The 144179-nt window shown below is 34.0% G+C and overlaps 2 long non-coding RNA genes across 2 annotated transcripts; one reads left to right on the top strand and one right to left on the bottom strand.

Moving 5' to 3' along the window:
• Window positions 1-40349: 40349 nt before the first annotated feature.
• LOC126940295 (uncharacterized) lies at window positions 40350-132065 on the bottom strand. The gene is made up of 3 exons (XR_007720697.1): window positions 131922-132065; window positions 113078-113212; window positions 40350-40508 (listed from the first exon to the last, which is right to left on the bottom strand). It is a non-coding gene; the product is annotated as an uncharacterized LOC126940295 (long non-coding RNA).
• Window positions 60336-82629, top strand: LOC126940296 (uncharacterized). The gene is made up of 5 exons (XR_007720698.1): window positions 60336-60407; window positions 77003-77028; window positions 77860-77998; window positions 79256-79312; window positions 82154-82629. It is a non-coding gene; the product is annotated as an uncharacterized LOC126940296 (long non-coding RNA).
• Window positions 132066-144179: the final 12114 nt, after the last annotated feature.

Raw genomic sequence — 144179 nt, 5'->3', positions numbered from 1 at the left:
TTTCTAGAATTTTACATAAACCAAATAGAAGGTATTCATTCTTTTCCTCTAGCTTCTTCCATTCAGCATAAGTATTCATGAATCATTTATGTTGTAACTTGTATCAGTAATTCATTTTTACTCCTGAGTAGCATTTCATTTAATTGTGTTTTAGTCATGATTCTCCAGAGAGACATAACCAATAGAATATATATGAAAGGTGATTTATTAGGGAGTTTTAGCTTACATAATCACAGAGGTAAAGAAGTTCCACCACAAGCCATCCGGAAGCTAGAGCACCAAAGAAGCATGTAGCATGGCTTAGTCCCAGAACTAGAGAAGCTGATGATGCAGCCGTCAGTTTGAAGCCAAAAGACCTATTGACCCTGGGAAGCCACTGATGCAAATCATGAGTGTAAAAGCCAAATGCATCTCAAGTCTGAGTTCAAGGGCAAAAAGAGAAAAAGCATCCTGCTCCAGAAGGAAGAGAGCGAGTCCCCTTCTTTGTTTATCTTAGGCAGGCCCCCAGACAACTGGATGGTGTCTGCCTGCATTAATGGCAGGTCTTCTTATGCTCAGTCCACTGGCACATGTCAATCTCCTCTGGAAACACCCTCACAGATACACTGAGAATGAATGCTTCACCAGACATCCCAGCATCCTTCAATTCAAATAAGTTAACACTAACACCTAAAATGTAAAATAAAATAAACCCTCACATATGAATATACCACATTTTGTTTATCCATGCAACTGATAGTGGGTGTCTTAGTCCATTTTGTGATGTTATAACAGAGTATCACTGACTGGGTAACTTATATACCATTTACAGATTTATTTCTCACTGTTTTGCAGGATGAGTAGTCCAAGATCAAGTTGCTAGAATCTAGCAATGGCCGCTCTATGCTTCTGAAATAACACTTGGAATGCTGTGTCCTCCAGAGGGGAGGAATACTGTGATCTCACATAGCAGAGCATAAAAGAGCAAAAGGAGAACTGGCTCCATCAGGCACTTTTATAATGGTATTAATTCATTTATGATGATAGAGTCCGCATGACCTAAACACCTCACCTGCCTCACAACATCATTGCATTGGGAATTAAGTTTCAATATGAATTTTTGGAAGGGACAAAAGCATTCAAACCGTAGCATTCTTCCCTGACCCCTCAACATTTATGTCCTCCTCACCAAATATGTTTATTCCATTTCAGTAGCCCTAAGTCTGAACTTGTTACACCATCAACTCAAAAGTCTAAAATTTACCATCTCATTTAAATCATATATGCATTAAACTCAAGGTATAATTCATTCTGAAGCAAATTTTCCTCCAATCAAGAGTCAAAATCAAGATACGTCCTTTCAAAATACAGTGGTGGCATAGTCATAAAATAGACAATTCCATTCTGAAAGGGAGAAATAGGCAAGAAAAAAGGAGTAACATATCCCAAGTAAGTCCAAATCCAACAAGGCAAACAACATTCAACCTTAAGGCTGAAAAACAATCTTCTTTGATTTCATGTCCTGTCTTTGGGACACACTAGGCTAAAGGTTGGGCCATCAAGGCCCCAGGCAGCGCCACCCCATGGTTTTGCTGGGGGTAAGCTATGCTTCAGCAGTCACATGCTTGCAGCTTTTCCAAGCTGTCAGTGCACACGAATGGCTCTACAGTTCTGGGGCATTTTGGAAGGTCCTGCTCCCATGGCTCCACTAAACATCCTCCTGGTGGGGGCTCTCCATAGTGAAACTTCTGCACCCTGAGGCTCATTGACGCATCAGTTGAAGTCTAGGTAGGGGAAGCCATGATTTCACAGCTCCTGCACTCTGTGTGAAAGCGTAATTAACACCATGTAGACACTGCCAAGGCACAATGCTTGCATCCACAGGAGCAGTGGCCCAAGACACACCTGAGTCTACGTGAATTGTATCTGTAGAAGCTGAATAGCACTACATCAAAATGTGGGGAACAGAGACCAATGACAGTCCTGTGTAGTGAGTCTCAATGTCCTAAAGGGACCCTGGGCCCCTCTTCAAAAACCATTCTGCCCCCAAGGCCCTAGCACTCAAGGGTCTATCATGGACATGGCATCCCAGAGAATATGGGAAGTATCTGTGGGGTCATTCTTCCTTTGTCTCAATGAATAGCAGCTGGCTTCCTTCTATCCTAATCTCCTTATCAGACTACCCTTTAGTCTTATCCTAGGTTTTCTATCCCAAGCTTGCTTTCTTATTCTTTACATGGACAGTATGAGAATTTTCCAAATCTATTTGTTCTGCTTCCATTTTAATTGTAAATTCTATGTTTAAACAGTTTCCCTCTTCTTGTGTTTTACAATAGTCAAGAGAAACAACATAGTATATCCTAAATGCCTTCCTGCTTAAAGATTTTGTCCACCCCTATATCTTAGCTCATCATTAAGTTCTGCCTTCCACAAAGTCTCAGGACATAAACACAATTCAGTCAAGTTATTTGCCACTTTAAAACATGGATAGCCTTTCCTCCAGTTTCTAATACCTTTTTTTCTCATTTCCATCTAAGACCTCATGAGAATGGCCTTTACTGTCCATATTTCTACCAACATTCCATTCACAACCACACAAGTAATCCATAAGAACGGGGCTTCTTTTATTTGCCTTTTCTTCTCCAGCCTCACCAGAATCATACTTCATGCTCCATTAATGGGAATCCAGGCTTTATCAAGCATTTAATTCTAAACTAGTCCAGTCTCAACCCATTAACCACCTTCAAAGCCATATCCAAATTTGTAGATATTTTTTTAAGCAACATTGCACTTTTTTGATACTGATTTCTCTTTCAGTTTGTTTTGTGCTACTAAAACAAAATACCCAACAAACTGGGTAATTCATTAAAAATGAAGATTTATTTCTAGCAGTTTTAGAGGCTGAGAAGTCCAAAGTCATGGTGCCGGCATCTGGTGAGGTCTGCTTTCTGCTTCCATGATGGAACCTTGAAGACTTCATGCTCCAGTGGAGAAGAGCACTGTGTCCTCAAATAGAAGAAGATGAAAGAGCTAGAGGGAGAAATTTTCTCTATCAAGGCATTTTATAACATCATTAATACATTCATGATGGCAGAGTCCTAATAATCCATATGCCTCCCAAAAGACCCTATTTCCCAACACTGTAGCATTGGGGATTAATATTCAATATGGATTTCTGGAGGGGACAAAATATTCAAGCCGTGTTAATGGACATTTCAGTTTTGGACTATTTTAAGTAAAACCTCTATGGCTATTCACATACAAGTATTTTTATGGACATCTATTTTCATTTCTCTTATATAAATTCATAGTAGTAGAATGGATAGATCACACAGTAGGGGTATGTTTAATTCAGACTAATTTCATTAAGATAAGCTAAACTTTATAAAAATAACTAATCAAGTAAGAAAGTGTGATGTTATAAAAACAGATAAATAAATGAATAAGGATAAGAGAGTTCTGAAATAAATAATAGACACACATCTATATGTAGACAACTAATTCTTAACAAAGGCACAAAGGCAATTTATGCAGAAAAGATAGTATTAACAACAAATTATTCTGGACAAATTGGATAATCTGTTTTTTAGAAAGAGTTTTTATGCCTTATACTACATTTTTAAAAATCTCAAATATATAGTAGATTTAAATGCAAAACCTGAATTTATTAAACTTTCAGAAGAAAATTCACTGGAGTAAAACTTTTCAACCTTGGGATTGCAAATATTTCTTAAGTACTAAGCCAAAAACACAATCTATAAATAATCTGCTGATGACTCTGACGTTATCAAAATTAAGAATGTCCACTCTTCTAAAGACAATGTTAAGATAATAAAAAGAAAAAAATGCAGACTGAGAAAATAGTTACGAATAAATTAGTTGATAATGATACTTTACCCAGAATAGGTTGGGAACAGGCCTCCCAAAATCTGGCCATAAACTGGCCCCAAAACTAGCCATAAACAAAATATCTGCAGTACTGTGAAGTGTTCATGATGGCCCTAATGCCCACACTGGAAGGTTGTGGGTTTACTGGAACTCCTGGCACTCTTAAACCACAAACAATAGCATGAGCGATCTGTGCCTTAAGGACATGCTCCTGCTGCAGTTAATCAGCCCAACCTATTCCTTTAATTCGGCCCATCTCTTCATTTGCCATAAGGGATACTTTTAGTTAATTTAATATCTATAGAAACAATGCTAATGACTGGCTTGCTGTTAATAAATACGTGGGTAAATCTCTGTTCCAGGCTCTCAGCTCTGAAGGCTGTGAGACCCCTAATTTCCCACTTCACACCTCTATATTTCTGTGTGCGTGTCTTTAATTCCTCTAGTGCCGCTAGGTTAGGGTCTCCCTGACCAATCTGGTCTTGGCAGGAATATATAAATAATTCTTAAAACACCATAAAAGAATATTTTCCAATATAAAATGTGCAAAATTTAAACAAATACTTTAATGAAGAATATATAGACAACAAAGAAGCACAAGAAAAAAACACTCAAAACTATCAGTCATTAAGAAAATACAAATTGAAACCAGAATATGATACTACTATGCACTTGTTAGATGGACTAAAATGTAAAAACCTGACAATGGCAATTGTTCATGAGAATGCTGAGCAACTGATATTCCTCTATACTGCTGGTAAGAAATATAAAATGTCATATCCATTGAAAGAAACAGCATGGCAATTTTTATCTTTTCAAAACTTCAGACTCTTTTTTGGTAAGTGTGAAATGTTTTTGGCATTTTAAATGTAATTTAATTTTAATATGATTGAATGTTATGATAAAAAAGTATTAAAATAATGATTTATGGTTTTCCTTTGCTTGGAAACTTTCGACAAGTTCCCCATGAAATAACTCAGTTATTAGACAAAGCATCCACCACTCACTAGAGTATAGACAGAAGTATACAAGATTATTTGTTAAATGGTATTTACCAGCTGGAGTGAGAAAAAGACATTCTCAAGTCAATATAAATATTTGATATATTAAAATACAGTTAACTTTGAAATTACAAGTACAGAAAAAAATGTTATACCTGTTAGGTGGAAGTATCAACCTTTGAGTTTCTCATACTCAGTGAACTCAGTCAAGTTTCTTAAGAGCACTGTGCTCTTGTGCCTTCATTTGCAAAATAGAGTGTGAACCTAACTCACTGGTTCATTTTGAAGATTAAATGATCAATAACGAATAATGAGACTGAAGCCATAGTAAAAATATCCCAGTAAAGAAAAGCCTGGGACTTGATGGTTTCACTGCCGAATTTTACTAAAAACTTAAAGAAATAATATCAATTCTACTAAAAATATTCTGAGTAATAGGAGGATGAAATACTTCTGAACTCATTCTATGAGGCCAGTCTTACTCTGATACCAAAACTAGATAAAGACACATCAAATAAAGAAAACTACAGGCCAATATGTCTGATGAATATTGATGCAGAAACCCTCAACAAAATACTAGCAAACTGAACTCAACAAAACATTAAAAGAACATCCTTCATGACCAAGTGGGATTTATCCCTGGGGTGCAAGGATCCTTCAATGTACATAAATCAATTCATGTAATAAGTCATATTAACAGAACGAAGGACAAAAAATATGATCATTTCAACTGATGCCAATAAAACATTTGATAAAGTTTAGCATTGTTAATGATAAAATCCCTCAAAAAACAGGGTATAGAAAGAACATACTTCAACATAATAAAAGTCATATATGACAGAGCCACAGCTAGTATCATACTTAATGGGAAAAACTGAAAGCCTTTCCTCCAAGATCTGGAACATGACAAGGATGTCACTGTTTCATCACTGTTACTCAACACAGTACTTACTAGAAGGCCTAGCTAGAGCAATCAGACAAGAGAAATATATGAAAGGCATCTAAATAGGGTCAAATTATTCTTTTTGCAGGTGATGTGATCTTACATTTGGAGAATCCTAAGGATTCCACAAGAAAACTATTGGAACTGATAAACAAGATCAGAGATTTGCAGGATACAAAATCAACATTAACAAAAAAACCCAGTAGATTTTGATATGTCAACAGTGAACAATCTGAAAAATAAATAAAAAACTAATTCTATTTACAATAGTCTCACATAAAATAAAATACTTAGGAATTAACTTAAAGAAGTGAAAGATTTCTAAAATAAAAACTATAAGACACTGATGAAAGAAATTAAAATGGACAAATCAAAAAATGGAAAGGTATTCCATGTTTGTGGATTGGAAAACTCAATATTGTTAAAATGTCCATACCACTCAAAGCAATCTACAAATTTAACGCAATTTCTATCAAAATATCAATGAAATTCTTCACTGAAATAGAAAAAAATTAAATGTTATATAATACCAAAAAAGACCCAGAACAGTCAAAGCTATCCTAAGTAAAAAGCACACAACTAGAGGAATCACATTAACTGACTTCACATTATACTGCAGAGCTACAGTAACCAAAACAGCATGGTACTGGCATAAAAACAGACACATAGACCAACAGAACAGAGTAGAGAACCCAGAAACAACTTCACGCCTCTACGGCGAACTCATTTCCACAAAGGTGCCAAGAACATACACTGGAGAAAAGACACTCTCTTCAATAAATGGTGTGGAGATAATTGGATACCCATATGCAGAAGAATGAAACTAGACCCCTATCTCTTGTCATATACAAAAGTAAAATCAAAATGGATTAAGGACTTAAATCTAAGACCTCAAACTATAAAACTGCTAAAAAAATTGGATAAACTTTCTGGGACATTGGTCTGTGCAGAAACTTTTGAGTAATGCCCTACGAGCACAGGCAACCAAAGCAAAAATACACCAATGGGATCACATCAAGTTTAAAAGCTTCTTCACAGCAAGGAACCCACAGAATGGGAGAAAATATTTGAAAAATACTTACTTGACAAGGTATTAATAACCAGAATATATGATGAGCTTAAACAATTATATAGGAAAAAACAATTTTATTAAAAAATGGGCAAAATATTTGAATAGACATTTCTCAAAAGAAGACATACAAATGGCAACAGGTATATGAAAAGATGCTCAACAGTCTTGATCATCCAAGAAATATAAATCAAAATTACGATGAGATATCATCCTACCTCAGTTAAAATGGTTTATATTCCAAAGACAGGCAATAAATCCTGGAGAGGATTTGCAGAAAAGGCAACCCTCATATACTGTTGGTGAGAATGTAAATTAGAACCACCATTATGGAGAACAGTTTGGAGGTTTCTCAAAAAATCAAAATAAAACCCACATACGATCTGGAAATCACACTGTTGGATATATACCCAGAAGAACAAAAAAAATGGAAATCAGTATATCAAAGAGATATCTGCACTCCCATGTTTGTTGCAGCACTGTTCACAGTAACCAAAATTTGCAAGCAAACTAAGTGTTTATCAACAGATGAATAGATAAAGAAAACGTGGTATTTATTCACAATGGAATACTATTCAGCCACAAAAAACAATGAGATGCCGTCATTTGCAACAACACGGGTGGAACTGGAGGTCATTATGTATGTTACCTGAAATAAGCAATGCACAAAAAGACAAACATCACATTTTCTCACTTATTTGTAGGATTTCAAAATCCAAACCATTGAACTCATAGAGATGCAGATTAGAAGGATGTTTACCAATGACTGGAAAGGGTAGTGGGTTTGTATTGGTGGGGAGGCGGGGATGGTGAATGGATACCAAAAAACTAGAAAGAATGAGTAAGACCTAGTATTTGACAGCATAACGGGGTACAATTGACAGCAGTGGCTTCTCCAGATGGCCTGCTGCTGCCATCATATCTGCTGCAGCAGGGAGGCGTGGCCAGGGCTGCACTCTCCATGGAGCCAATGGGAGCCAGGGACAAAAGTGATCTCTGCCACTTCTGAGTAGGGGTGGAAGCTCCCTGGGTGCTGCTGCAGCCACCCAAACCATGGCTGCAGACCTGGGCCTCTCACTCCACAGAGCAAGTAGGAGAGCTACCCTCCCAGGTGGGGCTGCAGCCACCCAAGTCGTGACTGAGGAGGCAAGGGATCCAAGCCTCCCTTTTCTCTTGGGGGCCAGGAGCAGCTGCACCCCCAACAGGACAGCTGCACCACCCAAACCGTGGCTGCAGACTCAGGCACTCTTTGGAGCCTGGGAAGACCCCACTCTGCCTTTGCAGGCTCGGAAGTGCCTGCTCCCACTGCCTGGCTTCTCTCTACTGCCGCCACCTGCTGCAACCTTGGAACAAAGTCCAGGCTGACCCCGGGCACCATGAAGGGCAGCAGGAGACAGACATATTCCTAGATGGAAGGGAGAGGTTCCCCGGTGAGGCCTCGCCCGAAGGCTGGGAGCTGGACTGCCAGACCCAGGGACTGAAGTGGTAACTTGTGGTGACTTTTTCGGGCCTTCCCATGGCTGTCCATGGACCAATCAGCATGCACTTCCTCCCATCTGAGGCCCATAAAAGGGCTGACCTTAGCCGGAGCAGAGAAGATGCTGGGACAACCAGCTGCGGGGAGGAGTTATCCTCTAGACATCAGGACTACTAGCTGCAGAGAAGAGCAACGCACTCCAGCGCTTCCTCTCTGCTAGGAGCTGGGCAGACACTGGGATAAGCAGCTGCAAAGAGGAGCTACCCTCTCCAGGGACTCGTTAGGATAACCTACTGGCAGAGAAGAGCCACCTACTCCAATCTCTCTGCTGACAGCTGCAGAGATGACCGGATGACCTGGCTGCAGAGAGAAGCCACCCACTCCAGGGCCTCCTCTTTGTTGAGAGCTCAACACTCAAGGGGACAACCTGCCTACAGAGAGGACCTACCAACTGCAGGTCACCTCTGAGCTATTCTAACACTCAATAAAGCTCCTCTTCATCTAGCACACCCTCCACTTGTCTGCATACCTCATTCTTCCTGGATGCAGGACAAGAACTCGGCCAAACGCACCACTGGACACAGAGACACACAGTTTTCCAGCCAGAAAAGCAACACCCCGAAGATCCTGTAACACTATCTCACCAATAATAATTTTAATTGTACATTTAAAAATAACTAAATGAGTAACATTGGATTGTTTATAACACAAAGGATAAATGCTTGAGGAAATAGGTACCCCATTTGCAATGATATGATTATTACACATTGTATGCCTGTATCAGAATATCTCATGTACTTCATAAGTATATACACATACCATGTAACTATAACAATAATTAAAAATTCAGAAAAAAGAAAGCACTTTCTTTTATCAATTATCTCCTGGACTGTGAAAGAGAAAATTAACAACATTGGGACATGGTATTAGTTCGCAAGTGCTGCCATAACAAAATACCACTGACTGGGTGGCTTACCAGAAATTTGTTTCTCACATTTCTGGAGACTGGATGGATGTTCAGGAGAAACGTGTTGGCACATTCAATTTTTGGCGAGGGTCCTCTTCCTGGCTTGCAGAACACCTTCTTGCTATGCCCTCACATGGCGTTTTCTCTGTGGGCACTTCCCTGGTGTCTCTCTCTTTCAAGGACACCGGTCATATTAAATCCAGTCCCCAACATTATGCCTTCATTTAACTTTAATTCATATTGAAAGACCTTATTTCCAAATTCAGGTAAAATTGGGGGTTATGACTTCAACATACGAGCTTTGTAGGGACATAATTCAGTCCATAACATGGCATACGATTTATATAAACATTTCTGAGACAGTTTGAATTTAAAATAAAAACTTCCCAAAATATGACAAACATTGAAATACATTGCAACTATATTGTTAATAAGTCCTTTTTATTTAAAATATGTTATAGTAATATTATGGTGGTTTTTTGTTGTTTTTTTTTTTTTTTACTTTCCCAAAGGGCAAGTTTTAAGGTAGGTCAATAAAAAAAAAAATCACCATTTTTGGAAGCTTTTCATTTTTTATTTATACCAGTTTTGTGTATTTTTATCCATCATTGGGTTAAGTGGTTACATAATATACAAATAATTGTAAATAACCTTAAATATTTTTGAATATACAAATATATTGGAGAATATAGCAGTATTTTATAATAATTAGTACCATTCATCAATAATTATTAAAGATAAATTATTAAATATAAACTATTATTAAAGATAAATTTCATGTTTATACAAAATCAGCCCATTCTGATACTCTGAGACTCCATAACCATTTGAGGACTAAGAGGGAATTGTACAGTGCAATTTTAACAATCAGCCCAAAGAAAAACAGTATTTTTATTTACTCCAATTATAAAAGTGACACCTATATGAAAAAGGAAAAACTATATTTAGTGGCATATATTTCTAAACCAAATTGATGCTATTCAACTGTGTCAGTGTAATATATTTAGAAATGGTGGTATAGACTTAGATTACATAGCTAGAGGAGATGACTTATATTTTTATATGCCCTTTTTCCCCCAAATGTGAGGATCTCTGAAAGCTTTTATGTTTACATTTTATGACACTTATATTTTTCCTAGCATTACTTAGCACTCAGTTCTACATTACAACATGAAAAGGTGATGAAATTGTTGTTTTGTGAGATGAGATAGTGGTATATATTATTTTAGGAGAAATGAACATTAATTCAATTGAAGACTGTGTGTGTAAATACAAGTAACTTATACAAATAACAAAACTACACTTCAAAAAAATTAGAAAATGCAACATTTTGCCAAGTACAATATATCTATTATAGTTAAGGTTGTTGTCAGCAGAAATGTACGTATTTAATTCCATTTTGCATTGAGTCATGTTTGACTTCAGGCTTCATGAAATTCTAAGTAGCAAAATCTATGACTTTTCTGTAATAATTCTTGAGACTTATTTTGCTCAATATTAATCTCATAATCCCATTATGCATGTTCTCTGATAACTGTTTTTTTGACCCTGTCAAACAAATGTCCTTCATATACCATTGAATTATTCTCATTACTATTCTTATTTAAATAGAGATCTTACTGAAACCTATTTCATAATGAAACAATAGTTTCACAATGCTAAACCCACACTTTATTTAGTTTAAAATTATGTTTTATTTATACCTCTTTCCCGTGTAAAGACACAATATACACTTTTTAGGTTTCCTCAATGGAAAATATATCATCCAAGTTGCTCATGTTAATGTCAACAATAATAAATTTAAACAAGCAATGAATCATAATTTCTATGTTTTGTGCCTCTAGAATTTCCGGTTTAATTTGAATCAGATATCAATATAAGTCTAGAGGCAGGACATGGGGGCATTTATGAACATGCAGCAGAGGCAATATATAGAAAACATAATGGAAAATATGATAAACATTTTACTTAGTAAATAACACTTTGAAAGTCACAAAAAGAGAGGAGGAGAAAACCAAAAGTAAACCTAACTCCAGTTTACAGATGGCACAAATGTGCTAGTTCAAGCCTGAGACAAAAATGTCTTTTCAAAATATTTATTATTTTCACCTATATTTCGAAACTGAGAAAAAAGATTTCTAAAATTATGTCAATATAATGCTCAAATCTTGATGAAATTATAAGAAAAGATAGCAGAAAATTGTGTGTCTGAATAGTGTATCATAGATTATATGAAACATCACAGCATGATACACATTAAATTTTTAATGAACATTATGGAAAACCTATATTTTATGATACTTCTCACCCAAACAGGATTTATTCTTCAGAGTTTCACTCCAACTTTGTGTAGATGTCTGATACCAATCATAAAATCAATTACATTGTGACAGGGACTGAATAAATGAACAATGAGCTGAGCTTCTCACCTGCAAAATTACTCATAACATATCGAAAAAAATTTGACATATTCATAAAATCTAATTTAAAGCAGAAACTGAGAGATACGTTCAAGCCTTTGCTCTTTGTACATAGGATTGTATGTTTGTTACTTTTCAGCAAGTCACATATCATAGGTTCATAGAAAAGTTTATGAAACTTAAACCAACAAATGGAACAAAAAATAAATTATGTATTGTTAGCTTCACATAAAGGCAGCACTGTATGGCCAAGCAAACACAGATACAAATTTCCTAGAAATAAAAGAAATTTAAGCATAAAAGCTGTGGAATTTCATGCATTATTTTCTCTTCTCCATGATCGGGTCAAATATTGCTAATTATTTAATAATATAAACAAAAGAGAAATTTTATTTCTAACTACATATAGTAGAAAATGTTTTACAAGTGTGCAGAATGAGATACACCAAGATACTGATAACTTTAAGAGTAGAAAATGAAAGTTGGAAATTGGTAACAATTGTCCAACATCAGGAGAAAGAATAAACAAATTATGTTTGATATATGAGATATACTACTGGGAATCAGTTAATATCAAGAGACATGAATCTTACAAATATAAATGTAAGCAAAGAAACAGGTGGCCTAATAATATATACTAGATAATGTCATTACACAAACACACAATGAAATACAATTCTGAATTAACAAGAAATTAATTCCTGATACATGCTACAACAGAGATAAATGCCAGAATAATAACTAAGTGAAAGAAGCAGTACACTAAGGTACCATACTATGTGGTTCCATTTGTGTGAAATTCTTTGTAAAGTAGATCAGTGGCTGCCTTTATCATGTGGTGGAAATAGGTGACTGCAGTCTCTCATGAAGGAACTTAAAGGGATGATGGAAAGGTTCTAAAACTGAATTTTGCTGATGGTTGAATGACTCTATATGATTTCACCTTAACTAATTACATCTGCAAAATCCTATTTCCAAATAAGGTAACATTCTGAGATTCTAGATGCATGTGGATTTTGGGAGGACATTGTTCAACCCACTAGAGCCCTGGTAAGATTATTGCCTCCTTTAAAATTCAAGAATATTATATGAAATGCCCCAGGAAAACATTCAATAATCTTTTGCAAAAATGTTATAAAAGAGTATGCTTTGGTTGTTTCAACAAAATTAATTTGTTGTAGTGGTTTTCACTGTGGCCACTATTGAGTTATTTCATTATTTTTCCAGGAATGATTCATTTGCATTCTCATACACATATTCAACTAAGTCAAAAACAAAATTTGGAAAGAAGAGTGTCAATGGATCAGTGCCAACACGTTAAATTATTGACTTGTTTTGTTTTTTTGACCAAAGAGTTTAATTTTCTCTGCAACTTGAGCCAATTTATCTCTGCTTATAGCCATGGCCTCATGGTCTGCTGTAGAAAAGCATTTCTCACTAGTTCCCCAGGAAATTAATAGATACACTGTGAATAATGGGTTTTTTAATTAAGTATAGTCGGAGAAAAACCGCGTTCAACAAAGCAGGTTCGTTCCTGTCAAACTTCAAATAGCTTTAAATTTGCTAACCTGTATTATGACACACCGAGGGTGGAATCAGCTATGCAGTGTTTTGTAAGTTTACTTGAAATGGAACTCCTGTTGGACGGACTATCATTTACAACTATGAAAAATTATGTGTGTATGCAATCCCTTAGGTAGGAGACGAATATGTTGTTACTGTGGCAAACCCACCTCCAAACTTGTGATCCAAGTTTAGTAAATGGTCACCCTCTTGTTTCTAAATGTAAAGCTATACTTTCCTCCCAGTTTATGGTTATTGGATTTCTATCTACAGCTGAAGTTTTGATCTTGATAAACTAATAACACCAAATCATTTAGAGGGGACTCCTGCCTTGCATTTGTCAATTATTTTTAAGCAATATTACACCTTAACCCAAAAACTGTGCAGCTTCTCGGTACCTGATTACAGACCTTTTGAACACGTATTTCTTAATATTGTCATCTTGACCATATCCCAGGACAGCAATTAATTCTACTGTAGTTTCTTCAGCCCAGTTACTCTCCAGGTCTGTCACCACATGCTGGATCTCCCCATGGATCTTGTTACCATATCATATTATTCCATCTCAGCTTTTAAAATTCAGATATGCACTCCTTTTCCTCATTTCATATCCTTCTAGAAATTTCACCATGTCACTCGCATCTCATTTTTTTCTTTATATATTTTATTAAATCTAGGTTCTTTTTTCCCCACCATGTCCCACCCCAACTATTCAAAAACATTTGTTTAAAAATTGAATTGAGTTAAAAAATAAAATGGTGGGTAGTTTTAGGTTTTTCACCAAATCAGTTATTTCTTTTCTTCAATAAGAACAATTATAGTATGTCAGGTGCTCCTCCAGGAGCCAGAAATACAGTGATAAAAGAGAAAAATGTCATTGCACTTATGGTTCTTACATTTTGGTAGAGGAGAAAGACAATAATCAAGATAAATATAGTATAACAACCAGTGCAAAATTATAAGAACAAATCACATCAGGAGAGGGCATATAGAATATCTGGAAAATACACTGAAGTTTTAGGTAGAGTGGGAAGGCAAGTCTTTCCAGGGAAATCTTTTCATATGGAAGGTGACTTTGCAAAAGAACAGAGGGAAGTAAGGGAGCCTGTTGTGCTTACACAGATGAAAGTTACTGAAAAGAAAAGGAACAAGTGAGTAGAGAAATGTGCCTTGTAAATAATGCCCAGTAAGTTTCCCATCACATTTAAGCACAATGATGATAGAAAGAAAAGTCAAAATTTTCAGAAAACTAAATGGTTTACTTATGAAGGAAAAGTAAAAGAAAAATCACAATAGATTATACAATGTTTACATTTTTTGCTGAATGTTACTTTTTAAGTTGTTTTGTTTGTTGTGGTTTCTTTGTGTATTTTTTCCACCTAGTCCATCTCTCTTATGGTGTTGGTTTTTTCAATAACCTTGAGACCCTTATAAAGTATCTTCCCTGAATTTATGAGCTGACTTTGTGGACAGTATACCCGGGAAGTATTTGTTGATGGCTGACTGCATCTTTGGATGAGTAAGGAGAAGTAAATAGAAGGGTTGGATCCCCTTACCTTTATTCCAATGCCAAATAGGGAAGACTTAATTGTGGTTACTGTGCCCATCATTTAAAAAAAAATCAGTAAATCATTTTGAAATGTTTTCCCTTATTTTAGCCTAAAGACAAATGATGCAAACCTCAGGGTGTGTGAGTGTGTGTGTGTGTGTGTGTGTCTGTGTGTCTGTGTTTGCATGCATGTCAGGGAGAGGAAGATAAAGGAGGATTATGCAGTCATCGCAAGTCAGATGTGTAAGTACATAATTTTTTTTCTTCGGACATTTCTGAAGAATTTCTCAGGAAGAATCACTTATATAATTTCTCCATGTTTTCTGAAATGTGACTATCTCCCTTCTGTTCTGTCCTTTTATGTATTTTATCATCTTTACTTGTTCCTAAAATTTTGTCAAAATCTTTAGACCACAGATCACTTCCAAATCAACTGTTTCCAAGAGGATTGAAGTTCAATCTCTTTTTTATACTTCTGCTGTCATTTATATTAATTTTCAGAGGATGATTGTTCTGAACACTTTCTGTTCACCCTGTTGCTGAAGAAGGAATCCCTCATTGTAAATAGTACAAGGCAGTTGAACACAGGACACTTGACAATGAACAGATGCAGTTAGCAGCAGATTATTAGTCACGTTTACTCACAGCCCAAGAAAGGAGAATGCCACATGCAGCGCAAGGCTACGCTCAGGAACAGAGTGAAACAGGAGTTGATGTGAGAGGCAGGCCTTGTATTAATAGGAGGTTGGGGTGCCACCTGGTTCCCATGGGGGTTGTGACTGACTGGTTTGAATAGGATCTTGTGCAGGCGGGAAGGTTGAGGAACAATTTGGGTGCAGGTTGTTCAGCTGAAAATGGACCTAGCTGGATGGGGAGCCTTTGCTGCTGAGTTGGAGGGCATGTTTGATAAGAAATAAGGTTGTAGCACTGCGAATTCAGAACCTCAGAGGTTCAGAGGTCACAGGCAGCACACGGAATGTTGGGTCTTTCAATGCAGAAATGATCTATTTACTACTTTGGATAGAATCTTATAATATTTTTTTAATTTGTACAGACTGATAGAAGAGTTTGTAGTATTTGATAATGTAGTATTTTATCATTTTTACTTTATTTGCTTATGAATATAGCTTCCTGTTACTTCTCTCTGTTTATTCCTATAGATTTTTCTTCAAAATTATCTACTCATGTTCTATTGTGACAAGGTACTCCTGTGACTATGCCCAGACATCTTCATTTCATCTTCTCTATCTTCTGAATGCTCTCTCTCCTTGCAAATATCTTCTGAATAGTTTTGAACTTCAAAGATTTGCTGTTGTTCTTTTCATTCTACTCATTCTTTTGAGTGATTACTCTCTTTCTTTTTTTGTATCAGTTAACAACCAAGGCCGATAATTCTTCAGTCTCAATCTTGATCCTTCCTCAAGTTATGCTCATTTTATTTTAAACATTTATAATTTCCTTTCTCACAGGCTACTCAAAAGAAACATGTGTGAAATTCAAATTATCATTCTTTTAAGCAGTATTGGTCTGAGGAGTCCAACTACTGGTTAAAAACCTACTCACTATTTTCCAGGTGTGATCACAGATGATTACAAAGGCTTTACCTGGCAGGCCTAGAAGTGGAAGCTGCCCTTCCCACAGGAGGCTTGGTGCCCAGCCAGATGTTGGCAGTGTCCAAGGGGACTGGCAGAAAAGGACTCAGGCCAGGCTGCTCTGGTCCATCATGTTCTTCCGTCATTCGCATTCCAAGCCCAGGCACCCTCAATCCTAGGTGTCTTTATCTGAGATTTTAGGTGGAGTCCTTCTTCAAGCACCTCCACTAAGGCCTCCTTACTTGGAGGAAAGACAGGGAAAACGTGAAGACAATTTACACACATTTCTAGTACTTTTCCATCCCTGACTTTCTCCTGCATCATCATTCCAGGTTCCATACAACTGCAGGAACCTTTATTTCAGATTCCTTCAACTGAGGGGACGTCCATACCTATGCTGACCCTTCGCTGAGGTAAAACTCTATGAGGTAAAATAAAACTAGTTTTTATCAGTGCTTTCTCCAGTTTTAGTTTTTTCCACTACAGAAAATGATTAAAGGCTTAATTCTTTTATGTTTGGCTTGTTGCTTTAGTAGGCTATGCTGATATTTGCCAGCTCAGCTCTCTCCCACCAAAGCTGGGCTCTTGCCAGTCCCCTAAACTCTTTACTACATTTTATACAGCATCATATATTTTCACCCTAGCTAATATACGAGGAGATATATTTGACTTGCCCCAAATGTTTACTACTCACTAACAATAGTTCAAATTCTGTCCACTTGGCTTCCTAAATATTGTAATTCTATACTGAATTCAACTTTTCCTTTTGAGCACTTCTAGTATCACCTAAATCCAGTCTTCATTCTTTAATTCCTGGCCTCCTGAAAAGAAATAGTAAATGTACCCAGAGTTACCTACAAATCTATCTATACTGTAGACATGGTGACAAATTCAAAACACAGTACTTGACATTTATCTTCTCACCCTACCAAATCATTGCAGTTGGATGAAATCTTAGCTTTTCATTATGGTTTGGATGTTTTTACTTTTCCTGCCTCATAACTCACTGGTCTTTTCTATTTACATTATTTTCCCAAAGGACTAAAATTCTTCCATAGCCAAAATGTATTTTAATTTTTAAAATCATTTATTTAGTTATTTAATTTTACTTCTGTGGTTATACTCATTCTATCACCATTGCTTAAAATACTTTGCTGCCTCTTTTAAAAAAAAAGTTGAAAAATATTTTATGGGAACATACTAGGCATATATATTCATGGGGTACATGAGATATTTTGATACAAGCATACAATTTGTAATAATCACATCAGGGTAAATGGGGTAATCATCACTGCAAGCATTTATCATTTTTTGTGTTTCAAATATTCCAATTATATACTCAGTTATTTTAAACTATACATTACATTATTGTTGACTGTAGTCACCCTGTTGTGCTATCAAATTCTAGATCTTATTCCTTCTAATTAATTGCCTCTTTACCATAAATAAATCATCTCATTTATCAAATCCAGAAAGGAAACTTCTGTGTGTGTGTGTGTGTGTGTGTGTGTGTGTGTGTGTGTGTATAAAACAAACAAGCATTCATCACCAGTGGGATATACTTAGTTCAAGGAAAAACATACTGGGAGAAGGATCAGCAAAATTACAGGAGGGACCCACTCAGCACAGGAAAGAGTTGAGAGATGGGAGTGAATGTCAGAAGCTACCAGATGATGGAAGGAGTAAGGAACACATTTTTCCTTTAAGCCTCTGGGGGGAGTAGAACCCTGAAAACACCTTGATTTCTGCCCAGGGAAACTGATTTCAAAGTTTTCGCCTCCAATACTGTGAGAGAATAAATTTCTGTTATTTTAAGCCACTAAGTTTACGGTAACTTACTACACCAGCTATAGGAAAATAATGTAGATTTACTGGCCAAATTCAGCCAATTGCCTGTTTTTGTACAGCCAAAAATTTTGAATGTTTTAAATATTTTTAAATGGTTGAAAAAATCAAATACAGAATAATATTATCTGACATGTGAAAATTACAAGAAACTCAAATTCAATTGTCCTCAAATAAGGTTTTGTTGGAATATACCCAGGCTCCCCTACACATCGTTTGTAGCAGCTTTCATGCTAAATAGTAGAGCTTTGGAGTTGCTGCAGAGAGAATGTGGCCTGCAAGGCTGATAATATATGCTCTCTGGTCTTTCATAGAAATGATGTGCTGTCCCCTGTACTGGATTATTTTATAATTGCCACTTTCTATGTTTGTCTTTTTCATTGAATTGTTTATTACTTGAGGACCAACATTTTACATACAGTCCAAGTTAAACAAATATTTAAAGACTCAGTAAACTTTTTGTGGTCTCTGAACAATACAAGAATTGCATTCTAATGCTAAATACCAAAGTATCTATGAATTACTTAGTTATAGTTTTCTTAATTTCAAAGGCTTTATATTTTTAATATATTCTAAATGATGGCGGGAATTTAGAATGATGAAATGATTTGGACTAAAACATCTAATATCATCCTGTAAGAAATCAAGATGCCTTGTAACAGATGAATTTTGAGATTATTAGAAATGTCATAATGTTGGTAATGACAAAATAAATAGAAACAAAAGAATAAATGTGAGAAAAATTTAAAAGATGTCATCAATAAGAAAGGTTGCATAGCTTCCTATAAGATGTTTATTAAGAGAACAAACAAATTAGGTTTAAGGACCAAAATTTTTAATAAAACTGATTTTTAATTTGAACTGAGGATATTTGGGACTTAAATATTTAGATTTTTAAATATGGTAGAGACATGTTAATTAAAGATGAAAGAGCATAAAATATTAACCAACATACAATGTTAAGCTGTAAGATATTATTGAAGAGTTCACAGTTTTATATTATTCTGTAATTCATGCTTTATTGCTAATTGATTTTTCCTAAATGACAAACTTGTAATTGGTAGTTACTGAAGCACATATTCTCAAAGGTCGTGAAACCCCAGTGAACCCTGAGTGAGAAAACTTTCTCATAAGAGAAAGTTATTTCTGAAGTCAGCATAAAACCAAGCTTTGTACTTTATCAACTTATGAAGTTTAAATGTTATGCTAATACAAAATGGATATTCATTTTTATAAAAGACTTCAAAAGAGAAAAAAACAGTCAAACATTGCTCAATAGAAAGAAATGAAGAAGAACTGGAAAACTTAAAATTAATATCATCTTACTCCCTCTAAGTTTAAAATTGACATTAAACTATTGAGCATAGAGAACTATAAAATAATTTTGTTGTTCATTTGCTCATATGGTGAAGTGGCTTTTGCACAATTCCACAGGGGAATATGTATTGAACTCTCTGAACTCATTTCATATTTATTACCTCTTCTTTTACAAGAATACAAAGTATTCTCTTGTTACTGGAAATGTGAATTATATTTGCACTTGAAAAGAGGAGGAATAATTTTCTGCCCTTAATTAAGAATCACGCTTTTTTAAGGCACAAATCCATGTGTTCAATACCAATGGTAAGTTAGCTTTGGAAAGGTGTAACTTAGAGGCTAGAAAAGGCATCAATCGTGGCCCATTCATTTTTCTACTTAAAGTACTTTTTATTTTTTCTCCTCTCTTTATCCTATCATATTTTCTTAACTCAGTTAATTTTTACAAACTAAATGTTTATTTCCCAAAAAATATGTGTGACCATAATTGTCATGTTACTAACCAATCTCGATACTTTTTTAGATGACAGTAAGGCCACAGCTTATTGTGGGAAACAGGCACATATTAAATATTTAGAATAGAATGTGGTTTTTAATTTAAAAATATAAACAGCAGCAGGTGTAATTATCTATCTAATTGTGTAGTACAGTGGTTCACTCTTACTTAAATGAGACAACCTGATTTCAATTTTAGTGAAAACAGTTTTAGCTTTGTGGTCAAGAAAAAGATACGTGAAATCTATCTTCAGATTCTTCACTGAATTCTCGATCTATTTTACAAACTTAATATACTAGCACCTGCCTCGTAGAATTATTATAAGAATTAAAATCAAATAAGCAGTTTGTTCACTGTCACAAAAATTTGAGATTTTATTTACATGAAAAATAGTTGTCACCAAAATTGTTATATTTTGTTTTTATTATTGAGGGGAGTAGAAAACTATCAACATTTTATTTTTCTCCTGATTATGTTCTGCTTCAAGAAAAATCATGTGACTAAATTTAGACTAAGTGAACACATCTAAACTATTTTGTCATTTTTAGTAATAATTGGTTAATAATGAATGCTATTGAGGATGAAAATGCAATTTCAACTTAACGTTCTTAACTTCTCAGGGAGGATAGTTATTTTATAAAAATAAAGTTCACATTTAAACCATGAAAAATCAATTATTAAACAAATCTGTGCCCTTTCTTACAAACACTGGGAGACAAAGGTCAGAGACAAAGTTTATAATTTTCACACTACAAAACTAAAAATAAAATAGGGATAGTCTACTCTTGGCCGTGGAGAGTCATTCAGAATCTCATTCCAGAGCTTCTGTTACATAGTTGCCTACTAAAATTTGTGTAGGTATATGATTGATTACATATATACTAATTTATATGTATATACAGATATATATTGTGTGTGCATATGTGTGTGTATACATATATATATACAGACACATAGCAGCATTAGCAGATCAAGTTATATTGTGTTTATTTCAGCTCTCTTAATATAATGTAGCATATTTTTTAATGTTCTCGATGAGGAAATATAGGATAATAAATAGATGATACATTTAATTTGGCCACAGACACACCTCTTCATAAATATTATATAATTTTGGGCACATTATTTGATTTACTTGACCTGTGTTCCCTCATCTATAAAACGGAGACAATAAAGTCTAATATAAAATGTTTGTATAAGCCTTAAATGAAATAGGATGGAAAAGTGGTTAATCCAAAATAAAAACTCAAAAACTTATGATTTTTGCATCAAATATATGATTATTAAGTGACAGGAATTAAACCTGAAATATGTTGTATATATTAAGAGGAAAGCACCAACTTTAGTGAGGAGAGCCAAAAATGAAATTGTATTATTAAATGCAGGAAAATTGACATGTCAGCACAGCAATGTTAAAGGAGAGTGAAATAACAAGATGGGTTAATCATGTTATCTTTTTTAATCATGTTTATACATTACCTTCTTTTTATCATAAAAGAATTAAATTGAGGGAGGCTAAGAATGTAGCAACCCTCTTGGGGAGTAGATATGAAGATCTTGTTCAGAGAGCATTGCTCAGATGTCACTCTTGTTGTACTGGAAATGGGACCCAACCACCTCATGGTATATTATGACACGATAATAAGAAAAATATATATAGAAATAAGCTAATTCACGATTAGCATCAACACTGATATAATTAGCTCCACACTGATGGAATTTATGGGGGAAACAAAAAACACAAAGTGAATTGATCTTCAGACAAAGAATGGGGCTTTTAAAGGGCTGACTCTGAATTGAAAGGAGTAGCCTAAACTCTAAGGATTCCAATTCTGTGGCTTCTCCTAGTAAATTTGATTTAATATTTTTAGGTAGTAAATAGTTTGTATATCTCTGTTTTCTGGCGGGTTCTAAATCTTACCATAAATTTTAGAGGGAAAAAATTTTTAGGGAAGGATCGATACACATTATTCTGAGTCCTGATTTTTAAAAAGTTCCCAGAAAAAAAAATTGTAAATATGCTGATTTGGGGGCTACCCCTACCTTGAATAAAACCCAGAGCATCAGGCCTAATAACCATAGCTTCAGCACCACCTCCTTGATACATGAATTATCTGTGAATTAACAAATCTAATCCTTATCGTAGGATAAAGAAACTGAGATTTTAAAAGATTAAATAATTTGCTTCAATTGCATACAGTAAATAATTAATGTGTCTACATCACAGGTACAAGTTTTGGAACATATTGTCCATGTTTGGGAAAAAGCACTTTAATTTGTTCAAAATATACAGAACCTTGCAAAAACTCCCTAATAAAATAACATTTTATTTTTTACAATAAAAGCTATGAAGTCTCTTAAAGTATCATGCATAAACCAGAGATCTAAAAATGCTTCAGACTTACAGAGAATTTTAAAAAATATACTTTTTTCCAATTCATATGTGTTTTAATATATGAATTCTAAAAGCCATTTTTGGCAATGCACTGGCTTAATCATTTGAAACACAATTCTCATTATCTCCCCAAATATTTTTTTCTTTAATCTATTTTAATATAAAGATTAGGCTTTTAAAATTCCTTCAGGAAGACATCTAATTGCTTGTCATCTTCTTGTTCTACAATTAACACCATTTTCCACTGAAGTGAACTATACCTGCAAGCAATGAATATCATCAGGGGATTTTGATAATTAACCTACAATTGTAGCTATTAAAAAGGTTTTAGCAATTGTCCTTTTGAAATATTTGCTACATGATTACAATTTATTTACTTTAAAATGTCCCAATTTTAGCACCTCAAGATATAACAGATTTCGTAAAAGCTATATTGAGCTTTCTCATATCATCTTGTATCACTTTAAGAAAGGCAGGCTGGAATGCAAGTAATGATTATGGTGCAGAGGAGCTTCTCTACAGGAGTAGCTATTATTAATGCCCTTTAGCCAAAGACCACCAGGAACACAGCTGAAGTTAAAAAAAAATGGATTTATTACTCTTTGAAGTGAGGATGACTGCTTACTATAGGGAATTGTTGGGTGTCACGATAAGAAGGTTAAAAAATAAGTAATCTTTTACAGGATTTGGACTTAGTTTGGCAGAAGGTCCAAGGAAGCAAGGTTTTCTGCTAGTTTGAATGTATTTTATGTATTTCCAAATAAGAATTTCACATTGATTTTAATACACTGGTTGATGTGAAAAGAAATCGGGGCAATTTTATGGTTGGTAAAAAAAGAAGTAGCTGTCACTAGTTTAGCAAAAGAATGGAAATACTGTTATTTTTGTGGGCTAAGGAGCAACCTAGATTTTGTTCTGCTTAGACAAATTCATGAAGTAGCCTTGCTTTGTCTCATTTTATCATGGATTTAAGATTGGTCTGAGGTTGAAGTTCTGTGGAATTGTTACATAAGAGAATAACATGGCCTACAGTGAGTACTGGCTCACCTTCTGAGTGTCAAGAAATGCTCTTTGTTTCTTAGTCACTGTGCATACCAGAAAGATAATGATTAAGAAAAATGTCTACAAGATAATATAAAAATTAAAATATTAATTTTCAATTATTCATTTTCTTAGATCAATATTTCTATCCTAATTCTTCAAATAAATTGAGAATGCTTTTCAAAAACAGTGCTTGATATAAATTAATAAGAGAAAATATAATTTAAATTATATTGTTCTGGCAGCAGAGACAGAAATCAAAGTAAATTCAGTTATATATTTTCATGATGTAAAAGAAACAACATGGTTATCTTTTTATTTTTCTCTTCAGAGCTATTCCTTATCCTTGTTCATCCCTCTTCTTGTCCCCAGGATGCTGGCTGGATTGTTACTCTCTGTCTTCCAGGTAATAGCTGCCAATAGGCATCCCCAGAGGGAGATCAGTAGAAGGGAATAGAGTGAGGTCAAGGTAAATGTTAGCCATCATTTTCTTCATGTCCTAGATGTGTCCCTGGACCAAAATAAACAGCTCCTGGCTGGCTGCCACCCCATGCAGCTCTTTTTCTGTATTCCCCTATCTTCTTCAACCCTTGGCCCCTTTTGGCCTGCACTGTAAAGACACCTATTTCTACCAACCAGAAGGCATTTCACTATTTATTGTGGTTTCACTACACCTGGCTTGTTCCTGTGTATCTATTTCACTCATTAAACTATTTGCAACGTATCCCTTTTTACATTGCTAGCAGTTTTTTGCTATAGGGCAGAGTGAAACACATATATTATTTATAATATGTTTCAAAATAAAAGTATCACATTGATTTTGATACATTGTCTGATGTAAATATATTTCCCTATAAGGATATTACTAATATTTTCAACAAGCAATGTGGAAGATTCCATATAGCTGCCAAATTGATATTTTGAAATAATTCATTGTTTAAAATGCCTATTGTTTATGTTATATGCTAATGCTGATAACTAGATAGTCTTATGTTTTCACCTAGATCTGGAACAATGATGTTTAATATTTCCCAAATAATCACATTTGACCTATGCATCATCAAGAAGTCACATATTATGACTTGCCTGGGAGCATCCTGGCTTATACTCAAGGTCCCTTTTACCTCCAGTTTAATATATATTAAATGTTTTTGTTTTAAAAATGTTTTGTTTATATTTGCATTAACACAAGCTAGAGGATTTGCTATACCTCCCAACTGGACTTTGAGTTTCTGATGAAGTGTCATGTATTAGTGGATGCATGTGAAACGAAAAGATTTACCACAACAATACATCACTAAATCTGAAGCAAAGGAGATCAAACCTGTCTTTCTTTTATTTACCTCCCCCAGAAGCTAACATCTTCCTCAGAAGCTATCATTGCTAACATCTCCTTTGCATGGGTAGACTGCCGGGTGCCTACTGATAAAACATGAGTCTGCGGGGAAAGCTAGCTACTCCTGGTTGCTGGCAGGGGTCATAGAAGTAGGATGCTGCTTTCTCTGTCAGGAATCTGGTTTTAATTTTATTAAATAACAAGGCATGGCAAGAAAGAGGATCAAAATGAAAAAACCCAGAAGAAATGAATAACATAGCAATTCATTCCCACAACTAATATATATATTCAATTTTTCAGAAACAAAATTTATAATTACTTTGATAAGATTGTTCCTTACTGTGTGATAAGGAAAGAGGTACCCAGTTTCCAGTCAGTGAAGTCATTGAAAACACAGGAAGATTGTAGTCTAGGGGCAAGCAAATTTGCGCAGGAAATCTTCGTGGAACAGCATTATGTGGAGTACATAAAGTGTACGCCAAAGGTTTAAAAGAGTGGTTTAGTATTTTATTGTATAATGGAAATCTAAATCTATTTATATAATTTATTATTTCCTTATATCTTTTTAGGCAATAATCACATTTATCAGCAAAAAGCTCAAAGAGTTTAACTAAAAGAAATAATAAAATTTAATGTAACAATTAACTACAGACTTTCATTTACTTTGGACATTTTTCATGAATTTGGAACGAGAAACAAAATCTTTGAGAAAGTTATTCATGTTAGGTGTTGTGTTAATATTTCCGACAAGATGAAAACCAAATAACGCCAGACTAATTAAGAAATGTCATCATTTACTTCAAAAGTAAAAAATGTATTTAAAGAAAATGTGCCCAAAAGTGATGCTTTCACAAGGTACAATTATAGAAAGTGCATTTCTATTTCTGTGAACCCTGTCACAGAAATAGAATAGTTATCTATTCTATATATGTTAGAAATAGTTTTATCTGAATCTCACAATTGTACCTCCACATTAATATTGCTCATTTTTTCAAGTGTTTTGTACCTATATGCAAAGTGAAGCAATAATTATGTATTGACTTTATTATCAGAAACCTTCCACAAAGGACGAGTTTTACATCAATATTATCAGATAATTCAGAGTGAAAATCAGTAAGAATAAATTCTAATAAATGTTTTGAATTTTAAATGGAATTTATTAAATCAAAGTCAAATTTTTGAAAGTTCATTTTGTAAAAGTAGAAAAACTTCATTATTATAATTGTACTTTACATTCAGTTACTATTTTAATAATGCATGCAAAAATATTTTTTAAATATAAATATAAATTTGAGTATAGTGTTATTAAACAAAAACAACAGCAATAACCACCTAGATTCTTATTAAATTAACAGATATATGGAGTAAAAATGTACTTGAAATTGATTGTAAAGAGCCCTTAGTCCATATTTACATCTGAAATTTGATTATTCTGTTATAATTTAAAATAGGAACTATGTACTAAAAATTCATGTAAATTATACATAATATGATACATATATTTTTATCATCTATCATTCATGTATAATATCTAAATAATTTATATATTATACATGAATATATAATATACACATGATACATGAATAGAAATGTATATACTTTATATATAATTTATACATAATAATGTATATATATTCACACACATATTCATATATAAAACATGTATAAATAATTAAGATGGAAAAGCTGATGTTGACAACAAAAACCAATTTCAGCAGGGTGTACCTGGCATGAGACAGATGCCAGATGAACAGAACTACAAAAGATGAATAAAATATTTAAAAATCACTGAAGGCATTCATAAAACAACAAAGGCTGCCAGAACTCCAGAGCCACAATCCTATAGGACAGGGTCACGCATTGAGGTGAGCCCTGCATTTACTGCTGCTTTTTCTTTTTGAGCTTTTATTCAATTCTAAGTGCAAGACATAGGGGCAAGCTGAGAGCAGCAATCCAGGACTTGCAGCATTCCCTTGGCTGAGAAAACAGTCACTAAAATGTGTGACTTCCAAACAACCTGGAATGCAAGGCAATATCCTAAGAGAAAAGCAAACCATAGAGAAATGACCCACACAGTGTGCGCACAGTGTTGCTGTAAGACATTATTCAACTTTTACACTGTTCGAGTACAGGTGATGATGCAGGGAAAGAAAGCATAAAAACAGCTGCTCAGAAACTACAAAGCGAAGCACAGATTCAATAGTCTCACCACTCAGGAGAGACAAATACAGAGCTTAGGAACCCCTCAACACCTGAGAAAGGACCTTTGTACACACCCTAGGATTTCACTTGGGAGACTTGAAAAGGTTAAACTCTAGATGTAAGCACAAACCAGGTATGTATTTCTTGTTCTGTGCAAGGTGGTGAAATAGGTAGATCTTCTGCAGAGAAAAATAACACCATGCACACACTATATAATTTTCCATATATAAGTTTAGATAATTTAATTTTAAAACAAATAGTGGTTAGAAAGGGGTCCAAATGAACAAAAACCAAAAGAAATGCATAAGATAGTCATTCATACCCTCAACCAATAAAGATATTGGAGTTACTGGAAATGAAGTTTAAAATTACTGTGATTTAAATATTCAAGAATACTGACAAAAATAGAATTTCAGCAAAGAAAAACAAAAGTCAATTAGATGGCAGGTTTAGAACTGGATAATTCAATATTACATCATGAATTTAATAGATTGGTTTAAAAATAGTGTAGTCACAGCATTAAAAAGAGCAAATACACTGAAAGTTAGAGCAAGATAAACTATCTGAATTGATGCATCCAGAATAGATTTTAAAAACACAGTAGTGTGTAAAAGACATACAATTCATGATAATAAGATCTAATAAAGCTCCCCAAGGAAGGGAGAAAGAAACAACACTTGAAAAAATAAAACTGTACAATTTTCTAAAACCTGTGAAAACCTAATGTGAATCTACAACTTTAAGGAGATATAAACAATATGAAACAAAACACTATACACACACACACACACAAACACACACACAAACACAGAGGCAGGCGAAATGCAAAATAAAAGCACACCTATGTTACTTTGCTAAAAAAGGAAAAAAAGAAATCTTAAAAGCAAAATGAAGAAAACACATTTTCCTTAAAGAGACAATAATAAGAATGACAGCTAATTTTCAAATAGAAATAGTGGAGATAAGAAAAATATAAAAATATTACTTGAAAGTGCTAAGAGAAAATAACTGCCAAGCAAGAATATTTTGTGCAGAAACTATCCTCCAAAAATGAAGGTAAACAAAGGTATTTTTGGCAAAAACAAAAACAAGAGTAAAATATTCACCAGCAGAGCTCTGCCCTTGGAAATTGTAAAGTATATTATTTAAGCAGAAATAAAATTAGTCCAGATAGAAACTGTAATGCAGAAAGGAATGAAAAGGAATACAGATGGCTAATATGTGAATAAATCTAAGATAACATCGACTACTGAGAACAATAATAGCAATGTCTTACGAGGTTTAAAATATACACAGAAATATAATACACAAGAAAAAGAGTGGGAAAGCTAAGAGGGGACATAAATGTAGGTAAAAATTATGAGGTCTTTGAATTTTTTAGAAATAATTAGACATATACTCATTTCATTTGACTAATCAAGAGTAAATATTGCAATGTGTGCAATAGCCATTAAATACAAGTAAAAGTAGTTTCAATTAACAAGTTAACAGAGAGGAAGGAAAGAAAAATATATTTGTTATGTAACATATAGTGTTCCATAAAAACAACATATTTTTAAAAGAATAGAGCATAGAACAAAAACATAAAATGATAAAGTGGTACATCTAAATACAAAATCCCTTCATTTCATAAAATGTAACTGTTATATATTCTTCAATTAAAAGCAACGTTGTCAAACTAGCTGAGAAACAAAATTCTAACCATATGCTGGCATAACAGAAAACCATATTAAATATAAATAAAATGGTTGACAGCCAAGGATAAAAACATGCATAATGTAAGAACATTAACAAAAAGGAAGCAATATAGCTACATTAATACTAGAGAATGTATATTTCAAAGGAAAAAGCATTTCTAAAGATAAAGATCTAATAATGCCAAGAAGTTAAACATCAAGAGCTAAAATAACCCTAATTTTGTATATGCTCAATTAAATAGTTTAAAGATATTTAAAGGAAAAACTGCAAAATAGCTTGAAGAATAGACAGAAATATTTCAAAAGTAATTGGTGTTCTTAACGCAACTATCTCAGTAAACAACAGAACAAGCACACAAAAGAAAAATCTATAAGTATACATTTAAACAACACTCAGCAAGTCCCAACTAAATTATATTTATAAAATATAATATCTATCATTATTCTAAAGTTTATATCAAAAAGTAAAAAACAGTAGATCCTCTGTTATTTTAAAAATTTGAATTCAGAATAATGGTTGCCGGAGCTAGAGGGAGGGAGGAATAGAGAGATACTGGACAAAGGATAAAAAGTTCCATTTAAGCAGGATGAATTTTTCTGAGAATCTAATGTATTGCATGGGAAATACAGTTAATAATACTGTATTGTAATTTGAAACTCACTAAGGTAGTAGGTTGTTAATGTTCTCATTTTCCCCCACAATGCAAAAAAATATAACTACTGAGATGATGGATATGTTAAGTAGCTTGATTAAGGTAATCATTTCACAATGTTTTTGTGCATCAAAACATCACATGATACATCATATACATATATATACACACACACACACACACACACAATTTTTAGTTTTATATCTCAGTAAAACCGGAAAAAATAAATCAAGAAGGAAATGAATAATTTGATTAAAAATAAACAAAATAACTCAACAGACACCCCACTGAAAAAGATATACAGATTGCAAGTAAATTTATAAAAAAGTAATGTCCTTTGTTATTAGGAAATTGGAAATTAAAACAGCAATAAGATACCACTATGTATGTATTAGTATGGCCATAATCTGAAACAGAGATAGCGTCAAATGCTACTGAAAATTTGGAATGACAGAAACTTTTATTGATTGCTTGTGGAAATGCAAACTTGTACAATCCCACAACTAAACATATTCTAACCCATATTATCCAGAAATCATGATCCCTAATATTTAGCCAAATGAACTGAAAGCTTATGTCCACACAGAAGCCTCCACATGGATATTTACCTTAGCAACCAAGATGTCTTTCAAAAGGTGAACAAATAATTAAACTGTAGTACAACCCTGATGTAAACTATGGACTTCAGGTGATAATGATGTGTCAATGTAGGTTCATAAGTTTTACAAGTGTACTACTCTGGTTGAGGTTGTCTATAGTGGAAGAGGCTGTGCATTTTTTTTAGTGTGGGGTACATGGGAACTCTCTGTACTTTTCATTAAATTTTACTGTCAACCTAAAAGTTCTCTAAAAAATAAAGTTTATAAATTAATAATAAAAAAGAATTTATATAAAAAGTGCCTTGATAAGTTACAAGTTAATACAATAAAAATAATAACAGAAAAAAGCACAAATATTTGGAAACTAAACAAGCAAATTGTATTAAGTGGCTGGAAAAAACTACAATAAAAATTAGAGACATCTTGAAATTAATATTAATAAAATATAAAATATAATACATTAAACTTATGGGGGTACAAATAAATGTCTACTTGAAAGGAAACATAACTTCAAATATATGCATTTAAAAAAGGAATCTTAAAATTCAAAGATCTCAGAATCTGTGTGAAGAAGGTAGAAAAAGTATTAGAATTAAAGGCAAAATATGATATTGGGAATAAAGATAAGCACATATATACTTTCAAATAGCAAATAAAAGCAAAAAAGAGAAAATCAGTAAGAAAAGTCTCCCAGAAAAAAAAAAAAAAAAAAAAAAAAAAAACTCTGGGACTTGATGGCTTCATTGTTGAATTCTACCAAACATTTAAAGAAAAACTAGTACCAATTCTACTCAAAACATTCCCAAAAACAAGGACGATGGAATACTTCCAAACTCATTTTACAAGGCCAGTATTACTCTGATACCAAAACCAAAGACATCTCAAAATAAAAAATACCAGCAAATGAATTCAACAATACATTAGAAAGATGATTTATCCTGACCAAGTGGGATTTACCACTGGGATGCAGAGATTGTTCGACATATAAAAATAAATGTGCCACATCATAGCAACAGAATGAAGTACAAAAACCATATGATCATTTCAATTAATGCCAAAAAAGCATTTGATAAAATTCAACATTGTTTATGATAAAATCCATTCAAAAACAGGATATAAAAGGAACATACCTCAACATAATAATAGCCATATACAACATACCCATAGCTAGTATCATACTGAATGGGGAAAAACTGAAAGCCTTTTCTCTAACATCCGGAACATGACAAGGATGCCCACTGTTCCCACTGTTGTTCAACATAGAACTGGAAGTCATAGCTATAGCAATCAGACAAGAGAAGTATGTGAAAGTCATCCAAATAGGAAGGAATGAAGTCAAATTATCCTTGTTTGCAGATGATATAACCTTATATTTGGAAGATTCCACAAGAAAACTATTGGAACAGATAAACAAATAAATTTTCAGGATACAAAATCAACATATGAAAATCAGTAGCATTTTTGTATGCCAACAGTGAACAATGTGAAAAAGAAATATGAAAGTAATCCCATTTATAATAGCCACACATAATATTAAATACTTCTTAGTTAAGCAAAGAAGTAAAAGATCTCTATAATGAAAGCTAAAAAAGACTAATGAAATTAATTGAAGAGGACACAAAAAAATAAAAAGTTATTCCATGTTTATAGATTGAAAGAATCAATATTGTTACAATGTCCCTACTACCAAAAGCAATCTACAGATTCAATGCAATCCTTATCAAAATATTAATGACATTCTTCACAGAAATAGAAAAAACAATTCTGAAATTTACATGAAACCACAAAAGACCCAGAACAGCCAAAACTATTCTAAGCGAAAAGGACCAAACTAGAGGAATCACATTACCTCACCTCAAGTTCTACTACAGAGCTATAATAACCAAAATAGCATTGTACTGGCATAGCAACAGACACATAGACGAATGGAAGACAGTACAGAACCTGGAAACTAATCCACACACCACACAGTGAACTAGTTTTCGATAAAGCTGCCAAGAATATACAGTGGGGAAAGTCTCTTCAATAAATGGTGCTGGGTAAACTGGATATCCATGTACAGAAAAATGAAACTACATCTCTATCTCTCATCATATACAAAATGAAATTAAAATGCATTAAAGACTTAAGCCTAAGACCTCAAACTATGAAACTACTAGAGGAAAACATTGGGTAAATTTTCCAGAAAATTGTCTGGGCAAAGATTTCTTGAGCAATACCCCACAGTCACAGGCAACCTAAGCAAAAATGGACAAATGGAATCACACCAAGTTAAAAGACTTCTTCACAGTAAAGGATGCAATCAACAAAGTGAAGAGACAATCCATAAAATGGAAGAAAATATGCAAAATAGCAATTCAACAATGAATTTATCACCAGATTATATAAGGAGCTCAAACAACTCTGTAGGAAAAAATCTAATAATCTGATCAAAAACAGGCAAAAGATTTCAATAGACACTTCTCAAAAGAAGACATACAAATGGCAAATAGATATATGAAAAGGTGATCAATATCACAGATCATTAGAGAAATGCAAATCAAAAATATAATGATATATCATCTCACCCCAGTTAAAATGGCTTATATTCAAAAGGTGGGTAATAACAAAGGCTGGTGAAGATGTGGAGAAAACTGAATCCTAGTACACTGTTGGTGGAAATGTAAGTTAATACAACTACTATAGAGAACACTTTTGGAGACTCCTCAAAAAACTAAAACAAACTAAAAATAAACAATAAACAAAAAATAAACAAAAAACTAAAAATAGAGGTACCATATGATCCAGCAATCCCACTGCTAGGTATATACCCAAAAGAAAGGGAATCAGAATCTGAAAGAGATACCCGCACTCCTATGTTTGATGCAGCACTGTTTAAAATAACTAAGATTTGGAGGCAACCTAATTGTTCCTCAATAGATGAATGGATAAAGAAAATGTGGTACGTATACACAATGGAGCACCACCTGGTCATAAAAAAGAGTGGGATCCAGTCATGTGAAAAAAATATGGCTAGAACTGGAAATCATTATGTTAAGTAAATAAGCCAGGCACAGAAAAGCAAACATTGCATGATCTCACTTATTTGTGGAATATAAATTAAAACAATTGAACTCATGGGTTTGAAAAGTAGAAGGATAGTTACCTGAGACTCGTGTGGGTAGTGAAGGTGTGGGTGAAGTGGAGGATGATTAATGGGTACAAAAAATAGTTTAAAAAATGAATAAGACCTACTATTTGATAGCATAACAGAGTAACTATAATCAATAAGAAGTGTACATTTTAAAATAACTTAAAGAGTGTAATTGCATTGTTAATTCAACGAATAAATGCTTGAGGGGATCGATACTCCATTCTTCACACTGCATGCCTGTATCACATTGCATGCCTGTATCAAAATATCTTATTAGTTCACATTGCATGCCTGTATCAAAACATCTCACATACCCCATAAGTATATACATCTACTAAGTACCCACAAAAATTTTTTGAAAAAGGAAAAACAGGTAAAGGTTGTCAAAATTTTAAAATGCACATTAAATACACTTACTGTCATTTAAAAATCTTAATAAGAAATATTGAACTGATTCATGCTTATAGTATAAAATTTCAAATTAAATGAAAATACTCCTGAGAATATAATATAACCAAAACAGATCAATAAAATTATAATTAGTGCCATTGATATTTAAAGCACTGAGTCCATAAATTCTACCCTCAAGGAAACCATTAGCTTAATGATATCACTGGTAAATCCTTCTAAGGATTTAAGGAGACAATAACACTCCAGGAAATGTAAGTAACATTTTGAGCCTGATAGAACACTGATAACAAATTATATTAAGAATTATAAACAAATTTCCAAGTGATTACAGGCAAATATTTCATAATCATAATCAAAAGGTTAGGAACTCTGTTATAAAAGAACATTAAGGACAATAAAAATTATAATATGCTAATGAAAGACAAATACCTAATCATAAAATTGGTTTTATTTTAGGAATGCAAGTATGATTTACTGTAAGAAAATCAACATAATATTAAGAAAATTGATAGAATGATAGAAGAAACTCATATGATTATTTGGGTACAGAATAACCATTTGAAAAAAATGTACACAATTCTGGGTTATGAAACCAAATAAAAATGTGATAAGCAGGAATGAAAGGAAACTTCCTTAATATGTTAAAATTGTAATTGTAAAATCTATAGTATATTGTATTTAATGGTGAAATTGGGAACATTTTTGACTGAGATTAAAAATAGACAATACCTCTGTCACCATTTGTATTCAATATTATATTAGTAGTCTCTCCAGTGCAATAAAGCAATAAAGGAAATAAATAAGAATTAAAAAATTTAAAAACGCTTTTTCAATAACTGTGTTTAAAAACATTACAAAAGAATCTAAAAATAAACTGTGGAATATTTATGATGAATTTAGTAATATAGGATACAAGGTCCATAGACAAAAATAAATCATATTACCAAAATAAAAAGGAAAAATGTTTAATGCTCTGATATAATTTACATTAGAAACACTAATTAGGCCGGGCGCGGTGGCTCAAGCCTGTAATCCCAGCACTTTGGGAGGCCGAGACGGGCGGATCACAAGGTCAGGAGATCGAGACCATCCTGGCTAACACGGTGAAACCCCGTCTCTACTAAAAAATACAAAAACTAGCCGGGCGAGGTGGCGGACGCCTGTAGTCCCAGCTACTCGGGAGGCTGAGGTAGGAGAATGGCGTGAACCCGGGAGGCGGAGCTTGCAGTGAGCTGAGATCCGGCCACTGCACTCCAGCCTGGGCGACAAAGCGAGACTCTGTCTCAACAAAAAAAAAAAAAAAAAAAAAAAAAAGAAACACTAATTATATATGACCACATCAGGATTTTTTTCTTGCTTATATTGTAATGTTTGTGTATTTATCAACCAATATGTTTTTCTTCTCTTTCTTCTCCTATATTTTTCATACAGGAATTTTGGTGGTGATATTACTGCAATTTAATCTTTAGGTTAAAGATTTACCTAAGATTGGGTGTGTTGTGTCTGTACCAGATAAGAAATTAGCCAAACATAAAATCAATAAAGGGCAAATGAGATTGGATTTTCCTCATTTGGGAAAAGTGAATCGGAGCATCTTTGTTTGAACTAGAGAAATTTAAAATTACAACAGGCAGAATAAATTCTTACCCTCTTGCTGTATTGAAGTTTAAATATGAGTTGAAGGGAATACCTTTTCAAGATTTATGTCTTGGATGTTAGACTCACACTTTCTTATTTTCTGATATGCACAGAAGATAGGCAAGGGGACCTGGCAGCTGTGTTTACCAGAATCTCTTACCTATTGGTTTCTTATTGAATTTGGCCAATGAGATGTAAAATCTGAGAAGAAGAAAAAATAATCTATATTCTGCTTCAGAATCTTAGAGCTGAAGTGATGGTCAAGGAAAGGTGATTGGGGCTCTCACAGTGTTGTTGGCCCGCCCAGAGGTGTCAGTGTGCCTGGAGGGACTCAACCTCTTGTTGACAGTGAGGTGTGGCTGCTCAGTGACTGGGGTGTTCAAGGACAGTGTTCCCATATCCCCATTTCCATGTGAGTTTGTGAGCTCTGGTAGCACCAACTTTCCTTTTGTATTCTTGCCTCTGGAGGCCAAGTGACTTTCTGCATTTATTGATTTCTGAGTAGAATCATTTTCTCTTTAAGGTTCTTTATCATTTCTAACTCTTCCGATCAAATCCAGCAGGGATATACTGGAAATACAGCAGGGCCTTGAATAACATCATTTTCTTCATCCACAATTCATTATAACATTGATGAGAAAATTTAAAAAATGGATTCCTGGCCGTGTCCATTGTCTGTGTGGAGTTTTCACATTCTCTCCACATCCATGTGGATTTTCTCTCCAAGTACTCTTGTTTTACCCCCATCCCAACAATATGTGCATTAGTTCATGGGCATGTCTATACTGTCTCAGTGTGAGTGAAGGAGGGAGGTGTGTGCATGCACCCTGTCATGAAATTGTGCCCTGTCCAGGATTGAATCCTGCCTTAAGTCTTGAGCTGCCAGGAGAGGTTCAGTCACCCTCTATCCTGAACTGGAATAAGCGGGTTGGAAAAGGGATCAATGAGTAAATGAATACAAATGATTATCAAATAAAATTCATAAAGTGTACAACAATCATACAAATTCACAGAAACTGAAAACTTTGGCATTTGGAAACAAAATTTGACACGATCAAGACTCATTTGTTGGCAAAACATGACGAAAACTGATGTGAAGCTATTTATAGTATTTATTCATGTTACTGTGAATATTTATGAGTGTCTATTTCCTTACATCATAGCCAAAACTAGGTAATTTAAAAATTATTTTATTTTTGGCTATTTGACATAAAATATTTGATTTCATTTTTGCTTGAATTTTTATTTATGTAATGATGAAGGAAGTACAGAGTATTTTCAAATATTTATTGGCCATTTGTATTTGTCTCATGTTTATGTGAATTGGCTACTTTTTCCTTTTTAAACATATTGATACATAAGCTGCCTTGTTTATTAATACAATTAGCCTTTTGATAAATATTGCTTTTCCAATGTTATTGTTTGCATATCTTATTCTCTCCATGTTGATAATTGAAAGATATGTTGTCTTAAGTTTTATGAGGCAAGCTAAAGACCTATTTCCTGCTGGTCTTCACTGGACCCTTTCTGTTATTTATTTATTTATTTATTTTCAGCCCATATGTAGTCTCCAAGCGGGAGTACCTTTCAGCTCTTTTTTCCAAGAAAATCCAATAAGAAAAACATAATTGGAGAAAAGCTTCCAGACATTGTCATTAATGTTTTGGTATGTTCTTACACTTTTCTTAACACTATTACCAGTTAGCAGGTTATCTGACTTGTAAGTCAGCAGGTAAGAGATTAACAGAGGTCTGGCTAAGTCATTGGAAACTTTACCAGATTTTCAATCTGCAAACTCTAGATTCTCTCACTCTCATTCTCTCTCTCTCCCTACACACACACAAACACACACACACACACACAGAGAGAGAGAGAGAGAGAGAGAGAGAGAGAGGTCTCCTTCATGAGACCAAACCACCACTAGCTTTCTGTTATTTTAGAATCCATCTTCCAAATCCCAAATTCTGTACTGATTACAAATTACATTCTGCTTCTAGTAATTAGAAAATTACAGTGGCTTAAGCATCATAGACAATTACTTCCCTTGGGCAAAAATTAATTCTGGATGTAGCCCTCCAGGAATAATGTTATGGTCTTATATCTTTATCACTGACTAAGGATCTTTATATTATTAATTTTTTTGGCACAGCCATTTTTCCTGGAGCTCATTCTTCAGGTAGGTGGAGAGGCATAAGGGCATACCTCTTACTTTGAATGAGACTTCCCAGAAGTCCCATAAAACTCTTGAGCTTATATCCAAGTTTTCAGAATTAGTCACCTAGTCAGATATAGCTGCAAAGGACATTGATGATCATATACTTTATTCTGGGTTATACAATACCCAACCAAAATATTCAGGTTTTTGCTAAAGAAGGAAGTAAATACATATTGGTAGGCAATTAGAAGTGACTCCCACACTGTTATTTTTTAATGCAGTTTTCCTGATATTTCTCTCTATTTTTCTATATATAATAGAGGAGAAAATAGATACCTGCCCTTGCATTGCTAAGCAAAAGCAAAATATAAATCTAGTTGATAAAATTGTTCCCATATTTCCATGTCAGCATAATTTACATGACTAGAGAAAGTAAATGTTAATGAGCCAGTAAACTAAAAAACCCTTTATTTTCTGACTTATATATGTTGTAAAAGCGAAGCAAGTTCGCTTGATGATAAGTATGATCTGTGAAAATTTTATTTTTAAGATCTTACTTGTTTTCATTATTTATTTTCATTATGCAAGTAACATATTAATTTTATGCTCTCATATATAATTTTGTACATGTAAATATGTAACTACATGTTTGGAGTTCTCTCCAGAGTAAGTATTCTAGTATTTAAAAGTTTGTCTTTAAAATTCCTGCATACAAACTCCAAGCATATTCGCTAGGGTAGTTAAATAAAGGTTCTTTATATTTGAACACAAAATATCTTATCGGGCACATATTTGACAAATAAAATTTTATATTTAATGTTTCCTATTTAATATTCCAAAGTGAGTTAATATTTTGAGACCAAATATATTAGTATGGATTTCAGGGGGATGTTAAGTTTACTTAGGGAAAAAAAATGAAAGAGAAAAATGCCTACTAGAGGACAAAGCAAAGCATTATACCAATTTTGTAGCCTCCTGTTCTCTTATGCTCTCAGGATAGACCTACACATGGTTTGAATTTTTTTCCTGTTTATGAATGTATTCCTTAAACCCTTTTTGTTTCAGCAGTGAAAACAAAGGCTACTTGATAAGTGGTTTTAGTTGCAAAGGGAATTAATCTCATAGGCTGACTGACAAGAAGAAATATTATAAGGATATGAGTACAGAACCCATAGAAAATTATACAGCCCACTGTATACACATTTAAACATATGCCAATGGAAAGCAAAACTGTATGACAGCAAACTGGAATGTTTTAACTAAGTGATCTAGTTTAACATTGTTCAAGTCATTTTTCTTGTTCCATTTCCAACTAGCAAATTATTTCAATGCTTCTAGATTACATCATGAAAGAAAGAAGAAAGCAAGAATTAGATTCAATCAAGCAATAAAAATTGCAATTGCTTAGACAAAAATCTGGCTGCATTTTAGATTTGGACCACCTAGGTCTAGTGCCCAATCTTAGCCACAATAAGGGCAGCCCAAATAATTAGCAGCCCAGTAAAGGTCCTCTTAGTAGATAATGAATGAAAATGTGTAGCAGCCTGGGAAACTGAAAGTAAAGAGACACTTTCTTTATATAAATACATCCTAATAATATGATATCATAATTTTACCAGCTACTGGATATTGTTAAAAATAATAATAGCTGATTCTGAAAACACAACATACTTTTTCCTTTATGAAGATTTAAAGAACATTTATTTGAAATCTGCAATTAGTATTTTTCTATGTATATCAGCATGATTTTCTCTGTGGTACAGGCATTCACTGATTAAAAATATTAAGGATTTCTCTAGGCTCATGAATACTAATTTGTTCTTTTTCTTTTTTAATTAAAATTTGACAGCATGAGTCCTACAAATTTTCTTCCTCAATTAATTGGGGAAAGCACAAGTAAATAAAAATATTATTGAAAATGTTTAATTTTTATTTTACATATATGCTTCTCTGAAATCTCACAACCCAAACCAGAAAACTGTAAAATATATGGATAACATTTAGCAGTAGATCAAATTATTTAGCCAGAGATACTTAAACTTTATCCCTTGAGTCATCTGGATGGACATCATTACATGATTTCTAGCTTTCCTAAGCAAAATATAAATCTAGTTGATAAAATTGCTCCCATATTTCCATGTCAGCATAATTTACATTACTAGAGAAAGTAAATCAAATTAAATATTGTTATCCTATGGCATATTTAGATTACAGTCAGTGTTTTCCAATTGCACTTCTTCTGTTAGCAACATAATTTTTGCAGCTTTAGTTAATGGTCATTGTGAAGAATACTTTCTGAATAAATTATAGGAAACTCCTTGGCTTTAAAAAATTTCTAATCAAATTTGATAAGGCAGATAACATTATCAGCACACCTGGAAAGCCTTTTTCTTATATTGTTACTCATGAATTTTCAAAGGGTAAAATAATATAATAAGATATATTTTAAAAATACTTATTAATCATTATATGCATACTTTTTAAATTTAGATATCCATTCCCATATTGATAAGCATTTAGGTTGTTTACAAAATTTTACAAATAATGCTATAATACACTTGTATGTGTGAAGTATAACTCCAGAACTATGAATAGAAAAATTTTACACCAGTTTCAGAAGAGTGAGATACTCAGTGAAAGTGGAAGGGATGAACAAAGTCACAGAGTTTCCCTGACCTTTATCAACAAACATAATCAATTTATAAAACTACATACATCAAATGTGACATCAATCATTCCTTGTGGCATAGTGCTCAAATTATTCTTATATTTTAAATATTGTTAAATTTAAAAGGCAAAAGAGAAAAAAAGAATACAAGCGTGACTACACGAAATTAGTATTCTAAGTGTAGGACTTGTTTAGAACTTGTTTCTGCAACCATATTTAATTACACACATCTTAATAATACTTCTTAAATTTACTACCCAGTTTTCCGATTGTTATTAAAACTGTTCTCAGAAACTGGGAGTATCACATGACTGTCTTTGTATTAGTCTGTTCTCACACTGCTAATAAAGACACACCAGACACTGGGTAATTTATAAAGGAAAGAGGTCTAATTGACTCACAGTTCAGCATGGCTGAGGAAGCCTCAGGAAACTTACCAGTATTGCAGAAGGGGAAGCAAGCATGTTCTTCTTCCTGTGGCAGCAGGAAAGAGAAAAGTGAGAACCGAATGAAAGGGAAAAACCCTTATAAATTCATCGGATCTCGTGAGAACTTACTATCATGAGAATAGCATGAGGGTAATTGCCCTATGATTCAATTACCTCCCACCAGGTCCCTCCCATGACATGTGGGAAATATGAGAACTACATTCAAGATAAGATTTGGGTGGGGACACAACAAAACCCTATCAGTCTTTTAAAAGGTAAGTGAGTTGAATCCATGTGTAGTAGAAGTCATTATGAATGCTTTTATTTTAGCCAGGAAATTAGCAATGAAGTTGGTAGTAATGAATCATCAGTTTTAAGTGTTACCTTAGGATTCAGACCACTTGATTCCTAAGATAAGAGCTTTGTGGACTTGATTAAACAATGTCTTAAGGTAGCACAATTGGTATTGAAGGATATCTGGGGTGACCACAGTACCAAGTACCACATTTCATCTGGGGTTATCAAAAAGAGTTAGCAAATTGCTCGAAGTCACAAACACTTAGTAAGTCTCAGAAGCAGTATTTGATTCCAGGTGGGAGGAATTCTAAGTGGAAGAAAAACCTCCAAATTGAGTGTCCCCATACTTGTCCAAGGCACTGATATGGAACACTTAAAAATGTGGATCTTGAAGTTAGGCTACTTGGCTTAAATTCCCCAGGAAACCACTGGCCAGCTGCTAGCCTTTGCACACAGGTCTCTAAATTCACAGGCTAACATCCCCCTATCTGCAATTCCAAAATTCAGTAGCTTTGACGTATCAAAGACTGTAGAGGTTTGGTACAAATTTACTTGGTGTCCTTTAAAATGAAATTTAAATTTTTTATTAACTCTGTTACCTATGCATATCCAAATGTTTCATACAGACATGCTAATATTTTTATTCATATGTTTCTCAATATGTTTGACTGTACTGCTGTAGATACCTCTAGAGTTGTTATCAAATAGAGAGTAAATCGATCACATCATATTTCTAAAATATTTTGTATGCTCTACATGTCTAGTTTAAATAATTCTGCATAGTACATTTTTGGTCCTTTTTGATCAATTGTAGAATTGGAGGAAAAAAGTATCTCTCATATAGAATTTTCATGGCAATTAAAATAATGTAGATTAGTTACTGAGCTCAATATCTGCCTCTTATTTTAATTACTCAGTCCACATTTACTATCATTAATATACTCTCAGGGTAAAAGTCAAAACTGACTTTTAAAGAAACTCTTATAGGATATTCTAAGTAACTTGAAATTTCTATCTGACCCAGATCATTGCCCTACTTCCATTTCTTTAGCATACAGATGGCCAATGTCTATAAAGAAAATCACATAAAATGAAAAAAATAAGGTTAACTTGAGATAGATAATCTTTCTCAGCATCAAGATTTATAAAAGAGTGGTATGATATCTTCAGACTATGCAAAGATTCCAGAACTACCTGACCTAGGGTTTTAATTTTTTAAATTTTATTAATTTTATTTTATTTTTGTTTTTTTGTCAGGAGGTCAGGCAAAAATGTAACCATAAAGGACAAATTCTAAAATAAGAAACTCAAATCTCAAGTTTCAAAATAGGAAGACTTATTTGATGGTGAAAACTAGGAGCAAATATAAGAAAAGTCAAAATAAATAATGCATGCTTGCTGTTTCTGTGGGGACAAAAGATCAAGTACTGAGTGCTGTACCCACTTGGAATAGGATAGGCAGCTGGTAAGAGGCCTCCTGATGGTCCCTGCCTCCTGGTACTTACACCCTTGAGTAATTCTTTCCTCTTGAAAGTGGGCTACATTTAGATGTTTCCTTCTCATGAAAAGAGTATGGCAGAAGTCAGTTTCAAGTATAGGTTGGAAAAGGACCATGTCTTTCATCTTGTGTCCTGTTTCTCCCTTGCTTGCTCTGAGATAAGCCAGCTGTCATTATGTGCTCTGTAGTAAGGAGAGGCATTAAGTGGAGAGGCCCTGAGTCCGTGAGAAACTCAGGGCTTCTGCCTACCATCAGGTTTGGAATTCTGCCAACAACTGCATTCCAGCCTGTAGCTTATCAAAGATCAGGAACCAGAGGCACTCAGCTAAGCAACATTTGGAATCTTGGTCCACAGAAATGGACAAGTAGTAAATGTTTGCAAGCTTAAGTCATGAAGCTTTGGGATAATTGTTTACATGGCAATAAAAAATATTTAACTATAGAGATAATGCTACATGTCTTCTGTTATGGAACTGAATATAATTTTTATGTATATGAATAAAGCTAAAATGGATAGTGTAGTTGGAGGTGACAAAAGAAATAGTATAGTGTGAGTTAAGTGCTAGTACAAAGAAATATATGTGTTCTAATTTTTAAATGGATGTTATAGTGGAGTAAAAATACTATTTAGATTTCAAAAGTTACGAAATGTAAATATAAGAATATGATTTGTCAATAATGCGCACTAAATGAAACCAAATAACATAAAATAGTGCACAAATAATGCATAATGAAACATGGATATTATTAAGAATAATAATGAAGAGAAAGAGGAAGGGGGAAGTAGCTAACATCACAATTTTGTTATTGCTGTATTAGTCAATTTTCATACTGCTATGAAGAAATACACAAGACTGGGTAATTTATAAAGAAAAAGAGGTTTAATAGACTCAGAATTCCACATGGCTGAAGAGGCCTCACAATCATGGCAGAAGGCAAAGGACAGGCAAAGACACATCTTACATGGCAGCAGGCAAAGAAAGCATGTGCAAGAGAACTGTTCTTTATAAAAGGAACAGATCTCATGAGACTTATTCACTCTCACGAGACTAGCACAGGAATAACCCACCCCCTTGATTCAGTTACCTCCTATCTGGTACTTCCCGTGTGGAGTTTATGGGAGCTACAATTCAAGGTGAGATTTGAGTGGGGACACTGCAAAACCGTATCAATTGCTGTCCATCTTTTTAGCCCTTTATATTCATTAACTAATTCAATCCTCACAACAACCCTAGAAAAACTGTGATTGATTGATTGATTGATTGATTGATTTTGAGATGGAATCTCACTCTGTTACCCAGACTAGAGTGCAATGTCACGATCTCAGCTCACTGCAACCTCTGCCTCCAGGGTTCACGCAATTCTCCTGTCTCAGCCTCCTGAGTAGCTGGGATTACAGGTGCCCACTATGAGGCCTGGCTAATTTTTTGCATTTTGAATAGAGACGGGGTTTTACCATGTTGGCCAGGCTGGTCTTGAACTCCTGACCTCAGGTGATCCACCTGCCTCGGCCTCCTAAAGTGCTGGGATTACAGGCGTGAGCCACCGTGCCCGGCCCAATGTGTGCTATTTTTATCTCCATTTTATAGATGAGAACAGTAAAAAAAAAAAGGTACTATACAATAAAACTCATGTTATAGTTAAGTATGTGCTCAGAAAAATAAACCCTCAAATGTTCGTTAAAGAGTAAAATAAATTAACAATGTTAAAAAAAAAAAAAAAAAAAACCAGAAAGAAAAGCACCAGAGAGGAATCTGCTTTCTCCTTTCTCTATCTGGTATCTGGAATTCTCTCCCCAGCAGCCCTATCTTTACCCACATGCCCATCTTTCCTTTATCTTCTTATTGGTCTACATCACTTCCTCCCATGAACTTCTCTGAACACCAAAACTAAAATATCCTTCTTGTGGTCTCCTTTTTTCTCTTTAAATCTTTGATAATTCAGGTACATTAAGTTAATCATATCCCTTATTTATTAGTCATTATCTCTCAGAAATTTATAATTATCCTCCTTTAGTGGTCTGTGAGTGCCTCTAGGTACTCAGTTTAGTTTGTATCACTTTCATTACTTTTCTCTTTCATGTTATCCTCAATCTCTATCTATTCCTCATTAGTCACCACATACAGTACTCTTGACAAGAACCATAATGGATTAATTTAGGTCTTGTAATTGTACCTATAAGTAGGATAAAAAGGCTTATTCTTAGAAAAAGAAATTCAATGCACTTTAAAAACTAATTCTAAGTAAACACAAAATATAGACTAAATGTTAAACTCTTTTGGGATTAAGAAGTTAGCTTATTCATTACTACCACCATTGATTGTATTAAAAATTGTATTCATATGTTTACAGTAGCTATTTCATCTGCCATTTCTTTGTTGATGATAAAAAATATCTTGTCAGAAAGTTTGAGTCATAAATACATCAAGTTTACCACATAATTATTTAAGAAAAAGTTTAGCACATAATTATTTAAGCAGTAAAAAAATTAGGCAGTTCAGAAATATAAGTACATTGCAGAAAAATATGTTCCAAAATCAGACCATTTAGATACGAATTTTTTGGTTTTTGTTTTTTCTTTGTTTTTGAGACAGAGTCTAGCTCTGTCGCCCAGTCTGGAGTGCAGTGGCACAATCTTCGCTCACTGCAAGCTCCACCTCCCAGGTTCACGCTATTCTCCTGCCTCAGCCTCCCGACTAGCTGGGACTACAGGCACCCGCCACCACGCCTGGCTAATTTTTTTGTATTTTTAATAGAGACAGAGTTTCACCTTGTTAGCCAGGATGGTCTCGATCTCCTGACCTTGTGATTTTCCCACCTTGACCTCCCAAAGTGTAGCTATGGGTTTTTTGGTAAGAATTTTCTTTGGTAAATAGAATTTTTATGAAAATTAATATTTTTGCAGTAGCAAAAAAATTAGTAGCATGGGAACCATTATGATCGTTGGTATTATAGGTGAAACAGTTCTAAATAAAATTCAAAGATGAGGAAAGAAAATATTATATTGTATATTCTGAGTTATTTTATTTTTTTCTTTTATCCCTCAAACATATCTACAGTTGATAAAATGGCAAGGCTTACTTTGATATGTAAAGAACTGCAGACAGATGATATCTACAGAGGTAATCAAAAAGGAACTAGCAATAATAACTTATAGCAGCACTTGGAGAAATTCTATGGTCCCTCCAAAGGAAAGTTGGCCTTAACGCTGGAAGTAAGCAATTTATTTATTGATGTTGCAAAACAAAAGGCACCATATGCTTCTGATAAATAAATACAATTTATACATTTTTAATATGTTCTTTTGTTCAATCCTTATTTACATAACTGAAACCTCAGGGCTTCAGAACTACACAAAACACCTATCCTTTTCATTTAGCATTTCCTATAAAGAAAATCATTTATAGTTAAAATTGTATGTCACACAAATCATTTTCTTAACAAGCAAACAAAATATTTTATTTTTTTCATCCCCTAGATTTTCTGTAAAAATGTTTGTGTCTCCTAAAAAGCTTGGAGCAATGTGATTTCATATGACTATCTGTTCTTTTGCCACTGTTATGTTTATGTGATTTAGTGTCTGTAGATGTAATAATATTTTCATGGATGAAACTGACCATCCATCTCTTTATTCATCCTTCCCTCAACTTTTTCCAAGAATAAAAATAAAAGAAAAAAGATGATCCTTGAAACAAAGTAATTAGAAAAACTGAGTTTTACTGTGAAATTTATTTCATATGACTGACGAAAAAGAACAAAAAAACTAGAAGAAATACTGCAAGTATGCTATCATTACTGAATCTAATAGAGGTCCCATATTGAACTGCAAACTTTGAGCTACAAAACCATTTGAATCCAAACTGATAAAACAGAAAATATATTAACATACATTTCCCTATCTGGTCAGAATAAACTTTCTGAAAATGGATAAATACTGAGAATTAGAAAAAATATTAATTAGCTTAATGTGATAAATATATATTTAGTATACAGGCTGACCAATAAAAAAAGCCAACATACACTCTTCAAGAAGCTCTTTTGTTCATATTCCCTGGTAATAAACATTTCAGGTGCCAAAAAATTAAATGAAGAATCTTGAAATCTATATTTTGCACAGAAATCTGTTTGGGCGGAAAAAGGCAAATTTAAGCCTAAAACAATCGCAATTTTTAAGAAGATAAAATTAGAACAAACTACGGAATTCTAGAAACCAAAATGTTAAGTTTGTAGATGAGGAATCAGATACCCAGTGAGATTAAATGACTTCGTTAAAGGCATGGGCAGCAAATTCATTAAAATCCAGATTTCTCAGTTCAAGTTCACGTGGTTTTTACTTGTTCAAAGAGACTGTTCTATTTCAGGACCAGTAAAATTAGGTAGAGTCCTGAAACTAATTCTTTAGGGAGTAGCCATTAACATGCTTTGTAGTTTCTAATATACAATGTTAAAGCAATTTCAGAGTAAGTCACATATAAAAGATAGTTTGCAAACTTAAGGGGTAAAAACTAACCTTTGAACAAAAAAATTTTTGCAAAAAAGTTGAAAAGAGTTTCCTCTCTTTGTGAATAACATATTAGTTGAGATAATTGTCCACTTTGTTCACTGAAATAATACATTTTTCTCTACTATGGGACATGTTCTACATACTTTTAAATACATAAAATGAGAAAATGTGTTATAATTCCAATATTTCTTAAAGATTTCTGAAAAAAATGGGAAAAATATGCATAAAGTATTGGTTTTTCACTGTAGGATGAAAAAATGAAAATAGAACATAGGGAAAATGAAAACTAAAACACATAAATTTGTTATAAATATAAAGACTTTCATATGCAATAGTTCGGTGATGTATAAAACACAATTACGTAATATCCATTCTAAACTCCCAAGTAGAAAACCTACATTTGAGAGTAAGTGTGGATTTTTAAAATGTAAACTATAGATGTAGCAAATATATTTTGAAAGACAGAATATCCAATTGTACTATAAAATAAATATCTGATATATTAATATTTAGAATGTATTTTTAATCTATGTAAAATGTTATATTCAGTCATGACACACCAATTTACCATGCATTTCCATGTCATTACTAGATATTCTTGGACCTCAAAAATGAACCAAACAATGAAAAATAAGAAACACACATCTGTTTTCAAGGATCTCAGACCTCAGGATCTATTCTAGGGAGTAGACAATTACCAGGAAAATTAAATTAAATGAAAATAGAACATGGTAAGTAGTGATGAGTATTAATCTTCAACAAGGAGTGATAGAGATACTCAGTGGGAAGGTGGAAATTTTAGGCATGGAGTAAAAAGGGACTCACTGGAAGGGTGACACTGAAGTCAAGAGGTGGCCTATTGAAGAATGTGGATCTCTGGGGAAAACATTAGGCAATGGAAAGAAAAAGTACAGTGTAAGGAGATGTTATAGAAAATGGTTTATTTAAGGAACAAACAGCCAACAAAGCAGTGCATCTAAAGAGGTTAACAAGCAGAGAAAAACTATGAGAAGAAAAAATATGAAGTTCTAGAGCATTGTAAGGATGTTTAACTATGAGGAACCCATTGCAATTTTTTGTGGAGAGCAATGGCTGTCAACATTTAGTTGCATTAAAATTACCTGAAAGGACTGTCAAAAATACTGCAGAGCTCTCTCTCTAGAATTTCTGATTCAGTAGTTCTAGAATCTGTCTCCGAAATGTATTTTTGGATCAATGGCCACACTAAATATCATGGGCATGGAAGAGCAACATGACATGTTTTAATCCAATTGATCTGGTTTACTTTTGGCAATAGACTAAAGCAGGTCAAGGATAAAGCAAAGGTGGCAAACTTCTTTCTCTGAAGATTGTGGCTGAATTTAGTCTCAGGTTTACATGGTTTAGTTGTATTGTGTTTGTGTGTGTGAGTAGTGTATGTGTGTGTGTGTGTGTGATTTTCAAAAGACTATAGAGGCTACTTCCAGGGCAATCCTCAATCATGGTGTGGACTCCGTGTTCACCTTTTTTGCAGAAACGCATCCTCAGGGGCGTGTTGGGGTTTCACCATTCCTGGGCTGAACATAACTCAGAGGCTTCTGCACAACCTCAGGCCAAAGTCTCTGAGCCATTTACTCCAGGCAATCAGTTTGTCCCACTACCGGATAAAGTTAGTGTTACTTAGATGTCTAGATTGTAAAGAAATGATTACTTTCTTGGACCTCTGGCTACTTTCTTGAAGAAAGTCATCGTACTTAACGTTAGGTGGTCTGATATGTGATGGACATGCAAGCCTAAATGAGACTTTGGTAGGACCAATGAAACCTACAGCCAGTCAGTCTTTGAGGTTTCTGGGGAGACACTCATTTTCACTCAGTCTTGAGCTCTAGAGAGGGAGGCCTTGCTTTCCGTAGTCCACCACCTTTGGTCATAGCTTAGTAGAATTTGTGACAGCCCTTACAAACCTCCAAGAGAAGTTTAGCTGGCCATCCTTCTGGATTACTTGAAAGACTCATTGGCTATCAACGATGGGCACAATATTTGTGGCTCCTGCATCAATATATCCTGGAAAGTTCTAGATGATACCTTTTCCAATTCTGTCTGCCATTTTTACTGCCCAGACGAGAACTTCAGGCAAAATCCCTAGCTTGGTAATTTGACTGAAATTGCTACGATATGCAGATCAGAAAAAAACAACAAGAAAACACAGGATAGAATACCAGGTAATAAATATAATCGGTTTCTGACTCTTCTCTGTGAAAAGGACCTAGAGGTTTTGTAAATACAATGAAGTTTCTCCTCAAAACAATGAAAGCACTCCATTTGCCCCATTAAGAATGCTGCCTCTACCACAGGAAAATTCTTAAATGTAGCATTGAATTTGAAGATCAGTGTGGAAGGAATTGAAACAGTGATAAATTTGTAAGCCAACAAATCAGTGGAGCTGAAAAAAATGTAGGAGAGAAGAAATACATTCTGAATTTTAGCAAGTTAAATTGTTTTCACTGAGTGATCAAGAGACTATTACTAGGTAGATGCAAGATGAAGGGATGGAAATTATAAAAACTTAAAAACCTTACACAATTATCAGATCATGTATTCACATTAAAATATCTAATGAGGGAAGTAGAAAGCACATATGTGCACTCTGAACTGGAATTACTGAAGTTACATGTATTCAGCTAAATGACAGAAACTTAAAATATTCTGATTTATTTTTATTTTGATTAAAAAATATGAATTCTGTCTTCTACAAAATTCTGGGCTGGACAAAATTATTAAGCTATTTCAAGTAGATGTGATTCTGTATCTTGAAACAGCACATCCTCAGCTTAACATATTTGAGTACAGAAAGATTATGTAATATGGAAAGACAAAACACAATCTTTATTATAAAACAAGAAAGCTTTATCTCTGATCTGCTCTCCAGCTTCTAAGAAATGTAATTATGGCAGACATTACTGGGAGGTAGAATTGAGTAACAAGCCTAAATAGATGTTGAGGGGTTCTCAAGACTGTCTTGCTCAGAAATGACAGAATCAGCTATTATTTCTGGGTGATTCTTGGGCAATCGGGGGATATGCTCAGAGCAGTTATATTGTATTGAGTCCTAAGAGAATCCAGCTTCTTCCAATATTAAGACCCAGGAAGATGGGCATTTTTCTATACTATCAGTTTGGTGAAGTTCCCTATAATATTAAGAATTTATAGATTTCTTCTGTACACTTTTAATGGTTATTTTACAGAAGCCCTTTGACATTATTTTTGTAGTAGAACAGATTTCTGGAGCTCTTAAAAATCTCTTTGGTAACAGACTACGGAAGACAAAGTACCTGGAACACAACTGTTTCTTTTCATTTTCTTTCCATTTGCAAGTATAACTTAGCCAGTAAATTTAGTCTCAGTGATTTTGATTAAGTTTTACACCTTAAAAACCAGAATAGTTTCTTTTTCCTCATTTTCAGCAACTGTAAAAGCATGGTAGCAATACAAATTTCATAGATACTTTGGGTGTCGATCATCAAGTGTTTTGAGATTTTGAGATGAAATATCTGAGATTTATATTACTTAGCAAATTTATACTACTATAATTTTATGTGTCAATGTGGCTAGGCTGTATCAAAATATTTAATCAAACATTAGTCTAAATGTTGTTAGTGAAGGTATTTTTTAGACAAGACTAATATTTAAGTCAGTAGACTTTGAATAAAGCAGATTATTCTTCATAATATAGGTGGGCCTCAACCAATTAGTCAAAAGATTTAAGAGAAAAAAAGACAGAAATTTCCTGAGGAAGTGAAAAATCTCTCTGCAGTCAACCTTCTGGAGACAGGATCCTCAACATCAACTCTTCCTTGGGATCTCCAGCCTGCTGCTATTCTCTGCAGATTTTGGACTAGCAAGCATGTACAATCAGGAGAACCATTTCCTTATAATAAATCTCTCTATGTATATATCCATATATTGATATATGCACACAGACATGTACGAACATACATAAATACACACATATATTCTATTGGTTCTGTTTGTTTATCAAACCTTGATTAATACAACATCTTGTACCTTTTTTAATTATAAAAATACAATATGGCTGGGTGCGGTGGCTCACGCCTGTAATCCTGGCACTTTGGGAGGCTGAGGCGGGCACATTATGAGGTCAGGAGAGCAAGACCATCCTGGCCAACATGGTGAAACCCCATCTCTACTAAAAATATAAAAATTAACCAGGTGTGGTGGCGGGTGCCTGTAATGCCAGCTACTCAGGAGGTTGTGGCAAGAGAATTGCTTGAACCTCACTGTAGAGGTTGCAGGGAGCCGAGATCACGCCACTGCATTCCAGCCTGGTGACAAAGCGAGACTCCATCTCAAAAAAATAAATAAATAAATAAATAAAAAATAACGAGCTTGTATGGTATTACTTATTTAGACCTTCTTTTCTGAAAATTTTAGCCTTTAAGAAGTCATCACAGAAGAGAAACATCCGTCCTCCATGCCTTGATTTGAAATAGTCAAAGCAAACAATCAGTGATTTTGTTAGGTGGGAAGACTTTTATATAGAATCACTGATCTAAAAAAAAAAAAAAAAAAAAGACTCGGATAATCACGAAACATGATGAAACACTGCTACATAGCATTTAAACCTGAAATTACAATGCTTGCTAGGAAATTATGGACACCTATGCATTTGAATTAAGATATCTCAGGGGAGCCTCAGGAGTGGGCACAAAATGATCTGAAAACTACTTCCAAGTTGTGCTACATCTCACCCTGACAAGTCCTTGTGTATTTTTCCACTATGATTAAAGAATGTTAAATTACAATGCATATTGATCTTTGTGATGACACTTCACAAAGAATATTAGTCATACCAGATAAACATATCTTTTAAAGTTGTTTAGATCCATGCCCTTTGAAGCAATTTTTTATGGCTTGATAAGATGAAAATAAAAGCAAGATTTTCCGCTAACAATAAAAACTTAAAGCATATACCTCAGCTTTGGATAGTGGTTTTAAGAATTTGAGGGATTTGGCCGGGCACAGTGGTTCATGCCTTTAATCCCAGCACTTTGGGAGGCTGAGGCCAGTGGATCACCTGAAGTCGGGATTTCTAGACCAGTCTGGCCAACATGATGAAACCCCATCTCCACTAAAAAGAAATACAAAAGATTAGCCGGGCGTGGTGGCTGGAGCCTGTAATCCCAGCTACTCGGGATGCTGAGACAGGAGAATTGCTTGAACCCAGGAGGTGGAGGTTGCAGTGAGCCAAGATCATGCCACTGCACTCCAGCCTGGGCAACAAGAGTGAAATTCTGTCTCAAAAAAAAACATATTTGGGGTATTCAAATAGTATGTTTAAGGAATAATTATGAAATTCAGTGTTAATAAAGCCCACAATGTGAAATAAATAAATCAATTGATGTTTAAAAGAGTTATGAGTCCAAAAAAACACCAAGTGTGATGAACAAGAGATTGTTAATACTATCCTTTTGGAAAAGGCTAGATGCAGGAATCTACATAAACAGAAATTAGTCAATTAAGGCAAAATAAGCTACAATTAGCTATTCTTCTCAATATATTGCTTATTAAAAAAATAATAGGAGGAGGTCAATAAATTGTGTCTGTTGACTGTTACTTCTCTTATGTACATCAGAGCCCTTAACCACTTAATATATTTTCTAGCCTAAAGACCATTGCAAAACTGCTATTCAGTTCCCCGTTTGGTGAATATGAAAGTTAAGAGCAATCTTCCTTTAACTGCCTATTGCATACATGGTACTTGATGGTAGTAAGCTATCATCATTAAGACCTTAGTTTGCGGAACCATTAGACTTAATGCCGAAGTTAAGTGTGTGAACTCACAATAGTAGCCACCCCTCAACCCCTCTAGTTGCTACAGTTGGATATTCATTTGGATTGTGTTATTTAGGCATGTAATTGCATTTTATGTGGAATCATTGCAATGCATTCAATATTATTGAAAGTCATTTGTGGCAACAAGAGTGTAAGTGGTAAGACTAAATTTATGCTTTGATTATCTGATATCAGATTTTCATGCAAACAACGACATTATCTGCACAGTACAACTTTTCCTGACTTTGCCCTTTTTCTCTCTTCATTACCTGCTAGTTTACTTGCAAAGTGTTTTTGCCATCTGCAATTGGTGGCTACTGTCCTATAATAAATCAGAGTTCTAAATAAGAACTTTTCAAACAAGGATTCAGAGAATTTGGTATCTTGGCTTGTCAGATGCAAAGCTTTGAGGATAACTTGTGTACTTTACTATTGTATAAAGTAGAAAAATTAAGAGTTCCAGAACCCAGAAAAAGAAAAAACAAAACAAACAAGCAAACAAAAACAAAAAAGAAAGGATGAGAGCTAAGACAGGGGAAGTCACAGAGAGAAATACAGACAACAAACTGGGTCCTATGTACATTTGTCCTTGATATTCAACCATTTTTCTTGACTTGAGTTTTATGATATGTCCAAGAATATTTTTTATCTTTCTTTTAAGTCACGTGCAAATGAATGACACTCTAGACACTGTTATTTCCCTCATTCCAAAACACAATCATGGGCCACAATTGAGAAACTTTCAACAATATTTTTACCCACAAGAGGAAATATAAAATGACTTTTAATAATAGGCGGGCAATCACTTAAGATGTTGAGAAAAGTTTTGGCCATCCACTTATTTTTTAATGCTGTATTCAGAGGGCATTATTTGATGTTGAAATTCTAATTTTCATGTATCTGTACTTGTATGCTGGCATAGGCTAATATATGTTATTGCTCACTACTTATCACTTCTTGTGACTATCACTTCTCTTGCATTGGACCTGATGATTGATTTTTCATGCCAATAGTGTACAACTCTTTAAATAAACTAGGGAAAGGATTAACCCACTTTCCTCGATCACAGGCAGGGAGATATTTTTCACTTTCTCAGTCCATCACTGGGTAAATCTGGAGTGGTTCTAACACCTCACCACATTTTTCAATGGGGCTAAAACTAGAGCCCTGAGTTAATGTAATATTGCATTTCAATCATCATCTTAGTTTGTATTTTTATATTATTAATTTTGAACAGAGTTCAAACATAGGAAAAGTTTTCACCCACCACCATCAATATCAAACATTGTTTCAGGAAGATGATAAAGTATGATCAGCGAGATGATGTAAACTTAGTGGAAATATAATTTACGGGTTTATTGTATTTGCAGTAAGATTATAAAGTCATTCATGTATATGATGAATACAACATGATGACATGGGTTGATAGAGGAGGAGAATGGGGCAAGATACCTCAGTCTTCAATAATGGATTTTTTCATTAATCTGTGTAATGCATGAAAAATGTCTTCTATATTTTGGTTTTGACTTTTTCATTTAATTAAACAATATATAAAATATTTGAAATTCATTTTACAAAACAGTATATGAAATATGATTTTGTGCTTATGTTGTACAAAATAAATTTAAAATGCTAAAAAGTGTTAATTTTCTATGCACAGACACGTTTTCCGAATATCTAAACTTTTATTGTTTATATTATTTTAACTTCACTCTTATGAATGCTTTCTGTTTTTAAGACAAAGGTATTAGTCCATTCTCATACTGCTATAAAGAACTACCTGAGACTAGGTAATTTATAAGGAAAAGAGGTTTAGTTGGCTCACAGTTCCACAGGCTGTACAGGAAGCATGGCTGGGAGGCCTCAGGAAACTAACAATCATGGCAGAAAGTGAAGGGGAAGCAGGCACATCTTACATGGCCAGAGCAGGAGGAAGAGAGTGAAGCGGGAGGTACTACACACTTTTAAACAACAAGATCTCATGAGAGCTCACTATCACAAGAACAGCAAGGTGGAAATCGGCCCATGATTCAATCACCTTCCACCAGGCGGGGGACACAAACCCAAATCATATCAACAAACATGCCTTTCATAAAATTTAAAATTAAGTCAAAGACAAAATAACAACATTGGTGAGAATGAATGAAACAGGCAATATCATACATGTGTAGGATTTTCTGGTATAATAGATAAAACAGTTATTGTATGCATGCAAATTTTTACAATATATTTTATTTGATACTTATATATTATACACTATAGATAATGTATAACATATAATGTATAAAATTTATTGCACATATTACATATATTGTATATATTATTCATATATATTAAAATAAATACTATATGCTATTATAATAGTCTGTGATAGACAAGTTATGTGTAAATAATTAAAATATTTAAAGAGAGATTTGAAGATATTTTTAAAAAGCCAAATCTCAATTAATTTCTCTCTAAGGGTTGAATATAAATATCACCAGAAACCTTTGAAAAATGTTTTAGTAGATTTTTACACATTAAGAACAAAACATGATTACGCAACTTTTAAGATGGTTTATAATCGCACATTTTAAAATACATACATTGAAGAAAAATACGAGGGAGCCAGAGCTATGGAGATAAAAAGGATAGAAAGAAGGCCAGAATGTTAATATACTAAAAGAAGCAAATAAATATTGAATAATTACTGTGGTTAAATTTGTGAGTACTTTAATCCCAGTACTTTTCTTGGTTTTACTTCTTTAATATTTAACAGTTGTGTGTCCTTGAGTAAATTGCTTAAGTCTCTGCTGTAGCTTCTTTTTATATAACGTAAATATAATTGTACTTAACAAATGGAGTTCTCTTGAAAATAACTGAGAAAATATAATGCAATTGTGGTGTAAGGATATATACATAACATTGCTTTTTCCTTCCCGGTTCCTGGTTCCTAACACCCATAGCCCTTGCTATAATTGTCTTTTGTTATAATGTTTTGTGTGCCTGGCCTCAGGAGCAGGCCTCAGGAATGAGAATCTTTCTGACCTTCTCTTGCCCTCCTTTCACCTGCCCCATAGCAGGACTTTAAACTTCCCCGGCCTGCCTTTCTGATTGCAGGTCATAAGACTCCCATTCTAGAGAAGAACCTGCCCCATACCCTTGGAGAAGGATGCTGCCATCATGAAGCTTCCATGCAAACCCAGGAGGACTGGGTTCAGAGTGCCTCCTGATAACCAAACCCATGAAGGTTCCTGGAGGGCGGTGCACCCAGAGGTGACATGTAAGTGCTGCCCTGTCCCCCATACTTTGCCCTGTGCATCTCTGCATCTTTATCTTTTAGAATATCCTCTAGAATAAACTGGGAAACATCAGTGCTTCTCTGAGTCCTGTGAACTGCTCCAGTAAATTAATCAAACATAAAGAAGGGGTTCTAGGAACCCTAACTTGAAGCCATTTGGTCAGAAGTTGCGGAGGCTTACACTTGTTACTGGTGTCTGAAGAAGGGTCAGTTTGGGGGACTGAGACCCCAGTCTGTGGGATCTGACATTATCTCCAGGTAGATATTGTTGGAATTGAATGGAGGAAACCCAGTTGGTGTCCACTACAAAACTGATTTCTTGCTTGCTGGTGGGAAGATATCACTACATATTTTGAGGTCACAGAAGTATTCTATGTAGTTGTGTTGGTGTGAGATCACAGGGAACACACAGTTTGAGAGCTTTTCCAAAACTACAACACAGTATAATTCAGTAGTCCAAAAAGAAAGCAAAAATAAAACTTCAATACATAATTACAACAAAAATATTTTTTCTACATAATTTGCATTATTTTTATAATTAGAAAAGATACCTGAGCTAAGGTTATTTTATCATTTATCTAATATCAAGTTTCTTGGATATCATTGGTTCAATTTAGGATTTGGAAGTATATTTTGCCTAACTGGCAACTCACTATTGTTAGTTGCAGAATTCTTATCATGCTCGTGATTGGTCAATGAGTTCCACTATGTGCTTATATATTTGATTGTATTTTTACATATAATTTATATTAAATGCTTTATGTAAAGGTAAATTCTTGCTACTATTTTTGCTAAGGGAGAAAGGCCATAAATCGGTAGATTAGGCCTGTTGATGGCCCATTCACACAGTCATATGCAGCATAATGAAGTTTCAGTCAAGCAGGGACTGTATATACAATGGTGGTCTCATAAGGTTACGATGTAGCTGAAAAATTTCAAGCACCTTGAGACATCATAGCCATCTTAATTTTGTAGCACAATCCATTACTCACGTGTTTGTGGTGGTGATGCTGGTGTTAATAAACCTATTGTTCTGCCAGTGGTATAAAAACAGGACACATGAGATCATGGACAGTCCACAATACTTGATAATGGTAATAAACGATAATGTTACTAGTTTACGTATTTAGCATATTTTATTTTTATTTTATAGTGCAATCCTTCTACTTATAAAAATTGTGAACTGTAAAACAGCTTCAGGTGGTATTCCAGAAGGAAGCATTATTATCACAGGAGATGACAGCTTCATACCTATTATGGTCCCTGAAGACCTTCCAGAGGGGCAAGATGTGCCGATGGAAGACAGTGGTAATGATGATTCTGACCCTATGTGGGCCTAGGCTAATGTATGTGTTTGGGTCTTAATTTTTAACAAAACAGTTTAAAATTATTTTAAATACAAAAATAAGAATAGGAATATAAAGAAAAAATATTTTTGTAAAGTTGTATAATTTGTGTTTCAAGCTGAGTTGTTACAAAAGAGGCAAAAGTTTAAAAAAAAAGTTTTAAAGTTTATAAAGTAAGAACAGTTTAAATGAGCTAAGTTTAATTTATTATTGAAGAAAAAAATTAAATACATTTTGTGTATCCTAAGTATACAGTGTTTATAAAGTCTATAGTAGTGTACAGTAATGTCCTAGGCATTCACATTCACTCACCCCTCACTGTCTGACACCCAGAGCAACTTCCAGTCCTGCAAGCTCTACCCATTGTAAATGCCCTATACAGGTGCACCATTATTTGTATTTTGTGCTATACTTTTATTGTAACTTTTCTGTGTTTGGATATGTTTAGATACGCAAATAGTTACAATTGCCTACAGTATTCAACACAGTAACATGCTGTGCAGCTTTGTAGCTTAGGAGTAATAGGCTAAACCATACAGATACAGCCTAGGTGTGTAGTAGCCTATACTATCTAGGTCTGCATAATTACACTCTATGATGTTTGCACAATGACAAAATCATCTAATGACACACTTTTCAGAATGTATCTTTGTTGAGTGAATCATGAAGATAAACTGTTCCATACCAGGAGGAAACAAACAGTACACTCAAACATGGAAATTCTTGGGCTCATGAAAATTGGATTCTTAAAAGAGCATTAGATACATTTTTAAGAAATACCAAAATTGAGATTTTGATAACATTTTTCTTTTTGTTGTCCAAAAAATCAGTCAATCTTTGAATTTTTTGCCTTACTAAATTAGAAAAGTGAGTATCCTCTGTGTTTGGTAATATCCTGTTAGTTCACAGACTTTGAAATGTGTTGAAATACACTCTATAACAGTGGAGAGAGAAACAATGAGACAGCTTTGTTTTTTAAGGACAGTTTTTTGTTTTTAGAAAAGTCATCCCACAGCTGCCTAAAGATATGGTCTATGCAGATAATGTGTTCAGTTCCCCGGCTCACCATTTTTTTTATCCTAATGTTTCATGTTCCAGTTGCCTCCTTGCACATTGTGGAAAATGTTGGGTGAAAGAAGTCGTAATAAGGAAAGATATCAATACATAAACCACATGTTTTTTAATTCATTTATATCTGTATTAACTTCTGATTGAAGAAAAATAATTTGTTTTTCAAAAAGACAGCTTGTAGATAATGGGTATCTATTTGATCACATAGCAATGATTTAGGAACTCAGTGTTCAGTTAATTAGATATTACTCAGGTAAGTAGAAGAGATTTAAAAAACTTAATAAAAAATTTATTTACACATACTAATGATTTTTAAGAGAAACTGCTGGGTTTCAGGTCAAATGAGTTATGCATTTAGTGTACATGTATTTAAGATATGTACTCAGAGAAGACAACAACAAAAAAAGAATAGAAGAAACGAAGAAAGAAAGGTTGGAAGGAGAGAGAGGAAAGGATGAAAGAAATGGTAATGTAACAGAGACAAGTGTTTAAAACAATTCATGAATTAATTTATTCAATGAGCATATGCCATAGAATGAAAATGAGATGGGAGATGTTACACGTCTTTGCCTTCATTCAATTTTGTCTCCTGTGTGTCTCACAGTGTGACATTCTCACTTTCCTGAGTGTGAATCCAATATTTAAAGATACAGTGAAAATTATTTTGTTCATGCCCCCTAAATACAAGCTACTTTACAATGGACTCAGCCAAGAAGCTGTGATCTGTTCTGTCGCTGGCAGAAAAACCAGGTGTGACAGACTTGTTGGTAGATGTCCCTAAATGTACTTCACGGCTTATTTAAGAGAATGCCAGTGAGTAATGTTGATTATAAGAAATTTCTGAGCCGGGCGCGCTGGCTCACACCTGTAATCCCAGCACTTCCCAAGGCGGCCTGACTTCTGTCCAAGCAGGAGTTCTGCACAGGTTTCTGAGTTAGTGCTCCTGTTTCATTCTTGCTACCACTGACACAGGTATAGCATGTTTAAAGGCAATATATGCCTGTGCCTACTCCTCTACTTGAAGCTCTTGATTTACTTCACATTGTTGTTATGGTGATGTTTTAACTATTTATTATGACTTACAGATTATTACTGATGTCCTTGAAGCATGATAAATGCCATGTGCATGCTTTTTTAAAATAAAATAAATAAAGGTAGTCCTGTCTCTGGACTCTGACCCTCAAATCTAGTCTATTTTATACCTACACTTATGTTTTTTTTCTAAGATGAAATACACTGATTCCACTAGCCTGATCTGTCATGTCTGTAGTATATTTTTCTGCTCTCTTTCAACAAATCTAAGCTTATTTCTCACGTTTTCTGTTATCCACACACCAACTATTGCTAAATATTTTTAAAGCAGTCTACTTTTTTACATCTCCATGAAAATAACACTTAATACTTCCCTAAACTATAGCTCTTGATTATATTCTCTTCTACATAGTTAGAATTGCAATTAGTAAACAAATAGAATTCTACATATGCCTCTATTTGAATATACTTTTATTAGAATTCTACATACGCCTCTATTTGAATACATTTTTATTAGAATTCTATATATGCATCTGTTTGAATGTCTTTTATTAGAATTCTACATATGATTGTCTATTCTTGGTGTTTTTCAAAATTCAGTTTAAAAGAATGGAATTCATTGCCTTCCAGATTCTCTCCAGATTCATTTGCTCCTTTTTTCCCCGTAATTATTTGCTTATGGTTCCACCAGTATGTACTCTAGAGAAATGGTCATGTATGTGCTGAAGGAGACGTGCACAAGGATTACATGGATACATACATTACAACATGAAGAAGTTGTTGACATATTTACTTTAAAATAAAAACTAATTTTAGAATAATAGAGAGCATTAAAGACATTTAGATAAAATACACAAAGAGACAGATATGTCTTATAGCTACTTAACCTCCTTTCTATATGCCTTAGTAAGGTTTTGAATACAATAAGAAATGCAGGGGATTTGAATCTAGGCAAAATGAAGCCATGGCCCAGGATTCTTCTTTAAAATGTGGCTTCTATCTGGACAGATGGGACACCACTCATTTGACAAAAGATTATTCATATGAGTGGTAGTAGGACAGAAAGAATGTCACATATTTTTTAGGTGTGCATTTGACGAAGCATACAGTCCACTGAAAATTCATAAAACCTACCTTATGGTGATTTCTTTTAACCACTTGATGCTTATGGCATTAAAATATAGTTGTTAAAAGTGCGTGGATGACACTTTTAATGTTCATGAGGGTTGTTGATTTCTAAAATTAAATAGTTATAATAAATATGCGGGCTTATGCGAGTTAGCAGATTTGATTGCGTTACCATGATTAAATGGTATCTTCAGGGAAATATTGTTGAATATTTTTGTTCGTGTTAATTTGTAGACCTGTAACTTGGAAACACCTTAAAGTACATATTAGAAAACTCTGGCCATATTGTAAAAATTAAAGTAGCATACAAATGTCAAATGTTGTAATTTTTAATATTGAGACATTGAAAATAAAGATAAGTGCATATTGTGTTCGTATTCTAGGAAAATGTGAATAAAAATCAGAGACGTTGTATCTTTTTGTAAAAGCACTGATGGGAAAGTCTTGAAATGACAGATATAGTTTAAGAAATTAAGGGCATTATCAGCTCATTTCTATAGTTGTGTTAATTCAAAGTTCATGGTAGAGCACTAGAGCTTATAAATACACAATGCAATTGGACGCATTGAGAATATTTCTTCATGAGTTATGCAAAGCAATTTAAAGCAGGTTACCTACCTCAAGCCTGCTGGCCAAGGTTGTTAGAAAAATGGCTTGGGAAGTTTTAAACTCAGAAATAATGAGTTACCCAAAATCCCAAGAATGAAACAGTAAATAGTGGTACAGTGTGCTGTTAATTTTTTCCCCATCAGTTCTTCTATTTAACTCTCTAATAATAAAGCTAGCAATAATTAATTACATTCATTTTATCTAGTTATGAATGAGGCAGAATGCAATGAAAGTTCAAATATAGCAGAAAAGTAAGGGAGAGAGATATTGTATTTTTTTCCTAATTTGAATTACTCTTTCAGGAAATGACTTTCTTAAAATTTTATTTATTTTAAGAGCTAATTAATGTCACAGATTTATTTGCTAACATAGTTATCTGCTACATAGCCCAATATTGGTAAACACTGGGCTAAATTACTTTAATATTATTGAATCTTAACTAACTTTAACAATTATCAATTAAAATTGAAATTAAATTTGATCACCATATTCTGTCCACATGAAGGAAGGGAGGGAGTAAAAGAGGAAAGGAAGGGAGACAGGAAGAAAAAGAAGAAAGTAGAAATATACAATTATGATGAAATACATAAAAACATAAAAATACTAGCAGATAAACTAGCTCAAATAAAAACTATCAAGCTGTTTAAATATCACATAAATTCAGCTAACTTAGTCAATTAAGTAAGTAATTGAAATAATTACTGATTTTGAATAGTACTTGTATTAGTCCATTTTCATGCTGCTGATAAAGACATACTCGAGACTGTGTAATTTATAAAGAAAAAGAGGTTTAATGAACTCACAGTTCCAGGTTCTGGGGAGGCCTCACAATCATGGTGGAAGGTGAAAGGCATGTCTTACATGGCAGCCGGCAAAGACAGAATAAGAGAGCAGTGAAAGTGGAAAACTCTTATAAAACCATCAGTTCTCATGATACTTATTCACTACCATGAGAACAGTATGGGTGAAACCACCCCCATGATTCAAGTTTCTCTCACCAGGTCCTTCTCATAACACATGGGAATTCTGAGAACTACAATTCAAGATGAGATTTGGGTGGAGACACAGCCAAATCATAACAGTACCTTTGAAACAGTATTTTATTTTGGTAAAATAAGACATAAGTCCTTTTACATATAATTCTACATAGATGATCCTTATCAATATTAGACATTCTATAAACATATTAATGAAAGGAATATGCTTTTTATTGAAATCTTGACTAAATTACTGGTTATCACATGCTTTTCTAAAGAGATTGTCAACTATAAAACTATTATGTGATATTAGTTTAATAAATAGGTTTAGTGACACATCATTTAAGTTAAAATGTTTTCATTTCTTTTGGTTCTTAAATGTATTCACATATTGAACAATTATTAACTTTTAAAATAGTTCAAGTATTTGATTTAACAAATAATTTAGAATGTTTTTTCACACTAAAAATCACATTTATAGGCACATATACAATGTATATAATTATCTTAATCAAAAATTAAACTGTAAAATGTCTTTCCTATTTTATTGTACAGGTTTGTGTATTCACATGTATAGGTAGCTAGATACATAGATGAATAAATACAGATAACAGCTATAGACATATACAGCTAATGATTTGGGAGAACTGATAAAAGTGAGGAATCTAGATGGAGCGGATTTGGATTTCATTCTTGATTTTAAGTCAATAAAGATAAATCATAAACTGTATATACAGTACTTAGCATGCTTGACAATAAGCAATTCATAAATGATAGTTATCACCATAATCATTATTATGTTTAATAATTATTTTGTCCCATGACTAGAATTTCTGTTTAAGAGAAAAAAGTCACAGTTTTGACAGTCACTTAATTTATGAGGTAGTTTGATGTCTGTCATTCAATTTTATATTTATTTCTATATAAAAAAAATTAAATGATTTACCCAGCACACAAAGCAAAGATGACAGAAGGAAGAGACCTTGGAAGAGAACCAAGAATGCTTTTGTATTCTTAATGCAGTTTCTTTTTACAACATTAAGTGTCTTTCTATTTTGTCAGGAAAATAAAGAAATGAGTGAAAGAGGCATGAAGACTGGGTGTCAGAACTGGTTCTAAAATTTACAACTCTGTAAATTATGATATTTTATGGAGAACAATTTCAATTTCATCATGGTTCAATTGGGATAAATAATATTTTCCCTATAATTTGCTTAGATTATAAAAAGATGTGATAGTAGTAATTTAGTTTATAATAGCTTGCTACAGTTTAATTTGCAATTCATATTTATATATATTATTTGAAAGCACACTTCTCCAGGTGTTAAATGTGCTTAAAAGTGAGCTACACAGGAAAAATATATCCATTATAGTGACTAGCTTAAGAGAGGAGGGATGAGTTATAACTGACAGGACGGGTGAAGGCAAGCTCTGGACATAAATAGTATTTACTCGGATGTTTGCTTCATAATTATTGGCTAAATTATATGGTTTGATTCCATGCAGTTTTCCACATTCTTATTTCACAATAGAACATTTAAAAGAGTCAAGTAAAAATATATGCGATATAATATTTACTTCTAAGTAATAATCATGTAGCATAATATGCAGTAATCTGCCCTTATCCATGAGTGACGTGCTCCAAGACCCCTAAGGACTGTCTGAAACTGTGGATAGTGCCAAACCCTATAGATGCCATTATTCCCCTACACATGCATACCTATAGTAAAGTTTAACTAATACACCAGGCATAATAAGAGATTAACAACAATAACTGACAATAAAATATAACAATTGTAACAATATGCTGTAAAAAATTATGTAAATGTGGTCTCTGTCTCAAAATATCTTGTTGTACTGTACTCACCTTTCTTGTGTTGATGTCAGATGATAAAATGCCTCTGACAGGAGCATGGGATGAGGATGACTAAAGGGAGGGACAGCATGAGATTTTATCATGCTATACAGAGTGACATGAAATTTAAAATTTACGAATTAGTTTATTAAACGGGATGAAGGCATGAGAGCATGTAACGAATACTTAAGCAAATGGAAGTCACAAAGTTGCTAACTTCAAAGAAAAGTTCAAAATTTCCTGTTTCTAATGTGCTAAATTTAGTAATAAATAAAATTACTAGACACAAGTGAGGTCACCATTGTGGCAATCTTGGGAGACACAGATAAAATGTAAATTCTCATTCTTGTAGAATAGGAATTTGGATAAGCACTTTAAGAGCGCTAACCCACAGTTATAGAAAGCTGCCTTTAACCTACAGCATCGATTTATAAATACAAATATTTCTTTGGATACAAAAATTGATTAGCCCTGGTCTCAGCACAGTCAAAATTTGTCTTAAAAAAAGAGACGTCTGAGCTGTAAGAGCATTCATTCTAGGAGCTAAGAGGGAGAGAAAAGGAAAACCAAACAATCCGATTTTTATATCACCTACTTCTTGGTCTTTCCCATTCCCCAAAAAGACAACACTTTAACTGCTTATTATTGTGTCTACTTAAGTAAACTGTTAACATATGTTTCCACAAGACTGTGATAAACTCTTATCCCAAGATGAAAAGTGACATTGAAAGTGCCCATTTGCTTCCATCCAATTTGGGGATTTCAGGCACATTAACACACATGAAGGGGACAAACATGTTTTCAGCGTAAGGAAGGTGAATATAAGACTGCAAATTGTTACCGTGGGTGGCTGTAAAATCACAAAAGGTCAGCCTAGAAATGAGGCGAGCAGAAATATCCTTTCTGTTCCTTGTGATTTATCGGGAGTCTTCTTTAAGGATATCTCTTAAACACCTGTATGAGGTCAAATCTAGTATCTTCCAATCTGATAATTTTTGTTGGTACACTGGTACCTTGGGGCCATCTAAAATGCTTAGTTTAAATTTTGGCATAATATTACTTTAACCTATTGATTCAAACATTACAAAAGATGCTGTTTGGAGGGTATTATTTTAATTTCTCATTTATATAATATATTATTAAGGCAGTGTAATTTAAGAACTTCATTGTTAGGGAAATATGTGTACAGACCAAATTTATCTAACAAGGTTTTTAAAAAATACCTCCCTTCAGTCTGTCTATTCAAAGATTGGTAATAACTGATCAAATGCGTGTGGAAATGCATCAACTTGCCCTTTCGCACACCAATCAGAACATACACTCATATTTGTTTTAAATTTCCTGGGTTATATGTGAATATAACATATTTAAATAATTTTATTTGTATCATAAATATTCAGTTCTTGTTATGTGCAATCTACCTTCCTTTAGTAAAATTAATTACCTAAAATTCCAATCATAGGGTAGTTGGCCAGTCTCATTTTTAAGTGAAAATAAATTTAAAATTCACAGAAAAATTAGAAGAATTAATTTCTTAATTTACTTTTTCTACATAAAACTATACATATTCTCCAGCATTATTTTCAGAATTCATTTAATAGTAGTTTATTAGTTTGATTGCAGACCAAGTCTAGGCTGATCAAATGCATGAGAAAATGCATCAACGTGCTCTTTTGCACACCAAGCAGAACACAGACTTGTATTTTTTTATTATTCAAAAATGGGGCCATTCTTGTTTTAGGACATTGATCAGCACTTAGACCCTTATCTGCACACAAGGAGTCCCATGAATTAACTTTGAGCCCCTTTATCTTCCTACCACAACCAGGAGTTCTGCCTATTCCCAAGGAGCCCTTATTTGTTTAATGTATGCTAACAATCTGGTATTTGCATTGTACTGGAAAGATTTATATAGCCAAGGAGGTGCCTAAGTTTAATAAACACATAAATTCCACTGTGAAATTGAGGTAAAATCGGCCGGGCGCAGTGACTCACGCCTGTAATCCCTGCACTTGGGGAGGCCGAGACGGGCGGATCACGAGGTCAGGAAATCAAGACCATCCTGGCTAACACGGTGAAACCCCGTCTCTACTAAAAATACAAAAAATGGGCCGGGCCTGATGGCGGGGCGCCTGTGGTCCCAGCTACTCGGGAGGCTGAGGCAGGAGAATGGCGGGAACCTGGGGGGCGGAGCTTGCAGTGAGCCGAGATGGCGCCACTGCACTCCAGCCTGGGCGACCTAGCAAGACTCTGTCTCCAAAAAAAAAAAAAAAAAAAAAAAGAAAAGAAAAAAAGAAAAGAAAAGAAATTGAGGTACAATTGGCTGAAGGTGGAATTCTTTGGAGGAGGTAAATCATTTGAATTTTCTTTTTTGAAAAAAATTCAAATTTTATTTTAGATACAGGGCATACATGTACAGATTGTTTACATGGGGATACTGCATGATGCTAAGGTTTGGAGTACAGATCTGGTCACCCTGGTAGTGAGCTTAGTACCTGCTAGGTAGTTCATAAATCCAACTCCCCTCACTCCACCCTCTAGTAATTCACAGTGTCTATTGTTTCTATAGTTATGCCCATATGTTCTGAATGCTTAGCTCTCAGTTATAAATGAGAACATAGGGTATTTAGTTGGGTAGTCCTGTATTAATTTGCTTAGGATTATGGCTCTATCCATGTTGCTGCAAAGGACATAATTTTATTCTTTTTATGGCTGTGTAGTATTCCATGGTTTATATGTACCACATTTTCTTTATCCGACCTACCATTGATGGGCACTTGGGTTAATTCTATGTCTTTGCTATTGTTAATAGCACAGTGATGAACATACAAATGCATGTGTCTTTTAGGTAACATGATTTATTTTTTTGGGGGGTGTATATATCTAGTAATGTCATTGCTGGGTTAAACATTAGCCCTGTTTGAAGTTCTTTGAGAAATCTCCAGACTGCAACTTCTGAAATTGAATGACTAATAAAGAACTTGTCAAGCAAAAGAGTTCTGGAGGATGGATTCACTGCTGAATTCTATCAGACACACAAAGAAGAACTGGTACCAATCCTACTAAAACTAATCTAAAAATTGAGCAGAATGAGCTCCTCCCTAATCCATTCTGTATAGCCAGCATCAGCCTGTTACCAAAATCTGGCAGAGACTCAACAGAAAAAGAAAACTTCAGACCAATATTTCAAATGAACATAGATGCAAAAATCCTCAACAAAACACCAGCAAATCAAATCCAGCAGCATATCAAGAAGTTCATACACCATGATCAAGTAGGTTTTGTCCCTCAGATGCAAGGCTGGTTCAACATCCAGGAATCAACAAATGTGATTCACCATATAAACAGAATCAAAAATAGAAACCATAAGATCATCTCAATAGATGCAGAGAAAGCTTTCGATAAGATGCATGATAAAAATTCTCAAAAGACCGGGCATTGAAAATATGCCTCAAGATAATAGGAGCCATTTATGACAAACCTACAGCCAACATCATACTGACTGAGCGAAAGCTCGAACTATCCCCTTTGAGAACTGGAACAAGACAAGGATGCCCATGCTCACAACTCCTATTCAATGTAGTTCTAGAAGTCCTAGTCAGAGCAATCAGGCAAGAGAAATAAATAAAAGGCACCAAAATAGGCAAAAAAAAAAAAAAAAGAAGTAAAACTATCTTTCTTCATTGATGATATAATTCTAAACCTAGAAAATCCTAAAGACTGCCAAAAGACTCCTAGAATTGATAAACAACTTTAATAAAGTTTTAGGATATAAAATGAATGTATAAAAATCAGTAGCATTTCTATGCACCAACAATGTCCAGACTGAGTGAAACCAAGAACACAATCCCACTTACAATAACAAAAAAGAGAAATACCTAGAAATATATCTAACAAAAGAGGTGAAAGATCTCTACAAGGAGAACTGAAACGCACTGCTGAAAGAAATCAGAAATTATACAAATAAATGGAAAAACATTCCACTATTGATTGGAAGAATCAATATTTTTTAAATGGTCATAATGCACAAAGTAATTTATCAATTCAGTGCTATTCCAATCGAACTACCAACATCATTCTTCACAGAATTAGAAAAAATAAATTCTAAAATTTATATAGAAACAAAATAGAGCCCAAACAAAGTAATCCTAAGCGAAAGAGCAAAGCTGAAGGCATCAGACAATCTGTCTTCAAATTATACTATAAGGCTAAATTAACCAAATTGTCACAGTACTGGTACAAAAACAGACCCATAGACCAATGGAACAAAATAGAAAACTTTGAAAGAAAGCCATACACTTACAATCATCTGATCTTCAACAAGGTCAACAAAGACAAGCAATGGAGAAAGGACACCTCATTAAAAAAAATGGTGCTGGGATAGATGGCTAGCCATATGCAGAAGGTTGAAGCCAGACCCCTACATTTCACCATATATAAAAATTAACTCAAAATGTATTAAAGCTTTAAACATAAGACTTCAAACTATAAAAATCCTGGAAGACAAAAATAGGAAATACTCTTCTCGACATCAAGCTTGGCAAAAGGTTTTTTTTGCTAAGTCCCCAAAAGCAATTGCAGTGAAAACAAAACTAGACTAGTGGGACCTAATTAAATTAAGAGCTCCTTCCCAGCAAAATAAACGAGTAATAGAGCAAACAGACAACCTGCAGAATGAGAGAAGATATTTGCAAACTATGCCTCTGACAATGGCCTAATACCTAGACTCTCTAGGGAACTTAAATCAGCAAGCAAAAACCAAATAACTCCATTAAAAATGGGCAAAAATTATGAACAGATAATTCTCAAAAGAAGACATACAAATGGCCAACAAACATACAAAAAATGCTCAGCATTACTAATCATCAGAGAAATGCAAATTAAAACCACAATGAGATGCCATCTCACACCCGTCAGAATGGCTATTACTACAAAGTCGAACAACAACAAATGCTGGTGAGGCTGCAGAAGAAAGGAAATGCTTATACACTGTTGGTGGGAAGGAAGTTTCTTAAGTCACTTGAGCTACCTATGTTATTTCATATGTAGGTTCACTGAATTGGGCTGATAACCCCAACTGCATAATTACTTTCTGTACCCAATATTCATTCACAAAATTTTTTCTTTCATCTTAGAATAGATACATGGGCTATATTCTGAAAGGTTTGAGGACCATGGTACAAACATGTGGACAAAAGACAAACAAATTTTTATTATAACTACAGTATATTTTAACTTTTAAGAGAAATGTTTTATGTGCCCTTTAAGAAAGCATAATGGGTTGGTTGTTTATTTATTTATTTTGAGACAGGGTCTCATTCTGTCGCCCAGGCTGGAGTGCATTGGCGCAATCTCGGCTTATGGCAACCTCCGTGTCCTGGGTTCAAGTGATTCTCATCCCTCAGCCTCCCGAGCAGCTTACAGGTACCCACAATGACACCTGGCTAATTTTTGTATTTTTAGTAGAGATGGGCTTCACCATGTTGGTCAGGCTGGTCTCGAACTCCTGACCTCAAGTGATTCTCCCACCTTGGCATCCCAAAGTGCTGGGATAACAGGCATGACCCACCGTGCCCAGACGCATAATGGTTTATTTTATATTATTTACTACTTTCATATTTTGCATATAATGGTGATGACTGTAGAGCTCATCAGAAAGAAAACCCTATTTAAAATTACTACGTGGTGTTTTATTGACAAAGCACAGTTGACTTCTACACACATATGCCCACATCACACAGAAACATATATTTTACCTTCTAATTTACAATAAAAGAGTAATGAAATATAAATTATAGAATATCTTTAAAACAAATAATTAGCTAAGATATTTTTCTGTCTTAGCTATTGCCATTTAATGACTTTTGATGTAATCTATGATTAATGTAGAATTGAACATCTTGTTCTCTTTAAAACTTCTTTTTACCAAACCGAATTTCTTGATTCCATTCTATATTTAAAGCTCAGCTATGTATATTGATCAAACTGACCTCACCCAAAATAAAACAGAAATATACGTAATCTGGACATATGATTTTGCTCTTACATTCCACATTAGGTATGTCATTTGTATTTGAAGCACAATATTGACCTCAAATTATGAGTCACTCATTCACAAAATAATACAAAGATATGGCATTCCCCTGTCTCTGGCGCAGCTTTAGAGTTGCCAACCAGCCATATAAGTTAACACAATGAAACAGCATAAATGATATTGTCAACTTTTTATTTGTAATTACTTAATTCACATTTTCCAAGGATATAGGTAACAGAAACTTGTGGGCCTTCTGTGATGGATGACTCTCAGTGTAATATTTGATTACTTCAGAGGACATCTCATTATAAGTTGGCTTCATTTCAGAACTTCTTTTAGGATGAGAGGAAAGAAAACATAAAATGCACTGAACAGGAAGATAAAATTGATTTTCAAGAAAAGATAACACTATAAGTCATTCACCTCACATAATCATGACAAGGTTTTAAATACACATAAATCCCTAAAATATTTTAGAGAAAAAAGTGAAATTAGCACTAAATAGAACAATAGTAATTTTTTGGAGAACAAAAATGCAGCAGATAAATGAAATATGATGTTCAAATATAGAATAAACTAAGGTTATTGGTTTAGAGGCAGGGTTGAAAATCATGGCACATAATATGTACAGGGGACTATTTTCACCAGCTTATCCTACAGTAATTGAAAACTGAATTTATTTTTAAGTAATTATCTAAATAAGAATATGTATGTTAATATAATATGTAATATTTATATAATAAAGACTAGGAAAACTATTACAATGTAATCACTGCTCTAAGGGGCAGTTCCACTCTGGAATAGAAGCAAAATATCTTTGAAATCAGTTCCCTACCAATAATCTTATTTGTTGTAACAAATTTTTATTTGATTTAAATATTTCAGTTATTGTTTTATGGCAATTCACACATTAGTTTGCATCACTTGCTACCTTTCACATGAGCTGATGACATAGGAATGTGAGAAATTCTTCTCAAGAGCATATCGTTTTCATAAAAGTAGGTAAACAAAAATGATTTTCTTAGCATTAAGCAATATCCCATCAAACATTAAAAATTACATGATTTTATTATCCATTACATTTGTGTCACCACTGGATGGATTTATTTATTTATTTATTTTTGACATAATTATAGATTCCCCTTCAGCTGGAAAAACTAATACCGAGAGAAAATCTATATACCTTTCACCCAGTTTCCTACAGTGGTAACCTCTTGCATTGCGGCAGTATATCAAAACCAGAAAATTGACATCGACCTGATCCATCCATTTTATTCAGATTTCACCAGATTTACATGCATTCTTGCATGTGTGTGCATGGATATGTGTGTATGTGACCTTAGTTCTATGCGATTTTGTCCCATCTGCAGATTTGTTTTACCACCCCCTCACAGTCAATATACAGGACAGCTGCATCATAAGGATCTCCTTTTGTAACCTTAGCCACTTCTAACCTCTGCTTCCTAATCCCTGGCAATAACTAACCTGCTCTGAATCTCTGTATTTATATTATTCCATGAATGTAATATAGATGCAATTGTACAGTATGCAACCTTTCGAGATTAGCATTTTCACTCAGAATAATTATTTTAGCATTATCTAAATTGCTATCTCATTTTTACTGCTTTTTATCACTGAGTATTATTTTATAGTAAAGATACACCACAGTTTGTTCAACTATTCATGTATTGAAGGATATTGGAATTATTTCCAGTTTTTGGCTATTATGAAGAAAGGTGCTTATAAATATTTACTTTCAAGCTTTATGAATATAAGTGTTCATTTTTCTGAATTAAATGCCCCAGAGTACAATTCCTAGAATATATTATAAACAAATGTTTAGTTATGTAAGAAACTGCCACAACCTTTTCCAGGTGACTGGTCTGTTTTAACATTCTGGCTAGCAATGTCAGCGTGGTCGAGCTGGTTACTTCATATGCTCATGAACATTTGATGTTAATCCTATTTGATTTTCCTCATTCTAAGTGTGTAGTGATATATCACTATTGCTTTAATTTGCCTTTCCCTAATGGTTAATGATGTTGAACATCTTTTTTATGTGCTTATTATCAACTGTATGCACTATTTGGAAAATGTCTCTTCATCTATTGCCCATTTTCTAATTGGACGATTTGGTTTTATACTGTTGAGTTTTGAGTGTGTTATATATTTTAAATGAAATATGTTTGTTGGATATATGGATTGAAAATATTTTCTTTCAGTCTATAGCTTAGATTTTCTTTCTCTTCACATGAGTTTTCACAGGAAAAAAACAAGTTTTCATTTTATGGATGTCCAGTTTATCAATTTTTATTTTATGGATTGTGTTTTTAGTGTTAAGACCAAGAACTCTTCACCTAGCCCTATGTCTTAGCTATAGATGTTTTCTTTACTATTTTATTTTTTCTAAGAAGTTTTTGAGATTTGCGTTTTAAATTAGGCTCATGATTCTAGTTTTAGTTGATTTTTTATAAAATATGTGAGTTTTAGGTAAAGGTTCTTTTGTAAAAGATTTTGTACTTACGGATATCCAATTACTCCACTACTATGTACTGAAAAGTTTCTCCTTCTTCCATTGGATCATTTTTACACTATTGTCAAAAATCTGTTGGTCTAATTTTTTGAAACTCTGTCTGGATTCTCTGTTCTCATGGTTCTTGCTTCTGTTTCATGGATCTGAGCCTTCTACTTCATGAATACCACTTTCTTTTACAAATTGTACTTTCACAGTAAGGCTTAACATCTGACAGAGCAATTGATACCACTTCTTTTTCAAGATAATTTTAGCTATCCTCTGTTCTGTGCTGTTTCATGTAAATTTTAGAATGAGCTTCTCTGTGCTTTATAAAGCATCACTGATATTTTGATGGACAGATATAGGAACCTATAAATTATTTTGGTTTACCTACCCATTTATACCCTATATTTATCTATTTAGGACTGCTTTGGTTTATTTCATCATGATTTTATAATTTAATTTTTAGCCTATAAATACTATATATATTTGGTTAAGTATAGAGCTAACTACTTTCTTTGAAACACTAGTAAATAATGTTGCACGTTTAATTTCAATTTTCACTTGTTTGTTGTAAGCATATAGAAATAAAATTTATATTCATATATCAATTTATGTAGCAACTGTATTTTTTAATCAATTGTATATATCTTTATACAATTGCTCTTATATCCTATGACTTAACTCATGTATTCATTCTACGAGATTGTGTGTGTGCATGTGTGTGAGAGTGTGTGTATGTGTGTGCGCGTGTGTCACCCTTGGGATTTTCTACATAGACAATCATGTCATCTAAAAAAAAGTTTTATTTCTTTCAATCTGTATGCATGGTTTTTTTTTTCCTTTTTTTCCCTTCTTACAGTGGAATGATCTTCCAGTATTATGTTGAAGAAATGTTGCAAAAGCAAGCGCCCTTGCCTTGTTCCCAGTCATAGAAAAACACCATTTGACCTTCACTATTAAGTATAATGTTAGCTGTGGGTGTTCTGTAGATGCACTACATCAAGTCAAATAGGTTTCCCTCTATTTCTAATTAAACAAAAAGTCATTCTGAATGGATGTGGAAATTTGTACTGTGTAAAATGGTAATATTACTCTGATTCTTTTCTTCAGCCAATTTTATGAAGATTTCATCAGTTTTCAAATGTTAAAAAAGTCTTGCATGACTTGAATAAAGTTCGTTTGGTCATGGGGTATACTGCTTTTTGCACATTTCTGGATAAGATTTGCTAATATTTTGTTGATGGTTTTATCATCTATGTTTACAGATGACATTGTTCTCCAGTTTTTTTTTTCTTTTTAAAAATGTCATCTTTGTTTAGGTTTGGTATCAGAGTCACAGTAACTTTACAAAATAGTACGGAAGTGTTCCCTTACAATAAACTATAAAAAAAGGAGCATAGTTAATTATTCTTTATTTGTTTGATAGAATTAAGCAGTGAAATAATCTTACTCTGGCCATTTTTTAAACAGATTTTACTTATAAATTTAACAGCTTCAATAGTTACAGAACTGTTTACATTGTTCATTACATCTTGGCTAAGTTTTGGTAGATTTTAGTTTTCAAGAAATTGATCCATTCTTCTGAGTTAATTGAAATTATGCATGTAAAGTTACTTATTATCCTTTTATTAAATGCAGTGTCTACAGTGATATCTCTATTTCATACTTGACATGTTAAATTATGTCTTCTCTTTTTATTGCTGTTCCTGCTAAAGTTTTATAAATTTTATTTTATGTGAGAGAAGCAGTGTTTTTGTTCCTCTGCTGGTTTATTTTTTTTTTTCAGTTTCACTGATTCCTGATCAAACATTATTATTTTCCTTTTTCCAGTTTATTTTGCTCTTTTCTTTCTAGTTTCTTGAGGATGAAACTTAGATGATTGATTTGAGAGCTTTTGTGGTTTAAAATGTAAACATTTAATGATATACATTTTCCTCTCAGCACTGTTTTAACTGCACCCAGTTATTTTGATTTGCTGTATTATTATTTTCATTCAGTCCTATGTATATTATTAAATTTCCTTGGACACTACCTCTTTGATCCATACATTATTTAGAAATGTATTATTGAATTTCTAATATTTTAGAAAATTTCCAAGGGTTTCTGTGTTTTTGAAATCTAGTTTGATTCCATTGTGGTCAGAAAAAAATGCTATAAAATTTTAACTTCTTTAAATTTGTTATAGTTTTATGGAATATAATATTTTCTATCTTTGATGAATGTTTTATGAGCACTAAAAAATTGTTGGCTAACGTGTTCTACATAGATCAATTAGATCCTGTTATTTCATTATGTTGATCATTTATTTCTTGCAGTAGGGTAGAGGCAGAAGTTCAGCTCTCTGCTGATTTCATTGTCACCACAGGAGGTTGATGAAACTAAAGTGTCATCTAGACCTATCTTCCATTTTCTTATTCTACTTTTTTGGTTGCTGGGTAGGGGTAGAGGATCAGCTCCCTCTAGGTAGGGGTAGAGGATTGCAATCAGTTGACTACAGGGTTGAAAACAAGTGGCGTTCTGACTGGCCCTCAATCCTATAGCCTTGAGTCTTGAGTTCAGTCTTGATGATGCCAACCAGATGAGTTTCAGCTCACTGTTAGTGCCTGCCAACAATATGCAAGGGTACAGCGAAGTGGTAATTAGCCCTTGCTTGCAATGCTTTATTAGGTCTCATTGTTATAAAGCGGGGCTGGAGGTAAAACCACCTTTGCAAAAATTATCTCAGTGAGAGAAATCTAATCTAACTGACTCCATCTTGCTTTTAACCTCACAAGCTAAATGCCTTTGTTAATTTTAAAATAAAGATGATAGTCGCTTTCCAAAACCAACTACCTTCTTGCTCAGGGACCAAAACCATCTTTGCAAGACTAATGAAAGTTCACTAGAATAGGATTATGGGAGGGCCCTGAATTCTGCTAAAATGTAGGCATAGTAAAATGATAACTGGTCATTGTCCTCTATCTTGCCTTTCTGTAATCACTTACTGCTTGAGAATCACATAGATGGAGGTCACAGGATTTGTAACTTCCCCAATTTCTCCTATAGAAAATGATACTGTTGTCAGAACTTAAATATTGGTATTTGAGGTATTTTTCAGATTTTTGCATTCTGGAAACCAACTGACTCTTTCTAGACCCATGATTCATACCAGGAAACTGACTCAACCTGTCTTGGAACCCCCTCTTAGAAACTCTCAGCACATGAAGACCATTTGGACATTCCTATGATTTCATCTCCAACCAATAAGCAGCACCCATTTCTTCATTTCCTGCCCACCAAATAATTATTTAAAGTCCTAGCCTCTGAACTTTCCAGGAGAAAGATTTGAGATAAATATCCCATTAATCTGCTTGGCTGGCCTTGTGATAATTAAACCTGCTTTGGTGCAATACCTGCTGTTCCCAGTTCATTGGATTTTCTGGGCAGTATGCAAGGTTAACTTGGCCTGTTACAGACGTTCATCACATCACTAACTGTATTCCAGTGACACTACCCTGGCATTAAGTTGGAGCACCATTTTCTTCCTCAAGAAGATCAGCCCTACACAGTAGGAGAAGCCATCCTGTCTCCTTCTGCCAAGCAACTGGGTGAGGTTAAATATCTACTTTATTCTTGGCACGAAAACCATGAATAGGGTATGATTGTTATGTTGGTGCTTGGCTACAGTTGGATCAGTGTTGCCAAAAAAGGCCTGTGGTGATGCCACCATTTTCCTACATCTCGGCTAAAAAGCAGTGCATAGTATAGAAATATGGAGCTTTTTTCTCATACTATTTTTGGAGCTTTTTTGTTTGTTTGTTTGTTTTATGCCTATTGGTTCTAGGACAGAGACCTTTATGATGCTCTGTGTAGGAAAAATGGAAGAGAAAAAGAAAACCTAGGGAATACAACACTGTGTCATTCCTCAAGCTCCTATGTCCTTATGAGGTTTACCTACCTCTTTGAAACTTTCAGTCTTCTTGACTATATTATTATGCTATGTGCTGGGTCTTCTACTTGTAAGAGAAACCACCTAGGGGAAATGGAGCTAATCTATCTTGGCTAGAAGCAGATGTGTATGGATTGAATTATAATGATTAATTATACTGAATAAAATATTGAAACTAAATGCAAATGACAAAATATTTATTTTGAATAAGGCGCTTTAATTTTTTTTTAAATGCTGCAATGTTCCACACATTTTGAAAAAAAAAATCTTTCAAAATTCTAAGCTTATAGTTTTGACATCTTTTCTAGTTTTGCTAAAATAGAAATATTACATGTGGGACTTTGAGAATAATAATTATGCCATTTTCTTCATTAATATTCTTGACATCCACTCATGTTGAGTTTAATGATTACTTTCTAGATTTTAATATCACCTATGTGAACTAATAAGGCATCTACTTAGAGTTTTTGTGTTGACTTAAAGATTTAGGCATTTTATGGTTTATGTATATTAATACTAGATGAATATGCAGTGGGCTTTATTTAAATGTTTCAAAGCTTTTCAAACATTGTAATAATGATTAATAACAAGTTTATATTCTGCTCATATTAGTTTTTCCTATATTCCTTAGGGATTTTAGAAAATATAATTTTAAAGGTAACTGAATTTTATTTCAACTTACATATGTACAGTTTTACATACAAATTCAACCAGTGTTTTCATTTGTAATTTAGAATGTGTTGCTTTATTTCTGAGCAGGGAATTCCTAAAATTTCTGTGTTTTAAAAACTTATCCAGTATCAGTAAATGAAAACAAGATGTCATCGTTCCATGTAACTCTACTATATATTTATCTTTATGATACAATCAGATTGTTTTTTAAATTAAAAAAACAAAAGATGTAAAGATTATAGGTGTCAAAAGTAGTTACTGGCCTTTCCTTTAATATAATGAGCAGAATTGGAGATGAAATATTAATCCATTTATGCCGATTATCTGCATAAAAACAGTTATCTCGAACTCAGGGTCAATTGACAATATTTAAGAATTATTGAAAGAAGCTTTTAAATTGAGATATTTAAAATAATTAAAGTCGATTTCAATCTTCTGTGGGGCTTACATGATCCCACTAAATTGAGCTCTTTTAACATCAAGCAATTTAAAGGAAAACAAAAGAGGGAAAATAAAAAGAGATGAGAAACCTTAAATATTTGATGTAGGGAAGAAAGAAAAAAAAGTAACTATTGTTAATTCACTTTATTCAACAATAACTGGGCTCAGGGTAAAATGTTTTCAGATCTGGGACGTCTTCTTATCAAAGACTTTAGCTTGCAATGGATGTGGTAGGGGTGATTCATCTTGGATAATGTCTGAATTTCTTCAGAATTCCTATTTTCAGTGGCTTATCAACATGGAGAAGAATTTGTGTAGAGTATCATAAGATAACTCAACAATATATCTGTGTTTATGTGTGTGTTTCTGTTTAAGGGGGCAGTAGTTCAATACTACTTTAAAAATAATACTCCCTAGCCGGGTGCGGTGGCTCATGCCTGTAATCCCAGCACTTTGGGAGGCCGAAACGAGGGGATCACGAGGTCAGGATATCAAGACCATCCTGGCTAACATGGTGAAACCCATCTCTACTAAAAATACAAAAAATAAGCTGGGCGTGGTGACGGGTGCCTGTTGTCCCAGCTACTCGGGAGGTTGAGGCAGGAGAATGGCGTGACCCCCGGGAGGCGGAGCTTGCAGTGAGCGGAGATCAGGCCACTGCACTCCTGCCTGGGCGACAGAGCGAGACTCCGTCTCAAAAAAAAAAAAAAAAAAAAAAAAAAAAAAAAACCTCCCTAAATTTTCCCCAGGAAAGTAGGACCTAAATTCCACGGAACTCTCTCCCCAGTGATGTTGACATTTGCAGTAAGAACTTTCTTGTCCTGCTATTCTTCACATAGAATCCTAGTTGTCATCATTATAGGAATATCTGCCTTATCGTATTTGGAGTAACAGGATTTTCTAATTCTAGGTATAGAATTATGAACAAATCTTACTTTTTGTATAAACCTTATTTTCTTAACTTACCTGCATTTAAAATTTTTAAAATATATTTTGGCTTTTTTTCCATTACAAAGATAAAATAGTCCTAAGTAGTATTTAGTTGGGAAGTCCCATGTTTATGCTAAATTTGCTTACTTTTGTTATTTTCTCAAAATATTTTCTTGAAAAAATTATTAATAGATTTTTCTAAAGGTAATTTTAAAAATGAACTGACATTTAAATAACGTAGTTAATTACATTTAGTTACCTATCATTTAAGCAATGGAATCCTAATTCAGTGGTTATTTAACTTCTATTTCACATAAGACATATCTCTCAAATAAATTTTCGAATTATTTTTGACTTTTATTAGACATAAAGTCTCACTATGTTTCACTGGTTGGAACTCCTGGGTTCAAGCTATCCTCCCACCTCAGCCCCCTGATTAGCTGGGACTTCCGGCACATACCATTGTATCCAGCAAATTTTCAACTTATTAAAAGCTTAATTACATTTTTTGATCATCAAGATTAAACAAACATTTTAGATTATTACATATAAGCATCTCTCTTTCTCACTCTTCACATATACACACAATAAAAATGAACTACCATTGTGGTTACTCACTCTATTTTAGATACTTATATCTTTCCCTTGTCAATAATTATATTTAATATATTTATATATGTTATGTTATAAAAAGTAAATATTAACTAATTTTCAATCGTTTTAAAATATAGTATCTACTATAAATGAATTCTATATCACTTATAAGCTAACATTGTTGCTGGAATTAATTTTATTATTTACTAATATTTATAAAACTCAATAGCTTTTCCTTCTATTTCAGACAAATTATACCTATTTTTCTCAATAACACATGGAAGTGAAAGACTTCCATTTATTGGTAAGTTTTATCCTCAACTGATGAATGCCCCATAATAATAGTAGACATGGTAAAGAAGAAAGAAATTATTTTTATAACTTTTTGTGAAAGCCCATGATTTAGAGACTAATACAGTGGAGCTTATTGTGCAACTTACTGTGAAATTTCATGATTTATTATGCAGTTCTTAGGCTTATTGAGTGTCCTTATTGTCACACTTCATGATTTACTGAGTAATACAGAAGAGCTTATCACATAACTTGATGGTGAAATCCTGATTTACTGTGAAATAGTTGTTCCAATATGTTTCTACAATGGGAAGAGTTTATCTAATGTTTTCTAATTACAGACAAGCCTCATCAGACACTTCGTTTTCAAAGCAAGTAATATCTATAAGAAAGCTTTGAATGCATCTTTTGCAATAGGAAAATTTCTCCCTTCAAAATTATCATTTATCCTAATTTCTGAAGCATTTAAGTCTGGGAGTTGGCCCCAAGAAAATGAAAGGCCATTTCTACTTTACTTCATAATGTACCATGATGACACAGCAGTTGATGATAGTTATTTTTCAAGAGACTAAAGTTAAATTTTTCTAAAAATGATAAAGTCACTACACTTGAATGAATTAAACGTCTCGAATTATTTTTGTAATACCTGGCTTAACTGTTTCTCTCTTTCACTTACCATTAAGCAAAGCCTTAATGGAGAAATTTTATAATTTGATAGCATGCAAAATTGTAAATTTATAAATTACCACTAAAACTGTAATGCTTTCATAATATGTTTATGCTAATTTTTGCTCAAATATATGAGGAAATTCTATAACATTCAATGTTTTACTAATTTTTAAACTCTTTTTTTGTTCATTTTTATTTCTTAAACTTTATATAAGCTTAATAGTAGTTAAAATTGTGTAATGCAAATAAGTAACTTAACTCTTGAGAGAATATATGACTTTGATGTTTAATTTCACTTATCTGAAAACTAAATTGTGCAAGCAAATGAGGATTATTTCATTTAATTTCATTTAATTTATGCATATATTTTGATATAGAAGATGTTAAATGTGGATTGTATGCAGTTACAAGAATCAATACTCTATATGCCCAAATATAATATCACTCCTATCCCCCAGGGAGCATGAAATACACAAAATTGTTTTTAACCATTAGCATGTCTACAATTAGAAAATATTGGATCTCTTGACATTAGGGAGAAAAGAGAAAGAGATAGAGGGTGGGACACAAATCTTTGGGGAAATTTTACAGCTAGGAACAAAAGAAGGAAAAGTAGTAACTGAGCAAAATGGAAAAAGAATAGTTATAGAGCTAAATACAGAATCTGAGGACACAGTGCATTTTTGGATACAGTGCATTTTTTCACCTTAAACTTAGTCAGTTTTGAATCCTCTGGTAAGGCTTATTATTTTCCTGGCAGCCAGTAGGCAATATGATGCAAAGCTAAAAAGCTGTTATAAAATAGGGTTGATTGACAGATAATGTGAAGGAAAAAATCATATTCAAACAAATAGTTTTACTAAAATATAACGAAATATATTCCCTCAAAATGGAGTTGGTAAAGACAAAGTAATTTCATAAGATGTAGATCCTATTAGATAATAATAGTACAAAAACTACAGAAGTAGACTATGCATAAAAATAGTTAATCTATTAAGAGAGCAGAAATGTTCATTTACTTTTATGAAATTAAAGACAGGGCAACAGAATCTTAACTAGGAAAACTAAAGGGAACTATATTAAAAGATGAAAACTACAATTCTTTGAAAAGCATTGTGTTGTAACAGGACAATCAAGAAATATGATGGCAGGAAGTGGAACCAAATACTGACTCCACAACACATCTTTCATCTCTTATGAATTGATGAATCCCTAATGAAAATGTATTTGTGGATATAACTCAGTCACACCATCTATTATATTTAGTAATCATTTCAGTAACAAATGCTTATCAAATTCACTTCAAATATATAGATGATTATTGTTCTAAAACTTTACGTTTGTGTATGATGTACCAATGAACAGAAACCTCCACTTCCACACACACACACACACACACACTAGCACACTCTTTCTTTCTTTTCTTTTTCTTTTTGTTTTTGAGACAGCGTCTTGCTCTGTCACCCAGGCTGGAGTGCCGTGGCACAGTCTCACTGCCGGCCTCTGCCTCCCAGGTTCCAGTGGTTCTCCTGCCTCAGCATCCTGGATAGCTGGGATTACATGTGTCCACCACCACACCCGGCTAATTTTTGTATTTTTAGTAGAGAGGGGTTTCGCCATATTGGCCAGGCTGGTCTCGAACTCCTGACCTCAGGCAGTCCACCTGCCTCGGCCTCCCAAAGTGCTGGGATTACAGGCGTGAGCCACCGCACCTGGCCCACACTTTCACGTAGACTTTTTCTTTCTTTCTTTCTTTTTCTGAGATGGAGTCTAGCTCTGTGGCCCAGGCTGGAGTGCAATGGCACAATCTCGGCTCACTGCAACCTTTACCTCCCGGGTTCAAGTGATTTTCCTGTCTTAGCCTCCCGAGTAGCTGGGATTACAGGCGCCCGCCATCACATCCTGCTAATTTGTGTATTTTTAGTAGAGACGGGGTTTCACGATGTTGGCCAGGCTGGTTTCGAATGCCTGACCTCAGTTGATCCGCCGGCCTCGGCCTCCCAAATTGCTGGCATTACAGGAATGAGTCACCACGCCTGACCCACATAGCCATTTAAACAATTTATCAAAAAGTAACATTTAAAATTTGTACTTTGTTATTTGAAATTCACAACCTTAGTCACGTAATAAAGCAGGGTTGAATGGACACTATTCACTCTGCTTCATATCTCTACACTCCCTAAAGATCACTTTTTGGCCTCTGGCTGAGATCAAGAGCACTACCTGAAGATGAAAGATGCCAGAAGCTGATTTGCAGAGCCTCTCCCTACACATTTTTGTTGTATTGAATTTGTTTCATTTTATTCTCTCATCTTTCATGGAATGTTACAATTACCTAAATTATAGACTAATACAGAAGTTTTTGAGCAAAAAAGTATATGTGCTGTGAAGGTCCACATTTTAAACGATCCTAAAACGTAATTGTTTTAGAACGAGCACTTGTCCGGGTCCCACTGAATGACTCATTTTATGGCATCACATTCAATATGGATTCTATCAAAGGAAAACCAACTCATTCTCAAGATGAAATTCTTCCTTTGCATATTATGTACCAATGACATCACTCATTCAGTGCCAATTATGGAAAAATAGGTTTCAACATAGAGTGGCTTGTACTGTTTATTTAATAAAACTTTCAGAATGTGTTTCCTTTATAATTTCCAATTATTGTAAGTGTTAAAGTAAGTCCTGCAATAGTCTTCATAACACAAGAAAAGGCTTCAAGGGAATCATATACTCAATAGTACTTGAGTGGGGTATTGAAAAAATAATGCCATTATTGCAATAGCAAACATCATCGACTATATAAATACCTTCTTGTCTCATTTGAAATATGCACAGGGCTTTATGTCATCATCCATTTTACAAGTGCATTATTGTCTCCCACAGCAGAGACCATGTAGGATGCTAAAATTTGAAAAGCTTTCTTATGCATAGATTGATAGATTATGCATTATTAGATGTATATTAGAGAATCATGTTTTTATGAAAAGCAGTAAGTGCTCTATTCAGCAAAAACGTTACTCTGTTCCTCAGACTATAGAATATGTCTGACTTCCTGTGGTAGGGTTTTTACTCAATTTGTTGGAGTCTTTCCAAGGACAGTCCAAATGAAATCAGGGGTTGCAGCATTTTAATATCTCTTTGAACCTAAGAATTGCTGAAGCACTCAGAAATCTGCAAATTTGCCAACTCTCTTGTGGGCCTTTGTAGAGTGTTGGTAGTTAATTAATTACTCCCTAGTAATCAACTTTGCAGTGTAATAGCAACTGTTTATTTTATTAACTTTATCAAATGCTGAATGAAAGATTAACCTGCACTATGTGCTGTATTCAGTTGTGAACTCTTATTAAATTTAGTCGAAACAGGTAGATACAAATAATAAAAAAGTTACCTGAATATAGATCGGAGAAAAAGGGAGTTTAAGTAATAGAATAGCCACAGTACATTTAAACTTTTGTTTTTGGTAATGTAAATTCGATATGCTCAACATATTACCTCAGGAGTAGTAATAGAGTACATAACTCAATTTCTGATTTTGCTATTAAGGGCCATGTCAATATTACACAATAAAATACATATTTTGTGCAGGAACAAACAAACATGTTTCTAGCATCAGAAGGAATATATTCATTGATAAAACTATGTTTGCTCTTTTGGATCTGACTAATATAACTCAGTTGGAGATGTATGCTGTCACTTTTTGCCCTCTAATATGAAGGTACCTGATATAAAGATACCAGATAGCCCTTGACTTTGAATTTAGACCTAGTACTTTTCATTGACCATTTGTTAACTCCAGTGAATTGTCTATGCAAGAATTGCTAGCCATATAGACATAGCAATTGGGGTGGCAGGGCAGAGAAGGCACAGATGACAACTTATTGCATCTGCCCATAATCAACTTCCATTGTTCCTATTTCGCACCATTTACTTTTTTATATTCGTACTGTTCTGAGCACAAAATTTTGAGTTCTACACAAATTACTCTTAAGACAAAATGAGCAATTCTGTGACCCTCGTATATGCCAGACAAGTGCTAAATTCCCAGTGTTCAAAAAAGATTTTTAAGTGTTCTTATTATTTTCATAATTAGAATAATTGTGAAAAATTAAAAATATTTTATTTGGGTGTGATTATGTTAAAAAACAAGTTATATGATAATATCCAAGGGTGCAACATGTTTTCATTATAACTTTTGCTTCCTTATCTTGTATATGAGTTATACAATAACTTGGATAATTGTCTTTAAAACTAAGTACATTGTGTTATGGTTTCAAATGCATGAATGGTATGTTAAAGAATTATTCAGGGAGCTGAGGTGGCTCAGGCTGGTTGTCCTGGCGCACAAGAAGGCGAGGCCATGCGTTCAAGGCCAACCTGGGCAACATTAAAACAAAAATTTTAAAAAAATTATTCAAATATTCTTAATTTACTTTGAGGATTTTATGTGTTACGTTACCAAAAAAAAAAATTGTTTTTAAGTATCTCACAGCCATTAGACATTTTACATTTTGCCTTTTTTTCTAATAAGATAAATCATATTACTACATTTATTTATAAAGTAATTCACAACAGGTTGAAAGACTAAATTATTATTGTTATGTTTAAAATGACCACCATTCTTTCTTATTTAAAAAACTATATATTAATTTTGTAATCACTTTTTTGTCAGCATTTGATATTAAACTTCAAAATATCAATACATTAAATGGGAATGTTTTCATCTAAATTTCTTTTCTGCAACATAAAAATGGTTTTCTATGATATGAAAATGATTTAAAAAAAAAAAAAAAACTTGCTTTAGTACCATGTTGGCAGGTTGCCTACCTTGGATACAATTCTTTGAAAGCTTTTCCTATCTCTTCATCCATTATTAAGTCTGTTTAAATTTTCCTTACTTTATAATTAAATTTCGATAATATGCTGGGGGAAAACTGCAGTGTCACACTCACATAATAATGATATACAGAGCTGTACTAGGCATCTTATGTTTATGATCATGATATTCCCTCTGTCTGAGATTTTATTGCCTTTCTAATTGTTCACTTTGTTAATGTGACTGTATAGAGTTAACAGGAAGAAGCCCAGCAACCTGCTGGAATCCTGTGTGGTTTGTCTTCATTTTTGGCTTTGTTTACTCAGTACAGCAGATTTTGAATACTGATGATCACCTGCCTGCAATAAAGAAATGCTAGGAAAATTCTGATCTCCTTTCCCTGGATGAGCTTACTTCAGCTTACTTCTATTCTTAACCTCCCTCAATTAGCTTTTTGTATCCTTCTACTTCTTTCTTTAACAAAGAAAATCTTTTTCAGAAATATTTTAATCACTGCTCTAATAGCAGATTTATCAACCTGGCCTTTGATATATTCTTTGATCAGTTGCCACTTTGAAGATAAATAGGAATTCAAAACAATAGTAACTATGTTTAGAGCTTCCGTGTGTGTGTGTGTGTGTGTGTGTGTGTGTGTGTGTGTGTGTGTGTGTGTGTGTTGGCCGGGAGGTGGTGGGTATAGAGTTTACAACATTGGCTTGATTTTTTTTTTCCTTCCGAACTCATGTAATTTTTTATTATGTCAGAATTTATTCAGTAAAGAAAATAGACAGCATATACTGTTATTGGCTGGATACTTTCCTAAATGTTTAAATCTTGATAAATTTACATTGATCCTCCAAATTTAGCAGATTATAGAGGCACACATTTTTTCTCAAAGATACGTGGCTCAGTCTAGGTGGTCTTGTGTTATTCTAGGTTCTTCTTCTCTTTTATCCACTGCAGGTTTTGAGAGCCTTCTCCCTGATCAACATGGCATTTTCTTACAGGACTCTCAGGCTCTTCTCGTTTCAAAATAAAAACAACTAATCTCGTGAGCATTACTGAGTCATGCTTTTCTTTTTTTTTTTTTTTTTTTTTTTTTTTTTTTGCTAGTGGTGATACTGAGAGGGTATAATGATGAGCAGGTTATGTCATTCTCTACTGGGGTGTTTGTATATGTCTATATTTTTCTTAAAAATCTTTAGACTATTTTTAAAATACCTTCTTGTTTGACAGCAGTAATTCTGAAGTTAGACTGTTTTAAAAATAATTAATCCCTTATTAAGTTATTGACTGGATATTGATTATATAGAGTCTATAATCACTATAACTAAAATTTCATTCGTGTATCACTTTTAATACTTTCAGTTATGTTTAAGGAATTATATTTGCTCATAAACCTATGAAGGGAAAATTTGTGATACAATATTTAGTGATCAAATTATTTGCTACACAATTAGGTGTTACAAAGCCTGCCTTACTGCTGACACTAAAAAGAAAAGAGTTTGACCCTTCACCAATTTTAGTGTAGCCATTCAGAAATACACACTAACATATGGCTTATTGGGTGAACAAAACATGAAAGGTGTATAATAATAGGATAAAATATAAATGTAGTACTAACACCTAATACTAATATATCACACTACTCAAATATTTAGGTTTAAAACAGTTATTAAAATTATGACAAACTCATTCTAAGACATAATAATCAGTTACTTTCAAATGAATGCAACGAATTACAAACCCTAATCTTCATTGTGTATATCCCTGAAATAAATATATATGTCAGACACTAGATAGAAATTTACATTCCTTTTTATTTTATTGTGGTGAAATATATATAACACAAAATAGACCATTTTAAATATTTTAAATGTGTCATTCAGTGGCATTAATTATATTTATACTTCACAACTTTTTTCTAAACTACAGGAGGTTACATCCTCTTTCAATACATTTTTAGCCAACACACACACACACAGACACACACACACATACACAAGATACAATGAGATGGTGATATTTTCATAAAGAAATGGTAATATTTTCTACCACATTGTGTTCCAAGATTAGTGAGAGATAGTGAAGAAGTCATAAATCCTCTGAATCTTTGTGTAAGGGAAATATGTTCTTGGTATTACTTTACAAAGTAGAGAATTTAAAGGAGAATCATAATAATTTCTTAATCTCATTATTAATTGTAACTGTATATCATCACTTATTCCTGTATTATATTTGTGATACACAATGGATATTTACTTCATATTATTTATTTAACTATGCCTCATTATTGGAATAATTAATAATAATAAAGATTTAATTAGTGATAGTCACTTGGTTTTATTTTGAGACATAAAAAGAGTTAGATAATGTATTATTTCCTTGTGTACTAGGTAAAATATTCAAAGAAGATGAGATCTTTGTCCTCTCTAGAAATTTATGATTCATTTTGTGGCCACACATGATGACTTTGTTTATCTATATTTGCATATGTAAAATATTTTAAATGTTTTGTTATTGTTAAACAAAACAATACATTTTCCTTTAAGATCACTCTCGGTTCACTTATAGTTCACTCAAAATTATACTTAGATATATAGATACATACATACATACATATCACCTTTACATTTGATTTACTAATTTTAAAAGAGCCTGTAGAAAACTCAGTAGTCTTACAAATATAGTAGTGTTGGGACATAATAAAAATGTATACATAAATATGTATTTTATACATAATTTATATTATTAGTAGCAATTCATCGTAAGTTAACCCAATGTCTACCATATTGAAGTATTATCTTAATTAAAAAGTTTTATTTTGCTTCATATTCTTACAAAACTATATACAGAAATATGTACATGAAAGTAACTCATGTTTATAATCATAATATCATATGAATCTTATTAAAGTGGCTTGCTATCTTGGAATACTTAATAGTGAAGTGATATCAAAATATTTTATGTTATTTAGTTACACAGTAAGCCAAAAAAGGGTAAAAATATCACCATGCCTCATGGGGCTCATGTGCTTTATTTCATCTATCCAATCCTACACTTTGCTAATGTGTTGGATTCAGGCACTTACCTCTCAATCTGTATTCATGGAAACTAAAGGTGGTCTCATGTGGAGCTCTAACACTTTGAAATATGTCAGATTCTACAGGTTAGTTCAGAGTAACTTTGACTATATCGGAAGAAGGAAAATAAAGATTGGGAGGAACAATTATTTCACTGTAGATAAATTATCAAAATTCCAAACACTGGGAAATGATATACCTATCTCCACATCTTCCTAAAATGAAATAGGACCAAAATCTCTCTCAGAGTGTTTATGCAGAACTGGGAAAATGTGACACACTTTGATCTAACTTAAATATATTACTTAAATTAAGTCAATAAAACAAATTATTTTAAAAAAATACAGGGACAATATTTAAATGTGAAGCTAAATAGTATTGTTTTCTTCAGCTAATTAACATTTGAATTATATTAGATATAATATATCTAAATTTGTATACAAAGTATTTTACCATGAGTTTTTTGTTATTTCAATTTTCAGATTCTCAGTGTAGGTAAAATAAAGACATGAGATATTTAGGAAAGAATGACACTTTGATAAAGTAAATGCAAATAGTCATCTTATTCTCCTCCCAAGATTTAATAATGCGTTATGTCTGTTAGGAATGAGCATTTTGGTAATGTAGCCTGAAAAGTAAAGCTAGGTGAGGGAGTTGTAACTTTGTTTTAACATACAAATATAATAATATTAAATCTTCCCCACACATCATATTTATTTAAATTAAGCAGTCAGGTATAGGTGATGCTACCACAAGTTATAGCTGTTGCTTATACTTTACTTTGCTATCTTTGTGAACGCTGAAAATCAGAGACAGTTCTCAGTTAATTTACAAAGTTCATTTTGCCAAGTTGAGGATGCGTGCTCAAGAAACAGCCTCAGGAGGTCAAAAGCACAATTTGGTGGTATATGTTTTAGGAGACATGAGACATCAATCAACATATGTAAGACTGGTTTGATCCAGAAAAAGTGGGACAACTCAAAGCAAAGGTGGGAAGCTCAAAGCAGGGAGGGGGCTTCCAGGTCACAGGTAGATAAGAGACAAATGGTTGCATTCTTTTGAGTCTCTGATTACCCTCTCCAAAAGAGGCAATCAGATATGTATTTATCTCAGTGAGCAGAGGGGTGACTTCGAATAGAATGGGAGGCAGGTTGGCCCTAAGCACTTCCCAGCTTGACTTTTTGCCTTTAGCTTAGTGATTTGGGGCCCTCAAATTTATTTTTCTTTCACACCTTTTAACCTATAACTTTATTATAAATATGGTGCCTTAAATCATATCATCAATGTATCTTTCAATTTCAACTTTTGGTCGTTTGCAATTGCTCTTCCATTCTTCAGCATGTATTATAGCATATTGGATAGTAGAATTCAATAATTCCAAAAGCTTTTGTTCACCCAATCCCAACCTTTTGACCTCAACTGTATCTTCTTTTCTATATTCTTTATTGGAGTTTAGATGAAGAAAACCCCAGTTCTCCAATTAATCATGTTTTTCTTCCATTACCTAAACAGGTATGCTGAATTTAGCATCTCGAGTAAATATTTTAATGTCTTAGTCTCTTTCAGCAAAATTTTATTTCAATTTATTCAATCTAGAATAAATAAAGATGGTATAATGGAGCCTTTTAGTCAAGGGTGATTGCTTGAACTGGTGTAACTCTCTCCCTCACAGACAGTGTTAATGTGTGAAAAAAATCTCCAGTAGTAAGCTCCTGAATATCCTTCTGTTTTATCCCTTTCTTTATGAACAACTTGACTATTTCAGGTCGGTTTAGCTCCTTCTTATTCCAATTTCCTTTCCATTATTCTATTTTTTACACTTCCTCTTTATTCAAATAGCATAAATCTTTCTTCATCATCATAGATTTTATGTACCAGACATGAAAGTAGTTTGGCTACAGTTTCTTGTGTCGCTCTTGGAGAGTCTAACAGCGTATGTTTCAACAAATGTTTAATGATTATTTCCCTGCCCCAGTCCTGGAATGAGGCATTTCTCTATTTAATTTCAGGGTTGATTTTAGTAGAAAGTAGTATGTAGAAAGCAAGATCTGGTTGCTGGATATGCTAATTGGTAAGAGAATTTTTTTGCTCATAGTTCCTCTCATTGAATACAGACAGAAAATAAGTATATGTGTATATATATGCATTTATGTATATATACACGTGTATATACATGTATTAGTATGTATTACATTTATTTAAATACATGTAAAAATACACGTATTTTTCACACTGCTATGAAGAATTTCCCCTGCTCAAGCCTGTAATCCCAGCATTTTGGGAGGCCAATGCGGGTGGATCATGAGGTCAAGAGATCGAGACCATCCTGTCCAACATGGTGAAAACCCGTCTCTACTAAAAATACAAAAATTAGCTGGGCGTGGTGGCACACACCTGTAGTCCCAGCCACTTCGGAGACTGAGGCAGGAGAATCACTTGAACCCTGGAGGTGGAGGTTGCAGTGAGCCAAGGTTGCGCCACTGCACTCCAGCCTAGGCGACAGAATGAGACTCCGTCTCAAAAAAAAAAAAAGAATTTCCCCGAGACTGAGTAATTTATAAGAGAAAGAGAACATTTCTTTTTCTCCTTCCCTCTGCTCATCTCATTTCTTCTTTCTTTCTCCCCTGCACCCCACATCTTACAATGAAGTTTGCATTTTATGTGTATGTTGTTAAGCATACTGTGCTCATATTGTATAAATGTCCAATTAGTAAGAATAACAATTCATCCATGATTTCGATGTTCATAGTTGTCAAAAAACAATATTTGAAAAGATTATTTCTAAGAGAAAACCTGTATGTAATGCTAAGCCCATTACCTAGTAAATACTAAATAAATTTACTTCTTATAGTTATTAAGAAAGTAGTGTTAAAATAAACATAATAAACTTGATTATCCCCCATCAATGTCATGAATATAGACTTTCTCTCTAAAAGGATAAGGAGTAAAATATAACAGGTCTTTGGTGTTATTTTTACCAATCAAGTGAGATTAAATGCACTGGGTGTTGGTAAGTTTTCATTTTTATCTTCATTATAAAGCCTATCTTTTCAAAGCTGCAGTTAGGAAAAAAAAGAAAGAAAGAAAAAGAAAGAGAAAGAAATGAGAGCATTTGTAAATTATACCAGATGCATCAGTTAATTTATTTCAGGCATGTAAGCCTGATAAAGCAGATTTTATATGTTCATCAGTTTTTTTGTTGTTGTTTTTTTGTCTTGGAAAGAAAGTGTTGATTATAAATTCAAAGTCAATTTCTAAAAAGAATAATTCAAGTATAACTGCAATTCCATAAAAGTATTACTTGGAGCTTTAGGAAATTGACTGTTGAACTGCTCACAGTCCAGTAGTATAGCAAGTCAATTTATTATTGTGTATCAGTAAGGATTCAACCAGAGAAATAGAACTAGTAGAATAAAGATTCAAAGATGCATTGCAAGGTATTGGGTTATGCTGTTGTGTAGGCTGGCAAACCAAGTCTGAAATCCAGCAAATACCTCATCAGAAAGGCATGCAGGAACTGTCAGGTACAAGCTAAAGCAGCTATGCACAAACATAAGTTCCTGGAAACCTCAGTGATGTCTTCAGGCTTTTCAACCAATTGAGTCACTCCTGCCTAGAATATCGAGGAGAATCCTGTTACTTGAAGTCATCTAATTACACACTTCAGTCACCTCTATGAATTACCTTCATTATTACACCTAAATTGATGTTTGACTAAATAACTAGAAACTAGAACTAGCCAAATTGACACATAAAACTGACCATTACAGAGTGCTCTGTAGACATATAGAAACAGGAAATTTAAAAATCAAGTGCCAAAAGATGAAGTATCACACTTCATAAATAAGGAACAGATATATTAATCAATAAAAAGTGGGGATTAGAAGCTAGAACTTCCATGACAGCTAACTGGACACGTAGCCTTCCATATCTTTTCTCCTACCATCCTAATAAAAAGAATCGCTCTAGGGCTTAGGATAGCATAAGAGAATGTAATAGCAAACAACATTTATTTAGAGCTTTTTAGGCAGTTTACATGTATTGACTGTCTTAATCTCTTAATCCTTAATAAATCTATATCATAACACTGCTCTAAGTACTTTTATGATTGTCATTTTATATAGGAGAGGATGGGGGAGAGAATTGAGACTTCAAAGTAATATATTCTATAATTTGTCAAAGTTACAAAGCTGGGAAGCAGTGGAGCTAAAATTTGAATTTATGGAATTTGTTCATTAGGGTACACTTTTAGTTTCTATGGTCATTATGCTACTACCTCTCTGTGGAATAGATTTTGAAAGTTTTGATACTAAGATTACAATATTGTCATGCCAAGGAGTACATTAGAAACAGGACTGTGCTCAGAATATACAATAAATAAAGGTCTAAAAAAACCTAAAAAATTATTTTTGAAAGCATATTTGGTAATATCTATACTAGTTTTTTACATACCACCCCTTAGTTTCACTTCACACAGAATAGTCTACAACTTATTCAGAAATGTAATGATGAAACATCATAGCCTGATATCAAAAGATATCTCTTTTTTTATCTTTCAAATTAAGAGGATAAACATTTATAGATTATATTTGTGAAAAAGAACATCAAAATTACCTACCGAACAAAAAGGTGAGGTCGTCACAGAAATGTTGGCTACTCTCTCTTTTTATGTACAAAATATCACTAATTCAAATAGGATAAATGTTAATACAAATCATCTTTAGATATAATAAAACAGAGAAACACCATTTCACTGCACTCCAGCCTGGACAGCAGAGTGAGACTCTGTCTCAAAAAACAAAAAAAGACAAAGAATAAGACATGTGGACAAGTGCAAGAAACTGTCATCTATATTACTCACATATATATGTATACAAGTATGCATACACTCTTACATTTATATGTATACATAGAAGTATGCATGCATGTATCTATGCACACAATCCATATATAGTTCATGTATGCATGCGAACATATATATATGCACATATGTGCATATACAGGCATGCATGTGTATACATACACATACAACACATGCACACACACATATGCCAAATACACACAAACGTGACATTTCACTAGAGCAAAACTTCATAAAAACATGGGACTCCCCTGCGCTAGGACTGTGCCTGCTATATTAGAAATTTCACATTAAATATTTGTTGCACAGGTAATAAACAAAAATCCTAAATTTGACTGCAACAAGCAGGAACCCAAATTCATATCATTTTATGTCACAGTTATATTTTTAGTTATAGTATAAAAGTATCAACAAGCTACTGCAATATTTTACTTAGAAAAATTCCATCATCAGATTTGTATTTTTAAAGCAAACTTTTTGTTAACAAAGTAGCTATGCTAGAAAAAGGCAGATTGGAAACACAATAGGAAGTTGGATCAGTCAGTAATATTTTGGGTGCAAAACAGAGAAGCCAGATTCAACATATATTAGAAAATAACAAGGAAACTTAATAAAAGTATAATGTTCAATCACAGAATGTTTTGATCAAATGAGGAACAATAAGCCATACAGCTCAGTTACATGAAACATCTGTTTTATATAAATAAAGGATCTATTTATCTATGTATCTACCTAGCACTCCTCTCCTCTTCCTGGGTTCTTCTTGCATATTTTTAATCCTAAAGAAAAAATGTATGATATTCCTCCTCATACTGGGGAAGAAGGCTGCTCAGGAAGCTTATTTTGTCTTCTGTGGCTGTTTGGCTAAAGAGAGATTAAATAGATTTGCTAAACAATATTGTGCTTATACTTAAAGCACTGCATTGTACACTTAAAGTCTATTAGGGGTAGCTATCATGTTAAGTGTTATCACAGTAATTAAACAAAATCTTCTTTAAAATTTCAGGGAAGTTATTGTATTTGTCCAGCCTGTTTAAATGCTGAGCTAATCATCTGTAATCTGAGAGTGAAGGGTGTAAAGCATATGGTAATAGTTCAAATTTCATGGTTGGAATATACAAACGTGGAGCTTTGCTAGTAGAAGGACTGGGAGGAATACTGCATAAATAAACAATATATAATTCACTACACTTTTTTAGTAATCACACAAATAAATGAAAACTATAACTTCCCTAATATACACATCTAAGAAGTAGTAAGTAGGAGGTATGATATCTCAAGGATAAAATTGATAGAATGGTGAGCAATAATCTAAGAAGTGAAGGGGAAGTTCCCTAGTGTTGTATCTTGGGGACTTGACTTGGAAGACAGACAGGTATTTACATGTGGACATACAGCTGTTACGGCAAAGCCATCTAGAGATGTCTTGAAGGCATTTGGGCACATACTCGGACTTCATGAGTAGCACCTTGCTTAGAGGGCTTGTTTAATTTTTGTCTATTCCTGATGAGACAGAGTGTGGACTCTGAGGAGGAAAGAAAGATTACGCTGAAACTCTAAATGGTAGTGTAAATAGGAGCAGGAGACGATCAATCTTTTTAGGCGGTCATAGTAACACAAAGAGAGATAGAGAAAGAGGAAAAAAAATAGTATCTTAACAACCAGTAAAAAGCAAGGAGTTTGAACAGTTTCAAATTCTAGAAAGAGTTTAGATGATGCCCGTCATGATGGCTCATGTCTGTAGTACCAGCATTTTGAGAGCCCAAGAAGGGAAGATTGCTTGAGACCAGAAGTTTGACACTACCCTAGGCAACAGAGCAAAACGCTGTCTCTACCAAAATAAGAAAAATAAAAAGTTATCCTAGTGTAGTTGTGCATAACTGTGGTCCCAGCTACTCAGAAGGCTGAGGCAGGAGGATGGTTTGAGCCCAGGAGTTCCAGGTTGCAATGAGTTATAATCACGCCACTACACTCCACTACACCGGGCAACAGAGCGAGACCATGTCTCATAGAATAATAATAATAATAATAATAATAATGATGATGATGTCTAGAATAGAATGAGTTTAGTAAAAACATTAAAAATTGTTTATTGTAATAAGCATTTGGGAGGTCATTGTTGAAACTGATGTTAGCAGCATATTAAGGAGGTGGAGGAAGAAACAAAACTTATAGTATATGATGCAGTGACTGAGCTTAAGATAGTGCAGACTACACTATCTGAAGCCTAGAAGTTATCACAACTAAAGAGGCACTCATTTTCTAGAGAGTGCTTTCCTATGGTACTATAGGAAACATTATGAAAACTGCTCATAATTTAAACCTTAAAAATAGAAAAATTTTAAAATTTTGAACATTCTCCCATTATTGTTTGACTTACATAATTTTTTAATTTTGAATTATAGCAAATCACATTAATTTTATGAAATTAAAATGCACTGCTCAATAATTTATCACAAATAAAATGTTCACGTAACAATAATGAAGGTTAAAAAGTAGGACCTTGTTGACAATTCCTAGAATTTCCCTGCAATCACTGTCTCTCTATCCTTAAATATAACCTTTACTTTAGATTTGTGTTCATGAGAGTGTGTGTGAGAGGATCACTTAGGATCACTAATTTCCGTGCTTTAAAACAATATATAAGTGTAATTTTAAAGAAAGATCTCTGACAACAGTATGAGTTCATCCACCTATAATTGATCCATATTTGCCAATTATGGTACATTTTTATAAGCATATGATATGTACTTAAAAATATATTTATTGAAGGCTAGTTATGTATGTCCATTATTTTAATATATATGTTTGCCGATCATATTTTTCAAATCTATATTTACTTAGTAATTACTTTCTGGCAGTTCTCAATTACTGAGAGGTGTGTGTTATTGTTCATTCTGAATGTCATTTTGATTCATCCTCTTCTTAATTTTGACAGTTTTTGTTTCTTTAAGTTTTTTAATTTATATAAATTTAGAATTGTAATTTCTTCCCAGTAAATGGAAACACTTATTACAAAATTTCTCTCTTTATTAAAGCTTTTTGTCAAATGTCAGTTTTCTCTGATATTAATATAGCTCTCAGTTTTATTTTGCTTAGTGTTGACATATTCATTTTCTTTCCTTTGTATTACTTTCTGTAGCTTGACATAGTATAAGTTTCTGTTGTAAAGATCACATAAGATAAACAGATAACCTCTAATGGTTTTAGCTCTAATATAGTCTACATGTACTTCAGTTTTGAATGCATATTTTCCATTTTTACTTGTCTAATCAGACTACTTTAAAACCTATGTTAATCCAGCACAGTACATTACCTCATGTGGTCATCATTGTTCTAGAATGCCTCATTTTACTTCTAAGTGCCCCTTGCTTTTGTTTACATTAAATCACTATTTAAAGATGAATAACTTCCTGTTAAAGTGATTGTAAACAGAAATGCAAGTTGAGTCTTGTCATTGCAGAGCAGTACTAAATTATAAGCTGCTCATTCAGATGACAGAATATACACTTATATAATTTTATATTATTTTATAATGAAAATATATGCACAAACTCATACAGGAATTTATGGACACAATAAACTTATCAACTCACATAGACGTTTGTGAACACCTAAGAATTTATTTCTAGGCACAAAATTGTCCTAAGAACACAGGTTGAGAAATTTGCTGATCTTAAAATCTAAATACCTGTCTGACATACATATGTGGATTCTTTCCCATTCTTCTATTCTCTCAAACACAGTCCAATCAGGCTTTTGCTGGAAGCGTAGTACTAAACACAGCTCCTGTAAAAGTCTCATGTCTTCTTTGATCCTAAAAGTCTATAGACAATTACTAATTTTTACCCTACTGGACCCATGTTTGTCAAAGGTAATTACCACCCTCCTGTTAGACATTATTCATTTAATAGCTGCTAAGAACACCAACCCCTCTGCTTTTCTCAACATTGTCACTTATTCCTCAGTCTCCTTTTCTATTTCCTGTCTTTTCACTGAATTCTCCATGGCTCAGTCAAATTCCTCAGGTTTTATCCCTTGCTCTTCATTTCTAATTACAGTCACTTTCCAGGCGGTTTTATTTGGGTCTTTCATTTATATTCATATATATGCTTAATAATAAGCTTATTTTAAAAGGAAATATATAATTTGTAATTCAAGTTATAGTATAAAACAAAGATTTTTCCAATATGTATATAATGAATATATTTTTATATCTACCTACAATTTTATATAAGCTGATAGACTTATTTTATTAAAAAATATGAAAATGTATCACATTCAAAAACCTCCTTTAATATATAGGCCAGAATATTTAATATTATGAAAAGTTTTCTTACTTTATAATTTTATACAACAATGGATAATAATCTGATAATTTCTAAAATTAATGTAGTTTAATTTGATTTAAAGTTAAAATAAAAACTTTTGAATATGTGCCTTGAATCACTGTATTATGTTAAGAAATAACTATAATTTTTCAACATATTTAAATTACAATATATAATGAATATACATATAATTTGGAAGATTATAAACGTCTATGTTATTAGTAAAGATGTATCTCATCAGCCTCAGATTTTACATAACTAAGAATGAGTATACTATATCCTACTTTTTAAAAAAGAACCTATGAAGATTATAAAACATACTTGCAAAGCTAATCAAAATGTCTCGTTATATCTATCAATGAATAAAATATATTATTTTAAAGTGGTTATTTATTTGGGAAAGAGAAGTAGCCATGTACATTGTTTATAAGTTATAGGCATCAAATAATTTGGTACTGGGTGGTGGTTGATCTGGGTTATAGGACTAGAGCTAGTTTTATTTTTGCTTTTTATTTTAGTTTAAGTTCTGGAGTACATGTGCAGAACATGCAGTTTTGTTACACAGGTATACATATGCCATGGTGGTTTGCTGCACTCATCAATCGGTCACCTACATTAAGTATTTCTCCTAATGCTATCCCTCTCCTATCCCTCCACCCACTGACAGGCCCCAGTGTGTGATGTTCCCCTCCCTGTGTCCATGTGTTCTCATTGTTCAACTCCCACTTATGAGTAAGAATGTGCAGTGTTTGGTTTTCTGTTCTTGTGTTAGTTTCCTGAGAATGATGGTTTCCAGCTTCATCCATGTCCCTGCAAAGGCATGAACTCATCCTTTTTTATAGCTGCAGAGTATTTCATGGTGTATATGTGTCACATTTTATTTATCCAGTTTGTCATTGGTGGACATTTCTGTTGGTTCCAAGTCTTTGCTATTGTGAATAGTGCCACAATAAACATAAATGTGAATGTGTCTTTATAGTAGAATGATTTATAATCATTTGGGTATATACCCAGTACTGGGATTGCTGCGTCAAATGGTATTTCTGGTTCTAGATCCTTGAGGAATCGCTCCATTCTCTTCCACAGTGGTTTAACTAATTTACACTCCCACCAACAGTGTAAAAGCGTTCCTATTTCTCCACATCCTCTCCATCATCTGTTGTTTACTGACTTTTTAGTGATTCTAACTGGCATGAGATGGTATCTCATTGTGGTTATGATTTGCATTTCTCTAATGACCAGTGGCGATGAGCATTTTTTCATGTTTGTTGGATGCATAAATGACTTCTTTTGAGAAGTTTCGGCTTATATCCTTTGCCCAATTTTTGGTGTTTTTTTTTTTTTTTTGGAAATTTGTTTATATTCTTTGTAGATTATGGATATTAGCTCTTGGTCAGATGGATAGATTGCAAAAATTTTCTCCCATTCTGTAGGTTCCCTGTTCACTCTGATGATAGTTTCTTTTGCTGTGCAGAAGCTGTTTAGTTTAATTAGATCCCGTTTGTCAATTTTGGCTTTGTTGCCATTGTTTTTGGTGTTTTAGACATGAAGTCTTTGCCCATGCCTATGTCCTGAATGGTATTGCCTAGGTTTTCCTCTAGGATTATTATGGCTTTAGGTCTTATGTTTAAGTCTTTAATCCATCTTGAGTTAATTTTTGTACAAGGTGTAAGGAAGGGGTCCAGTTCCAGTTTCCTGCATATGGGTAGCCAGTTTTCCCAACACCATTAAATAGGGAATCCTTTCCCCATTGCTTGTTTGTGTCAGGTTTGTCAAAGATCAGATGGTTGTAGATGTGTGGTATTATTTCTGAGGCCTCTGCTCTGTTCCATTGGTCTATATATCTGGTTTGCTACCAGTACCATGCTGTTTTGGTTACTGTAGACTTGTAGTATAGTTTGAAGTCAGGTAGTGTGATGCCTCCAGCTTTGTTCTTTTTAGTTAGGATTGTCTTGGCGATGCAGGCTCTTTTTTGGTTCCATATGAACTTTAAAGTAGTTTTTTCCAATTCTGTGAAGAAAGTCAATGGTAGCTTGATGGGGATAGCATTGAATCTATAAATTATTTTGGGCAGTATGACCATTTTCACAATATAGTCTCTTCCTATCCATGAGCATGGAATGTTTTTCCATTTGTTTGTGTCCTCTCATTTCTTTGATTAGTGGTTTGTAGTTCTCCTTGAAGAAGTCCTTCACATCACTTGTAAGTTGTATTCCTAGGTATTTTATTCTCTTTGTAGCAATTGTGGATGAGAGTTCACTCATGATTTGGCTTTCTGTTTATCTGTTACTGGTGTATAGGAATGCTTGTGATTTTTGCACATTGATTTTGTATCCTGAGACTATGCTGAAGTTGCTTATCAACTTGAGATTTTGGGCTGAGACGATGTGGTTTTCTAAATATACAATTATGTTATCTGCAAACAGAGACAATTTGACTTCCTCTCTTCCTATTTGAATACCCTTTATTTCTTTCTCTTGCCTGACTGCCCTGGCCAGAACTTCCAAACTATGTTGAATAGGAGGGGTGATAGTAGGCATCCTTGTCTTATGCCGGTTTTCAAAGGGAATGCTTCTACCTCTTGCCCATTCAGTATGATATTGGCTGTGTGTTTGTCATATTTTGAGATACATTCCATTAATGCTTAGTTTATTGCAAGTTTTTAGCAAGAAGCGGTGTTGAATTTTATTGAAGGCCTTTTCTGCACCTATTGAGATAATCATGTGGTTTTCGTCATTGGTTCTGTTTATGTGATGGATTATGTTTGTGAACCAGCCTTGCATCCCAGGGATGAAGCCAACTTGATCATGGTGGATAAGCTTTTTGATGTGCTGCTGGTTTCAGTTTGCCAGTATGTTATTGAGTATTTTCGCATCAATGTTCATCAGGGATATTGACCTGAAATTTTCTTTTTTTATTGTGTCTCTGCCATTTTTGGTGTCAGGATGATGCTGGCCTCATAAAATGAGTTAGGGAGTATTCCCTCTTTTTCTATTGATGGGAGTAGTTTCAGAAGGAATGGTGCCAGCTCCTCGTTGTACCTCTGGTAGAATTCAGCTATTCATTTGTCTGGTCGTGGATTTTTTAGGTTGGTAGGCTATGAATTGCTGCCTCAATTTCAGAACTTGTTATTGGTCTATTCAGGGATTCAACTTCTTCCTGGTTCAGACTTGGGAGGGTGTATGTGTCCAAGAATTTATCAATTTCTTCTAGATTTTCTAGCTTATTTGCATAGAGGGGTTTATAGTATTCTCTGATGGTTGTATTTCTCTGGAATCGTGGTGATATCCCCTATATCATTTTTTATTGCGTCTATTTGATTCTTCTCTCGTTTCTTCTCTATTAGTCTGGCTAGTGGTCTAGCTATTTTGTTCATCTTTTCAAAATACCAGCTCCTGAAATAATTACTTTTTGAGGGGTTTTTCGTGTTTGTTTCCTTCAGTTCTGCTCTGATCTTAGTTATTTTTTTGCCTTCTGCTAGTTTTTCAATTTGTTTGCTGCTGCTTCCCTAGTTTCTTTTAATTTCAATGTTAGGGTGTCAATTTTAGATCTTTTCAGCTTTCCCTTGTGGGCCTTTAGTGCTATAAATTTCCCTCTACACACTGCTTTAAATGTGTCCTACAGCATTTTTAAACAGGTATACAGAAATTCAAATATACTAGAAACAGATTCTGCTATAGCAGAATCCCAATACAGATCATCCCCTCCACTGATTACAGCTAAAAGCTCTGAACAAAATAATAATAATACATAATGCAAATGTGAATATTAATAAACTACTAGAGGACTCTATGCTGAGTAATCAAATATGAAGAATTTACTCACATGGGGAAATAAAGGCCAAATTAAGACATTCTCTGATTAAAGAAATCTAAGAGAAGTTTTGTCATGAGACACACTGCAAAAAGTGCTATGAAGAAAATTCTTCAGGCTGGAGACAAACTATATCAGATGGCGAATTACACTCTCAAAAGGAAATGAAGTAGTAACAATAATGATAGTATCTACCTGTATAAATATAATATACTTCTTTTCCTCATTTAAATTATTTAAAATGGGCCAGGCGTGGTGGCTCATGCCTGTAATCCTAGCACTTTGGGAGGCCAAGGCAGGCAGATCACAAGGTCAGGAGATCAAGACCATCTGGGTTAACACGGTGAAACCCTGACTCTACTAAAAATACAAAAACTTATCTGGGCATGGTGGTGGGCACCTGTAGTCCTAGCTACTCACACAGTGACAAAAGAGAATATTAATTTATGAATGTGTATAAGGCTAATAGTAGAGCCTTAAAAGATACAAGACAAAAATTCACAGATTTTATTGGAAGGATAGCAATAAATTATACATCTTTCAGCAATTGATAGAACAATTATACAAATATTTAGGAAGTCAGAAAAGATATAAATGAAATTATAAAAATTATTGATTTGATTAACATATGTAGAACAGAATGCTCCCTCCAACAACTGCAGAATGCAGATTTTTTTTTCCAGTGCACATGATACATTTAAAGACATAAAATATTTTAGAAACTGGAACTCCCAAATACATATTAAAAATATAAAAATCATGTGATGTGTATTCTCTGACAACACAGACATAAATTAAAAAAATAAATTATGCTAAGCTATATTGGAAACTCTAAAAATACATAAATTAATTCCCATTTAAATAATTAATGGCTCATAGATTAAATCACAGGAGGAATTAAAATATAATTAGAACTGAATGATCATTAAAAGATAATGTATGAAAATTTATGCAATGCAGTTAAAGTAGTGCTTAGTTGGAAACATAGCAAGCTATAAAGCCTAAAATAGAAACAAAGCAATTAATAACATATATTAAAATTTAAAATAGCAATGAAGAAATATCAAAAAACAATGATCTTACATTCTGTCTTAAAATATACAATACATGGCCAGGCACAGTGGCTTACACCTGTAATTCCAGCACTTTGGGAGGCTGAGGCAGGTAGATCCCTTAAGCCAGGAGTTCCACACCAGCCTGGGCAACATGGTGAAATCCCATCTCTACAAAAAATACAAAAATTAGCTCAGCATGGTGGTGCATGCCTATAGTCCCATCTACTTGGGAGACTGGGGTGAGAGGATCATCTGAGCCTGGGAAGGTCCAAGGCTGCAGTGAGCCATGACTGCACCTCAGCCTGGATGAAAGAATGAGACCCTATCTCAAAAAATATATGTAAAATATAATTAACAATCCCAAAATAAGTAGAAAGAAGGAGATGGTAGAGATACACATAGAAAATAGAGCAATTTAGCAACACCAAAAGATGATTCTTTTAAAACAATTTTTAAAAAGTGGATTAATTGCTAGATTAATCAAGAGAAAAAACGAAGCTCAAAAATTACCATAAATGGGATCTAAGTATGGTTATCAACAGAGATTTGACAGATAGAAAAATGTGTAAATAGAATACTATGAATAACTGTGTAATGAAAACATTAAAACTCAGAAGAAATTTGAAAATTTCTTGATAAATGTAACTTGCCAAAACTGACTCAAGAGGAAATACAAAAACTAAGTAGTCCTATATCCTTTCAGGAATTTTAATTCCTTTTATAAAAGTTTTTATTGATATTTAATATTATAAATACTTATTATACACGTTTCAGTAAATGCATATAATGTGCAATGATCAAATCAAGGTATTTAGTTTATCCATCACCCCAAACATGTATCTTTTTTTTTTTTTTTTTTTTTTTTTTTGAGGCGGAGTCTCGCTCTGTCGCCCAGGCTGGAGTGCAGTGGCGCGATCTCGGCTCACTGCAAGCTCCGCCTCCCGGGTTCCCGCCATTCTCCTGCCTCAGCCTCCCGAGTAGCTGGAACTACAGGCGCCGCCACCACGCCCGGCTAATTTTTTTTTGTATTTTTAGTGGAGACGGGGTTTCATTGTGTTAGCCAGGATGGTCTCGATCTCCTGACCTCGTGATCCGCCCGTCTCGGCCTCCCAAAGTGCTGGGATTACAGGCTTGAGCCACCGCGCCCGGCCCAAACATGTATCTTTTATTTGTGTTGGAAACATTACAATTCCAACCTTTTAGTTATTTTAAAGTATATAATAAATTACTGTTAACTATAATTTCTCTACTGTACTATTGAATATTAGAACATATTCCTCCTGTCGAAATGCATTTTTGTATCTGCGAACCAATTTCTCTTTATTTTTCCTTCCCGTTATCCTTCAAAGACTCTAGTAACCACATCGCTACTCTCCATCTCCATGAGATCAACTTTTTTAGCTTGAGTATAAGAGTGAGACTATGCAATAACTGTTTTTCTGTGCCTGGTGTATTTGACTTAACATAAGGGCCTCCAGTTCCACCCACGTTGCTGCAAATGATAGGATTTCATTCTCAGTTTATGTTTGACTAATGTTCTATTGTGTATCTACATCACATTTTCTATCAGTCTATTAATGGACCCTTAGTTTGATTCATATCTTGGGAATTGTGAATAATGCTGCAATAAACATGAGAGTGGTGATATCTCTTTGATGATTTCCTTTCCTTTGAATATATACCCAGCAGCGGGATTACTAGATCATACAATTGCTCTATTTTTAGTTTTTGTAGGGAACACCATGATGTTTTCTGTAATGGCTTTACTACTTTACATTTCCACCAACAATGTAGGAATGTTTCTCCTTCTCCACATCCTCACCAGCATTTGTTATTTTTTATCTTTTTGATAAGTCATTCTATTGATTTTCCTTTACCTGATGATAAGTGATATTGAGTATTTTTATATATACTTGTTGGCCATTTGTATGTTTTCTTTTGAAAAACGTCTATTCAAGTCTTTTGCTGATTTTAAAACTGGATTATTTGCTTTTCTTCCTACTGAATTGAGTTACTTACATAGCCTTATTATTAATCCCTCATCAGATGGATACTTTGCAAATTTTTATGCCATTCTTTAGGCTGTCTCTGCCTTGTTGATTAATTCCTTTGCTGTATAAAAGTTGTTTATCTTGATGTAATCCCATTTGTCTATTTTTGGTTTTGTTACCTGTACTTTTGTGGTCTTATTCAAAAAAGCTTTGTCTAAACCAATGTCCTGTAGTGTTTCCCTGACATTTTCTTCTAGTCATTTCATAGTTTCAGGTCCTACATTTAAGTCTTTAATACATTTTGACTTGATTTTTCTATATGGTGAAAGATGAGGATCTAGTTCCATTCTTCTACATATGAATATCCAGTTTTCCTAGCAATATTTATTGAAGTGTGTCTTTACCCCAATTTATATTCTTGGCACCTTTGACAGCAGTAATGGTGCCATAAATTAGTGAATTTGTTTCTGTATTTTTTATTCTGCTCCATTGGTCTATGTTCTATTTTTATGCCGGTACTATACTGTTTTAGTTACTACAGATGTTTAGTGTAATTTGAAATGAGATGGTGTGATGCCTTCAGATTTGTTCTTTTGCTCAATTTTGCTCTCGCCATTTGGGGTCTTTTGTGAATTTATACAAATTTCAGGGTTTCTTTCTATTTCTGTGAAAAATGTCATTGATATTTTGATAAGAATTACATTGGAGCTGTAGATTGCTATAGTAGTAGAGACATGTTAGCAATAACATGTTCAAATCCATGAGCATTTGTTATTTGTTGTGGTTTTGATTTGCATTTCCTTGATTAGTGATGTTGAGCACTTTTTCATAAACTTTTTTTCCTTTTGTATGTCTTATTCTAAGAATGTCTATTCAGATCCTTTGTCCACTTTTTAATGAGACTGTTATTTTTGATGTGGATGTGTTTAAGTTCCTTGTAAATATTCTCGATATTAACCCCTTGTCAAATGAATGGTTTGTAAATATTTTCTCCCATTCTGCAGATGTCTCTTTATTCTGCTGTCTTCTTTGCTGTGCAAAAGCTTTTTTAGCTTGATGTAATTTCATGTCTATTTTTGCTGTTGTTGCCTTTACTTTTGAGGTCTTAAGCCATAAAATCTTTGCCTACACAATGTCCCAAAGCATTTTCCCAGGCTTTATATCTAATAGTTTTGTAGATTTCAGTCTTGTCTTTTTTTTTTTTTTTTGTAGTGTTTAATCCATTTTGAGTTGATTTTTGAACGTGGTAGGGGATTAGGGTCTAGTGTTTTTCTTCTGCATAAGGATATTCGGATTTCCCAGCACAACTTATTGAACTGGGTGTCCTTTCCACAACATATGTTATTGGTGTCTTTGTCAAAAATAAACTGGTTGTAAAAATTTGCATTTATTTCTGTGTTTTCTATTCTGCTTTAATGATCTGTGTGCCTATTTTACACAATACTATGCAAAATAAACACGCAGAAATCAGTACCATTTCTATACACTAATAACTAGACAAAAAAATTAAGAAAGCAATTCCATTTTCAATAACTAAAAAAAAACAAACTGGAAATAAATTTAACCTAGGTGATGAAAAACCTCTCAAAAAAAAAAAAAAAAAAAAAAAAAAACTGATGAAAGAAATTGAAGAGGAAACAAACAGAAGGAAAATCGTCCCGTGTTCTTGAGTCAGAAGAGTTAATATTGTTAAAATGACCATACATACTACCCAAAGCAATCTACAGATTTAATGCAATCTCTGTCAAAATACCAATTACATCTTTCAAATAAATTTTAAAAAAGAATCATCAAATTTGTATTGAACCACAAAAGAGCCTGAACAATCAAAGCAATATTGAGCAAAAAGAACAAAGCTGGAGGCATCACACTGCCTGACCTTAAAATATAGGGCAAAGCTATATTAACCAAAAGAGGTATTTGAATTATTTACTGAAAATCTTCCTCAAAAGAAAACTTCAGGACAAGATTATATCACTCATAAATTTAATTTAATATTCTAGGAAGAAACAACAACCTTACCACAATCTTTTCAGAAAATATACCTTAAAATATTGTATACAACCCAGATTATACTCCCTCGTATCAAAATCTGGCAAACATATTTTCTTGGACTTTTTATGAAGAGAAATAAGCAGTTTTTATTTTTGTATCCATGTATGTCATATGTCTTTCTTTCTAACCACTTTTTGTAAGACTACAATTACATAGATAGCAACTGTTTGATATTGTATCATTGTTTTCTTTAGCTATGTTCAAGTTTTTTCAGCCTTTTATTTTTCTTCTCTGTTTCAGTGTAGACAGCTACTCCTTTAAATTTGCTGGTTTTTCTTCTGCAATGTCCAATTTGTTGTTTAGCACAGCCAGTTAATTTTCACCATAATTATTATATTTTTGAGCTTCAGAAGTCCCTTTCTGTTTTTTGTATTCTCATTTTTGTCTGCTATTTGTGGTCAGTTTTTCCTGTAATTATTTGAATATAATTACAATTGCTCTAAAGTATTTTGTCATTTTTTAAATCACCTCTGCGTTTCCTGGAACTGTTTCTATGCATATATTTATCTACTAGTGTTGGATCATATTTTATGGCCAGTTGGCATTATTGAACAAATGTTACATTGTTTAGTGATGGATTTTGCTGTCTTCATTTAAACACTATTACTGTTTTCTCTTCATAGGCTATCATGTATTTGCAGATCAGCTTAATTCTTTTGAGACCTGCTTTTAAACTTTGTTAGGGTAGGTCTGGAGTAGCTTTTTGTTTATGATTTACTTAGCCCCACAACCAAAATATGTTATCCTACACAACTGAAATATTGGGTGTTCCATGAGATTTTGTACTCTGGTTGGTCAGAACTTAGATATCTCTACCTCACAGGTCCCTGGTAATTCTTCTTTGCCTAGCCTTGCAGAGTTTCATTCAAGTTATGCTTGGGTTAGAGTTCAGCCAAAAATTTATGGATATTCCTGTGCAAATTTCTGGATTACCTTCTCTGTATAGTGTCCTTTTTAAAGTACTTTGCCCACTAATTCCTAATACCTCAGCCTTCACTGATTTTGACCTATCGCTTTGACTCATTATGACCAGAATGGTATAGATTTATTTTTTCCTGCAAAGTAATTCCAGGAAGAAATACATAGCAATAGTAATAACCAACTGATTTATTCCCATTCTGTCAGGAATTGCCATCATGCGATGCACATTGTCTAATGCCTGACAGTTTATTTTTTCATTGTGTAATTCAATTTTTTGTTGTTTTTAGTTTTAGAAAGTCCAATACCAAGGAATCCATAATGGCTAGAAAAGGAACTCCATTGCTTTTCTTTCGACATTATGTCAGAATTACCGCTTATCCAAGGCTTCTATGTTGTATGTCTCCTAAACATTTTTAACAGATGATCCCATACCAAACTAATAATATAAGTTCTTATCTTTCTCCACACCAAGATATCTTCCTTTTGCTCAATTATTCTTTTCTCTCATGTTCAGAAGCCTTGATTGTTTTCATTTCACATTTAAAATTAAATTTTAATTATCTACTGTTGTCCCTATGTTTCTATACTTATCTGGCCCCCACCTCTTCTCTGATGACATCTCCAAATATTTCACCCTTTGATCACTATGCACAAGTCATACTGTCCTCTATTCTTTTCCAAGAAGACATAAAACTTGTCTCTTTCTTAGGACTTTTGTACAAGCTATTTACATACCTAGGCAACTCTTTCCCCAAATTCTGACATCAGAGTATCTTTTGATGTGAAAGTGTTATACAGGTGTGTAAAAACATAAGAAAAGGCTTAAGTACTACTCAAATAATTTTCATAAAAAATATACATCTGTGCAACCATAATTTACAGAATATTAAATTATTAATATCATTGAAACTACTTTATGTCCCCCTCAGACATTACTCCACAAACATAACCATTATTCTGACTACCATCTTAATAGCTTTTTTGATGTTTTTCAAATTTATATAAATAAAATTATGTAGTATGTAAGCTTTTCTGTCTAACGTTGTATACTTCCTAGTTATTTTAGTAGAATATATTTCAGCCTAATTGGTTTACTCTTAAAAATTCTGCCTTGTCAGGAGGATAGCTTGTGAGTCCAAGAATTTGAGGTTACAGTACACTAAGATGATAGCTGGGAATAGCCATTGCACTTTGGCCTGTGCAACAACATAGTGAGACCTCATCTCTGGAAAAACAAAATTCGGCTTTACGCACTTTTAAAATTAGTTACCTTATAATTATTTAATCATCTACTTTTTTTCTAGCCCCTTTCAATATCTGTCAGTTTATCTACCTACCTATTTATACAACTGTGTATCCCCCTTAGGAAAGATACTCCTTAAAGCCCAATGTCTAAAAATGTGCCTGAAACAAGTAGGTACTCAGTGAAGATCTGAGAAGTGAACCAATGGATATTTAAATCAGTGATATGGTCACGGGATCTTTGGGGTGTTGCTTTTCCAGCTAGAAATCTCTGTGGCTGGTGGTGCCTTTGCCTGAGTTTTACTCGGGCCCACTGGACCCATTCTGTCCCTCAGCCTAGCAGGCTGCGGCTTGTCAGGGCAAACAGCTCCAGCCACCAGCATAAGCATTGGTTCCTTGTGAGGCTACAGCTGGACCAGGTGTACCACAGGCGGCTTCCATGGCTGGCACTAGGGAACACGGTGGCACCTGAAAACTTGGAGATGCCAGGAATGCAGAACCCTAAAGAGGGTGTCACAGCCTGGCTCAGGGAACTCTTAGGACTGGGCTCCCTGAAGAGCCACCACTCTTCTCTCCTCTCTTCTCATCACCCACAAGGTGGTGAGCAAGAGGTGCATTTCAGCCTTGATTTTGTTACAGCTCTTTCAGCCTCACAATTCAGCGGGTCCTGAGTTCTTGTCCCATATTCAAGAAGAATGAAGTACACTGAGAAGTGGAGGGTGAGCATGGTGGAGAGGAGCCTTCCTGCATGACAGAACAGCTCAGAGGAGAATCGCAGTGTGCAGCTCCTCTCTGCAGGCAGGTTGTCCCTTGGTCTACCCTAGTCTGAGGTTTTTATGGGCTTCAGAAGGCAGGAAGTGCATGCTGATTGGTCCATGGGTGGCCATGAGTGGGTCCAGAAAAAGTACCATAAGTTCTCACTCTGATCCCCAGGCCTCAGGGTGTCCCTGGCCTAAAAGTGGGGTTTCAGCGGGGACCCACCCTTTTCCACCCAGGAGTCTGTCTGCCTCCTGCCATTGTTAACCTTCTGTCCACAGTGCCCACAGCACCCAGGCTGTTCGTGCCAAGGAATGCCTGCAAGCCCATGATAAGCTTCCCCCTTGGCACCTCTCTCATGCTCATTGGCACTCAAAGTCCAGAGGGGGATGAGGTGGCAAGGGGCTGGCATGACAGTGCTGCCCCAAGCATGCACACACCTAGCTGGGTTGTGACAGTGTCCAGGCTTGTCCATAACTTTGCTCCAAAATCAGAGTAGTTATTGGGAGTGAGGAGAGGCCAGGCATTCCTCACTGCTGCCGGCATCACGGCAGTGGCCACTCCAGACCTCCAGCAGTCGCAGAAGGCCACTGTTGCCTTAACTATGAAATCTCTCCCATCTTGTCTTTTCCATTAAATTCTTTGTAGTTTGTGGCATTTGAAGAGACTCAAATTTGCTTTTGGTTCTAACACCAACTTGCTACCATGTTTTTAACCCCTTTGTTACTTAGATAACATTGAGAACACAGGAGTATTCGATGCAAGAGTTCAAAATCTGAGCTTATCTAGAGCTTCTCACATTTGTCTTAGCTGTTTTCCTTACATCATTTTTTCCTTTTTGTCAAAAATGAACACTGAAATACTATGTAGCAACTCTGGAATCTAGAAAAATAGGTAAAGAGTTGTAAGGCTTACATGTGCACATTGGTATCTGACGACTTACATATACTGTGAACATCCATTGAAAAATGAAAGAACCATGCTTATTTAGTAAATTGCTACAAGTACCCATTTGATGTGGTTTGGCTGTGACCCCACCCAAATCTCATCTTGAACTGTAGTTCCCATAATCCCCATGTGCCATGGAAGGGACCTGGTGGGAGGTAATTGAATCATGGGGGCAGTTACCCCCATGCTGCTATTCTTGTGATAGTGAGTGAGCTCTCACAAGATCTGATGGTTTTAAAAGGGGCTTTCCCCTTTTTGCTTGGCACTTCTCATTGCTGCTGCCATGCAAAGAAGGGCATATTTGCTTTCCCTTCTGCCATGATTGTAAGTTTCCTAAGGCCTCTCTAGCCATGTGGAACTTGAGTCAATTAAACCTCACTCCTCAATAAATTACCCAGTTATTGATATGTCTCTATTAGCAGCATGAGAATGGACTAATACAGTAAATTGGTACTGGGTAGTGGAGTGCTGCAGTAAAGATACCTGAAAATGTGTAAGCAATGTTGGAACTGGGTCACAGGCAGAGACTGGGAAAGTTCGAAGGGGTCAGAAGAAGACAGAAAAATGTGGGAAAGTTTGGAACTTCCTAGCGACCTATAGAATGGGTTTGACCAAAATGCTGATATTGATGTGGATAATGAAGTCCAGGCTGAGGTGTTCTCAGATGGAGATGAGAAATTTTGGGGGAACTGGAGTAAAGGTCACTCTTGCTATGCAAAGAGACTGGTGGTATTTTGACCCTGCGCTTGAGATCTGTGGAAGTTTGAACTTGAGAGAGATGATTTAGGGTATATTGCAGCCATTTATAAATGGCTAAGCAGTCAAAAGGAAGCAGAGCATAAAAATTTATAAAATTTTCAGCCTGATAATGTGCCAGAAAAGAAAACCCTATTTTCAGAAAAGAAATTCAAGCCCACTACAGAAATTTGCATAAGTAATGAGGAGCCAAATGTTAATTACCAAGACAGTGGGGAAATGTCCCTAAGGCATGTCAGAGACCATGATGGCAGTCCCTCCCTTCACAAGCCTGGAGGCCTAGGAGAGAAAATGGTTTTGTGGGTGGACCCAGGGGCCCCTGCTCTATTCAGCCTTAGGACACAATGCCCTGTGTTCCAGCTGCTTCGGCTTCAGCTGTGGCTAGAATAGACCAACATACAGCTCAGGAAGTTACTTCAGAGAGTGTAAGCTCCAAGCCTTCGTGGCTTTTACATGATGTTGGGCCTTTAGGTGCACAGAAGTTGAGAACTGAGGTTTGAGAACCTCCACCTAGATTTCAGAGGATGTAGGGAAAGGTCTGGATGTCTAGGTAGAAGTTTGCTGCAACAGTAGAGCCCTCCTGGAGAATCTCTGCTATGACAGCACAGAAAGGAAATGTGTTGGAGCACCCACACAGAGTTCCCAATGGGGAAATGCCTAGTGGAGCTGTAAGAAGAGGGCCTTCTTCCTCCAGCCCACAGAATGGTAGATCCGCTGACAGTGTGCACCCTGCACCTGGAAAATCTGCAGACACTCAATGACAACCCACTAAAGCAACTGGAATGGGGTCTGTACTCTACATAACCACAGGGATGGAGTTGCCCAAGGCCATGGAAGCCCACCTCTTGCATCCGCATGCCCTAGATGCGAGACAGAGTCAAGGAAGATCATTTTGGAATTTTAAGGTTTAATGACTGCCCTATTTGGTTTTGGACTTGCAAGGGGCCTCTAGTCCCTTTGTTTTGGCCATTTGCAACTAATGTATTTACACAATGCCTGTACCCCCATTGTATCTGGGAAGTAACTAAGTTGGTTTTGGTTTTGCAGGCTCATAGGCAAAAGGGCCTTACCTCAGATGATATGTTGGACTTGGACTTTTGAATTAATGCTGGAATGAGATAACTTTAGGGGACTGTTGGATATTGTTTGGCTATGTGCCCACCCCAATCTCTTCTTGAATTTTAGTTCCCATAATCCCCTCATGTCATGAGAGGGACTTGGTGGGAGGTAATTGAAGCATAGGGGTAGTTACCCCCACGCTGCTGTTCTTGTGATAGGGAGTGAGTTCTCACAAGATCTGATGGTTTTATAAGGGACTTTTCCCCTTTTGTCATTTCTCCTTGCTGCTGCCATGTGAAGAAGGACAAGTTTGCCTCCCTTTCCACTATGATTGTAAGTTTCCTGAGGCCTCCCTGGCCATACAGATCTGTGAGTCAATTAAACCTCTTTTATTTATAAATTACTCAGTCCGAGGTATGTCTTTATTAGCAGCATGAGAACGGACTAATAGTCCATTCTAAAGAATATATTAGAAATTGGTTTCAAGTCTATAAAATTTAGTTGTAATATCTATTTAGAATAGGGGTTTAAAAATGTATTGTTTAAAAAAGCATACATATAAACCATTATTTTAAATAATAATAATATAATATATAATAATAAATTATTTTAAATAATGGTTTAAATGTATGCCCTCCCGTCAAGGCATACATATAAAAGGAATCTTCTGGAAGAAAATAGAGTGAATATAAAACTACTCATCTTAAGAACAGAATAATTTATGTCACCTTAGATTATGACTCTATTAGTATATGTATACAAAATTTGATGATGCACAACTAGAAAGATGAAAAATTGTGTCCTTTTAGAACATTCTTTAGCTGAGTTACATACTGAAGCTGAAAACCATAAGCAGGCACTAATAATATCCTTTATATTTCCAACCATAGTATGTTGATATTCCATGAAAGAATATCAAGTTATATAGTATGTAATAAAATATAGCACTCATAAATAACAATAGAAAAGAACTTTCAGCTCATATTTTAAAGAAAAATACTACTTAATTTTTAAGTGTATATTAATTATCAACCTAACTTTTCTTAAATAGCACTGTAAAAATACATATATAATATATATGATAAATTTTGCAATGATATAATAATAAGCATACATTATAAACCATTATTTTAAAGAATAATAATGAGGTCAATATTTTCTCATCTTGCATGTAAATACATAGATTCAAAAGATGAAAAATATCACCAACCAGTTAAACACAGGTAAAAAACTAGAATTTTGAAAACAAGTCCATACTCTCGAGCCTAATTCTATATGCCTTTTCACTACAGCAGTTACAATACAGTTAAATTTAAAATAAAACAAGAATGAATTTAAACTTTACATTTAAAATTTTAAATTTAAAATGTTACATTTAAAAATGTGTTCCTTCTATATATGAGAAATTATGCTTATTACCTTGTCCAGTGTTTTCTCAAATCTTGTATTTTATTCCCTCTAGTATGAAAACTTGGGTCTGTATCCAAGAATATAGGAGTGCAGCTGTTGTTTATCCTGAACTATTCACTTTTACTTCTAACAGTTCATGCACAGCTGTGGAGTTGAAGGGATTAAAAAGTTAGAATAGAGAAAGTTATGCACGGTCTACAAAAAGAACAACAATTTTAAACTCTTCATAGTTTACAAATGTTAACTTCTATCTCCTGAGGTAATCCTGATTCCATTATATATTCCTGGACTGCTAAAATGACCAACATTTTCCTTACTTTTGATGTTGGAAATAAAGTGTTTCTTGCCTTTAGCAATAATAAAATCTTTACAGAGAAGGCTGCATCCCACAGACGTGAAGCAGTATTACAAAATATAATTCTTTTAACCATGATCTAGTGCCCATAGCACTTGAAAAAAACTTTAGAACTAATATATAAATTGTGCTAAAGAAAAGAAAGGAAGAAACAGAAAGAAAGCTTTCAATTCTTATTTTAGTTTTGGGGTACTGTTTCTGCATCTAGAAAAACATGTTGTTTAAAAATCCAAACTTTCACAAATTTGTAATTAAACAGTTTAGTATAGAACATTGTACTAGAAACCAAGCAAAATTAATAGGAAATACAACATCCATGTCTCCAAAAAACTATCTCAAAAACAGATAACAGAAATTGAATTCTATTTAGAGAAGAGATCCAATACTAGCCAAACCAGAATTATACTTTAGTCTAAAACACATGCTAGATAAAACATGTCTCAAAATCGTAACTGCCCAAATTAACAAGTACACCATTCAGCATGACTGCATTATGAACAGGTTACAATCGGATGAAAATATTGATCATTTAGCTTTGAAATTAGTGAATGGTACTTTAGTCAGACAGGAATATATCCCACTCCTACAGAGGCTGCTCACTTCACATGGGCATAACTGCATTCTTTTACCCAAGTACACTTTACTAATTATATTGGTTTCAATGTATGGCACAAATGAAAAACTTTTTGAAGTATTATATTAACCATTCTGTGATATGTCATGGAAAAAGCAATCAATAGAGCATCCAAATGAAGAGAAACCAGATACACCTGAAAACATGGAAGATTATGAAGAAAGGGAGAATATATGGATACTATGGTTTGTCTACCACAAATCAAGAATAAACGTGCAGCAATCTAAGACACCAAGTCTGTTGTATATAGACAAAAATGTCAATGGAACAAAAAGAAAGTCCAGAAACAGACTCAAATATAGATGGAAACTTATTTTGCATAATTGTGACATGAAATGTGGGTGGGTGGGGAAAATAGTAATTAAGTGAATTTTTTTTTCTATAAGAATTAGTATTTCAACAAAAATGAGAAAGAAATTTGATAGTTATCCTTACACTTTCATTTAACATAAATTCGAGGTTTTTAATACTCGAATGTGAAAGGCAAGCTATTAAAGAATAGAGAAAATATAGGAAGTTGAATTAATAATTGTAGAACAGGAGTAAATTTCCTAAATAAGGGACAGAAAACACATAAATTATGAAAAAAGGATGATAAATTTTTCAGTGAAATTGCTAAGATATGTTTATAAAAGGCAGCATAAAGTCATTGAAAGATAAACTGAAATTACACATAAAATTGGCAACTAGAATACCCATGCACACTCACACATACATGTAGACATGCATGCACAGTTGTGTGTTTGTAGTCTGCAATTTAAGAGGACAAAAGATAAAAACATTGAAAAATTGGGCAAATACTTGAATAACCAATTCTGCAAAAGAAAGAGTCTTAGCTATATGAAAAAAGTATTTATCATATACATTAATCAGATGCTATCCAATCTAGTAGACCAGCAAAAAATTAAAAGGCGAGAGAATTCCAAGTGGTAATATGTAGCAAGATGAGTAACTACTTCATTGCTTGCAGTAGTATCAATTAGTACAACCATTTGAGGAAACACTTTACATTCACGCTATGACACATCAATAATAGTACTTTGTATGAACTACAGAAAAACACTTCTCAATATATATAAAAATGTTCACATGAATAACCTTCAGAAGAACAAACAACTGAAATGTCCATCAAGATTGTAACATGTAAACATATTTTGCTTAATTAATATAATGAATACACATGGCTTCATCACAAGCTCAATGTTGAGTAATTATTTTTTAAAAAATAGAAAAATAAATTATAAAATGTTTATAAAAAGAGAAAAGTATGTTATTTACAGATACATAGTTGGTAAAACTAGGAAGAAAAGTAAAGTAATAATTGACACATACTGTAAAATATTTTATTTTTCTGGTTGAGAGACTGGCAATAGTGAAAGGGAGAAATGATTGAGAAGGGCAAACAGATTCCCAGGAGAAACAGATAATATTTATGGCTGTACTTTGCAATGAAAGTTAAGTCTCTCCTGAGATGTGGTCATTAGCCAACTTGTCAGAGATTCTGAATTCTAATCCTTTTCTACTGTGGATAAAATACATTGATACAAATAAACATAGTAGTTTCCTTAGGTTTAGATTTTTCATAATCTTCTACAGTTTTCTGTAGGACATTTTCTTTTGTAGACTGCTCTACTAAGTATATTTAAGTTGATACCTGTTTATAGAAAACAATTTATTTTTATGTATGTCTGTTAGCTTGAAAATTAGAAAAGGAAGCTATGATAAGCTGAGCACTTTATTCTATAAAGAAAATAAGTTTTTCAAATTCTGTGTGCACAATTTTATCCATCACTTCTCTTGGAATGATTTGTCTGTCCACATAGAGTACAAGTGAGGGATGGCACCTTCTTAAGAATGAAAGCATTATTCTTATTACCATGTTAGTCAGAATATAAGATTATCCTACTAGAATATGCTAAAAATTCTATTCTAGCCCAGGCACTTCCAAGTGGAAAGTGAATGGCTTACCAAATTTTTAGATGCTCAATATTCACTAGATAAATAAGCAAATTCCAAAACTATAAACTATTGGGATATATTTTGTAAATATAGAATGATAGTATCAAATCTGTCTTCACAACAAATATACAAATTAATTACAAAGCAACAACATTGATCTACATACACAAGAAGAGCAGATGCCAGATACAGTAGAACCAGGAAGCCAGTGAACAATATCAAAGCTAAGAGCAAGACCTTCCTCAGTATGCACATGACTTTGATTTATGTTGTGGCATGATTGTTTTTTGTTCTTTTGATATAATTGTGTTGCCTAGTTCCATAGTACTGATTAGGTCTGTGAAGGAGTCTTACTATGATCTTTTTTGCTACATCAATTGATTCCCTTCTGACACTTTGAGAGTTTTGACCTATAACTTAGTCCAGGATATAAGATAATTTAGGTGAGCAATAAAAAGGAAAAATTGAATGTGGAATTAGTCAAGGCTGGGATATTTGAGTTTAGTGATTAACAATGGTTACAAAATTCGGAATTCTATGATTTTTCCAGTGTTATACTCATTATAGCTGTTCAGTAATTAAGCACCGTGTTTAAGCTGAGCTCTTGTGTTATAAAATGTGCCTCTGGAGCAGCAATGAATTGCAGATGTGCCAGCGTTTTCTCTTTCTGAGATTCTGAGCTCCTATAGATTATTGTCTTTCAAGAAAGCTTCCATATATAAATACATTTCAAAACTAATGTTATAATGAAAAGTATATTTATAAAATAATACTTTTTAAAGGTAACATTTTGGCTAGAAATTTTATATCAATCATTAACTCTATACCAAAATCCTAGCAAGAAAAACTGAAAGTGGTAAAGAAGCTGACCGAATATGTCTAATAGTTGACAATGATGATGTTCACATCAAGATACCTTAAGGACCAATTTCTATGCTCTAATTATGAAGTACTGTGTTTTACTACTACACAATTCATGGCGAAGTACTTCTTTACAATATTTTACAATAAATGACACAGATTTTAGTCATATTTTGTATTATTAAAAATGTGTAAGAGTACGCCTGAACTCCCCAGGAAAATGTTAATTTACAGAGAGGCCTATTGCTGGGCTAAAGATTAGCCTTGATCACAAGAACAGAGTTCGTGTCTCATGCTTTTCTTGAAATATCTATATCATTGAAAAGATTAAAAAATGTGGAATATACACATAATGGTACACTCTTAGCATTAAAAACAAAGGACATTCTGTGATTTGCAGCAGCGTAAATGAATTTAGAAGATTCATTTCTTTTTGACTATTTTTGCTTTTTTTTTTTTTTTTTGCTTTGAAGTAGTATATAGGTCATAACTGTGAAAATATACTTCATAGTTAGTACTTTTGTCTTTCCCTTATTACTACGTAGGATTTTTAAAGAGTTGGTACGTGGATACATTTTGATGAATTATAGATAGTCAAATCTCAATATTGAAAAAAGAACTTTCATGTTTATTAAAGTCTTAATATATTTCAGGCTCTGTAGTAGGTTAATATAACGCATCATATATAATAGTAAATGTTTGTCTTTTTCAGTACCATAGTTGTGATACGGAAATAAGAACTTTGATTTAATTTTCCCACTACGTTTTAAACATTGGCACAGGTATTTGTATTAATTATATAGACACATTTATTATAATGTTGGATTTAGTATTTAATTTACAAATAATTGTTTTCAAGTCATAATAACTTAATAGAAATATTTTATTAAAAAGCTCCCCTTCAATCTAGAAGGTGTGTATTTAATACAAAATTTATATTTTATGCTTTTATTTTTATACACTGGTTTTTGCTTTATTAGAAATGGAATGAGAATGCTAGCCTTTTCCCTAATGTGTCAGCACAAATGCTCTGCTCTAAATCCTACCATAACTAAGAATCTGAAGTTCCCAGAGGGGCACGCAGAACTCTGGCTTTTCTAAAACAATTTCCACGCAATAAGCCTAGAATAATATAAATCCTGCTTCTTTCTGAGGATGTTCTGATGGCTTTATTTTTTCCTAATGTGAAATTATTATGTTAAGAAATAAACTGAAAAGCAGTCTCAAAATGACTAAAAAGTTATCTTAATATATTAACACTCTCATTTTCCCATTAATAACTGGGATAGCTAATTCTTAAGTAGTCTTTGCAGTTGTAAAAGCCCAGGTGGTAAATGGAAAAGAGAAAGGCATACCCAGGATTCACACACATTTTATTTTTTAGGAAGGCTGAGGAAAATGACCCTCAGTAATATTTTAGCCCTATCATTTGTCTAGCACAACACAAAGAGAGGGGTGTTACATCCACACGATATTATTGTGCTGTATACACAAATTCCAAAAGGACATTTCTAAAATTTAAGATTTCCAAGTATCTCTTCATCCTCAAATTAGCTTAAGATAGAACTAACAGGAATTGACAAATTATTGATAATAATTAACAAATCAAAAACACAACTTGGTTGAAAAACAAATACAACGTTAAAACTATTTTCCAGTGAAGAACTGGATGTACTACTAGTTTTGTACATCTTTCCCAAGTTAATGTGTGCCAAAAATATTTGTGAAAGCAGGTATAATTTTATACCTCTTGTGTCCTTCAAAATTGAGGTAAATGTCACCAGGTTTTAGGGCTCATAAAGTAAAAGAAGTCCACATCTTTTTAAAATGTGTGCTTATACATCACATTGTGTGGCATGATACGACTTTGAATCACCTCTTTGACATCATCTTCTCATTTCTCAGGCACAGCTATTGTACCATTTTCTCAAACAGGCAGTTCCACGTGAAGCTGTTGCTCACATCCTTTGAAATCACTTAGATTTGGTTTTGGCTCAGGTATTACTGGCTCTGTGGGCTTAGGTAAATATTCTCTGTAAAACTCAGATTTTTTTATCTTCAAAACAGAATATTTTGTAGTGAGTTCCTCTATGCCCTTAGTGTACAGAAAGACTTTCAGAAGAAACTTTAAAAAGGATTGGTAAATTTGACTATATAAAATTAATTTTTTTTTTAGAAAAATATACCATAAGCAAAGACAAAAGTCAATTGACAAGCTACATGAAACTATTTTTAACATACATTTTAGATATGGCCTAATGGCGTAATATTGCAAATATGTAAAGAATTTTTAAAAGTTGAGCCAAAAAGACCAAAACAATATAGATAAATGGGCAAAATACATGAACAATTCACAAAAAAGATATCAAATGGTTCTAATATACACCCAATATGGGTATATATGAAAATAATATATTCAACATATATATGGCAATAATGTATTCAGTTCACTTATAATAAGGGAAATGCAAGTTAACTAGGAAACAAAATTAAAAGTGGAGCACAATTGCTTGCCCATCAAATTGGCTAAATTAGAAAAGAAAGAAAAGAAACAGAGAAGAGAGAAGGCAAGGAAAGGCAAGGGAAGGGGAGGAGAGGGGAGGACTGAGGGGAGGGGGGAGGGGAGGGGGGAGGGGGGGGGAGGGGAGAGGGGAGGGGAGGGGGGGGGAGGGGAGGGGAGGGGAGGGGAGGGGAAGGGAAGGGAAGGGAAGGGAAGGGAAGGGAAGGGAAGGGAAGGGAAGGGAAGGGAAGGGAAGGGAAGGGAAGGGAAGGGAAGGGAAGGGAAAGGGAAGGGAAGGGAAGGGAAGGGAAGGGAAGGGAAAAAAAGAAAGGGCTGAGTCTGTGGGAAAAGGATCATGTTGAGTTAAAACAAAACACAGTATGTGAAAGATTATATACACTGTGTTAATCTTTAAGTAAGACAGAAGGGAATATGAGAAAATGTAGTTTTATCCACTTATCTTTACAAAACTAAAAAATTAGAAAGGATAACCAGAAAACACTAAAATTGAATATATACAAAGAGTGGAGAGCAGTGAGATAAAAGACATGCAGAAGGGAGTTATACTGCTCTGTATACAGCTTTCCAGAATAATTTTAACTTTTGGAACTATGTATATATGTTCCATATTCTGAAGATAATGTTATAAATTAATCCACTTGTTTAAAGATAAATCTCATATTAAAACACTCACAGAAGCATCCAAAGTAATGTTTGATCAAAAGCTGGGCACCAGGGGCCTGCCAAGGTGAAATAACATTAAATACTACACTCACTATTCACAAAGTAAGGACTGCATTACTTCTACATCAAGAAAAAGGAAATCATTAAGTAGAAGTTATCTGAATATTCTGGTCCAATTTATTAATTCACTTTTTTTCTGATTGGAGCAGAGGAAAGGTGGAAATACACTTAAATGTAATGACATTTGTATTTGGATGTCTTTAAGACTTTATACACAGATTTTATCTTCCTGTAACTCTATGTTTTTATTTTTGTCAACTTCTTAACTAACATTTTCAACATACTGATAATTAAAAGATTCATATGGTGAATACACATATACCACCCCTACGTTGGTTCCCCAATTATACAAATGTTAATATGTTAATTCTCTCTCTCTCTCTCTCTCTCTCTCTATCTCTCCCCAACTTCTCCTTTCCAGAATAAAGGGTTGCCAATGATTCAAGTATTCCATCAGCTAAAGTTGTAAGACAAGCTGAGGTTCTGGCTGAGAGCAACAACAACAACAAAATGAAATAGGTCTTTGAAGAGCAAAGTCTAGATATTATCTATGATCCATGACCAACTACAGAAACACCAAGTGTAATAGCTTGTGTTTTTCCCTACTTCTTGTTATATTCACGCATTTATTTTATGTACTAATCAATCTTTTATTCCTTCTCTTTGTTGCCCTTGTTTTTGTGTATTTTATATACTAGTTATTAGAGGTTAATTTGCAATTCAGTATTAGGTAAAAGAATAGTCAATGAATCAGACTATTCATTTAAACCACCTGCCAATTTTGAGAAGTGAGAAATGCAGCTTTTTATAGATAAAATAACTGTTGGAAATGTGTGTCTTCTCATTTTGGAGAAGAGTGAGAGCTTCTCCACTTGTAAGGAGAGATGTGAGCCATTTAGGTATACTTGTAGAGTTGACTTATTATAGTGAGGAGTTCAAATATATGTAGAGGGATGCTTATTTGGAGTAACCAAATAATAAATAACAAGAACTTAAGCATGTTCTTCATTATCAATTCATTGCCTTTCAGCTCTGAATGTACCCTTCAGTGAATGGCATAGGATAAACAATAGTATCCCTTTGAATATTTCTCCTTTGAAGTGAACATGTTATTATGTTCTCTCAGGAGAGAGCTCTGCAAGGACATTGTAAGAGGAAGAGAATCTCCTGTTAATTAGTGTTTGGGTAGAGTAGGCCTGTTGATAACTTTTCTGTAGACATCTGGACACTGAAAACTACCAGCTGCACTGATCACCAAACAACTCATGTGGCCTACTCGCCATAATGTCTCTTGCTCTACTGGTGGTGCCTGCACTTCCTCTGTAAGCCTCTGTACAGCCTATCTGCAGCTTGTGGCCAGAAGGATCACCCATCACCTGCCACTCTTTCCACGGGACCTACACAGCCTGTATTCTCAGATGGCTACCTGCACCTACTCTGCTCAGATTCCCACTGCACACCTGTGATACCTGTTACTTATTCCTTGTTTTTTTTTTTTGTTTTTTTGTTTTTGTTTTTGAGACAGAGTCTCTCCCTCTCGCCCAGGCTGTAATGCAATGGCACGATTTTGGCTCACTCTAACCTCCGCCTCCCGGGTTCAAACGATTCTCCTGCCTCAGCCTCCAGAGTAGCTGGGATTAGAGGCACCTGCCACCACGCCCAGCTACTTTTTTTTTGGTTTTTCAGTAGAGACAGGGTTTCACCATGTTGGCAAGGTTGGTCTCAAACTCCTGACCTCATGATCCATTCGCCTCAGTCTCCCAAACTGCTGGGATTACAGGCGTGAGTCACCATGCCCAGTCTATTTCTTGTTTTCTTACCTGTACTCCAGAAGAGAAGGTGGCCTACTGCTTTCTCAATAGCAATAGACTAGCTCCAGCCTTGCCAAGCAAGTGAATATTGTAGACAGTGAATTATATCTTCTCCAGCTAGGTCTCAACCTCTTCTGAGATTATCTTCCCTTGGATACTCTCCCATGTTGAGCTTCCTTATATGCTATAGGTTTCATTTTATCATAGCTATTAAACCTTTACATTAAACTGCTTGTTACTGTGTGTTTTTTATATCCTTACTAGTTCTGAACTGCTATATAGAGAAGTATACATTAATGCAGATTATATAAAGCTTAAGGATGTTTAATATGAGGAAATTGGAACTCTTGAGTTTCATTGTTGTTGTTTGTTGTTGCTTGTTTTTTCCTTTATATGAAGAAAACTTGAAACATACATTTTGTACCAGATTATGTTTCACAATACTAACTAAAGTGGTGGCAAACTACATTCTCTCCTATATCTGTGGCATTAAGGATCCAGAGTGGTAAACTCTTAGAGAGAAGATTTGCTGTAAAATTCCTAAGTATTTTGTTGACTGCTGACAAAAAGTTCAAATCATTGAGACATATAAAATACTAGTTTCAAAACCTTAACTCAGAGACAGAGCTTGTATGCATTTTCAGCTTAAATCTCTGCATGAAAAGTATTTCTTGCAATATAATACAACAATCGATTCATATGAGGAAGACTGACTGAAATAAAAAAAAAACAAGGGAGACAAATATGTTTGCTTCTTATTGTGATCTTTGCACTTTGCCCTGGAAATATTTTTGTAAACATATCCTGAACAGTAATAACTATACAATAATATCAGACTAGCCCATAATGCGCAAGCTAAACTAAAACATTTCTGAATCTTTATAATGGTCTTGATTCCAGTTCCATAAAGAAACCTATCTCTAGATGATAATAAGATATTCTAACTAAAATAGTTAGAAATGTTTTTAAAATATAGTCATTATACAACCATCTGGGCTTTAAAGCAATACTGAATTTAAGTTTCAATTAATTGGAGAAAGAGAAAATTCACCTGAATTCTCATTTCCCCTTCTATTCTTCTAAAGAGTTAGAGAACCGAAATCTAACAAGTAGTAAAAGTGACAAATAAAAACATATAGAGAACCTGTAACATATTGTAGCAAACCATTACTAGAAATATGACAATGGTATCTCCTGATTTTATTTTATATTGGGCCTCTAAAATATTAATATCAATTTTAATATGAGCTTTAAATTATTTAATATGCTATTAATAATTTTGTTACTATCAAAAACTCCATTGCATGTACTCCAGACATCAAAGACTTATTCAAAGACTGAAATGCTTGTGAATATGTGTCTTTGCCTACTTGCAGTAGCTGCGAGACAGGAGGTATAGAGCTGTATCCCCGCGAAACCTTGTAGATATCTGTTCTATGACTATACCTGTATATACAAACATTATGTGAAAATGCAAACCATTTTTCCTCTGATATCTAATTCTCCCTTCCACTTTGTAATTTCTCTTCAATCTCACTTTAGAAAAGTTCTCCTCAAAAAGTATCTTCCTCGTGAAATTTAGTATATACTTCTTGCTATGGTAGTCAAAGGGCACAATGAACGGAGAAATTATGTAGGCATAGCTAATTATATCTTCGATACATTGGAACTTAAGTGATTGAAACAAAGTCCAAGCACCAGGAAATGTGTTCATTACAGTGACAACTGCAATGTGTTGACTAGTTTGTTTATCTCTGTGACCTTTGCTGTAGTTTCTGGTACTCAATCCTCCAGGGTTCCTCTGGGAACGGCCACTTCAGCAAGTCTAATCCTTCACCTTCCTAATGATTATAAGAGGCCCAGGTTTTTGTTGTTTTTTTTTTTTTTTTAATCACTGCACTTAAAAGTACACAGAGATATTCTGTTGTTTGAAGTCCATTGTTTGAGTATATTGCTTTCTCTTTCTGTCTGGGCTTGTCAGATAAATAGATCAGTTCTCAAAATCCCCCAAAATGAAACATGGGCTAGAATAGAGAATTTGGTCATATTTCTACTAAAGGTTTGCTGCAGCATGTTAATGGTTCTCTACATTTTTGTTTGTCCTTTGTACTACATGTATGATTTGGTTATTTTATATGCTTAGCTGAGATTTTGGGGGTTATTTTATTTAGCTTCAGCTACCAATATTTTAAATAAAAGTCAATTTATGTATTTTTTTCATTTTTATGTTTATCAGTAATCCCAAAGACATAAGAAAGTTTTATGCAATAATATCTTAAGCTTTAAGAAAGATAAAATACCCTTCTACCCTGGCGTATTTGACTTCACAATTTTTCAGTATTGTCTTTAATTATTAGATGCTCTTATTATTTCATTAAATGAACCATTTTAAATACTTATGTGTTGTGTATGTGTGTGTCTATATATTTCTGCATATATATGTATAAACACATATAGGTGTGTGTACATATATGTTATATATATACACATATACACACACACATACACACGTATGTTAAAGGTGGCTCATTTAATGAAATAAGAGAATCTAATAATTAAGGAAGATATAGGAAAATTGCAAAGTCAAATACGCCAGGGTAGAAGGATATTTAATACATAATACACTTCTTAATACTCTTCTATACATATAATACTCTTCTATATATACATTTAATTATATCTATATATATACAGAGAGAGAGAGATATCGGGGGAATGTTATGTTTGCAAAGATAACACAAAGGAGAGATCAGTCAGTTTGTGTTGAATAAATTTAGTTAACAGGGTAAAGTGATTTTACCTTTACATATCAATTGTGTATTACTGGTTGTGTTTGTTAAACTTAAATTATTATTACAATTTTGGGATATTTTATCTTTGTTCCACTTAAGATGAATTACTGGCCCCAAAATGGTAATGATAAAAATGCAACCACAGAACTCAGAAAAAGAAATACAGAAGTTTGTGGTGAATACAATCGTGCAAGTACAAATAAATCAGCAAGTATGAGTTTTTCACACAGGTATCTGAAAACAGGTTTGAGTTGGAACTTAGTGGCTCAGTAATCCATTTGTCTTTAATTTGCAGTGTGATCTCTTTGAGTAATTTGTTTTAACAAATGAATGCAATGTTATCAAGGTTTTCATTCAATTTTTATAGAAACACAGTGGCAGTTCTAATAAAATATATTTTCTATATTTTCTCTGAATGTGTTATGATTTTTCAGCTTAGGACAGAAAATTTAAGAAAATCAAAGAGGCAGTCTTCAAAGGTTATGCCCTTATACAGCAAAGATAAGTACGTGCAATGTTACTGCCAAGACGTTTATAATGTCAAACACAACAATAATACTAAATTATGTGTTATGTAAGAAAAACACAATGTGTTTACTAACAATTCTTTCTCAAATGATACTATTCAACATTTCACAATATGAATTACATAGTATCAAAGAGCAATTGCCATTATTTGGACTTGGTGGTAGGTATTTCAACTTACAATTTAATAAATCCTCCCAATGCAGAACATGAATTGGCTCCTGCCATGTTTGTATTCAGAAATAAAAGAAAGTACACAGTTTCTATTTATCATTGAAATCATTGTAGGTGAGAAGATTTTCTTTTTTAACCATGTTAGGTATTATTTGAGCTGTAGAACTTCTAGAAAGAAGTGCTTTAGGACAGTGCTGATAGAGCATCAGCTGTGTATAAAGCAAGCAAGATGAGGCATCCCTAAGCAAATAGAAGATGGAACTAACTGCCAGTTCACACACCACTGGATTATTCAATAAAACAGTGGGCGATCACCTGCACAACTCATCTGGATTCAGTGTTAAAGGAATATTTAAATATTTTTATATAATCAAATTATGGTCACAGATTATGTATTCACAACACATGGTGTCCACCCCAACAAACAGTGAAAACAGGATATAAGTGTTCACCTCAATAGGCTATATCTGTCCATGTTCATCTCCATACACTATGTCTGTCCATGTTCAGCTCCATATACTATGTCTCTTCTTGTTCACCTGGATACATTATGTCTGTGTATGTTCACCTTGATGCACTACATCTGTCCATGTTCACGCTGATGATGCACTATGTCTGTACATGTTCACCTTGATACACTGTGTGTGTCCATGTTCACCTTGATGCACTGTGTCTGTGCATGTTCACCTTGATACACTGTGTCTATGTTCACCTTGATGCACTATGTCTATGTTCACCTTGATACACTATGTCTATTTTCTCCTTGACTCACTATGTCTGTGCATGTTCACCTTGATGCACTATGTCTATGTTCACCTTGACTCACTATGTCTGTCAACTGCCCACATAGTTATTTCAATGCGGAATGAGGTTATATATTGTTGGTTAAGACCAGTTAATACTATTTCTTTGAGTTCAAGTGGCTTATTTTAAGGACCTGTCTCTCTGATCAGTGTCAGAGTAGGTTAAATACCCGTTTAGCTCATAACATATTTCTTATGAAGAAAGTGCAAACGTGCAATGTCTTTTTTATTATGGTATGTTTCTGTTTAGATACAAAGGAGCACAGAAAATGATATTCTATAAGAAATCTCTCCACGGGTCCATTTACTTTCTGAGCATTTAAACTACATGAAAAAGCCTTCAAGTACTTGATGTCGTGTCTGAAAATATAAAATCGTAAATTAGGTAAATCTAATATAGTAGTAACAAGAAATGCAAAAAGCACATGAGAAATCTAATCTAGAGTTTAAGTTGTCATACATTTCACATAATTGGTAAATATTATTTAAATATCAACTCTTAATAGAAGTCAATTATCATAATCAATTTTAATGCACCAACTATTTATAACTTAAGATACATATAGGCCAGGCACAGTGGCTCACACCTGTAATCGCGGCACTTTGGGAGGCCAAGGTGGGAGGATCACTTGAGGTCAGGAGTTCGATACCAGCCTGGCCAATATAGTGAAACCCCATCTCTACCAAAAATACAAAAAATACACCAGGCACAGTGGCTCACGCCTTGCCTGTAATCCCAGCACTTTGGGAGGCCGAGGTGGGCAGATCACTTGAGGCCAGGAGTTCAAGACCAGCCTGGTTAACATGGTGAAACCCCGTCTCTACTAAAAATACAAAAATTAGTCGGGTGTGGTGGCGCGTGCCTGTAATTCCAGCTACTCGGGAGGCTAAGTCAGGAGAATTGCTTGAACCCAGGAGGTGGAGGTTGTGGTGAGCGGAGATGGCACCACAGCACTCCATCTTGGGTGACAGAGTGAGACTCCATCACACACACACACACACACACACACACACAAAGCCAGGCATGGTGGTGGTGTGCACCTATTCTAATCCCAGCTACTCAAGAGGCTGAGGCATGAGAATAGCTTTAACCTGGGAGGTAGAGGTTGCAGTGAGCTGAGAGAGCACCACTTCACTCCAGGCTGGGTGATAAAGACAGACTCAGTCTCAAAAAAAAAAAAAAAAAGATATAAAGGATGTTTTGCTAAAATTGTTGCTTTTCTTATGTATTGTGAATGTCCATGAAATTGTTCCTGAAAATATTAGTAACTAAGTGAATAAGTTAATCATAAATTAACTGGTCAATGTTTTACAGCATGAAAACTAGCCCTTTTTAGAATAAGCACCCTGAAAATGAAATGACAATAAATAAAAGTAAAAATTTTAGACTATTCATGTCAACTCTGACATGAGTAAGCATGAGTAGCAATAATAATGATCATCTGCTCAAACCAAGTATAGTCTTTTATTTTCTGATCTAAATGACTAAAACCCTTTGTCATCTGTAGACGACAAAGAACCTTAAACATCAAATATGCCTGATAACATAATAATACATCCTAATGAATCAGGTGACACAAAATCTAAATAACCTGTTTTTCAGATGTAAAGAAGCTGCCATGTTACATTTTCTTATCTAGTAAGCAACTTCAAATAATACAATTTTTTTGTCAATTTAAAAAAGAGTTTAAAAAACAAATGAAAAAATCTGAATGTAAAAAGGGATGTCATATTTTACTAATATTCTAGTATATCACTAATATTTTGCTTAGAAAGCAAGAGTTAGTGCTGCAAAGACAGATGCTGGAGAAAAAATCTGTTTGGTTTGGGTTTGAATTAGGAACCTATCTTCTATTAGCACTACTTTATGAATGTTACTTAGCTGATCTGTGCCTTAGTTTTATTTCTATAAAATAGAATCATATAGCAACAGTGTGGTAATATCAGGAAATTTGAAAAATTTTGAAAGGATGAGAAGGTGATATAAACAGATCTTAGTGAAAGAGTCATTCAATTCAAATAAATAAAGTCATTTGCATTATTATGAAGATAGTCTATGTTTCACAGAGAATATTATCATATTTTAAAGACAGCTATTCCCAAATTAATCTTTAAATTAATATCCTAGTTGAATAAAAGAAAACCTCAATTTTAAAAAAGATATATGAAAGAAAGAATCATAGTCCTGAGATCAACTGATAACCACAATGGAAATTTGCTTAATAACTATATTAATACACACTAAAAAAAAACCTCATAACATTCAAGATAATTCTGCCAAAAAAACAAAAAAAAAAACAAAAAAAGAAACTTCTACAGAAAAAAAATGGAAAAGTATATAAATAAGCATATGAAGAGATGTTCAAAGTCACTCGTAGTTAAGAAAATGCAAATTAAAGCAATAATGGGTTCAATTTATCTTTAACAGAATGGCAAAATGTAAACAACTATAAAATGCCTTACAGCACTGGAGAATGTATGAATATGAACATTTATGCACTGAGGGTGAAAATATAAATTTATTTTACTCAGGCAAATATAATTCATTACCCCAAAATTTTATTCCTATTTATAAGGAGATACATCTTCCTGGAAAATTATGATTTAAAGACATATAGGAGAATGTTCATCACAATGTTAAATTGTTAGCTAAAGATTGGAGGCAATTTGGGATTTTTTTCACTTAGTAATGGATAATTAAAATATTATACATGTATGCTGAGAGTATAAGCTCAGAAATATGAATACACTAAAAATTGAGTGAAAAACAAATAGAGGGAATGATTTGATTTACTATTTACATATAGGCAAACATTCCTAGAAAACTGGGCATATGTGACTATATATATATATATGGCTTATAATAACTAAAAGTTCCATGGTGTTTAATATGAAAAATTGAGAAAATGAAAATACAAATTATACTATGTAGTAAGATTATGATGGACATTTTGATATTGAAGAAAAAAGAAACAGAGTACATTCTATAGTTTTTGATACAATCTGGATTCTTCTCCATATGCATATGTGTATGGATATACATCAAACATAATAAATCAAATTACTATATCAAAATGTTCCTTTATATATATACTCACAAAATGCAGACAAAAAAAGACTAAAAACAAATACATTGATATGGTTTGGGTCTGTGTTCCTGTTAAAATCTCATGTCAAATTGTAATCCCCAATGTTGGAGGTGGTGCCCGATGGGAGGTGATTGGAGCATGAGGGTGGTTTTCCTCTTGGTCTGCTCTCATGATAGTGAGTGAGTGCTCCTGAGATTCAGTTGTTTAAAAGTGTGTGGCACCTCCCCCTTCTCTATCTTCCTCCTGCTCTGGCCATGTGAAGATGTGCCTGCATCCCCTTCGATTTCGCCATAATTGTAATGATGCTCCCCAACCATGCTTCCTGTATAGTCTGCATAACCGTGAGCAAACCAAAACTCTTTTTTTTGTAAGTTACCAAGTCTCAGGTATTTCTTTATAGCAGCATGAGAATGAACTAATACATACATAAAATAAAGGAGTAAATGGTAGATAAAATGATAAGATGTAAAAGATTATGTTTATCTTATTTAAAATTAATGTGAATTCATTTTTATCAGAATAAAAATAGCCAAATTTAAAAATATGTATTATTATTTCATTTTTGTTACAAGCAATATACCAAATTAATTTTTTTTTATTGGTTTGTGTTTTGAGATGGGGTCTTACTCTGTCATCCCAGCTGGAATGCTGTGACTGACTGCAACCTCTGCCTCCCAGGCTCAAATTATCCTCTCACCTCAGCCTCCTAAGTAGCTGGGATCACAAGAGCATGCCACCATGCCCAGCTAATTTTTTTTTGTATTTTTGGTAGAGATGGCTGTTTCTACATGTTGTCCAAGTTGGTCTTGAACTCCTGAGCTCAAGCAATCTGCCCACCTTGGCCTCCCAAAATGTTGGGATTATAGGTGTGAGCCACTGTACCCAACCTAAATTAATTTCTTAATGTCACATCAATTAGAAATTGGGACCTCTAGAAAATATGTGTTTACTATCAATTCATTTTCATCAGGTTTAATTTTGGCTTGAAATTTTAGATATTTTTGCTCATTGATGTGGCAGTGGCATTTGATACTTTATAGAAAATATTACTTTTAACTTTTTAAATTATAAAATTAGATGCTACAGAAAGATTTACCTTTATTTCACTATAATTTCAAGACTATTTTATTTCCATTCACTTTATTTTAATACGTACTATTACTTAAATAGTCCTATCTTAAATTAAAGCACCCTCACATCTTGATAACACAAATAAAGAGAGGTGAAAATGCGTAGCATGCTAGCTATCGTTATTTTCACCTCTCTATTTATTTGTGTTATCAAGACATGAGGGTAAATGTTTTAATTTAAGATAGGACTATTTAAGTAATAGTATGTATAAAAGTGCACTTTCGTGTAGGTTTTATGTATTATTTTATTTTTACAACAAACTTTGGGAAAATAATCATTATGCTAACTGTGTTGGCGATTAAGGAAACTGAGATGCATATATGCCGTGCAGCTAGAGGATAGATTAGCTATAATCCAAACTGAGAACACCTGGCTTTATATTCACTGCTCTTGATACTTAGCCCTACTCTCAAACAGAATTTTGGTTTCTATAAAGAAGCACTGTGAATGATTTTTGTAAGTTGTCTCAGTGACTGATTCAAATATCTTATTTAATGTAATCTTCCTATTGAGAAACTAATTTTTGATTATCACTATGGACTACTGATGTAACAATTAATAGAGTGGTCTTTTAAAGGCGCCCAGAGTCTAGAGAAATACCTTAGTGCAAATGTTAAAAGCGTATCTGCCACCCAAAACACAAACATCAAAGAAAAAATAGACCAATTGGACTTCATTAAATTTAAAATGTGTATGTTTCAAAGGACAACATCATAAAGTGAAAAAAGCAATCTACATAATAAAGAAACTAATTTGTCAAGTCATATGCTTGACACAAGACTTTTATCTAGATCATATAGAACAAATCTTGTAACTCAATAGTGAAAAGACAAACACCTCAATTAAAAAAGAGCAAACAAACTGAATAAACAATACTCAAAAGGAGACTTGCAAATATCCAAAAAGCGTGTGAAAATATAGTGAACATTATTGGTGAATCTGGGACATGAAAATTAGACCCGGCCAGGTGCGGCGGCTCACGCCTGTAATCCCAGCACTTTGTGAGGACGAGACGGGCGGATCACGAGGTCAGCAGACAGAGACCATCCTGGCTAACACGGTGAACAACAGTCTCTACTACAAATACAAAAAACTAGCCGGGCGCGGTGGCGGGTGCCTGTAGTCCCAGCTACTTGGGAGGCTGAGGCAGGAGAATGACGTGAACCCGGGAGGCGGAGCTTGCAGTGAGCCGAGATCCGGCCACTGCACTCCAGCCTGGGCGACAGAGAGAGACTCCGCCTCAAAAAGAAAAGTAAAAAGAAAAAAAGAAAAGGAAAGGAAAGAAAATCAAACCCGTGAGATATCACTTCACACTCACTGGGATAGCTGTAATTTTAAAAATACAGATAATGACAAATGTTGGTAAATTGTGAAGAAATTAAACTTTTATATACACTGCAGGAGGAAATGTAAAATGGTGCCGTCACTTTAAAGCACAGTGGGGCAATTCCTCAAAAGATAAAACATAGACTTACTCTGTTAGACGGCAAGTTCACTTCTAGATATACACCGTAAGCAGGAGTCCCTATCTTCCCGGCTGCAAACCGGTATCTGCCTGTGGTCTGTTAGGAACTCGGCCGCACAGCAGGAGGTGACGGGCTGGGAGCCTTACTGCCTGAGCTCCGCCTCCTGTCAGATCGGCAGCAGCATTAGATTCTCATAGGAGCACGAACCCTATTTTGAAACGCGCAGGGGAGGGATGTAGGTTGTGTGCTCCTTAAGAGAATCCGACTAACGCCTGAAGATATGAGGTGGAACAGTTCCGTCTGTGGAAAATTGTCTTCCACAAAACCGGTCCCGGTGCCAAATAGGTTAGGGACTGCTGCCGTAGAGAAATGAAGGCGTATGTCCACACACATACTTGTGCACAAATGTTCATAGCAGCATTATTTCCTATAACCCAAAATGTGGGAAAGAATAAATATCCATCAACACAGGAATGCATAAACAGATATGTCATGTCTATTATGAATAATAAAATATCACTCAATCATAAGAAGGAACAAAGTACTGATGTTTCCTATAATATAGATTAACTTTGAAAACATTTTGCTAAACAGGGAAAGTAAGTCACAGAGGACCACATAATGTATGATTCTATTTGCATGAAATGTTCAGAATAGGTAAATTCTTAGAGACAGTAAGCAGATGGCTGCTTTGCTGGGACTGGTGGGGTGAGGTGGAGAAAAAAGGAGGTGACTGCTGGTGAGTACATGGTTTCTTTTAGGGGTGATGAAAGTGTTCTATAATTGACTGCAGTGATAATTGCACAGCTGTGTAAATATTATTTCTTAATCTTTTGTAACAAATTTAAATAAAACTATGCTTACATCTAAATTATACAAATAAATACAGAGGTTATAATAATCATGACTAACATATCGCACTTACTAGATTGCATACACATTTTTGTGTCTGTAAATTGTACACTTTAAATGGGTAAATTTTATGGGGTGTGAATTATTTTCTTTAATAAAACTACTAAGAGAGAGACACAGAGACAGAGAGAGAGCTCCATAATCTTAGATTTTGGACATGGTGAGCAAGACCCCTAGGATAGGCTGTAAGCAAAACTTGCAGGAGAGTGATGGGGAGCCTAGGGAGGGTGTGAAGCTGAGGAAGGTCTCAATTGGATTTCTCTGTTTGACAATCCTATTTTCTCCCTGGCGATCCCCTATCGCAGCACCTTTATTCTCTAATAGTGTGGTTATGTCATTAACATTATTTTCCCACCAACTCCACCCAATTAGGGGCTTCTGGACTCAGTACCTTACAGCCTTAATGACCAGCCAACAACCAAAACAGAATCTTCAACACATATGTATTGACTAAGTGTGCAAAAAGGTAAAAGAATTAAAAAGAAGTACAACTGCTTATAATAATATTTTATTACACTGATGGAAAATTATTACTATAAAGACAATTTTCTTTCCATTTAAAATGTCATTTCCACAGTAAAAAATAAAATTAAATACACGTAATGGTGTAAGTATGAAATTCAAGAGGAAGGGTTGAGAGGTTACAATTGATTTACTAACTGCCACGATTCCAGCCTATCAGAAAATTAAACTGGAGCAAATTGTTTAGTATTTCTGACTCCTGGTTTTCTCAGTTATCGTATAGGAGTAATAAAGGTACTTGTTTTCTTTCTTTTTTTTTTTTTTTTTTTGGCAAAAGAAAGTCCAATCAGTTATGCAAATTTCTTATAGTGGTGATCGTGACCCGTTCTTTTTCCTCTTTTTCTTTCCCTTTAACAGTAGCCATAACACCAGTGTACAGGAAATTTAGGTAATGGTTAAGTAAGCCAATGTATATACAACTTCACCTCCGTAAAATTATTATGACGTTCACCTACTTTCATTATAAATATATGTGTATGTGTGTGTTTGTGTGTGTATTTTCAAAGATCTGACAGGCAATGGAAAGGAAAAAAGAATTGTTGAAAGTATTTTTCCCGCTGGGCTTGTTGACTCACACCTGTAATCCTAGCACTTTGGGGGAGACCGAGGCGAGCGGATAACAAGGTCAGGAGATCGTCCTGGCTAGCACGGTGAAAACCCATCTCTACTAAAAATTAAAAAAAAAAAAAAAAACAAGCAAAAAAATTAGCCGGGCATGGTGACATGTGCCTGTAATCCCAGCTACTCCGAAAGATGAGGCAGGAGAATCGCTTGAACCCGGGAGGCGGAGGTTGCAGTGAGCCGAGATCGCACCATTGCACTCTAGCCTGGGCAACAGAGTGAGACTCTGTCTCCAGAAAATAAATCAATAAATAAATAATAAAAATAAATTTAAAAAAGAAAAAAGAAAAAGAAAAGAAAGTATTTTTCCCTATATTATGAACCTCTAAGACATTTTCTGATTTTAATATCCTTTAGTAGGAACTTTTTGTTTAAAACTCTGAACATAATCAGAGGATTCACCTAAAAATATTGTACCAACAGCAGAAAAATCATAACTATGTTTGTTACCACTTTGATTTAAGTTTTGGTAGATCCAAACATTCCAAGTAGAAGAGTTTTAACAATTAGGTGTTTTGGTATGTAAGCACAAACACATGATTACCTCAGTTAAGTGTGTGACTAACTTTAGCACTATAACTGCTAAAATATTTATTTTATGTAATCAAAGATAATCATTATTATTTTGAATGTTATTGCTGTTTGACTCTATGTACTACCATATATTAAGACTACATTCCATAATGATGAGGAAGAAATATTGGTATGATGGTGCCAAAATATTATTTACTGAAGCTGCAACATATGTCAATCATTCAAATACAACCTTTACCTATAATTCATTTATGATTTCTATTTTGCCGTTGAGGGGGCCCAAGTCTTTGAGTGATTAGATGAAATCCCAAAGGCAAGGGATAAATGTAGTAAATAATAGTTATATATTTTTACCAAGGCCTCATAAATTTTTCTAAATTATTTAACTCCTACATGTTATAAACAAGATACACAGACATATACACTGTACAGCTTTCACCCTTAATACATAAGAAGTGATACATTCTTCTCTTGGATAAATAAAATGTATTCTAATTTTATAAACTTGAATTTTTAATGTAATATACACTCAGTAATTCTAACTCAGCTTTAGATGTTTTATCTGTATTCAAATTTCCTGCTGTTTAAAATATTTTGTCTATAATAAAAGTGTTTCATAAAAGATATGGGAAGGTTGTCAGAATCAAAATGGAGTCATTACTATTAGAAGGAAAAACAAAAACTGACAAGTAGAATCAGGGAAGGCTATGAAGAGAGGATTCTCATGCCCGTTTGCCTGAAGACAAAAAACTGTAACAAAAATCACAACCTTGCGCAAAGATCACTGCAACCTGAGACGTAACAACGCTTCTGAAAGGACATCTACCCATCAACTACCTGTCCAACCCTGGGCTGGCATCACCCTCATTAATGATCTTCATCGCCAAGGATAATTATTTCAAAACAATTATGCAATTCTCTATATTTTCCTTTAAAAACCTTTGTCTTCTTTTACCTCCCAGAATATGTACATAGTTTACTGTAACACATGTATTCCCTCAATGTCCTATTCCTGAAAAAACATTGTTTCCTGTTAGAGAGCTTCTTTCTGTTTTATTTAGGTAGACAGATGCTTCATATTGCATAAAAACAAATAAGCCAAAGCTTCCTATCACTTGTAACGTGTTCTTTTTCAAATATTTTTAAATATTTTTGTGTTTTATTTTTAAGCTATATTTTTTCAATATTTGAGATGTTAAGGTTTTTAAAAATACATGTTGAGTAGATATTTTGCTTGACCTCATCAACATTTCACCAAAAATAAAACTTAGCATTATGAACAAAGCAGAAACTCAGTATGTTCACCAGGATAATTAACTGTATCATAGATAAAATAGCTCTTACAAGAATAAAATAAAGCAAATGAATGTCACATAACCTTCTTTTTTATTTCTTCTATTGATGTAGGGAGACAAAAATAAAACAGTGTGGAGAACAAAAAGAACCTCTCAATAAATTACTCTAAATCCTAAGTTAATATGCATTTTACACGTTGGATTCATGTTCTATCACTACATAACAAATTACCATAAATGTGATGCCTTACAACAATGTCCATTTATTAGTTCACAGTTCTTTAGGTCAAACTCCATGCAAGTTCCAATGTGCTTAGGAACTCAGAAGGCCACATTTGAACTGTTGGATGGGTTGGGCTCCTACCTGATAACTTTGGAGAAGAATCTTTTTTGGGCTCCTTCAAGCTGTTGGCAGAATTCAGTTGGGTATGTCTGTACTGAGATTGATGTTACTATTACTTCCTTGATGGCTTTTGACCAGGCATTGTTCACAGATCCTAAAAGTTGCTCTCTGATCTTTGCCTAGGCTTTATCCATCTTCAAACCCAGTAATGGCCCATGGAACGCTTCTCATGCCTCAAATCTCTTTGTCTTCCCATTCTGCTGCCTGACTTTAAAGTGCTCACATGAACAGTGCCACAATAAACATATCAAAGACTTGCAAGCAACCCAAATGCCCATCAATCATAGACTGGATAAAGAAAATACGGCACATATACACAATGAAATACTATGCAGCCATAAAAAAGGATGAGTTAATGTCCTTTGCAGGGACATGGATGAAGCTGGAAACCATCATTCTCAGCAAACTAACACAAGAACAGAAAACCAAACACCACATATTCTCACTCAAAAATGGGAGTTGAACAATGAGAACACATGGACACAGGGAGGGGAACATCACAAATGGGGGACTGTCAGGGGTTGGGGGGCTAGGGGAGGGATAGCGTCAGGAGAAATACCTAATGTACATGATGGGTTGATAGATGCAGCAAACCACCATGGCATGTGTATACCTATGTAACAAAGCTGCATGTTCTGCACATGTACCCCAGAACTCAAAGTATAATAAAATATATATATATAAAATGTGCTCACATGACTACATTTGGTAACATAATCACAGGAGCAATATCTCAGCATGTTCACAATTCCCATCCATACTCAAAGTGGAGAGAGTTGTGCAAGAGCAAATGTCATTGAGGGCCATTCTTTTTATTTATTTACTTATTTTCAAGATGGAGTTTCTCTCTTGTTGCCCAGGCTGGAATAATAATATTCCAGCGATCTTGGCTCACTGCAACCTCCGACTCCCAAGTTCAAATGATTCTCCTGCCTCAGACTCCTGAGTAGCTGGGATTACAGGCATGCACCACTCTGCCTGGCTAATTTTGTATTTTTAGCAGAAACTGGGTTTCACCATGTTGGTCAGGCTAGTGTTGAACTCCTGACCTCAGGTGATCCACCCACCTCGGCCTCCCAAAAGGCTGAGATTACAGGTCTGAGGCACCACGCCTGGCCAAGGGCCATTCTTGAAATCCAACTACTCATGCACATTTAGAGAGAAAGACAGAAATAGAATTAGAGATAGAGAAAGAGAGAGGGGACAGAAAAAAATTCAAAAGAGAGAGAAAGAGGGAGTGAGAAAGAGAGAGAGGGAGAGAGTCTAGAAAGAGAGTAACAAAGACAGGGTTGGGGAGAGAGAGAAGTGCAAGTAGCCTAGAATATACTATACTCCTGGATAACCAGGGATCCAACGATCCTTGAGGCATTAGAATATTACCGTTCTGGTGGGGCACAGTGGCTCACACCTGTAATCCCAGCACTTTGGGAGGCTGAGGCAGTTGGATCACCTTAGGTCAGGAGTTCAAAACCAACCTGGCCAACATGGTGAAATCCCATCTCTATTAAAAATACAGAAATTAGCCAGGCATGGTGATGCATGCCTGTAATCACAGCTACTCCAGAGGGTGAGGTAGGAGAATCGCTGGAACCCAGGAGGTGGAGGTTGCAGTGACCCAAGATTGTATCAATGGACTCTAGCCTGGGCAACAAAGCAAGACTCTGTCTCAAAAAAAAAAAAAAAAAAAAACTGTCTAATTAGAATGAATTAATTTTTACTTTTGCATTAAATTATATTTTTTATTTCTAATACTTATTCTTTTAAAATAGCCCTATATATATATCAAATATTCATATCTCACATTTTACAAAACAAATTTAAAACTAAATAAAAACAGTAGTAGTCAGAAAATTCATAATTTTATAACTAAATTGTCTTTTGTCTTAAGAAAACAAAATGTTCTGTTCTTCCTCTATATAAGTTTGAAGATGTTTTCATTTGTTTCTTAATGAATACATTGTTTTTTCTTTTGAGACAGGGTCTTGCTCTGTCACCAAGGCTGGAGCTCAGTGGTGCAATCATGGGTCACTGTAGCTTCACACTCCCTGGCTACAGGCATGTACCACCATGTCCAGTTAATTTTTAAAATGTTGTATGTGTTCTCCCTATTTTGCCCATGGTGGTCTCAGACTCCTGTGCTCCAGTGATCCTCCTATCTTGGGCTCCCAAAGTGTTGGTATTATAGGTATGAGTCACACATGTCCTGCCACATACATGATTTTAACTGGTTTTGTAAATTTGATCATATCTGATCTCTTTTCATTTTTCTTAAAACTACTATCTATAATTGTTAGCTATTGTCAAAATAATTTTTAATAACATACCACCCCAAAACTCAGTTTCTTAAAACAATTATCTACCAGTTTTACATCTGTTGGTCAGTAGCAATTTAGTGACACTAGGTTGACTGGACTTTCTAATCTGGGCTTCTGGATCTGCACATTGGGTTCAGATCTGTTCCACATGTCTCACACGATTTCTAAACCTGCTCCTACCCAGGCAATGTACCCTGTCTTTAAATGTGTCATTTTATAGCCCAGGATGAGGCGAGACGGCTACCTAGGATGCAGTCTTCTCATTGCAGTTTGTTGTAGCCCAATAGGATGAACCTCTGCTCATGTTACATTTACTGTCAACACAGTGGATGAATTCATTTACGTGATCCAACCCAAATAGTTAATTAACTGGGTCATACACTCTTCCCATACTGTGTTCATACCAACGGTGTGAGTGTATGAAGCTATTGCAAGTTAGGAAAAAAATGAAATCAATAATTTAGTCTATCAAACCATCATTAACTCTTTCAACCAATTCTACCGCTTTTGAAAGTTGGCTCTGAACTAAACAGAAATATAATTAATAATGCTCTTAGTCCTGTCTTTCCAGCATGGGCACCTGTTATCTTTTCTACTTCCATCAAGTTTCTATGTGTAGTTAGGTTCCCAAGCTAATTTGTTTCAAACACTTTTAAACATACAGAATTTACTCTTCTATTAATTTATAATACAAAAAAAAAATAGTTTAATGTGCTGTTTTGTGACACTCCTAACAACAGATCAAATTTGATTCCCAAAGAACATTTTCTAGTCATGTTACCATCAGGGGCATCTTAACTAATTTTGAAGCAAGTCTATGCATTTTATATAATAGAGTTATTCAAATCCTTCAATTTACTTAAGTTGCCTATAGAGTTTTGAGCATGGGTTAGTAAGTATAAAAATATTCTTCCAGCAGAATCTTATGTCTTACTTAATGGAATGCAAAACCCTATTGAATTACTTGGGGAGTAACCTCCTTTGCTTTCAGACATCATTTCTAGAAAATTTATGACATATATAACTATCTTAACCTTACTATAAGAAAATGATTTTTAAAGCTTTCTCATTGTGTTTTCTCTGGCACTTTCTTTCAATCCTAAAATGACCATTGCATATTTCACAAGACTTGCTCCAGTTGTATGCTATAACTGATATTCTTCTCCTTAAATAGTTGTGTGTTGAGCCCTGCGTTTTATGCAGATTTATCACCAAAGGACTCTCAGATCTTTTCCATGGTTGGTAGTTGGCTACCGGGATTTTCTTTAATTTACCTGTTTAAATCTCCTTAAGCACCAGATCCTTTCTTAAAACCTTTTATATTTTTTGAATAGCCATGTAATCATAATTTGTCACTGCATTAAGATCTAAAAAATTTAACTAACCTTCATGAAGTGGGTAGGGCTAATGTCAGAATAGATGTCTAAATAATTTTGTTAAGAGATGAAAAAAGCCTCTCTTCTTGCTAACAGTTTGGCTAGAATATCCTCTAAATATCTCGTTACTCTACAATATTGTGTCTTTAAGGTATTTATTTCTGTCCCATAAGGATTAAATGTTATATTTTTTTCATTTGTTGTCCCTGCTGTGTGAATTAGAGTAGGAAAATGAATAAAGGAAGTGTAAAAATATCACTGCGCAAGCTATTAATAAATTTTTATTATTCCTTATTCATTTTCCTACTCTAATTCAGTTTTCCAAGCATAGAAATGATTCTTTGACTGAAAAACTTTCATTTCAAATTCAGATACAAGAGAGAAAAAGAATCACAATAGAAACCTAATAGCAGTTTCTCTTTTTCTTAGTTCTGCAATTCTTCGGAGTGAATGGGTAGGATAATGAGAAATGATTATTTTTATTAAGAAGGCTAGATAATGATTTAGATGACAAAACAAAGCAGTTCTCTTAGTCATAAAAGCATATCAGAGATCTAATAGTTTTGTCTTTAGCTCTCATATGTAGTAGGCATATGCTTTTCTCTTACAATTTTTTTTAGGGGGGCTGGACAGAGTCTCGCTCTGTCGCCCAGGCCGGAGTGCAGTGGCCCGTTCTCGGCTCACTGCAAGCTCCGCCTCCCGGGTTCACGACATTCTCCTGCCTCAGCCTCCTGACTAGCTGGGATTGGGACTACAGGCGCCTGCCACCACGCCCGGCTAATTTTTTATACTTTTTTTGATAAAGACGGTGTTTCACCGTGTTAGCCAGGATGGTCTTGATCTCCTGACCTCGTGATCCACCTGCCTCGGCCTCCCAAAGTGCTGGAATTAACAGGCGTGAGTGAGCCACTGCACCAGGCCTTCTCTTACAATTTTTTGTATGACAAAAGCCAGTAAACAGATGTTTTTTCTTATCGTCTGTGTGTATTTTCTCCTTATGGTTTCTTATAGAACTATCATTCAATGAAGTAGAACCATGCTTTCTCTCTGCATGTGTCTGAAAAAAAATTGCTGTTAACAAAACACATGTGAAACAAAAGGCTAATGTTATTCTATAATTTCATTGAAGTTTATTAGAATGATTGCAGATAGCAAATGGTTTTTTTTGAGGGATGATAAATGAAAGGTAAGTAAAGTTTTATAGACTCACCTAAAGTCACATAGCAAAGCTGTATCTACAACTTAAAACACCAGGTCTTTCTTCTAAAACAATTTCTATTTCCCCTGACCACCATGATATAAAAATATGATAAATAAATCAAATTAAAACTATGCTGTCTATATGTCATAAGAAATATATTTTCATATAGGTATTTTTGAGCACTTTATTCATTTATTTCACAATCTATTCTATTGGAGTCTGTCATCGAGACACTAAGATAGAAATACCTGATAAAGAAAAGTTTATCCTGTCGTGAAGCTTATACTTGAGTGAGAAAAATAGAGAAAGTATAGACTGAACAAATAATTAAACATATTTACACATTGATATCTTCACTGGGGAAGACTAATTTAAAACAATGTAGATTTATGAAAGAATGCATTTTCATGAGGATTGTTAGTGGAAAACACACTAATGTGAAATTTGAAACTGGATTTAAATGATAAAATTTCGGAGGTTAAATAAGATTATTTGAAAAAAGTGACTAACAGACAAAAATGAATAGCTAATACAAATACTTGGCTACAGTACCTAGAATGCTGACTAACAGTAAATATTATGGGTTAAGTAAAAGGAAAGCTTAAGAATGATTCTATGTTGTTAGTTTTACCAACTAGACTAGTACCATGCATTTTTGTTTTGTTTTGTGAGACCGAGTCTCACTCTGTCTCCCATGCTGGGGTGCAGTGGCGTGATCTCTGCTCCCTGCAACCATCATCTCCCAGGTTAAAGCAATTCTCATGCCTCAGCCTCCTGAGTGGCTGGGACTACAGGTGCCTGCCATCACATCTGGCTAAGTTTTGTATTTTTAGTAGAGATGGAGTTTCACCCTGTTGGCCAGGCTGGGCTTGAACTCCTGGCCTCAAGTGATCCGCCAGGAGGGAGGATTAAGAAGAAATCAATCAGAGCTTCTAGAATTGAAAAACTCACTAAAGGAATTTCAAAATACATTTGAAAGTTCTTACATAATTTGGTTATTTCACCTGTGATGGCTTTATATTGTATCAATTTGGTTAGGCTAAAGTAAGCTGCCTGGAGCTCCTTTTCCTTTAAGTGTTTGCTTAGCGCAGGCTTGAATTGAGAAAAAAATATAAAGTTCATGATTGAACCTAACTCACTCTAACATTTAATGATGAAATCTCAGAAAAAGAGATTGAAAAGGAGTGGCTAGCCATGACAGGGGGAAGGGCAGGCTAGTATTGTGTTTTGAAAGCAAAATACATTTCTCAGCCTCTCAGAAATACAAATTTGTCAAATGCTGTTGTAAAGTCAAACATACTTGGATATGTTTTCTTATATAGAAAAATCTTGCTGTGAATATTAACAAAATAATTGTATGATTCCTTGAATTCAACATGGGGTTGAGAAAAGAATTTTTTTTTATCAATGGGAAATGAGAGAATGTGATTTTATACTTATAGAATTTATGTAGTAGAGACAGGAAAAAGATGATACTGAAAAATGAATTGTTTTAATAGTCAAATACTCTGGAAGGAGAGGTAAATATGTGGTTTATGAGAGAAAAGAGCCTCACTAAGGACAGAAGCACAGTGTACGCTGTAAATATCCATACAGTGATATGTTCATGCTAAAAGATGAGAGAAATCCTATATAATTGTGATTATATTTTTTCAACTTCTTTGAATGATTCAATAAATATATTTTTGACTAAACTCTGTAGAAAAAAAAGTAAAAATAAAATCAAACAAATTTCATGTGGCTTAAATTCTTTTGTATTGAAGGAGACATACAATGAAAATAGTATTTAATACTTAATACTAAGGAGAGATACAATAAAATTAATATTGAGTGCTAACTGAGCTTGTGGTATGTGTTACAAAAGAAATATATATCTCAGTTGCAAGGACAGTGATGAGACTGCTATTTTACATATTATGGTCAAAGAAGAACTCTCAGTGGAGATGACAATCGAACAAAAATGAGTCAAATGAGAAACAGGTCACATGATTATTTTGAGACAGCATTTAAAGAGAGAAAACATCAAGTACAAAGACACTGAGTAACTCTTAGTGTTCTTCAAAATTTGAATTGTGGCTGAAGTAGAAAGGGAGTGAAAAAGATTTGTAGAAAATGAGATCAGAGATGGGGCATGGAGACAATTCATTCAGAGTCTTACAGTCACGTAATTAAGCATGCATTTTAGCATAAATGTGATGGGAATGTAAAAAAGACTTTGAGTAAAATTGTGAAACACTCTATCGTGTATTTAATAAAAATTTATATAACCATGAATGACAATGATCTTTAAGAAGGAGAAGGTGAAATCTAGGTGAATGGTTAAAGAATTCAGGTCTGGTTACTTATCTAGATAAAGCAGCTATGTAGAGAGAAAGTGTGAAATATAATGTCCATGCAAAGGAATTTGTGTTTGAAAGGAAGAGTGACACCCAACTGAGCGATTTAACACATAGGGAAGGAAGTAGGTAGATTTAGGCATGTATCTGCTTTTTGAGTTTGAAGAGTGAATATGTTTTCCAGTTTCACATTATTTTTTCACTATAATAATTAATAAGGCCTCTTTTCATTTTCAAAAGTATCTAAGTTTAAAATAGTAATTATAGAGTCATCCAAAATTAAGAGTGAAAGCAGACATTCAATCTCAATAACCACCAATTATTTTTATGTAAAAGGAGGCCAAAATATTCCATGATGATATGTGTTGTGCCGTGTGTATGGGGTGGGGTTTTGGGGGGAAGCTGTATTTTGAAAGAAGGAATAAGGATCCTTGGTAAGATTTTCGAATAACTTTGGGGTAATGGGACAGGAATATATATATATATATATCATGAAGAGAGAGAAAGAAAGAAAGAAAGAGTGTGTCTGTGTTTAACTGAGTTTTAAAATCTGTGATGTAATATATAATCATAACCAGATATATGGCTCTTATATCTGAAAGTTTACCTTGCTAATGAAAGTCTAATTTCAAACTCTTGTAGCAAGTATATTATTTCCAAAGTAATTACTTTTGTGAAATTCTAAAAATGTATTATGTTAATGGACTGATAGCATAAATGAGTTCCCTTTTTATTACATGTACATATATTAT

This window comes from Macaca thibetana, chromosome 17 (assembly GCF_024542745.1).
Source record: "Macaca thibetana thibetana isolate TM-01 chromosome 17, ASM2454274v1, whole genome shotgun sequence".
Lineage (NCBI taxonomy): Eukaryota > Metazoa > Chordata > Mammalia > Primates > Cercopithecidae > Macaca > Macaca thibetana.
Note: the sequence above shows the minus strand (reverse complement) of the source record. Positions and strands in the feature narration are given on the sequence as shown.